At 40.8% G+C, this 144,179-nt stretch overlaps 2 pseudogenes; both read right to left on the reverse strand.

The window, feature by feature from the left end:
- Nucleotides 1-33,458: 33,458 nt before the first annotated feature.
- On the reverse strand, nt 33,459-104,348 carry LOC136398559 (mitotic spindle assembly checkpoint protein MAD2A-like; annotated as a pseudogene).
- Nucleotides 104,349-111,248: 6,900 nt separating this feature from the next.
- Nucleotides 111,249-111,964, reverse strand: LOC136398560 (vesicle transport through interaction with t-SNAREs homolog 1B pseudogene; annotated as a pseudogene).
- Nucleotides 111,965-144,179: the final 32,215 nt, after the last annotated feature.

The following is a 144,179-nucleotide window of genomic DNA, read 5'->3' on the forward strand; positions in this document are numbered from 1 at the left end:
GTCTCATTCAACAGTTGTGAGTTCCTCCGTGGTGCCTTGAGGAAGAGTAATGAACACAAATTTTTTGGAACAGTGTAGTAGCGATTATCTACATAATCACATGTATTAGATTGCTGTACATTTGTAGATGAAAATATATGAAATTGTGTTTAGTTGATAGTAGTTTTAAAGTCTTTAAAAGCTAAATTATTTTAAATTTATGAAACATTTTTTAAGTATCTTATGTCAGACTTTATAGTATTGGTGTTGGGTGTTTTAAACTTTTTAGAGGTACATTTCTACATGAGTGATTATAAATGACATTCTTTGAATATCAAATCAAAATAAATTTCTTAAATTTATTTTGTATTTGAGAAAGTTTTTATAGCCATGAATCTTATATACCAAATTTCAGCAGTCGAAGCAGAATTTAAACCTATATACCAACAGTATTTCTTTTTGTGTCCACGCTAAATTTAGTAGTTGGCAAACAGAGAAATTGGCAACAGTAAAGTTGGTTGGCTTGATAATTTTATTATTTTATCAAGACTAGAAAGGTAGAGAAAGTTGGTGATAATATTGCTAACACTATCTTGTCTTTATTGCCCACTAAATTATTCACATTAGGATTGTTGTAAAGCTTTGATGGTATTAGCTAGCTCAACAGTTTGTTAAGGAAAAAGTAGTAAGTACCACTTTGATCAGATATTGTGTCTGGATGCTCTTGTCAGCTTAATGTTTAGAGGTAATATATGCTTTACTGCTCTTTATCTTTTAACAGCTTTTTTGAGATAACAATTCATATACCATACAATTCACCTATATAAACTGTATAATTCAGTGGTTTTTATTATATTCCCTAAAACCTTCAGTACATCACCTATACCTATTATTCATCACCCTGTACCTATTAGCAGTCACTCCCCAATGTTCTGGCCCTAGGCAACCACTAATCTACTTTCTGTCTGTAGGTTTGCCTTATCTTGACATTTCACAAATGAAATCATAACATTATGTAGTTTTTGGTTACTCGCTTCTTTCATTGAGCATGTTTTTAAAGTTCATGTAGCATATGTGAGTACTTATTTATTTTTAAGGATTTTATTTATTGAGTTTTGAGAGAGACGGAGAGAAGCATCAATTTGTAGTTGCTTCACTTTAGTTCCTTAATTGCTTCTTGTATGGTCTTGACCTGGCAAGCCTGGGGTTTTGAACTGGTGACTTCAGCTTTCCAGGTTGACATTTTACTGTGCTACAACAGGCCAGGCAAGAGTACTTATATTTTTTTATTTCCAATATTGTATGGATGTCCTACATTTTATTCAGTCACTGGTATTTGGGGTGTTTCCACTTTTTGGCTATTATGAATAATGTTGCTATGAATATTTGTGTACACTTTCATGTAGACCTGTTTTCATTTTTCTTGGGTATGGATTTAGGAGTGGAATTACTGGGTTATGTTACCTCTATGCTTAACCTTTTGGGGATTACCTCTATGCTTAACCTTTTGGGGAACTGCCAAACTTTTCCAAAGTGGCTGCACCATTTTACTTTCCCATTAGCAATGTAGGCAGGTTTCAATCTCTCCACATCTTTCCAACTTAACTGTTTTTGATTATGACATGTGAAATATCTTGTGGCTTTGATTTGCACTTTCCAAATGGCTAATGATGTTGAGGATATTTTCAGGTAGTCATTGGTTATTTGCATTATCTTTGGAGAAGTGTCTGCTATGATCCTTAGCCCACTTTGTGTGTGTGTGTGTGTGTGTGTGTGTGTGTGTGTGTGTTTGTGTATGTGTGTGATAGAGACAAGAGAGGAACAGATAGGGACAGACAGGAAGAGAGAGAGATGAGCAGCATCAATTCTTCATTGTGGCACCTTAGTTATTTGTTGATTGCTTTCTCATATGTGCCTTGACTGGGGAGGGGGGCGCTACAGCAGACCGAGTAACCCTTTGCTCAAGCCAGCAACCTTGGGTTCAAGCTGGTGAGTTGTGCTCAAACCAGATGAGCCTGCACTCAAGCGGGCGACCTCAGGGTTTTGAACCTGGGTCCTCTGTATCCCAGTCCAACACTCTTATCTACTGCCACCACCTGGTCAGGCCTTTACCGACTTTTAATTTGTTTTTATCACTGAGTTGTAAGATTTCATTATATAACCTGAATATGAGACCCTATCACATACATAATTTACAAGTATTTTCTCTCATTCTATGAATTATCTTTTCACTTGATGGCATTGTTTGAAATGCAAAGGTTTAATTTTGATGAAGTTTATCAATTTTTTTTTTAATTTTTTTATTTTTTATTTATTCATTTTTAGAGAGGACAGAGAGGGAGAGAGAGAGACAGAGAGAAGGGGGAGGAGCTGGAAGCATCAACTCCCATATGTGCCTTGACCAGGCAAGCCCAGGGTTTCGAACCGGCGACCTCAGCATTTCCAGGTCGACATTTTATCCACTGCGCCACCACAGGTCAGGCCTAATTTATCAATTTTTTATTTTGTTGTATCTAAGGAAACTATTGCCTGAGAATCATGAAGATTTACTTTTATGTTTTCTTCTGAGTCTGATGAGAACTCATGATTATTGATATGCAGATTGTTTCTTTAATATTAACTCCAGAATTAGAATTCAGAACTACTTCCTAGTGAATTTCCAGTCAAGTAAAACAATATATTCACATCAGCTTTTTATTTCAAGTCAATAGAGTAAAACTATGCTTTTGGTTGTACTGCAGGCATAGTCAGAAAACAAACATTTTTCTATGTGCTGATGACATGGCTTGTTATTTTGGGGAGCTGCCTTAATATAAGTTGGTTTTGTAATCTGTTGGGTAAACAAATGTTTTGTAAATTTGCTCATTTGTATTGGGGCAGTGCCATGTGTGTATAGTCTTTGGAAAGCTGCGGGTGCTTGCCCTCAGGGTGGCAGATTGTAAATTGCAGATTGCCTGCCTGCTTGGCAGGGAGGGGTGATTTTTTGCTGGAGAAGGAGTTTTTTACCCCAGCCTGTTTCGTTGGAGAGTGCAGAGAGTTGAGAGAGAGGGAGTGCTGAGGGACTGGGGAGCCCCACTGAGGCTGGTGGGGGCCTGTGAGGTCCAGGTGAATCCGGAGAGTGAGTTGGAGCTTTAGGAGCCCTGAGTGAGAGGGAAGCGGTCTTCCCTGCCTGTTTGCTCATCTGCTGATACAAGACTTTAATAAACGGAATGGTCCACCATTTTCTGGCTCCACTGTTCCTTTACCATCTGCCCGAATCCTGTGAGAACCTGCATGGCCATGGACCTACATCTGGCGTAGTCAGAAGGATTCAGATCAGATTGGTATGGAGTCGTCACCGCCCATGAGGTGTAAGGTAGAGGATTGGTGGTGGTTATGATTCCCTATGTAGGCCGGCTGTTCTGTACAGCCTGAAAGCTCCAGAATGGTCTTGTTGGGCAAGTAAGTTTGTAAGAGTTTGTAAAAGTGTGTTTGATTTTGCTCACTTTTATTGTTAAAAATGGTCACTGCCCAGATTTGTGATCTGTGAAACTGCTAATTACCTTCCTGCTTGGAAAGGGGCTTTGTTATACTAATGTGTGCTGGAGAAGGGGTTTTGCACCAAAAAGTTTTAAGAAGAAAAGAAGGAGAAAAGAGAGAAAGGAAGCTATATTTTTGCAGAGTTTGTGCAGAGAGTAAAAGGGAAAAGGTGTGCAGATGGGGAACAGAGGTGAGGGCTTTTGCCAGCTCTGCTGAGACTGGTGGGGGCCTTTGATTGTAGGAGAAACCTGAGAAGATTCTCCTGGTTGTGGAACTGGAGAATGTGTGAGTGGGTTTTGGTGCCCTCTGTGTTTTTACTTGCTGGCCGGTTGTGAGGCTAGAATAAAGAAATGGCCCTCCAGTTTTTGGCTCCACTGTTTCTTTACCGTCTGTCCGGATCTAATGGGAACTTCCACCTGTCTGGCTGTGATGGCCGCGACTACTGGCCGTACATTTGGTGTAGTTTGTGACAAAAGAGATGAAATACTAAATATAAGAACAGAACTAAATGAAATAGAGAAGCAAAACACTAGAAAATATTAATACAACAAAGAGTGTTTGTTTGAAAAGATCAGTAAAACTGACAAACTATTGGCTAGACTCACCAAGGAGAAAAGAGGAAAGACTGATATACACAAAATCTGAATGAAAGAGAAATTACCACAGACATCATAGATATACAAAGGATCATAGTAGAATATTATGAAAGATTATATGCCACCAAATTCAGCTACCTAGAGGAAATGGATAAATTCCTGGAACTATACAATTTTCTGACACTGAGTCACAAAGAAGTAGAAAACTTACATAGACCTATAAGGAGGGAGGAAATAGAAACAACTATCAAAAACCTCCCCAAAAAAAGTCCAGGATCAGATGGCTACAATAGTGAGTTCTACCAAACATTCAAAGAAGATTTGGTACCTGTCCTCGTAGTCTTCCAAGAAAGAGAAGCAGAAGCAATACTCCCCAACCCATTTTATGAGGCCAACATAACTCTCCTACCAAAACCTGGCAGGGACAATACAAAAAAAACTATAGACCAATAGCTCTAATGAATACAGATGCAAAAATCATAAAATACTAGCAAATCGAATACAACAAAATAAAATAGTAATATATTACGATCAAGTGGGATTCATTTCAGGAGCACAGAGGTGTTTCAACATACGGATATTGATCAATGTAATACACCACATCAACAAAACAAAAATCATATGATCTTATTAATAGATGCAGGATAGGCATTCGATAAGATAAAACATACATTTATGTTTAAAACACTCAAGAAAGTTGGCATAGAAAGAAAGTACCTCAACATAATTAAGGCCGTATACGACAAACTGTCAGTTAATATAGTAAATGGTGAAAAAATTAAGGCTTTTCCTATAAAATCAGGAAGAAGACATGGCTGCCCACTTTCTCCACTCTTAACATGGTTCTGGAAGTTTTTGCCAGAGTGATAAGGCAAAAGAAAGAAATAAAAGGCATTCTTATCGGGAAAGGAGAAGTATGGCTATCACTTTTGCAGATGACATCATCCTGTATATAGAAAACCCAAAAGACTCTACCAAAAAAACTATTAGAAACAATAAACCAAAACAGTAAAGTTGCAGGATACAAAATCAATATACAAAAGTCTGCTTTTCTGTATGCCAATGATGAAACTTTGGAAAAAACTAAAAAAACCAATTACTTTTACAATTGCAATAACAACAAAAAATAGGAGTAAACTTAACAAAGTATGTGAATGACATATATACTGAAAACTACAAAGTATTATTGAAAGAAATTAAGAAAGACAATGAAATGGAAAAATATTCCACGTTCATGATTGGAAGAATCAACATAGTGAAAATGGGCATATTACCCAAAGCAATATACAGATTTAATGCAGTCCCCATCAAAATCTCAATGTCAAATTCTAGAGGGAAGGGGGGGAGGAAGTTAAGAGAAAGGGGGCAAAGGAGGTGTAAAGGGGACGTGGTTGGGGTGTGAGAGTGTCATATTGAGTAGGACTCTTGAATCCATGTAAACAAATTAAAATTAATAAAATTAAAAATCTCAATGTCACTTTTAAAGAAATAGAACAAAAAATTACCAGGTTTGTATGGAACCATAAAAAACCTTGACTAGTCAAAACAATCCTGAGAAAAAAGAACAAATTTGGAGGTATTACAATACTTGACTTTAAATTATACTGCAGAGCCATGATAATCATAACAGCATAGTATTGGCAGAAAAATAGACATACAGAGCAATGGAACAGAATCAAGAATCCAGAAATAAAACCACACAATATGGTCAAATCATCTTCCACGAAAGAGCCAAAAGCATACAATAGAGAAAAGAAAGCCTCTTCAATAAATGGTCCTGGGAAAATTGAATAATGAAATTTGATTACAGTTTGTCCCCTGCAGAAAAATTAATTCAAAATGGATAAAAAACCTAAGTAGATCTAAATAAATTTCATAGAAGAAAACATAAGTACTAAGCTTATGGACCGTGGTTATGGAGAAAAATTTATGAATTTGTACCCAAAAGCAGGGGAAGTAAAGGCAAAAATCAATGAATGGGACTATATCAAACTAAAAAGCTTCTGCACAGCAAAAGAAACAGACAACAAAACAAATAGGCATCCAACTAAATGGGAGATGATATTTGCAAACAACAGTTCCGATAAGGGGTTAATAATCAAAATATGCAAAGAACTCACAAAGCTCAGCAACAATCAAGCAAACAATCCAATTTAAAAATGGGGAGAGGACCTGTTTAGACACTTCTCCCAAGAGGACATACAAATGGCCAACAGATATATGAAAAGATGCTCATCTTCACTAGCTATTTGAGAAATGCAAATCAAAACTACAATGCGATACCACCTCACACCTGTTAGATTGGCTATTATCAACAAGACAGGTAATAATTGTTGGAAAGACTGTGAAGAGAAAGGAACCCTTATTCACTGCTGGTGGGAATGCAAATGAGTACCATCATTATGGAAGAAAATACGGTGGTTTCTCAAAATATTAAGACTACAACTACGATATGACCCAGCAATCCCTCTACTGGGTACCTACCCCCCAAATTCAAAAACGTACATAAAGACACATGTATAAATAACAGTTCAAATGCTATAGAAATGTTTACCTGAAACCTGTGTACTCTTATTGATCAATGTCACGCTGTTCAGTTAATTTTCTAAATAAAATTTAAAAAATATATATATATGGTTTAGGGGATTGAGATTGATAATGGTGAAAAAGTTCAGTTTGCATCTCTACTATGTACATAGTGGGTGCTTCATAGATGCTGCAATGAATAAAACTAAAGCTCAAGATAGAAATTTGGTCTATTGTCTTAAATTAGAATAAACAATTAGATTTTAATTCCATTCTGAAGGATGAACAGTTTAACTGTGATTAAAAATAAAGTTAGCCTCTGGTCCTGGATGAAAGTAGGCCCTGCTAAGAAATATTTGGGATTCTAGAACTGGCTCCACTTACTGAATTCAAACAGAATGATAGTTTTCAGGGTCAAATTTACAGGCATCTTTTAAAAGGTGAATTTGTTAATATTTCCCTTTGAGGACTACTGAAGAAAGATTTATCTTGCTTTGGAATGACAAAGAGAAAAAGACTTTTATGAGGGAATAAATCAACATGCCAGCAATGGTGATAATTGGGATGCTAGCAAAATATAGCTCAGCCAGGGTTTATTCTCATTTAAAGTAAAATTGTATCCTAATCTGTCATCAGCTGGGTGGCTTTGAAGTCTGCTACCCAGTCGCCCTATTTGGCTTGGGAGGCCAGCCACTAATTAGGATATGATGTATTTAAAGAATGTAGCTCTTTTCAAGTCTTTGTGAGTTCTTAGAACAATGAACTTTGAAAGGTTGGGGTTTGTTTCCTGATTCTGGAAGTTGAGAGAAAACCCAGCTTGAATGTGATCACTTTCAAGAAGTTTTCCCAACACTCTCCTCCTCTTCACCCCGTCTTCTACACACCTCATGTCTCTCAGAACTGTATCCATCCTAGTCTATAATCGGCTCCTGTTGTCTTAAGAGTTATTTTATCCATGCCTGTTTCTTAGGCTAGTTTGGGACTCATTAGGGGCAGGGGACTACCTTGTTTATTCCTTTATCCTCAGCGCCTCACACAGTATATGACATAAATTAAATGTGATAAAAGTGTTTGAGTAGCTTTTCTTAGGGACAGATAAATATCTTCTGAGTCTGCATACACACATTTTCTTTAAGCAAGCTTAAAGGAAGAACTGCTGCTTGTTGATTTAATTCATCCAGAGCAGTATGCTAGGGAACACCAGGCCACCTATTCTTATGACAGGAGGGCAGCTTGCCCTGCCTTGTTCCTGGTGCCAGGAGGACAAAGTCCATGGCAGGGATTTCTCTTTGAAAAGGTATCTATGCTACTTCACCTTCTGTGCTCTGCCTTTGCTGAGCAAGGGCTTTTCTTGATATTCACATGTCAGCAAAAAAAAGGTTCCACAGGTTTTTTTCTTTTGAAAGTGAGCTTTGGAAATGACAGTTTGCTCTAACGAAGGTGAGGAATGTCTCTTTTACTCATCCTCACCTCTTTCCTACTCTTTTACTTTAGTTACTCAGATCCTTTTGTCTCCCCCACCCCCACCCCATCTCCAGACAGAAATCAAGAGAAGAGGCGAAACAGTTTCAAAAGAAAGGGTTTACTGAAAACAAATGCAGGGAAATGAGAAAAAAGGGAGCCTGATGCACCCTGGGCACACACTGTAATGAAAAGTATGGTTCTCCATACTGTGACCAGGCCCAGCTTAGACAGAGCTGGGTTTTTCACACAGGTGCAGAGTAGATATCTTTGCTTTCCAGGTTCCCGCCATGAGCTGGCATCAACCTGTGCAGGCGCAGAATGGGATCTCTGCTTTCCAGGATCATTTTGTTTTGCAGGCAGGTGTCGACCAGTGCATGCACAGAGTGGAGCTTTGGGGAGTTCTTGAAGAGAAACAGAGGCCAGGACTATCATCAATTGGCACCTTCAAAAACATGCACATTACAGGGATGGGTATGAGAGAAATAAATTTTTTTTTTCGCAGTGACTACTAAAGTTTTCATTATTCCATTGTATGCTCCATGACTGAATTCAAGATCTTGAAAGTTTATCACAAAACATGCTGATCTGAGTTTGAAAATGAGATTTTAAGCTTAGTATCACTATTGTTTCCAATGGCAAAAGAAAGTTTTAATAAAATTTCTTTACAAGAAAGCTTTATAAACAAAATCTGGTTATAGTACATTTTGATAAAGGAAATTTTAAAACAAAGAATATATGTCACAGTCATAGAATAAAATCTCTTTCAGGAATGTCATCTACAAATTTGATTCTAACAAAAATCTCTGGTGTTTTAGCTGTTGATTATAATATTGCATATTATTTACATGCCATAAAAATATTCTCTGTTAGCATTGTTGAAGCCCATCATTGAACTGGACGGGAATAGAAATGACCATACAGGAGAAGGAATGTGGGTGGAAAGGAGATGGCCTTTACTTTCCATCAGAACAAGGATTACATCCCAGCCCTGTTACTGATTAGCAGCATGACCTTGTGGGTTGCATGGGTTATATAATTTCTCTCAGTTTCTTCATTTGAAAGTTGGGGTCCATAATACATACTTTGCAGAATTGTTGGGTAGGTTTATTGAGAGCCCACAAAGTTCTTACCCCCATGTTTAACACACAACTGTCCAAAACATCGTGGCCAAAAATCACATCCAAAAGTTTAGATTTTAGAACTATCTCATCGTAAAAATGCTATTAACATTGCATCAGAAGAAAATTTGTTCTTTTGGCAGTAGTTTATACCTGTATCCATGTCAAAATAATTCTCTAGTTCAAAAAATTAAATACAGAGGTTATATAACCTCCTTATGAAAACAATAACAGTGTTGTAAAGTACTGTCTTGCCGGGTTTACGTAGAGATACCAAGTCCAAATGAATTTTTAAGGAGTTTTATTAAAAGGAAATTTAATATGCCAGCCACATATGGCTAACATGGGGTAAAGCTGACCCAAATCATGCATGCTGTGCACAGCCCTGAGGCAGGTTATATATCAATACCTTTGATCACACACAGGTTGGTGGGAAAAGGTTGATCACACACAGGTTGTTCCCTGTGAACCAAGGGGGAGTGATGAAACAATTCAGTAGCAAGCTTATACCACTTGTCTGTAGTATTTATATAAATATTCCTATATATCAAAACTTACAAGGTAACACAATAGCGAAAATGTTGCATTTCATATTAAAAGACATTTCTAAATTTTTCAGTGTTTATGCTATTCCTTTGTCTAGAGGTATATGCTGTCAGGATGGGTGGGGAGCCTACATGGTGCCAGGGAATAAGCTTTTGCAAATGGCCCATTAAAGAAGGAAGAAGAGGAGAGGAAAAGATTTGCTTAATCTTTTCCTCCCATCCCCCACACCTGGCTAGGTTTTTACCCTGTTTCTCACAGAAGTGGGGGAAGGGGGATTTTAAGTCTCCCTAGCACAAAATTTCTTTACAATACTGTTGTCTGTCCTGAGTTGGTGCAAATCACACACAAGTACGGTTGAAAAATCATATTTATAAAATCTCTCTGTATGCCCAGCCTAAATGATAAAATGCCCTTTAAGCTTCCTGGTAAAAAGGGTTTCCTACACAGTATGTCTCGGCAAGCTAGGAAACTTTCATATTCCTTTACTTTCACTCCCTACAGAAAAGAGGACAAGAAACCTATTTTCCCTAAAATATTAATATTAATTTTCTATTCTTTGGTACCTTACCACATTCCCCACTGGTTTTATATCCTGAGTCAAATCTTTGACTTAATTTAATGCATGAGGCTGTTGAGTAGGAATATTAGCTTATATCATGTAACAGATATTTAACAGACAGCATTAATAGCAATATAGTTCATTAAAGAAACAAATGTTACTGATTAATTTTCTATAAACTGCACAAACCTTCTGCAACTTACATAAAATTAACTGGCTTTTATAACAATTTACTTTTAGTCAGAATTTTTCATTTTAATACTTTTAACCCTTAGTGACAACTAAGCTGGCTGCTGGAGAATAGCAAGTTGCCAAAGGCATGCGGGAGTGGGGGTGGCACTGCCAGAAGTCTTGGGTGACTATTCGCCCACTGGTGTTCCTGCCATGGGGTGTGAATGGCTGGATGCTAAAGTACTGGGCCAGTAACCGTTATACCCAGAAGGGAATGAAGCCTACTTAGAAGAGTAGCACAATGTCTAGGATGAGGTGTAACACTTTTGGGGTTGGGCCACCACTGCATCTGGGAAGGAGGTCTTTTGTGACAGTAAGTCCAGGCTAGGTGCACACAGAGCAGTTCGATGACTATGCCAGGTTTTACAATGCTGGTTCCAAAGAACAGTGTCAGGTAGGCACAGTAGGTGCTTTGGCTTCCAGCCGGCAGGTAGAGACTCTTGTGTTCCCTGTGAACCAGTTGGGTAGCCAGAATTATGGGCAGTACCAGTAGCAGTGTCAGCAACCACATGTCAAACACCAGGTTGACAGCATAGATGTACACGGAGGCCGAGCTTTGCAGGAAGCGGCAAGCTTGGGCTAGTTCGTAGTCATGGGGGAGAAAGGATTTTTATTCCCTAGTGCAAATGCTGAGGAAGGCTTGCTGCCTTATGCTGGACTTGAGGCTGGGGTGTGTTGTGACAGGGGCATCTGTGGTTGACAAGTTTGTCCTTGGTCACCACACAGCAGGTTGAGCTCCTGCAACTGCACTTTTGCAAAAGCCTTACTTTGTCCTGTACTGAACAAACAAAAGAGGGCTGAGCTCTGTGCAACTGGGTTCTGGTCATTGCCGCTGCTGCGTCTAGCTGTCAGTCAGGAATGCGTTGAGGCCCTGCTTCTATGCTATTGAAGAGAAGACAGGATCAAAGAGAAGGCAGTAATGTCGGTGCTAAAGGGGTGAGATGGAGTGCACCTTGCCCTAAGGAGGGCTACTTCTCACTGGTTTCAAAAACAAATTTGGTTAAAGTTTCCTTTACGATTTGATTCATGTGTTCTACCTGCCCTGAACTTTTGGGGCCTGTAGACATAATGTTACTTCAAATTAGTTTCTAATTAATATTGGGTTCCTTTCCTACTAGGTATGAGATTTTGGACACAAATGCAGGCCTATCATTAGAATGGGGAAGCTAAACCTGGAAAGAATTCTATATAGTAACTTTCTAACAACTGTCACTGTGGCCCCACTTCCAGTAGGAAAAGCTTTTACCTACCTGTTAATTATTTCATTAAAGTCTATTTCTAAATGTTTACCTGGGAAAGTTCTTTTTTCCATGTTTCTTTTCATACTTTCCTTCCTTTGCTTAGTATTCACTTAGACATAAACTAAACACTCAGATATTATGCCTTCTGTAATAGATTCTAAGTATGGCATTTCTAATTATTCCTTTCCTGTTGGCAAAATGTTTTTCTAATTGGTTGCTAATAAACCTTTAGCAACAGGGGTTTTAGTAAAGTTACTAAAATTTTCTAGGAACCCCATTGGTTTTAGGTAGCGTCTTCAGCTGCTTTGTTTTTCTTTTTTCTAGGGGGTCTCCCTTCTGTATTTTTTAAAACTTTAATTTGTGTGTTGTGATTTATACTCATTTGAATTCTCATGTTCTGATTTTGGGGCAGACTGGAAAAATATAAAATAAACAAAATTAAAACACCTAATGCTAACAAATACTATAATAAGTGTCCTAATACAATGAAATGATTAAAGCCTATTAGATTACTAAGCAAAGTCTTAACTAATACAACAGGATTCAAAATAAAGTTCTTAACAGTCTTAAATGTCCTTAACATGTTAATATAATTTTACCAAGTATATGTTGACACCATTACTGCTTCATATTATTTGTAAATGTAACCCAACCCTATTTCAGTTTGAGAACTGTCTTAAGGAGCAGGAATCACACACATTCAGGAAAAGTCTACAAGGCACCGGAGTTGTGGTCATATTTTCACACTTTGCAGCTAGAGTCTAGGTCCCAATGACCACTGCTTCTAGCTGGCAATGATTCACGTAGACTGGAAAAGCCATCTGCAGCATTTCTGGAGGTGGAGCTTTCATTTTTTTAAACTTGAGAGATGAACCCAGGGTTCCTTTCCCTGGAGCTCTGCAACCATGGTGTGGTGAAGAGAAACCTGGGATACACTATGCTAGGTGGCAGAGATAAATTTGTCTAAATTAGGAGTAGGTCCCAGCCTAAAATAGGCATGGGGCATTGGGGCAAGAGGAATAAAGGAGACGCTATACATTAAACAAAGCAGCAGAAAATAAGACTATTAATACCCATAACAGAGATCTTTGAGGGATAAATAAAAACCTAAATATTCAGGCAAGGCATAGTAAGTGGCCCTTGTGTCCACAAGAAATGAGATCAGTTTACCCGCTACTTGGAAGGAGTACCCTAGGCTCATCCACAGTGACGTGAGATGGGGCCGATGTCCCTGGGCACCTTTAACCTTCAGTGGCAAATCCCAGCAGGCTGAGTAAGGTTAGGTCACAGGTGGCTGGAGCAGGGCTGGAAGAAACTGAACCCTCTCTTAGAGGAGCGAGGGGCAGCTTACCTGCCAGTGTCCCTTTTTCCCACAGCAAAGGTATGGCCCTGGTGGAGGCCAAAAAGCCTGGCAGGCCTTAGCTCAATGACTTGTCTTTCCACTTTTGAAGCAGGGCCCTGATGGAGTCCTATGAAGCCCCTTCAGGTTATTGGAACCTTTTAAGCGTGTATACCAAGAGCTGGTATTTTGTCTGATCTCTTTTTCGGCTCTGTCTTTCTTTCCTGTTCCTTTCTTGGTCATTATAGATCTTAAAAGCCATGCTCAGAAGATCTCACTGAAGGGTTGGAGGGTCCTCATCCACCTATATTGTATAAACGTTTTTCGTATATCTGGAGCTGATTAGAAAAAGACAAAAACAGCATTATTAGCTGGATCAAATAAAAGAGGGTAGAAGTTTGCAGGAGAAACAGGTTTGGCATCTCCTGTAGGATTCCAGAGTCTCTCTGCTGCTGAATAACTCTATACAGCAACATTTAAAAGAAACTTTTTAAAGTAAAAAGTATGATAAAAATAGATTTGCAGGAGTTCCAGGATATGACTCCCTCCTTTTTATATTATTTACAATTGACCTTTAAGCATTTGTTGAATACCCTTTATTTATGCTGTAATTTTACTGTTAGGCTAATCAATAGTAATATTTGTCCCTCTGGGTTTTGGTGACTTAACACTGAACAATACTGCTTTAAAATGATAATAAACAAAATATTACATAAAAAGACATTAATCATTACACATTCCCCAAATATTTAAATCAAGATTTCAATATCATAGGGCTACAAAATAGCAAATAAAAAAGTTAACAAAAGACCTTGGAAATAACATATAAATTTTTAATATAGAAAATATTTTTTTATAATTTTTCACACACCAGTGGGGGACACTAAGCTATTATTTCTAACCCAGTGGTTGGCAAATTTATTAGTTAACAGAGCCGAATATTAATAACACAATAATTAGAATTTCTTTTGGGAGCCAAATTTTTAAACTTAAACTAGATAGGTAGGCACATTTCCCATTGAGGCAGTGATCCCACATGGCATTCTCTGGGAGAGCCACACTCAAGGGGTTAAAGAGCTGTATGTGGTCCACAAGCTGCAGCTTAGTTACCAGGGTTCTTAAGGGAGGGGGAAGGAGGAAGAGACAGCTGGCGGGCCTGTCCCTTCTTGCATAACCCAAGGAGGGCTGAACCCTAGCCTGGCTGAGCACCAGGGAATGGTGGCGGCGGGGCTTGGCTCTTGGCACTTGGTTGGCTGCCTTCTGCTCATGTGCGCCATGGCGGCAAGAACAGGAGTGTGGCGAGGGGGGAGGGAGTAAGTCTGCATTTGCCTCTCAGCAGCTGCACCCCCAACCCATTGTTCCACACACTGTGTGTCCCGGCTCGGTTTTTTACTCTTTTTTCACTTAAATCGCTCATTTGCTGCCCTTTTTTTCCCAGAGGCTAGAGAAACACTTTCTTGGAAGTATTCCCTATTGCAATATGTGCACTGATTATTTTCTAGCAGAGTATTAATTTTTTTCTTGAATTCCCTTTTTGTCCTAGATGTAAATCTGGCCAGCTTTTAGCCACTGTGGTGGATTCGTTAAATTTAGCCATTGATCAATGTATGGAAACTGATCAGGGTGGCCTGGATCCTCAGTTACGATGTTCCAAACTGCCCTTACTAGATGGGGGTTAAAAGTCCCAGCCGATGGCCATCCAACCCTGAAGGTGGGCCATTCTGATTCACAGAGAGTGTGAAGCCTTCTTTTGGATCATTTAATTCCATATTCATGGTTGTCTCCATAAGCTTCTTGAAAGTGCATTAGGAGACAACCTAAGGGGGTCTTTTGTGTCCTGGGCCCTCCTCCCATATTTAATAGCTAGGGCCACCGATTTACAAAACTGAAACTGGGAGAATGCAGGACTTAGCACACTAATAAAAGCAAAAAAGATAAGACAGACAATAATTAGTACTCAGAATAAAGGATGTTTGACTATAGAGGTGTTAATTATTATACAAGACAAGAGGAAGGAGCCAACAGAAGAGAATATTTTTTTCAGGGGAGAAGTCAGACAGAATGCCCAGAAGCCAGAGGTCTTGGATCCAAGAAAAGAGATGTACTGGGTCTAGGGAGAGGGGTCCAAACCATGAAATGTCATGAGAGATTTCTTGGAAGAACAAAGAGAATCTACAGTACAGACAATTCACCATTTGAGAATTTTTAATACTTCTATGAATTTCACTAGGTTTTATAATTTGTGTGCTCTGGCGGACAGCCACTAACCTAATATGAAGTTTATGAATTTCCCTTCACTTTTTCCTCTGGTTTTAAACCAGAAACTTCCAATTTTTGCATGCAAGAACCTAAGTCAGGCCTTAAAAAAGACACATTTAAACATTAAACAAAGACTTCAATACACAAATCACAAATCAAGAAATTTAAATTAGTGCGCTTTACTTATTTCAATTAAAATTATACTAGAGATTTTCCTGACAACCAAAGAGACAAAACAATCACTTACTTTAAGCACACAGTTCAATAGACAAAGGAAGGGCTTTTTCTGATAAGGGCCTCTAGGTGCACACAGGCCACGTTCCTGGAACTTATGCTCAGGCACCAGAGATTCCCACTCACACACCAATCACTCAAGGGGTTTAGACAGAAACATTAAAAGCAAGAATGAGATCTGACAAACACCTGACAAACAGAGATGTCTCTGGAAGACCGAGACGAGATCGATCAACCTGGTTAACTCAGTCCCCACTGATGCAGTGCGATGCAAGACTGATTAATCCTGGTTAATTCAGTCCCCACTATGCCTTTCTAGAGCACAAATGAAGTCCCCACTAATGTCTTTTTCTGAGAGCACAACTAGATGCTTTCTGGAAGTCCAAGGCGGGACCTGGTCCCCACTGATGCCTTCCTAGAGTACAACCAGACATCTCCCAGCAAAGCCCAAGGCGGGGCCTAAAAACTCTCCACCGACATCTCGGTCTTGGAGAGCCCACGTATGAGTAAGATTGCATCCAATCCTCGTCCAGCGGCTCCAGATTGACTAGTCCCAAACAGCAAAGCAGAAGCCCTACCTACACATCTCCGGAGTCCCAAACGGCAAAGCCACAGATCTGCCTTACCTACATACTAGTCCCAAACAGAAAAGCTAGAATTCAGAGCAGACGAAAAGCTAGAATTTAGTACAACAAAAGAGTTGCTTTACCTACCTCCTAGATTTCTCTGCTGAATTGTCAAATTTGGAGATCAGGGGTGTCTGCCGAAGAACTGTCTGAACCCTACAGGAAAAAGGAGAGCCCTATAAATGTCTCAGGTGGCGCGCCTCTCCTTGAAATTCCAGTGAGGTCGGACAGCCCCCTGGAGAGACCAGCCGATTTGGGTGTCTCTACCCAGTGATGCGAAACACTAGTTCCCGGGATGAGCCCCCCAATTTTTTTTTTTTTTTGTATTTTTCTGAAGCTGGAAACGGGGAGGCAGTCAGACAGACTCCCGCATGTGCCTGACTGGGATCCACCCGGAATGCCCACCAGGGGGCGATGCTCTGCTCATTCGGGGCGTCACTCTGTTGCCACCAGAGCTATTCTAGCGCCTGAGGCAGAGGCCATGGAGCCATCCCCAGCGTCCAGGCCATCTTTGCTCCAATGGAGCCTTGGCTGCGGGAGGGGAAGAGAGAGACAGAGAGGAAGGAAAGGAGGAGGGGTGGAGAAGCAGATGGGTGCTTCTCCTGTGTGCCCTGGCTGGGAATTGAACCTGGGACTTCCGCACACCAGGCTGACGCTCTACCACTGAGCCAACCAGCCAGGGCCCCCAAATGTTTTAAAGTAGCATTTTGCTGGGCCCTGGCCAGTTGGCTCAGCGGTAGAGCATCGGCCTGGCGTGCAGGGGACCCGGGTTCGATTCCCAGCCAGGGCACATAGGAGAAGCGCCCATTTGCTTCTTCACCCCCCCTCCTTCCTCTCTGTCTCTCTCTTCCCCTCCTGCAGCCAAGGCTCCATTGGAGCAAAGATGGCCCAGGCGCTGGGGATGGCTCCTTGGCCTCTGCCCCAGGCGCTAGAGTGGCTCTGGTTGCGGCAGAGCGATGCTCCAGAGGGGCAGAGCATCGCCCCCTAGTGGGCAGAGCGTCGCCCCTGGTGGGCGTGCCGGGTGAAACCCGGTCGGGCGCATGTGGGAGTCTGTCTGACTGTCTCTCACCGTTTCCAGCTTCAGAAAAATACAAAAAAAAAAAAAGTAGCGTTTTGCTGGGTTTACATAGAGACACCAAGTCCAAATGAATTTTTAAGGAGTTTTATTAAAAGGAGGAAATTTAATATGCTGGCCGCATATGGCTAACACGGGGCAAAGCTAACCCAAATCATGCGTGATGCGCACAGCCCTGAGGCAGGTTATATACCTTTAATCACATACAGGTTGATGGGAAAAGGGAGAGGGAGAGTAATGAAATAATTCATTAGCAAGCTTATAACACTTGTCTATAGGATTTATATAAATATTCCTCTATATCAAAACTTACAAGGTAACACAGCAAAAATGTTGCTCCTCATATTAAAAGACATTTCTAAATTTTTCAGTGTTTATGCTATTTTTTTTATCTAGAGGTATATGCATTAACTATATGCTTTCAGGATGGGATGGGGAGCCTACATGGTGCCAGGGAATAAGCTTTTGCAAATGGCCCATTAAAGAAGGAAGAAGAGGTGGCTAAGGTTTACTGTTTCTTACAGAAGTGAGGGAAGGGGGAATTTAAGTCTCCCTAGCACAAAATTTCTTTACAATACAATACTGTTGTCTATCCTGAGTTGGTGCAAGTAACACACAAGTATAAAAATCATATTTACAAAATCTTTCTGTATGCCCAGCCTATATTATAAAATGCCCTTTAAGCTTTCTGGTAAAAAGAGTTTCCTACATAATATGTCTCTGCAAGCTAAGAAACTTTCATATTTCTTTACTTTCACTTCCTACAGAAAAGAGAGGACAAGAAACCTAACTATTTTTCCTAAAATATTAATATTAATTTTCTATTCTTTGGTACCTTATCACAAAAGTATGTGACTTAGCATCTTATATAGAAAAATAAATTATATGCCAGAAATATCCAATCAGAGTATATGAGATCACTAATGGAGAGTGGGAAGATTCCAACAGAGGCACTCAAGAACACCAAGGTTTAAGGGAAAGACAAAGAACATTCTAGAAAAAGCATTTGGGAAGGAAATTTAGAGTGTTCATGAAGCCGAGGGAGAAGAGTATTTTATGGATGAGAGAGTGAGCAGTCAAGAGGAGTAGCAGCAAAAGTGTCTGCTGGAGTAAATAAGAGGGTATGGATCACTTGGCTCAGAGCTCCTTTATGAAGTGCGTGGGACCAAAGTTCATTTGTGGTGTCCATAGCGAGAGAGGGCACAGAGAGCAAAAACGTGAATAATCCTTGCATCAGGTTTGGCTAGAAAGTGTCAACATGAGAAATGTCCAAACCTGTAGGGAATTTTTATGAATTTATTTGAGACAAACTGATGACAATTGCTAGGATGCTACATCTCAGTGTATTGAGAAAATGCTTCAGGTAATGGCAGTGTAGCACCTTGTTTTATATATTAGATTCTTTTTTTTTTTATTAAGTGAGAGGCGGGGAGGCAGAGAGACAGACTGGATCTCTGCATGCACTCTGACCTGGGTCCACCCAGCAAGGCCCCTACTGGACGATGTTCTGTCCATTGTCCAGCAACTGAGCTATTTCAATGCCTGATGCTAGGCCATGGAACCATCCTCAGAGCCCGGGGCCACCTTGTTCTAACCATTTGAACCATGGCTGGAGGAGGGGAAGAGTGAGAGAGAGAGGGAGAGAGAGAGAGACAGAGAGAGAAAGAAAGAAGGGGAGAGGGAGGGGTGGAGAAGCAGATGGTCACTTCTCCTGTGTGCCCTGACCAGAATTGAACCCCAGGATTTCCACACACCTGGCAGACACTCTACTACTGAACTAACTGGCCAGGGCTATTAACTGGATTCAAAGGAAAAGGCACAAGGAGGGTTGCATAAAATTCATTGATGGCAGATTAGGGAGGCAGGAGAACACAAAGTTGGGAAATATCTAAGATTGGATAAAAAGTAAAATGAAGGTCTCTTTATACTTCTTTTACATTGGTGGGTACAGGATAATTAACAGTTAACATTTATAGCAATAGAGATGGTAATGTGGGGGACAAAGTACAAATGAGAAATTCTGTGCTCTTGTGCTCTGGTAGGAGATTGTGCCCTGAGGGGTCTGAAAAAAGAGATTACTCTGATGTTCCAAAGGTATCTTTATTATATGTGGCTTAAGTGTCTGTTTGTAGCCGATAGCTTATTGGTTGCTTGAGTAACTGTACTAGCCAATGGGGTGAAGTTGCCACGGCTGAACGCAAATTGAGCGGGTCAGGGGGAAGGTGAACATTTGTTTGCATTGGCAATCATCTGTTTTACATAAAAACTACATCTTAACATAATTTCTTTAGAGGTTCTCCAATTGAAAAATAATGTCATAATAGCTAAGTCTTTGACTGGCTCCTCTAAAGGTGAAATACATGTCATTCCAAGAATTAATTTGGCTCCATCTCAAACAGGGTTGCCATTTCAATTGAGACATAGACAATTTCCTGTAAAACTTGCCTTTGCTATGACCATCAATAAGTCTCAGGGCCAAACAGTTAAGCGTGTTGGCATTTTTTTACCTGAGCCTGCATTTGGACACGGTCAACTTTATGTTGCCTGTTCAAGAGTTCGTGAAAGAACGGACGTAAAATTAAAAATAATTGTTGGTCCTCTGCAAGGCGAGCTTAAAAATGATGGAAAGATCTACACAAGAAATGTTGTGTACAAAGAGATCTTTGACATGTGAATTAACATTTTATTATTTAAATCACCTTTATTTATTGAGCTAGCGGTGGCTCTTAAGAAATGTACCGCTAGTGGTTTCCTTCATTGCACTCTACTTTAAGCAATTAAGCAAGTAGAAGGGGGGAAACCCCATGGGGCACTAAGCAAAGGGGCATCCTTGCTGCCTGCCCTGGGTAATTCAGTTTGAATTAGCAGACACCTTTGCACAAATCATTTTAATTACAATTTATAATACCTAGAACAGCGGTCATTTCGTATGACTGCCGGGCTTTCTAGTGTTATCATAAATGCAAAAAGACAATAGACAGGTTCAGTTAAGGTAAAGATTGACCTTTGTCAAGGAAGATACTGGCCTAGGACATGACTACTCATCATGATTAACTTTTAATAAGGAATTTTTAAATTTATACCATCCTATGTGGTTACTTAGGACTCTGAGTTTGTAAGCCTCATCAGTTATAATATGTGGCTTCTTTTTTGTCCACAGAAGGAAGGGTACTTGCCAGAGAGTGGATTGGAGGTAAGAGTTCTATTTTTGTTATAACTTGGGAGCTGATTGAGCCTCCTGTTTAAATACTGACAGAAAGGAGCCAGTGAGAGGGAGGGTTTTAGATAAAGGATTACCGATAGATAGATCTTCGAGCCAAGGAGACAGAATACACTTCCATTGTGCCTGGAGGGAGGAGGCAAGCCACAGTGTAGATGTAGATGAGTTTGTTGGTGGTGTGGCCAGCTTCCTTCTAATGGCTTCTCTTTTCTTATGAAGTAGAGGGTGAGCTATTCTTCAGAAGGGACAGAGGGTGGGGAGAAGTGGTTGGGTAGAAATTTTGAGGAATGAAGAAATTGAATTGGCTGCCATGGAGACTGGTAGAAAATCTGGAAGGACTGCTGGACTGTTCTGGAGGTACAGTTGCAATTGGAGACCATGAACTATAGTGGCCCAACCACAAGGTTCAAGGACATTTTAGCAGGTTTCCTTGGAAACCTGGGTTTAGAAAAGGATTGAGGAAATAAGGATGGGGACTGGAGCTATCCAGATTTGGGGAATTTTGTTGTGACTGCAATGGAAAGACAATGAACTTGGCAGTAGAGTTGAGGTTATTGTAAGGCAGTGATTGACGTGATATGTTATGGAGTCTGGATTTGATAGGGAAGGAGTAAGAACAGGAGGGGGTTAATAGAGAAGAAGAAAGCAGAGACATTAAAATAATGAAGGTCTTATAGAAATTAAATACAGATGTGCTGACAGTAATTGGAATAAAAAGTGATAACATGGGATCAAAATAAGCTGTTGGATTTAATTTTTCATAGATAGAGCAATTCTGTGTAATGATGAAGTCCAGGGGATGGCCAAGGAAAGGGTGGCGTAAGTGACACTGAGAAGAAACTCTTTTGAGATCAAAGAACTAAAACCTTGAAACTACTCAGTATAACTGCAAGGTTTGGGGTTGAAAGAAAGATTGAGCAAGGTGCCAAACTTTCCCTGAATGAGGAGAAAGACATGAGGTTGGCATTTGATGTTGACAATGTAAAGCAGGGGTCTCAAACTCAACTCAGCATGTGGGCCGCAGAGCAAGATCACAGCCGTTTGGCGGGCCGCACTAGGTCTACAAAAGGCAACTGTTACGCAACACTTTTCTCACTGCAGTTGAAAACAAAAAAAAATCAGTACAACAAGCACAATCGTACATGCAGTTTACTCAGTGTCACAAAACGACCAGAAACTGTAGTTCGCATCACAACTGCTGTTAACTAAGCTAATATCTAGCTAGGATGCTAGAGAAATGAAAAATACAAGTAGGCCCCTAGACTTACTTAATTTTATCCACAATATTTTGAACTTCGTGGATTAGTCTGTGGGCCGCGAGTTTGAGACCCCTGATGTAAAGTATAAAAGTTAGTTTAGCATCAGCCCAAATACGTAGAGGAATTGTCATCTGGAACTGACACTGGGGTTCTCCTCCCACTCCTGGGCACAGTCTGTGGGATGAGGGTGTATGAGTGGCATCTCCTTAGGTGGGCCCATATAGCATTTGACACTGAAAAGAGGCAAAGTTTCTGTCTACGAGAAAGTGATGGGAGTTCTCAGAGATAAAGGCATTGTCTTAAAGGACAAACACAGAAAATCTCATTCACAGCCAATTACCTGGGACTCCAGTAGAGGAGGGCTGAGAGGACGGGGGTTTGTGAGAACAGTGTGAATTAGGTGGCCCAGGGAGAGACACTATGAGGGATGGTCACCAGAACACCTATACTGAGTCATTCTTCAAAGCTTCAGTTGCCATCTTTCTTGGACAGAGAATTCCCCTCCATGTAGCATCACCCTAGGGAATGTCTCTTGCTCCACCCTGTGGAGACTGGGTCATTCTGAGAAGTAAGCTAAGAAAAAAGGGGTGCATCAGAGAATTAGTTTTCTGATATTGAGGCTGAAGCTCTTCCCCTAAGAATATGACTGGTGGTTCTACCTCATGGGAGATTTGGTAGAAACTGTCTGGACTGAGGGCAGACAACATCTCTGGGTTTCAGAAGCTACACCTCACTGAGGTCTGTGGAAAAAGTCAGGACAGACTGACACCTGAGGCTGTGTGGTGGGAGCCACACCCACCACCTTTCTAATCTCTAAATTTCCCAAGGTTCTAGACTCTACCAGAGGTTTTTTTCAGAGGCCGAGCCCAACAAGCAGTCAGCAGACAAAAGCAGCAGGACATGGATCTCAGAGAATCTTGGGCCTTTTACCAACTTGCCACTAGGCCCAGTGTGGGTAAAAGCCATCCTAAGTGTATGGCTTTGAGTTTCCATGTGCAACTGGGCCCAGCAGAGGTAGCCACAGACTCTGGTTTGTAGTAGCTCCAAGAAGGTTGCTGAGGACCAGTCACAGGCAATGTCCCACACTGGTCTTCACCAGCTTTCCTCCTGGGAGGCCTAGGACTGGCACATCCAGTGGCAAGCTGCAGAAAGCTTTGAAGCAGGACCCAACGACCCTTGCAGGTGGTGTGTCCAAAGGGAGGGCTCGTTGGACACCGGGCCCAGTTAAGGTGAATTTCATTTTGTGTGGTCAGCACTTACATAGTGGCTCATGTGCGCACTGGACAAGGTGAAGCTTCACAGTCAGCTGGACTGGATCCAGGATATCCTGCCCCACTGGGCTAGGTTCCACAGGAAAAAGGGAGAGACTTGAAGCATAGACATTCAAGGTGTGGGATACCTGGAAACTATTGTTGGGACTGGTTGATGAGTTTAGCCATTTTCTTGGAGGTGGGGCACAATTAGCCCTAGTAGAGAACTCTCTTAGTCTTCCTTCCTGAGACCAGGTACCCCGGCTGGAAGAACTTCTGCAGAGGAGACTGTTAGCCTCACCCCATCTGAACCTGCAGTTCACTTCGCAGGGGAGAAATAGAATTGGAGTATCCAGCAGTGTCTGAGGGATTAGGCTCTGGGGTAGGGGCCCCTTTTCCTGTACTGAGCTCCTGACCAAGGGACCCTTGAAGTAGAGGGTTCTACTAACATTGTTATCTCAACCTCAGCTGTCCTACCCACAAAGCTTGCAACATATAGAGAGGTTGGTGGGGTGAGGCCAGTTTAAATCCACACTACACTTTTTACAGAAGACTCTATGGGAAGCCTGAGCAGGTGTTGGTGCAGTGGATAGAGCATTGGTTTGGGAAGCAGGGGACCTAGGTTCAAAACCCCAGGTCACCCGTTTGAGCATGGGGTCTCTAGCTTGAGTGTGGGATCATAGACATGACACCATGGTCACTGGCTTGAACCCAGAGGTCACTGGCTTGAAACCCAAGGTCTCTGGTTTGAGCCCAAGGTTGCTAAATTGAGCAAGGGGTCATTGGCTTGACTGGAGCCCCTAAGTCAAGGCTCATATGAGAAAGAAATCAATGAACAACTAAGATGTCACAACAAAGAATTGATGCTTCTCATCTTTCTCCCTTTCTGTCTGCCTCTCCCTATCTGTCCCTCTCTCTGTCTGTCTCTTTGTCTCTCTTGCTAAAAAAAGAAGAAAGAAAAAAATGATTCTGTGGGAAGACCAGGCAGCTACAACAGGAGGTGAAGCAGCTGAAAAGTGGAGGCAAATTCTGCAAAGCATGGGCCCTTTTATGGAGCTGTTGTCAGCTTTAAGAAGGAGGAAGCTGATCCTTATACACAGGTTGGACCCTCCTGCACTACCCAGGCACAGAAAACAGGGACACAAACAGCAAACAGAGCAGTTGTTCCAGACAGATATCTCATGGCAGGTTACAAACAGCATCTGAAGCCAGCCCATACCCAAACCTCACCCAAGAGGACCAAAACCAATGCAACCAACAGAGGGTGGAAGAGCACATGAATGATAGACTCAGTTAACTACAAAAGTGGCACAACTGAAGGAGGAGCCCAGCAGGCACCAGATACTGTGGAGAATAAATATGCCCAAGAGGACAGACATTACACAGTGTTTAATACATGTGATCAAGGTAGACCCTTAAAGCCAGCGAGCCTGGAAGGGAAAACCCCATCCATGAAAGGGCCAACAGTACTCAAGACTCATATACAACAGGAGGGTAAATATAACCCTTAAGAAGCATTCTTAGAGTAATAAACATAGGCAGCCTGAAGGTCAGTACCATTGAGCCCATCTTCCTCATAAAGATGCCACACTAAATTTGAAAGCCAGAGCAGAGTACCAAATACACAGACAAAATAGGTAGACAAAGAAATATGACCCAAATGAAGCAACAAGAGGAATCCTCAGAAAACAAAAATAAATGAAATGGAAGCAACCAAACTACGAGACTCAGAGTTTAGAATAATGGTTATTAGGATGCTCAAGGATCTTGGAATAAGAATAGATGAACACAATGAGAGCTTAAACAAAGAGATACTAAGTTTAAAAAAGAATATTGAAATAATAAAAAAGAACCAGTCATAAATGGGAAATACAAGATCTGAAATGAAGACTGTACTAGAAGGAATCAACAGCATATTGGATGAAATAGAGGATCGAATAAGCAATTTAGAGGACAAGATAAATGTGAACACAGAAACAGAGCAGCAAAAAGAAAAGAGGCTCAACAAAACTGAGGAAACCCTAAGAGACCTCTGTGACAACATGAAGAGAAGCAACATCTACATCATAGGGGTTCCTGAAAGAGAAGAGAACAAAGAAGAAATAAGAAACTTGTTTGAAAAAATCATAGCTGGGAATATCCCCAAACTGACAGGGAAAAAGTCACACAAGTTCTAGAAGCACAGAGTCCCATTAAAGATGATCCAAAAGAGACCCATACCAAGACACATAATTAAAATGCCAAAATTAAGAGGCAAAGAAAGAATACCAAAAGCAGCAAGAGAAAAGCAATTAATTACCTACAGAGGAGCCCCTATAAGCCTGACATCTGACTTCTCAGCACAAACACTTCAGGCCAGAAGGGATTGGCAAGAAATATTCAAAGTGATATAAAATAAGAAGCTACAACCAAGACTTCTCTATCCAGCAAAACTATCTTTTAAAATAGAAGGACAAGCCCTGGCTGGTTGGCTTAGTAGTAGAGCATCGGTCTGACATGTGGAAGTCTTGGGTTTGATTCCTGGCCAGGGCACAAAGGAGAAGCACCTATCTGCTTCTACACCCTTCCCCCTCTCTTCTCTCTCTCTCTCTCTCTTCCCCTCCCACAGTCAAGGCTCCATTTCAGCAAAGTTTTCCTGGGTGCTGAGGATGGCCCCATGGCATCTGCCTCAGGTGCTAGAATGGCTCCAGTTGCAATGTAGCAATGCCTCAAATGGGCAGAGCATCGCCCCCTAGTGGGCATGCTGGGTGGATCCTGGTTGGGCACATGAGGGAGTCTCTCTGCCTCCCTGCTTCTCACTTCAGAAAAATAAAATAAAATAAAATTGAAGTACAAATAAAGAGCTTTCCAGATAAAAAATAAGCCCAAGGAGTTTATTACCACCAAACTAGCAGTGGAAGAAATGTTAAAGGGACTGCTATAAGAAGAGGAAAGGGAAGAAAACCCCAAAAAATCAAGAGAAAAAGGATTAAAGGCTTAAAGAATAAAATGGCACATGATCAAGTAGTGGTACAGTGAATAGAGCATTAGTCTGGGATGCTGAGGACCCAGGTTCAAAATCCTGAGGTCACTGGCTTGAGCATGGGCTCATCCAGCTTGAGTGCGGGGTTGACAGATTGAGTATGGCATCATATATATGACCCCATGGTCACTGGCTTGAGCCCAAAGTGACTGGTTTGAGCAGAGGTTCATTGGCTTGGCTGGAAGGGCCCCAGTCCAGGCATGTATGAAAAAGCAATCAACGAACAACTAAGGTGCTGCAACTATGAGTAGATGCTTCTTTTCTCTCTCCATTCCTGTCTGTCTGTCCCTGTCTGACATCTCTCTCTCTCTCTCTCTTTCTCTCATTTAAAAAAAGGAATAAAATGGCAATAAATAAGTACACATGAACAATAATAGCCTTAAATGTAAATGGTATAAATGCTCCAATCAAAAGACATAAGGTAGCTGCATGGATAAGAAAAATAGACCTATATATGTTGTCTAAAAGACACCAACCTCAGAAAAGTATATACACATGGACTGAAACTGAAAGGGTGGAAATAAATGTTTCATGCAAATGGAAATGGAAAAAAACAACAACCTGGGGTAGCAATACTTAAATATGACAAAATAACCTTTAAAACAAAGGGTATAGTAAGGGACCAAAAAGGCCCCTACATAATGATAAAGGGAGCAATTCAACAAGAGAACACACCATTGTAAATATTTATGCATCCAATATAGGAGCACCTAAATATATAAAGCAGATTTTGATGAACATAAAGGACAAGATTGACAGCAATAAAATATTATTAGGAGATTTTAATGTTCCACTAGCATCAACAGATATATTCTCCAAACAAAAAGCAACAAAGAAATAGCAGCCTTAAATGACACACTTGGTCAATTGAATTTAATTGATATATCACCCCAAAGCAGCAGAATATACATTCTTTTCAAGTACATATAGTACATTTTCTAAAAAAGGCCATATGTTATGACTCAAAACAAGTCTCAATAAATTTAAGATGATTGAAATCATATCAAGCATCTTCTCTGACCAAAATGGCATGAAACTAGAAATCAAGTACAATAGAAAGACTAAAAAACATTTAAACACTTGGAGGCTAAATAGCATGCTATTAAATAACTAATGGCTTAATAATGAGATCAAGAAAGAAATAAAAAATTTCCTTGAAACCAATAAAAATGAATATACAACAATCCAAAATCTGGGACACAGCAAAAGCAGTCCTGAGAGGGAAGTTTATAGCATTACAGAAATAGCTTAAGAAGTAAGAGAAACCTCAAATAAACCATCTAACACTGCACCTAAAGGAACTAGAGAAAGAACAACAAATAAAGCTCAGAGAAGGTAGAAGGAAGGAAATAATAAAGATCAGAGGGAAAATAAATGACATAAAGGTGTAAAATACCACCAATAAGAAACAGTTAGAAAAAGAAATTAAGGACAATTTTATTTACTATTGCAACAACAAAAAAATAAAGTACTTAGAAATTAATTTAACCAAGGAAATCAAAGACTTGTACTCACACAATTATAACACATTAAAAAAAGAAATCAAGGAAGATACAAATACGTAGACGCATATACTGTGTTCATGGATAGAAAGAATTAACATCACTAAAATGTCCATACTACTCAAAGCAATCTAGAGATGCAATACAATTCTTATTAAAGGAACAATGACATATTTCACAGATCTAGAACAAATTAAAAAAAAATTTATATGGAACCAAAAAAGAACCCAAATAGCCTCAGCAATCTTGAAAATGAAGAACAAAGTGGGAAGTATCATGTTTTCTGATATTGAGCTATACTACAAGGCCATTGTAATCAAAACAGTTTGGTACCAGCATAGGAACAGGAATACAGATTAATGGAACAGAATAGAGAACCCAGAAATAAAGCCACACCTTTATGGTCAATGGTCAATTAATATTTGACAAAGGAGGCAAGAGTATATAATAGACAGTATATTAAAGTATATTAGAGTATATTAAAGACAGTTTAATAAATGGTGTTGGGAAAATTGGACAGGCACATGCAAAAAAGAAAAAAAAAGAAACTAGACTATAAACTTACACCATTCACAGAAACAAACTCAAAATGGATAAAAGAATTTAATGTAAGTTGTGAGACCATAAAAACTGGAAGAGGCAATAGACTCTCAGACATCTCTTGTAGTAACATTTTTGCTGATATATATCTGCTAGTAAGTGAAAAAAAAGAACAAAATAAACAAATGGGACTATATCAAACTAAATCTCTTTTGCACAGCAAAAGGGACCATTAACAAAATAAGCAGCCTAACCAGGTGGTTTTGCAGTGGATAGAGCATCAGACTGGGATGTGGAGGACCCAGGTTCAAAACCCTGAGGTCACCGGCTTGAGTGCAGGCTCATCTGGCTTGAGCACAGGCTCACCAGCTTGAGCGCAGGGTCTCTGGCTTGAATATGGGATCACAAACATGACCCCATGATCATTGGCTTGAGCCCAAAGGTTGCTGGCTTGAAGTCCAAAGTCGCTGGCTTGAGCCCAAGGTCACTGGCTTGAGCCCACGGTTGCTAGCTTGAGCAAGGGGTCACTCACTCTGCTGTAGGTTCCCTGGTTAAGGCACATATGAGAAAGCAATCAATGAACAACTAAGGTACCGCAACAAAGAATTGATGCTTCCTATCTGTCCCTATCTCTACCTTTCTCTGACTCTCTCTCTGTCTCTGTCAAAAAAAAAAAAAAAAGAAAAAAAAAGCAGACAACCCACTTAATGGGAGAAAATATTTGCTGATGTATCTGATAAGAAGTTAAGAACCAAAATTTATAAAGAACTTCTAAAACTCAACGCCAGGAAGGTAAATAATTCAATTAAAAAATAAGCAAAGGAACTAAATAGACACTTCTGTAAAGTGGACACAAAGATGGCCAATAGGCATATGAAAAAAACTCAACAGTCACTATTTACTAGAGAAATGCAAATTAAAACTGCAATGAGATACCACCTCACATCTGTCAGAATAGCTCTCATTAACAAGTCAATAAACAAGAACTAGTGAAAGTTTAGAGGAAGGGGAACCCTCCTACACTGCTGGTGGGTATACAGACTTGTTCAGCCACTGTGGAAAACAGTATGGTGTTTCTTCAAAAACATTAAAAATTGAACTGCCTTATGACCCAACTATCCCACTTTTAGAAATATATCCTAATTATCCCAAAACACTAATTCAAAAAAAGATATACACCCCATGTTTATTGTAGCATTGTTTACAGTAGCCAAGATCTGAAAACAGCCCAAGTGTCTGTCAGTGGACGAGTGGATAAAAAAAATCTGTGGTACATATATACACACTGGAATACTATGCAGCTGTAAAAAAGAAGGAAATATTACCTGTTGCAAGGGTATGGATGGACTTGAAGATTATTATGCTAAGTGAAATAAGCCAAGCAGAAAAGGACAAGTACCATATGATCTCGCTTATATGCAGAATTTAATGAACACAATAAACTGAGAAACAAAATAAAAACAGGGGCAGGGTCACATTAGCTAGATTATCACTGGGGAAAATTTTTTTTTTCATTTTCTGTTGCACAAGGTTTTAGAATTGTTTCTATATATTTCTGCATTTTTTATTCCAAATCTGAAATCCGTTTTTTGGTGCATGCTCTAGCTTTTATGCAATTTTAATTTCTTTTTGTTACAGTTATTGGCATATGTTGGTTTTGAAATTGGAGTTAAAGGGCAATGACTCTTGGATTGAACATAACCACAAGGCAATTAATGTTTTACAAACATCACTTTTACATAATTGTAGTTGTTTTTAAATGTAAAAAATATTATCTGATAAAAACACCCTCTTATTTTGTTTTAAGATTGAATCATGGCTTCTTTGAGTAGGTGTAAATGTAAGAATAGTCCTGACATCTTCTGTTATATATGTGGCTGTTACACAATTCAACGTCAAAGGCTCAACATTTCGTCATTTGTGACACATACATATATTGCCTATTTTCAAGTTCCCCTTGGCGATCAAGACAAGAATTGGGCTCCTCATATTGTGTGTCATAATTGTGAGGAAATGCTTCATGATTGGACAAAAGGAAAACGTGAAGGAATGCCTTTTGGTATTCCCATGGTTTGGCATGAATCTAAGGACCACAGCAGTGACTGTTATTTCTGTCTGATCCATACAAAGGGCATCGGCAGGAAAAAAAGGCATATGATCACATATCTTAATATTCCTTCAGCAATACAACCTATCCCACACTCTGAGACACTCCCGGTTCCAATTTTCAATGGTTTTACTTCATCTAAGGATAAAGAAAGTGAACATGGTGATCAAGTGTATTTTGATAAGATGCATGAGGAAATGGTTGTAGAATCTGAAGGGTCTTCTTCTGATGCCAAGCAGTCATTAACCCCTCAGCAGTTTAGCCAACCCGAATTGAATGACTTAGTAGGAATGACATAAAAATTGTCCTCGACTTTCTGAAGTATGAGGAGTATAACTGAATCATTTGTGTGGATCTTAAAATGGTAAATTTCCTGCTAGGACAACAGAGAGGTTTCACGAAGTATCCTTGCTTTCTGTGTTTGTGGGACAGCCGAGCTCGGGAGAAACACTGGACATAGAAGGAGTGGCTGAAACATGAAGCTCTGGAAGTAGGGATGCAAAATATTGTGAATGAACCTGTAGTTAATCGAGACAGGATAATTTTTCCCCACTTTACATCAAACTTGGCTTAATGAAGCAGTTTGTTCAGGCTTTGAATAGAGAAAGTGAATGCTTTCAACATATTACTTCTGCTTTTCCTGCCTTGTCTTTTGAGAAGATAAAAACAGGTGTATTCGATGGACCTCAAATTTGAACCCTCATACGTGATGAAGAATTTGCCAGAAAGATGAATAAGGAGGAGAAAGCAGCATGGCAGTCTTTTGTGGCAGTTACAAAGAACTTCCTTGGCAACAAAAAAGCAGAAAACTATGAACTTCTGGTTCAAAGGATGCTGTTGGCTTTCCATGACATTGGATATAACATGAGTGTTAAGATTCACTTCCTGAACAGTCACCTTGATAAGTTTCCTGAAAATCTTGGAGCTGTTAGTGATGAGCAGACTACTGCTGGAGCATCAAACAAGATTATCCTCAACAAGTACACAAATGCAAGAGCTACAAATGCAAATTTTTGCCTGAATAGAATGTAAATAAGTTTTGTGCAAATTTTATGATTAAAATAAGTGTTTTAATATGTTCTATTTTGAAATTGTGATCAAATTCTGATGCAATCATATCTTTTAGTGTATTAGTGTATTTACTGCATTATATAAATTATTATATTTTCACAAAGACGATGCCTAAGAAGACATTCTACTTCATTATGTTAAACTAAATGTTGAAATTTTTACAATAAGGTGAAAACCTAAAATCTTGAATTTTAAAAGAACTGTAGCTTACAGAGAAAAACTAATGTCAGATTAGGTATGAACAAGTGTTTTTGTGGATACAACAAAAATTTTGTTCCCCAGTGTTATATACACATAACACATAGATACAGATAACAAGATAGCAAATCACAGAGGGAAAGTAAGGATGGAGGTAAGGGTAGGGGAGAGAAGGGGTTGAAATGGGAATGGAAAGGGACTTTCCATGGGGCCTGGGGGCCCAATGTGGGGAGTTGAGTGAGGTATATTGAGTGGGACACTTGAAACCATGTCAATACAATAAATTAAAAATTTTAAAAATTAAAGTAAAAGGTTTTTAAATAATATAGAATTGAATTTAAATAATTTACAAGCTTATTTGCACATTTGATATTATTGTAACCTATCATTTTGTTGAATCTAATTAATTGCAATATGAAAGTCACATAAATGAAATTGTTTCACCCATTAACATACTTTTTTCTCTCTTGTGTTCTTCCTTTTTCCCATTTACTTTCTTTCTCCAAACTTAGCTTCTATTTTTTTTCTGGCAGAATTCTTTTATCCCTCCCCCCAGCTAGTGGTGTCTAGCTTGGAAAATGATACCCACTTTTATGTCTTTTTATTTACTCTCACCTCTTTTTATCTCCAAAAGTCTCATCTACAGCTTGTTTACCTGGTAGAGATAAGAGTAAGGTGTTTTTTAAATTAAAAACTTTTTACATGTTTACTTTATTTATTTTTAGGCAAAAAATTTTGATGGCTTTCTCTTTCCTTCAATTTCTCCTTTCTTCAGTTAATACTAACTTCCCAGCTGGTCATTTATTGACTGTGTGACTTGATACAATTTTCTTAACCTGCTTAAGTTTGATTCCTCTTCTATGAAATAAGGATAGTAATAACAAAATCCATGAGATAAGCCTGACCGAGTGGTGGTGCAGTGGATAGAGCGTTGGACTGGGATGTGGGAAGACCCAGGTTCGAGGCCCCGAGGTCTCCAACTTGAGCGAGGGCTCATCTGGTTTGATAAAGCTCACCAGCTTGAGCCCAAGGTTGCTGGCTCGAGCAAGGGGTTACTCAGTCTGCTGAAGGCCCGCGGTCAAGCCACATATGAGAAAGCAATCAGTGAACAAGTAAGGTGTCGCAATGCACAACGAAAAATTAATGATTGATGCTTCTCATCTCTGTTCCTGTCTGTCCTTGTCTATCCCTCTCTCCGTTCCTGTCTGTCTGTCCCTGACTCTCTGTCTCTGTAAAAAAAAAAAAAAAAAATCCATGAGATACTTAAAGTGCAAAGTTCAGGGTAAAGCAAATGTATACTTAGTTATAACTACTAAGTTTTTCAGTTTTTAAAAACATACACATTTAATTTTATCATCGTCATTGAAAGTTTGATTTTATAAGACACAAAAAAGACATTTTTAAGAGTTCTCTATCACTGGAATTAAAACAGTAGAAATATCAAAAACTTTGTAGGTGTAATTTATTATATTAAAATAAAATAATTGAAGTATTTTTTCAATATGGAAACTATACAAATAAAGTAAATGGCAAAAAGACCTATTGTAACATTTTGTCATTTGTGGATTATCAGTTACTTTAGGACCTAAGCAAAGATTCAGATTTCTTTTGCTGGTTTCACATTTAAATACCTCCCTACTTATATTCTAAGTCAAGCTACTTGACCAAAAGTTCTGATTTAGGAAGGCGTTTAGCTTTATAGCAGAAGTTTTCCCATCTACAGTTTACCACCTTCAAAGGAATTGCCATTACAGTGCTGATGTAATTTGCTGGTTCCTTTTTGAACAGCATGAAAAAACAGTACATCAATTCTATTGAAAGTCAAACAGGTACCAAAAATGGAACAATTATGCACAGTCCAGCATGTTAAATCTTTCCCACCTAAAAACTAACCAATGGAATAAAACATACGAACTATAGTTCACTTAGTTTCAGGAAAATATATTTGAGAGTTATATTATTGTTCACATCTCATCTTCAGTCATGAACAAGGATTTTGTAGGCCACCATGCTTTTTACTTTGTGTATTGTAATAGTGAATGAATGAAGACAGACTTGCTCAGAATTGGTTATGAACTGTAATCCCGACTCTTCCCACTTTTCAGATACAACCAAGTCTTTGTATAGTATAGATTATCAGATCAAATGAACAGGAAACTTCTAACAGTGGCAGAAATGTTGCAGCTGTGATCTGTCTGATCTCTGAGCAGATTTCATCTTGGATAGCATTCTGAGACTTTCCTTGGGTGTACTGTCATCTTTGGCAGTCTTGTCACACTCAATATCAAATTGCCATTTTTCAAGAACCTCATAATCTCAGTAATTGAGATGACTACTACCAGTTTCTGAATAGAACACTTATATAATCAATCTTTTAGTTGTCTCACATTAGGTACTTCATGAACTCAGGTTCAGTGGTTACAAGCAGTCTAAGTCCTGGCCAGTTGCTCAGTCAGTTAGAGCGCCATCTGGATACCATAAGGTTGTGGATTCAATACCGGGCAGGGCATGAGAAGTGACCAATGAATGCGTAATAAGTGAAACAAGAAATGACGTCCTCCTCTCTTTTTTTCTCTTCCTTCCATCCTCTCTCTGTCTCTCTAAAATCAATCCATAAAAAAAAAAAAAAGAGGAGTCTATATTTCTGCTCTTGAGTAAAAGGTTTCAGATGGAAATATGCCTCGCTGATATAAAATGCTGTTGGTGCCAGATGAGAAGAACGAGGCTATGACTTCTCAGAGTGTGTGCCAGTCAGGCCCACATCCCAGGCACCCCCACCACAGACCGCAGGGCGGCTCCCCACCACTGGCTTCCATTTTTTAAATATAATACTTCCATTTCAAATTACACATGCAAATAGCGACTAAGGATAAATAATATTTTGTTAGTTTTAATTTCATTTCATCCTTATAGTAGATATGAATGCAATAATGTTGAACTATGAAAACTACTTTGAATGCTGAGCTCTCCTCATAGCTTTTAATTTTTTAGTCTTTAATAAACTTTATTTTTTAAAGTTTTTTATGTGTACAGAAACACTGAGCGGAAAGTAAGGAGAGTTGGCACATGCCCTCTTCTTTCCCCCAACACACATCCCCCACCAACAATGTCTGGCCCCAGAATGGTACACTTGCTACCATCAGTGAACCTACACTGACCTTTTCTTTTTTTAATGTAATACTTGCAAGTATAAATTGTTCCTTAGAGTGGTCATCCCTGTGCACTGGAAGGCTTCTTAAGGACTGCCTTTATCCAGCTTGTTAGCACAAGGTAGCAGGTCAAGGAACGGGGCCCATCTGTGCATTAGCCTCTCATTATCTATTCAAGATGCAGGAGATTCTTGGAACTGGGCGGACTAGTAAGCATAGTACAACCAGTGTGTCCTGTCTGACTGCCCTTATTCTTGTTCTTTCTACTTCATGAAGTTCTTAAGGGCCTTGAAATGCAGAAGCACAGCCCAACTCAAACAATGGGGTGGGAGACAAAGCCAGCTTCAGAGATGCCAGAGTTTCTGCTGGAGGAACATTTGTGCCAACAAATAATAACACTAGAAGCCATTCAGACTAGGTTCCGGTGAGAGTGGTGAGTGAGCAGCAAAACCTTCCTGCTTTCTTCATTTTGCATGAGCTCGAACTAACTCTGGTGGGGGGGCAGAGCCCCAATCTCCAGTTTTTGTTTCCCCCACCATGCTGGCCCAGTGCCTGTATGTCCTCTGGCCAGACTGCAAGGACAAGCTTGGGGAACCAAGCAGGAAGATTTGGCTAAGCATTAACTTTCAAATGAAGCTCTGTCCTAATTAAAGAAGGGACAGGTGCCAATGGTATATGGGCTTGTATCTGGATGGTTAGCAATTTCAATGCTGATTTCTTTTTTGCAAAGTCACCATGCTTTTACTGACAATATAACTTCTCCCCAAACAACCAGATATCTTAAAAATTAATAGAGGTGAAATTTGAACCTGGGATGTGAAAGTGATTCAAGAACAAGGTCCTAGAGAGCTTCCTAAATATCTTTGTTTATTGATTTACTAAAAGAGGGAGGAAAACATCATATGCACAAGAGATAAAGAGGAAATCTTTTTTTTTTTTTTATTTAGTGAGAGGAGGAGAGGCAGAGAGACAGATTCCTGCATGTGCCCTGACCAGAATCCACCTGGCAAACCCACCAGGGGGCAATGCTCTGCCCATCTGGGTCTGGGGCTATTGCTCCATTTTCAGCAATGGAGCCATTTTTTTTAGCACCTGAGGCAGAGGTAACGGAGGCATTCTCAGCACCTGACGTCAACTTGCTTGAACCAATTGAGCCATAGCTGTGGAGGAGAAGAAAGAGAGAGAGAGAGAGAGAGAGAGAGAGAGAGAGAGAGAGAGAGAAGAGGGAGGGGTGGAGAAGCAGATGGTCACTTCTCCTGTGTGCCCTGACCAGGAATAAAACCCGAGACATCCACACGCTGCGCTGACACTCTACCACTGAGCCAACTGGCCAAGGCCAGAAATTCTTCATTTCCCCCCTAAACTTTTCCATCTAATGTCAATTATCAAGTATTATATTTGTCAAGAAATGCACTATAATCTCATTTTAAGAAATGATAACAAATTAGTAAGCAATTCTCTTGGAGAGTAAATTGAATTGTTTTCAGATATGTTTAAAAAGACAGACTGGCAAGTATACTGTTCTTGAAGGTCCAGTTGGTCTGTGTTCAGCTAGCAGAATAAAACCTTGGGAGAAGATGCATTACCCTGTCTTTCACTTACACAAATTAGACATTTGATTTATAGGGCTGGGGAAAAACCCAGCACTTTTGACTTAAGTTATGGTACTTGATTAACTGGCTCATTTAACTATGAATATAAAAAGTTTGTCTGAAAAGCTGATTTAAATGTGAAGTACTGAACCTGGGGTGACAAGAACTCAATTTGTTCAGCCCTTACATTCATGGGAAAGTCTCTTTTAATGAACCCCATGTCATGTTACACAGAATAGACCAGATTGGCTGAAAGAGACAAGAAACACCCTATGTCTGGGGGTGGAGGGGAAGGTGCTGTTCAGCATTCAAGTATGACCACAACTTGGGTCCTTTCTTGGGAAAAGCTTAACTTTTTCTAACTGATAGCACTTGCCATTCTCAGCTCTCTCCTGTTATACTCTATTTTTAACTATTGCAGAAAATGTCTATAAAATGTTAAACATTAGCACGTAAAACTGCACCCCAGTCCAGTCTTTCCCACCCCTTCACTGTTTTATTATTTTCCTTTTTAAAATAATATTTTATTTAAAATTTATTGTGTTGGCATGGTTTCAAGTGTCTCATTCAATATAACACCCTCATCGCACTGTATGGTACTCCCCTATGCCCTATACAAAGTCTCTATCCACCCCCGTTTCCTTGCCTCTGCCCCCTCCCCTCCACCTCCATCTCGCTTTTCCCTCTGGCTACTGCTACCCTGTTGCTTGTATATAGGTGTTATGTATATATGATTTTGGCTAATCCTTTCACCTTCTTTGATACTGTCCCATCTTCCTCCGTCATTCTGACAGTTCACCTGCTTCTTGTGACCCGGCAACAGGTAAGATTTCCTTATTTTTTATGGCTGCATTACCCACTCATCCACTGATGGACACCTGAGCTGTTTCCAGATCTTGCTGCAATGAACATGAGAGTGAATATCTTCTTTTGAATTAGTGCTTTGAATAATTAGAATATATTCCTAGAAGAAAGATAGCTGGGTCAAAAGGAAGTTCCATTTTTAATTTTTTGAGGAATCTCCATACTGTTTTCCACAGTGGCTGTACCAGTCTGCATTCCCACCAGCAGTGCAGGAGGGTTCTCTTTTCTCCACATCCTTGCCAGCACCTATCATGTGTTGTTTTGTTGATGAGCACCATTCTGACTGGTGTGAGGTGATATCTCATTGTGGTTTTAATCTGCATTTCTCTAAGGATTAGTGCATTTTTTCATATGCTTATTGGCCATCTGTACATCGTCTTTGGAAAAGTATCTATTCAGTTCTTTTGCCCATTTTAAAATTGGATTGTTTACCCTCCTGGAGTTGAGTTTTAGAAGTTCTTTATAAATTTTGGTTATTAACCCCTTATCAGATATATTGGCGAATATGTTCTCCCATTGTGTGGGTTGTCTTTTTATTTTGTTAATGGTGTCTTTTGCTGTGCAAAAGCTTTTTAGTTTGATATAGTCCCATTTGTTTATTTTGTCCTTTATTTCACTTGCCTGTGGAGATAAATTGGCAAAAATATTGCTAAGAAAGATATTGGAGAGTTTACTGCCTGTGTTTTCTTCCAAGATGTTTATGGTTTTGTGAGTTACATTTAAGCCTTTTATCCATTTTGAGTTTATTTTTGTAAATGGTGTAAGTTGGTGGTCTAGTTTTATTTTTTTGCATGTACCTGTCCAATTTTTCCAACATCACTTATTAAAGAGACTGTCTTTATTCCACTGTATGCTCTTACCTCCTTTGTCAAATATCAGTTGTCCATAAAGGTGTGGGTTTATTTCTGGGTTCTCTGTTCTGTTCCATTGATCTATATACCTGTTCTTATGCCAGTACTAAGCTGTTTTGATTACTATGACCTTGTAGTATAACTTGATATCAGGAAGTGTGATACCCCCCACTTTATTCTTCATTTTCAAGATTGCTGAAGCTATTCGTGTTCTTTTTTTGATTCCTTATAAATTTTTTTGAATATTTGTTCTATATCTTTGAAGTATGCCATTGGTATTTCAATAGGAATTGCATTGAATCTATAGATTACTTTGGGTAATATAGAGATTTCAATGGTATTTATTCTTCCTATTCATGAACATGGTATATGCTTTTACTTGTTTGTATCTTTGATTTTTTTTAATGTCATTATTTTTCAAGTACAAAAATTTACCTCCTTGGTTAAATTTACTCCTAGGTACTTTACTTATTTATTTTGCAATAATGAAGGGGATTGTCTCCTTAATTTCTCTTTCGGACAATTTATTGTTGGTGTATAAAAATGCCACTGATGTCTGAATATTAATTTTGTATCCTGCCACCTTGCTGTATTCATTTATCAGGCCTAATAGTTTTTTGACTAAGACTTTAAGGATTTCTATGTACAGTATCATGTAATCAGCAAATAATGATAGTTTTACTCTTCTTTTCCAATTTGGATGCCTTTTATTTCTTCTTCTTGTCTGATTGTTGTGGCTAGAACTTCCAGAACCATGTTTAATAAGAGCAGTGAAAGGGGGGCATCCCTGCCTTGTTCTTGATCTTAAGGGAATTGATTTTAATATTTTCCCACTGAGTATGATGTTGGCTGTGGGTTTGTCATAGATGGCCTTTATTATGTTGAGATATGTTCCCTGTATTTTCACTTTGCCAAGAGTTTCAATCATAAATGGGTGCTGGATTCTATCAAATGCTTTTTCTGCATCTATTGATATAATCATGTAATTTTAATCCTTCCTTTTGTTTATGTGATGAATCACATTGATTGATTTGCAGATATTGTACCAGCTTTGCCTCCCCAGAATAAAACCCACTTGATCATGATGTATGACTTTTTTAATGTAATGCTGGATCTGGTTTGCTAACATTTTGTTGAGAATTTTAACATCTATGTTCATCAGGAATATTGGCCTATAGTTTTCTCTCTTTATAGTGTCCTTACCTGGTTTTGGAATGAAGATAATGCTTGCCTCATAAAAGGAGCTTGGAAATCTTCTCTCTTCTTGAATCATTTGAAATAGCTTGAGAAGGATAGGTGTTAGTTCTTTGAATATTTGGTAAAATTCACCTGTGAAGCCATCTGGTCCAGGACTTTTGTTTGCTGGGAGTTTTTTTGATAACTATTTCAATTTCATTATTGCAATCAGTCTGTTTAGGTTTTTTAATTCTTCCAGGTTGAGTTTTGGAAAATTGTATATTTCTAGGAATTTATCCATTTTTACCTAGGTTGTCCAATTTTTTGGCATATAGGTCTTTATAGTATTTTCTTACAATCCTTTGTATTTCTGTGGAGTCAGCTGTTACTTCTCTACTTTTATTTCTAATTTTATATATTTGAGTCCTCTCTCTCTCTCTTTGTATGAGTCTGGTTAAAGGTTTGTCAATCTTGTTTACTTTTTCAAAGAACCAGCTCTTAGTTTCATTGATCTTTTGTATTTTTTTTTAGCCTCTATGTCATTTATTTCTGCTCTGATTTTTATTTTTTCTTTCCTTCTACTTCCTCTGGGTTTTATTTGTTGTTCTTTTTCTATTTCTTTTAGATGCAGAGTTAAATTTTTTATTTGAGATTTTCCTTGCTTCTTAATGTATGCCTGCAATGCCATGAAATTCCCTCTCAGGATTGCTTTTGCTGTGTCTCATAAATTTTGAGTTGTTGTATGTTCATTTTCATTTGTTTTAAGGAAATTTTTTATTTCTTTCTTGATCTTATTGTTAACCAATTTGTTATTTAATAACATGCTATTTAACCTTCAAGTGTTTAAATGCTTTTCAGTTTTTTCATTGTAGTTGATTTCTAGTTGAATGCCATTGTGATCAGAGAAGATGCTTGATATGATTTCAGTCTTCTTAAATTTACTGAGACTCATTTTGTGTCCTAACATGTGGTCTATCCTAGAGAATGTACCATGAGCACTTGAAAAAAATGTATATTCTGCTGCTTTGGTCTAAAAGCTTCTGAAGATATCAATTAAATCCAGTTGATCTAGTGTGTCATTTAAGGCTGCTGTCTCTTTAATTTTCTGTCAGGAGGATCTATCCATCAATGTTAGTGGGGTATTAAAATCTCTTACTATTATAGTATTGCTGTTGATCTTGCCCTTTATGTCCATCAAAATCTGCTTTACATATTTAGGTACTCCTACATTAGGCACATAAATATTTACAATGGTTATATCCTCCTGTTGGATTGCTCCCTTTATCATTATGTAGTGACTTTCTTTATCTTTTACTATAGCCTTTGTTTTAAGGTCTGTTTTGTCAGATATAAGTATTACTATTCCAGTTTTTTTCATTTCCATTTGCATGAAATACTTTTTTCTATCCCTTCACTTTCAATCTATGTGTATCTTTTATTCTGAAGTAGACCTCTTGTAGACAGCATATGTATAGGTCCTGTTTTCTTTTTTTTAATCTTATTTTTATTAATTTAATGCAGTGACATTGATAAATCAGGGTACATATGTTCCGAGAAAATATCTCAAGATTATTTTGACATTTGATTATGCTGTATACCCCTCACCCAAAGTAAAATTGTCTTCTGTCACCTTCTATCTGGTTTTCTTTCTGGCCCTCCCCTCCCCCTCCCCCTTCCCTCTCCTTCCTCACCCCCTCCCCACCCCTTCACCCCAACTTCTGTTACCATCACATTCTTGTCCATGTCTCTGAGTCTCATTTTTATGTCCCATATCTATGTGGATTTATATAGTTCTTAGTTTTTTCTGATTTACTTACTTCACTTCGTATAATATTATCAAGGTCCATCCATGTTATTGTAAATGATCCTATGTCATCATTTCTTATGGCTGAGTAGTATTCCATAGTATATATGTGCCAAAGATTTTTAATCCTCTTATCCTCTGACGGACATTTGGGCTGTTTCCAGCTCTTCGCTATTGTGAACAATGCTACCAAAAACATGGGGGTGCATTTCTCCTTTTGGAGTCATTCTATGGTGTTCTTGGGGTATATTCCTAAAAGTGGGATAGCTGGGTCAAAAGGTAGTTCGATTTTCAGTTTTTTGAGGAATCTCCATACTGTTTTCCACAGTGGCTGTATGAGTCTGCATTCCCACCAGCAGTGCAGGAGGGTTCCCTTTTCTCCACATCCTCACCAGCACTTATTCTGTGTTGTTTTGTTGATGAGCGCCATTCTGGCTGGTGTGAGGTGATATCTCATTGTGGTTTTAATTTGCATTTCTCTAATGATTAGTGATGTTGAGCATTTTTTCATATGCCTATTGGCCATCTGTATGTCCTCTTTGGAGAAATGTCTATTCATTTCTTTTGCTCATTTTTGGATTGGATTGTTTGTCTTCCTGGTGTTGAGATTTACAAGTTCTTTATAAATTTTGGTTATTAACTCCTTATCAGACGTATTGTCAAATATGTTCTCCCATTGTGTAGTTTGTCTTTTTATTCTGTTCTTATTGTCTTTAGCTGTGCAAAAGCTTCTTAGTTTGATATACTCCCATTTGTTTATCCTGTCTTTTATTTCCTTTGCCCGTGGAGATAAATTAGGAAATATATTGCTCCGAGAGATGTCGGAGAGCTTACTGCCTATTTTTCTTCTAAGATGCTTATGGTTTTATGACCTACATTTAAGTCTTTTATCTATTTTGAGTTTATTTTTGTGAGTGGTGTAAGCTGGTGATCTAGTTTCATTTTTTTTGCAGGTACCTGTCCAATTTTCCCAACACCATTTGTTAAAGATACTGTCTTTATTCCATTGTATTTCCTTACCTCCTTTGTCAAATATCAGTTGTCCATAAAACTCTGGGTTTATTTCTGGGTTCTCTGCTCTGTTCCATTGATCTATATGCTTGTTCTTATGCCAGTACCAGGCTGTTTTGAATACAGTGGCCTTGTAATATAACTTGATATCAGGAAGTGTGATACCTCCCACTTTCTTCTTCTTTTTTATGATTGCTGAGGCTATTCGTGTCCTCTTTTGGTTTCATATAAATTTTTGGAATATGTGATCTATATCTTTGAAGTATATCATTGGTATTTTAATTGGTATTTCATTGAATTTATAGATTGCTTTGGGTAATATAGACATTTTAAGGATGTTTATTCTTCTTAACCATGAGCATGATATATGCTTCCACTGTTTGTATCTTTCTTGATTTCTTTTATCAATGCTTTGTAATTTTCAGAGTACAAGTCTTTAGTCTCCTTGGTTAAGTTTACTCCTAGGTACTTTATATTTTTGGTTGTAATTGTGAAGGGGATTTTTTCCTTAATTTCTCTTTCTGACTGTTCATTGTTGGCGTATAAAAATGCCTCTGATTTCTGAGTATTGATTTTATATCCTGCCACTTTGCTGAACTCATTTATCAGGTCCAGTAGTTTTTTGACTGAGACTTTAGGGTTTTCTATATACAATATCCTATCATCTGCAAATAATGATAGTTTTACTTCTTGTTTTCCAACTTGAATGCCTTTTATTTCTTCTTCTTCTTGTCTGATTGCCGTGGCTAGGACTTCCAGGACTATGTTAAATAAGAGTGGTGAAAGGGGGCACCCCTGCCTTGTTCCTGATCTTAAGGGGATTGCTTTTAATTTTTGCCCATTGAGTATGATGTTGGCTGTGGGTTTCTCATAGATGGCTTTTATCATGTTGAGGTATGTTCCCTGTATTCCCACTTTGCTGAGAGTTTTGATCATGAATGGGTGCTGGATTTTATCAAATGCTTTTTCTGCATCTATTGACATTATCATATGGTTTTTCTCCTTCTTTTTGTTTATGTGATGAATCACACTGATTGATTTACGAATATTGTACAAGCCTTGCCTCCCCAGAATAAATCCCACTTTATCATGGTGTATGATTTTTTCCATATATTGTTCGATCCAGTTTGCTAATATTTTGTTGAGGATTTTAGCATCTATATTCATCAGAGAGATTGGCCTATAATTTTCTTACTTTGTGTTGTCTTTGCCTGGTTTTGGAATCAGAATTATGCTCGCCTCATAAAAGGAGCTTAAAAGTCTTCCTTCCTCTTGAATTTTTTGAAATAGTTTGAGTAGGATAGGAGTTAGTTTTTTTTTGAATATTTGGTAGAATTCAGTTGTGAAGCCATCAGGCCCAGGACTTTTCTTTGTTGGAAGTTTTTTGATAACTGTTTCAATCTCACTTGGTGTAATCAGTCTGTTTAGGTTTTCTGATTCTTCCAGATTGATTTTTGGAAGATTATATGTTTCCACAAATTTGTCCATTTCATCTAGGTTATCTAGTTTTTTGGCATACAGTTCTTCATAGTATTTTCTTACAATATTTTGTATTTCTGTTGTGTCAGTTATTTCTCCGCTCTCATTTCTAATTTTATTTATTTGAGTCCTCTCTCTCTTTTTCTTGGTGAGTCTAGTTAAAGGTTCATCGATCTTGTTTACCTTTTCAATGAACCAGCTCCTAGTTTCATTTATCCTCTGTATTGTTTCTTTAGCCTCTATGTCATTTATTTCCACTCTGATCTTTATTATTTCCTTCCTTTTACTACATTTGGGCTTTACTTGCTGTTTTTTATCTAGTTCTTTTAGATGCAGGTTTAAGGTGTTTATTTGAGCTTTTTCTAGCTTCGTAAAGTGTGCCTGTATTGCTATGAACTTCCCTCTCAGTACTGTTTTTGCTGTGTCCCATAAATTTTGAGTTGTGGTATGCTCATTTAACAACCTGCTATTTAGTTTCCTTGTGTTTGAGAATTTTTGAGCTTTTCTGTTGTGGTTCATTTCTAGTTTCATGCCGTTGTGATCGGAGAAAGTGCTTGATATGATTTCAATCTTCTTAAATTTGTTGAGAGCACTTTTGTGCCCTAACATGTGGTCTATCCTAGAGAATGTACCATGAGCACTTGAAAAGAATGTATATTCTGCTGCTTTAGGGTGAAAGGTTCTGAAGATATCTATTAAATCAAGTTGATCTAGTGTGTCCAATAAGTCTGCTGTTTCTTTGTTAATTTTCTTTCTTGAGGATCTATCTAGTGATGTTAGTGGAGTATTGAAATCCCCTACTATTATAGTATTGCTGTTGATCTCGCCCTTTAAATCCATCAGTCTGCTTTATATATTTAGGTGCTCCTATATTAGGTGCATAGATATTTATAATAGTTATATCTTCCTGTTGGATTACTCCCTTTATCATTATGTAGTGGCCTTCTTTATCTCTTACTATATCCTTTGTTTTAAAGTCCACTTTGTCTGATATAAATATTGCTACCCCAGCTTTTTTTTTCATTTCCATTTGCATGAAATGTTTTTTTCCATCCTTTTACCTTCAATCTATGTGTATCTTTTGTTCTAAGGTGTGTCTCTTGTAGACAGCATATGTATGGCTCCTGTTTTCTTATCCATGCAGCTACCCTATGTCTTTTGATTGGATCATTTAATCCATTTACATTTAAGGTTATTATTGATATGTAGTTGTTTATTGCCATTTTATTCTTTGAAGCTGTATTCCTTTTTTGCTATATTTTTTTCACACTTTAATTTGTTTACAACAGGCCCCTTAACATTTCCTGCAGCATTGGTTTGGTTGTCATGAATTCCTTGAGTTTTTTTTGTCTGGGAAGCTTTTTATTTCTCCTTCGATTTTAAACGATAGCCTTGCTGGATAAAGTAGTCTTGGTTGTAGGTTCTTGTTCTGCATTACTTTGAATATTTCTTGCCATTACCTTCTGGCCTCAAGTGTTTCTGTTGAGAAGTCGATGTCATCCTTATGGGGGCTTTTTTGTAGGTGATAGCTTTTTTTTTCTCTTGCAGCTTTTAATATTTTCTCTTTATAGCTTAGCTTTGGTATTTTAATTATGATGTGTCTTGGTGTAAGTTTCTTTGGGTTTCTCTTTAATGGAGTCCTCTGTGCTTCTTGAACTTGTGAGAGTTTCTCCTGCATCAATTTAGGGAAGTTTTCATCTATGATATGATTGAACAAAGTCTCTATCCCTTGTTCCTTTTCTTTTTCTTCAGGAACCCCTATGATGTGGATGTTACTACTCTTCATGTTGTCACAGAGCTCTCTACGAGTTTCCTCAGACTTTTTGAGTCTCTTTTCTTTTTTCTTCTCTGCTTTCATGCCTTCATTGAAGTTGTCCTTTAACACACTGATTCAATCCTCAGCTCTATCTATCCTGTTTTTAATTCCTTCCATTGTGGTCTTTATTTCCGATATTGTATTTGTCATCTCCAACTGATTCTTTTTCATACTTGCTATTTCTTTATTTAGGTGTTCATAATGACCATCCATTGTTGTTCTAAGATCCCTAAGCATCCTTACAATCGTTATTTTGAACTCCGCATCTGGAAGTTTGATTATTTTCATATCACTCAGTTCATCTTCTGAAGGTGTCTCTTGTGGTTTCTTTTGGATTGCACTCCTTTGTCTTCTCATCCTCTTTTTGGGGTGTTTTATTTATAGAGTTGGTTGAGTCTAGGCTTGGTGTTGTCTGCCTCCAGTTTTCAGTTGTGTTATTCCTAGGTCTTCTTGGGTTGTTATCAGCTATTATTTGTAATCCATTTTCGGATTTGGGCTGCTTTGAAGTCTTGATTTGTTTGTTTTCTTAACAGGTGATAGTCTTGTTTACTGATTTCAGCAGGGGGCTTCCTTGAAACTGCATCCAGGCATGCAATGGGTGTAACCTGAGACTCTGAAGGCTTCTTCCATCAACTAATCTCTCTGGGGGCAGGGTGTTTTCTCAGCTTCAGTAGGGGGAGGTGTATCTCAGATCTCCATGGAGACCTGAGTTACTGCCCCTCCTCCCCACTCTTGTTTTCAGCTGTGTCTTGTTGCGGTGATTGGAGCTGGAGAGATGTCTAGAGATCTCTGATCCGGAGCAATTCAGTACTGTTTTTTGGAAGGGTCAGTCCCTCCTTCAGCTATGGCTGCCTCCAGCACGGATGAGTCAGCTTTTTTAGGTTGTCTCCTGCATTCCTTAGCCCCTCAAAGTCTGTCCCTCTCTCCCTCCTTTCCACTTGGGAGATAAGCTGGTCTTTTCAACACACCTCACTCCCTGGTCACCAGGCAAGTGCCTATGAGCAGTATTTTCTGCTCTTTTCCCTGGAATGAGATCCCCTCTGGGCTCTCAGCCTCATGCTCCCCCCCCCCCCCCCGTTCCTGTAAGCAGGGGAGATTCAGGTGCTCCCTACCAGGTTTGATGTGGCTTCTTCTTTGCTCCTTGGTTTTTGAGAGCTGTTCTTTTAGTCCAGAGTTGATTTTTCATGCTGATTTTTCCTAAATTGATTTGTATTCCAGTTTGGTGGTGAGAGCTGGGCGTCTGTGCGTCTGCCTACTCTGCTGCCATCTTCTAATCTCTCTCATTATAGTTTTGATTTGCATTTCTCTAATAGCTAGTGAAGATGAGCATCTTTTCATATATCTATTGACCATTTGTATTTCATCTTGGGAGAAGTGTCTGTTCATGTCCTCTTTCCATTTTTTTATTGGATTGTTTGCTTGTTTGTTGCTGAGTTTTGTGAGTTCTTGTATATTTTGGATATTAGGCCCTTATCTGAGCTATTGTTTGCAAATATCATCTCCCATTTAGTTGGCAGCCTATTTGATTTGTTGACAGTTTCTTTTTCTGTGCAGAGGCTTCTTAGTCTGATGTAGTCCCATTCACTTATCTTTGCCTTCACTTCCCTTGCCTTTGAAGTCAAATTCATAAAATGTCCTTTATGACCAAGGTCCATGAATTTAGTACTTATGTTTTCTTCTATGTAATTTATTGTTTCAGATCTTATATTAAAGTCTTTGATCTATTTTGAATTAATTTTTGTGCAAGGAGTTAAACTATAGTCAAGTTTCATTCTTTTGCATGTAGTTTTCCAATTTCCCCAGCACCATTTATTGAGAGGCTTTCTTTTTTCCATTGTATGTTTTTGGCTCCTTTATCAAAGATGATTTGACCATATATATGTAGTTTTATTTCTGGACTTTCTATTCTGTTCCATTAGTCTGAGTGTCTATTTTCCTGCCAATACCATGCTGTTTTGATTATCATGGCTCTGTAGTATAATGTGAAGTCAGGTATTGTAATGCCTCCAGCTTTGTTTTTTTCTTTAGGATTACTTTGGCTATTCAGGGTTTTTTATAGTTCCATATAAACCTGATGATTTTTTGCTCCATTTCTTTAAAAAATGACATTGGGATTTTGATGGGAATTGCATTAAATTTGTATAGTGCCTTGAGTAATATGGCCATTTTAACTAAATTGTTTCTTCCTATCCAAGAACAAAGAATGTTTTTTTATTTCATTGTGTCTTTTTTAATTTCCTTTAATAATGCTTTGTAATTTTCATCATATAGGTCATATACATTTTTTGTTATGTTTATTTCTAGGTATTTTATTTTTTTGTTGCAACCGTAAAAGGGATTATTTTTTTGAGTTCATTTTCTGAAGTTTTATTGTTGGCATATAAGAAAGCAATAGACTTTTGTATATTAATTTTGTATCCTGTGACCTTACTGTATTGCTTTATTGTTTCTAATAGCCTTGCTGTGGAGTCTTTGGGGTTTTCTATATCATCTGCAAAAAATGAAATCTTTACTTCTTCTTTCACATTATGAATGCCTTTTATTTTTTTTTCTCTTGTCTGATTGCTCTGGCTGGAACTTCCAGCACTATATGGAACAGGAGTGGACAGAGTGGGCAGCCTTGTCTTTTTCCTGGTTTTAGAAGAAAAGTTTTCAGTTTTTGCCACTTAATATGATGTTAACTGATGATTTGTCATAAATAGCCTTTATTATGTTGAGATATTTTCCTTCTATATCCATTTTGTTGAGTGTTTTAAAATAAAATGATGTTGTATTTTATTGAATGCCTTTCTGCATCTATTGATAGGATCATATGGTTTTTGTTCTTTGTTTTGTTGATATGGTGTATTATATTAATTGTTTTACATATGTTAAACCATCCTTGTGATTCTGGGGTGAATCCCACTTGATCATGATGAATTATTTTTTTAATGTGATGTTGTATTTGATTTGATAGTATTTTGTTTAGCATTTTTGCATCTGTACTCATTAGAGATATTGGTCTGTAGTTTTTTTTGTGTGTGTTGTCCTTGCCAGGTTTTGGTATGAGAGTTATGTTGGCCTCATAAAATGTGTTTGGAAGTATTGCTTCTTCAATTTTTTTGGAAGACTTTGAGAAGGATAGAAACCAAATCTTCTTTGAATATTGATAGTATTTACTAGTATAGCCGTCTGGCCCTGGACTTTTATTTTTGGGGAGGTTTTTGATAGTTTTTTCTATTTCCTCCCTGCTTATATGTTTGTTTAGGCTTTCTGCTTCTTCATGATTCAGTCTAAGAAGATTGTATTGTTCTAGGAATTTATCCATTTTTTCTAGATTGTTAAATTTGGTGGCATATAGTTTTTCATAGTATTCTACCATAATCCTTTGTATATCTATGATATCTGTGGTAATATCTCTTTCATTTTGGATTTTGTTTATGAGTCCTTTCTCTTTTTTCCTTAGTGAGTCTTGCCAAGGGTTTGTCAATATTTTTTACCTTTTTAAAGAACCAACTCCTTGTTTTATTAATTTTTCTCTACTCTCTATTTCACTTATTTCTGCTCCAAATTTTATTATTTCCTTTCTTCTGCTGGTTTTGAATTGCCCCCACCCCTTTTTTTTCTAGTTTTTAAAGATGTGATGTTAAGTTTTTTACTTGGGCTCTTTCTTGCTTGTTCATATAAGCCTATAATGATATGAACTTCCCTCTTTTTACTGCTTTTGCTGCATCCCAAAGATTCTGATATGTCGTGTTGTCATTTTTGTTTGTATATATCTTTTGATCTCTGCTTTTATTTTTTTCTTTGACCTAGTCATTTTTTAGAAGTATGTTTTTTAATTTACACAATTTTGTGGGTTTGTTTACTTCTTTTTTGAAGTTGAATTCTAGTTTCAAAGCTTTATGGTCAGAAAATATGCTTGGTATAATTTGAATCTTCCTGAATTTGTTGATGTTAGTTTTGTGGCCCAACATATGGTCAATTCTTGAGAATGTTCCATGTACACTGAAGAAAAATGTATACTCTGACATTTTGGGGTGAAATGTCCTGTAGATGTCTATCATATCCAATTGTTCTAGTGTTTTGTTTAAGGCCAATATTTCTTTATTGATTTTCTTTTTGGATGAATGATCTAGAGCTATCAGTGTTAAATCGAGGTTTTCAAGTATGATTGTATTTTTGTCAGGGTTTTTTTTTTTTTTTTTCAGAGACAGAGAGAGAGAGTCAGAGAGAGGGATAGATAGGGATAGACAGACAGGAATGGAGAGAGACAAGAAACATCAATCATCAGTTTTTCATCATGACACCTTAATTGTTCATTGACTGCTCTCTCATATGTGCCCTGACCTTGGGCCTTCAGCAGACTGAGTGACCCCTTGCTCAAGCCAGCGACCCTGGGTCCAAACTGGTGAGCTTTGCTCAAAGCAGATGAGCCTGTGCTCAAGCTGGCGACCTTGGGGTCTTGAACCTGGGTCCTCCGCATCACAGTCTGACACTCTATCCACTGCGCCACCGCCTGGTCAGGCTGTCGGTTTTTATTTTTAGATCAGTTAGTAGATGTCTTATATGCTTTGGTGCTCCTTGGTTTTGTGCATATATATTAAGAAGTGTTATGTCTTCTTGATTCAATGTCCCCTTTATCATTATGAAATGACCATCTTTGTCTCTGACTACCTTTGTTGTCTTTAATCAGCATTGTTAGATATGAATATGGTTACATCTGTTTTTCTTTGGATATTATTTGATTGGAGAGTCATTTTTCCAACCTTTTACTTTAAATCTGTTTTTATCCTTATATTGTAGCTTCGATGTGTTTCTTGAAGGCAGGATACAGTTGGATATTCTTTCTTGATCCACTCTGCTACTCTGTACATTTTTATTAGTGAGTTCAATCCATTTAAATTTAATGTAATTATTGACACTTGAGGATTTCCTATTGCCATTTTATATATTGCTTTCTGATTGCTCTCTTTCTTGTTTGATTCTTCTCTTAGTTTTTCTGTCATTTGTTTTTGTTTGGTTGTATTCCATACTTCTTTCCTCTGTTTCTTCTTTTTTTAAGCTATGTGTTTCAGTAGTGGTAATATCAGGGGTGGTTTCCATTAGGTAATAAAAGAATATATATCATATTTATTGTAGTCTATTATCTCATGAGTGCTTCTGCACTCCATCCTCCTTTGCTAATGCTAGTCTTTGTCTTCTCCCCATTTTTGTTTTTGTTGTCACAGATTATTCTTATTTTTATTTGATCTTGTTGGAGCTTTTACTTATGATATTGTTTTGTTTTATTCTTTGTATTTGGTTGGATAACACCTTTTAATATTTCCCGAAGTGGGAATTTTCTAGTGATAAATTTTCTCGTACACTCTATATCTGTGAATGTTTTTATTTCCCCTTCATATTTGAAAAATAGTTTTTTTGTTTGTTTGTTTGTTTTTGTATTTTTCTGAAGTTGGAAACAGGGAGGCAGTCAGACAGACTCCTGCATGCACCCAACCAGGATCCACCCAGCATGCCCACCAGGGGGCGATGCTCTGCCCATCCCGGGCATTGCTCTGATGCAACCAGAGCCATTCTAGTGCCTGAGGCAGAGGCCACAGAGCCACCCCCAGTGCCCGGGCCAACTTTGCTCTAATGGAGCCATGGCTGCGGGAGGGGAAGAGAGAGACAGAGAGAAAGGAGAGAGGGAGGGGTGGAGAAGCAGATGGGCGCCTCTCCTGTGTGCCCTGGCTGGGAATTGAACCCGGGACTCCTGCACGCCAGGCCGATGCTCTACCACTGAGCCAACCGGCCAGGGCCTGAAGAATAGTTTTGATGGCTATAGTATTCTTGGCTAGAAGTTCCTCTAATTCAGTACTTTAAATATTGGGGTCCACTCTTCTGGCTTGTAGAGTTTCTGCTGAGAAATCTGATGATAGCCTAATAAGCCTTCCTTTATATGTTGTATTCTTTTTTTCCTTGGCTGCCTTGAGGATTTTTTCTTTGTCATTGATTTGGATAATTTCATTATGATGTTCCTTGGAGTAGGTCTGTTTGGGTTAAAGTAACGCGATGTTCTGTTTGCTTCTTTGATTGGAGGCTCTAATTCACCAGCTTGGGAAGTTCTTATTATTTGTTTGAATATGTTCTCCATTCCTTTTTCTCTCTCTTCTCCTTCTTATATACCCAATATTCTTATATTGCTTTTTCTGATGGAGTCAGACAATTCTTGTAGGGCTTTTTCATTTTTTTTTAAGTTATGAGTCTCTCTCCTCTTCTCTCTGTAGTATCTCTAGTTCCCTGTCTTCTGTGACACTAATTATCTTCTCTATCTAGCCTGTTCTATTAGCTAAGCTTGTTACTTCATTTTTCAGTTAATGTATTGAGTTTTTGATCTCTGTTTTGTTCCTTTTTATAGTTTCAATTTCCTTGGTGAAGTACTCTTTTTGTTCATTAAATTGTTTTTTGAGCTCACTAAATTGACTTTCAGTGCTTTCTTATATTTCACTGAGTATTTTTAAAACTTCAATTTTGAATTCTCTGTCATTTAACTCCAAGGTTTCCAAGTTATTGAAATTTTTTTCTAGAGATTTTTCATCATCTATCTGAGCTACTTCTCTTTTTTTGTATTCATGATATTTGATTTGTTTTTCCTTAGTGGAATTTGAGAGTGGTATTGTTAATAACACTAATAAGAGATAATTAAGAAATAAAATAAAAATTGAAAAAATACAGTGAAAAGTGAAAATTCTGTGATGATAAGTGGAACAAAAACTATAGAGAATTAGAAGCAGGAACTGAGGAAAATTAAAAAAAGAGAAAAAGTGAAGTAAAAAGCAAAATGCCACAAAAATAAATGAGTCCAAAATATAATAATTTGATGATAAATGATGTTCAGATGAAAGCAAAAAAAAAAAAAGGAGATAAAAAAGAAAAAAGAATAAACAGGAAGAGAGAAAAAAGAGAAAAAGAAAGAAAAAAGAAAGAGAAAAAATAACAAAAACAAAAACAAACAAACAAAAAAGAAGTAAAGGTTTCTGAAATAAAACCCTCACAAAAAACAAGAATGAAAAGTATAACAACTATGGATAATGAAGTTCAAAAAAAAAGAAAGAGAAAGGGAAGAAGAAAATATGACAAAAAGCTTTTAAAAATGTAATTTTTTTTCCTGATTTTGAGAGATAACTTCTTTCTTTTTTGGGGGGGGGGTGGCACTGTACTACACATTTTGCCTCTGTGGGGCTCTTAGGAAGAAGTCTGCTGGTGTGTTGCTGTGGTAATGATGTAGGCTGGGCCTCAGTTTCATTGGTAGGTGGGGCTAGTTAGGATTTTGCAATTTTATGGCTCTAGCAATGACAGTCTCAGTTCTCCAGGTGCCTCTCCCCATGTCCCTTGCACCAGAGCTAGCAGCCTAGCGACTTAGCTGTGGGGTCCACTTCAGCCAATGTTTGCACAGCAAAGGGAGCTATGCACAACCAGGTCCTTTCTCCAGTACTGCTCAAAGCACAGTTCTGGGCAAGGCAGTGGCAGTGAGAGCTACCAGTGAGAGTAGGCAGGGTCGGGCACAGATCAAGCACCTTTCTGCTATACACAAGCAAAATTCTATGGGCCAGCAGGCAGATCTAATATGCCTCAGTGCACTGTGGGTCTGATCTTTATGGGCTTCTTGTAAGTGCTGTTGGGAGCCCACAGTAGGGTATGTGTGTGTCTAGCTCCCATGACTCCAGCAATGCACACAGATGCTTGCACTGGCCCATGGAGGCACCCAGCATTGGCAGTCTCAAGCTAAGGACTTCGGCCTGTGTTTACACCCAGCACTGGTGATCATGGAGCTGGGAATGCCCAAAGACGCTCGCCGTGGCCCACGCAGGTGCCTAGCCTCGATAATCTTGGGCTAAGCACTTTGGCCCATGCGCACGCCCAGTACCTGTGATGCCAGGTGGAGCCTTTCACACAGCACCAGTAATCTTGGAGCCTGGAATGCACAAAGATGCTAGCACTGGCCCACGCGGGCACCCTGCACTGGTAATTTTAGGTGGAACCCACAGCCCATGCGCACCCAGCATCCATGATCTAGGCAGAGCCGATGAGTTCTTTCTTTCTGTTTGAACACCTACCCAAACTCAGCTCGTTCTCCACTATCTCAGTCTCTCCTCTTCACCCAGCTCCAAACAAAAGTGCCCCTTCCTCAGATCAGTGAGGAAAGCGAAATATCCCATCCTCTGTCTTTTTCCTTCTGAGTGGATTATTTTTTCAGTCACCTTTTCACCCAATCATACCTTTGTCTGGTGTGTGTATATCTCAGGTGCTCCTGAAATTTTTTCTCTGTCTTTAGTTGTTAAATTTGTTGAAATTTCTAGGGGAGAGGATGGGAACATCCCTCACACTGCCATTTCTCTGACATCACTCATTCCTCCTGTTACTTTCTTGTATTAGCTGACCATACACACTGAAAATGATGTTGAAGGAAAGGGGAAGAAGAAGCAATCCACTTGTTTCCATCCTTCCTTGTTAGTAAGCTGAAAAGAAAGAGGGCTGCTACTCTGCTTTGTATTAAGAAGTGAAATAAAATTAGTTGAGTTAGTTCTGTGCAGCATTTCCACTGTTCTGTTAATGAACTAACTACGTCTGCATGTACCAACTCTGAAGTGAAAATTTTGTAAAATTCTTTTATATTTGTATTTAAAACTGGCATTGCACCAAAAAAGATGAACAGTAAAATTCATGATAATACTTTAAAATTTACTTTTTCTTTACTGAGGATAATATTATACCTGACTTGTGGTGGCACAGTGAGCAGAGCATTGACCTGAAAAACTGAGGTCACCAGTTTGAAACCCCAGGCTTGCCCAGTCAGGGCACATATGAGAAATAATCAACCAACAACCGAAGTGAAGCAACTATGAGTTGAGTTGATGTTTCTCCCCCTTATCTTCCTCTCTCTCTCTCTTAAAATCAATAACATCTTTAGAAAATTTTAAAAAGAGAGAGAGCAATGTTAAATTGCAATAAATACTCATGGATGAAAGGAAAAAGCTTTATATTTTAGTATTCATTTTTTTATTAAACTTTTTTTAAAAAGAGATTTTATTTATTGATTTTAGAGAGAGGAGAGAGAAAGGTGGTGGTGGAGAAGAGGGAAACATCAACTCATAGTTGTTGCTTCTCATGTGTGGTTTGAATGCACAAGCCCAGGGTTTCAAACCAGTGACCTCGGCATTCCAGGCCAATGCTTTACCCACTGTACCACCTCAGGTCAGGCTATATTTTAGTATTCATTATGGCACTTTTTCTTACTTTATAAGCAAGGAGCCCTAAAATTATGTAGCCAGACATGGTTGTCATGACTATGGTTAAATAAATCAATCCAACCTGTCAAATTTTGGGGAGATATTTCTAAAATTACTAGGAAGTCCAACTTACTAACAAATTGCATTCCACCTTACTTTATAAGACAGTTACTTGGAACTTGGCATGTACTTTCTTATAGGATCACTCCTTTGAATAGTTGTCTGGTTTTCAAGCTAGCTCACAAAAGCTTACTAAAATGATATAGTGACTGTCTTCAGTATATTTGAATGTTGGATTAATGTAGCTGAAATGCATTAGTGGTATTCACCAAGTATAGTCACTCCTCAGCATCTGGGGAGATTGGTTCCATGACTCCTTAGATACCAAAATCTGAGGATGCTTAAGTTCCTTGTATAAAATGGTACAGTATTTGCATATAACCTATATTTATTTGCATGTAGACTGCAGGAGGGTATGCCTACACATTACTTCATTCCTGTGGATTTACTGCAGTGCTTGGTGTGTGGCAAATTCAAATTCTGCTTTTTGGAATTATCTGGCTTTTTCCCCCCAAATATTTTTGATCTGCATTGGTTGAATACTCTGATGTAAAACCCATGGATACAGAAGGCAAACTATTGTACTGCAGGGTTGCACGTAGCAGTTGGGCGGGGCCATAGAAATCTGGTTGGTTCTGGACAATTAGCTCTAAACACTGGAATGTGCCACACTGAGACAGAGTGTGGACAGAGACATTTAGTGGACAGTGTGAGACCCTCTGAGGTGCTCTTTCCCTTCTGTCACAGTGCCTGACAATATCCGAGGGATGGCTGCTCCATCAGTCTGGCAACTAGCTGGCAAGAGGATGACACAGAGCAGAGCCCCAGTGTACTGTGATGGTATAGGCTGACACACTTGGATAATAAAGTTATCATTTACTTAGAGTTCTTTGATTGCAAGTAGTAGAAACAAATTCTGCCATGATCAGTAGCTTATTTGGTTTGAATGTCATCCTGATATGTCAAGGTTGCAGTTTGATCCCTGTTCAGGGCACATACCAGAATTAATCAATTAATTCATAAATAAGTGAAACAAGAAATCCATCTCTCTCTCTCTATTCCTCTCTCTCTAAAATCAATTAAAAAAACAAACCAGTTTTAGCTAATTAAAGCAAAATGGGTTAGCTTGGACAGCTTACATACTTGCAGGAATATCCAGGTCTTAGACAGCAGGGTAGGTAGCTCTAGGACTCTTAGTTATTTATGAACTGTTACCAGCATATCTCAGCTCCAACAATTTTCTACTCTTGTGATACTTCATCCAAGAGTCTGATTTTTGGGAGAGAGGGCTGGATTGACTTAGTTTGGGTCATATACCTCTCCCTTAGTCAGGAGGTGGGGACCTTGATGAATAGTTCCAGTAAGACTGCCCCCAGCCTGACCAGGCAGTGGCACAGTGGATAAAGCGTCGAACTGGGATGTGGAGGACCCAGGTTTGAGACCCTGAGGTCGCCAACTTGAGCACGGGCTTATCTGGGTTGAGCAGAACTCACCAGCTTGGACCCAAGGTCACTGGCTTGAGCAAGGGGTTACTCAGTCTGCTGAAGGCCTGCGGTCAAGGCACATATGAGAAAGCAATGAATAACTAAGGTGTTGCAACAAAAAACTAATGATTGATGCTTCTCATCTCTCTCCGTTCCTGTCTGTCTGCCCCTATCTATCCTCTCTCTGACTCTCTGTCTCTGTAAAAAAATAAATAAATAAAAAAAGACTGCCCCCAAAGAAACATGAAAAGTTTTGTTTCCAAAAGCTACAGATGTCCACCATAACACTGCACAGCTTTCTCTAAATGGTTGCACAGCTGCTATTGGAGCAGCCTAGAGGGATGAGTGAAGTTGAAAGCAATATGAAATCAACCATACTCCAGGAACATGATTTCATAGGCTGAGGTCTGTGGCTTGGGAATGCTGATACATATTTTGTGTCTGAACATTATTGTCGCTGCTGTGGGTGCTTCAGGTTATTATAGCCCAGTGGTTCTCAGAGTGTGCGCCAGGGCACACTGGTGCACCCTAGAAGATTTTCATGTGTGCCCTATGGTATTCCAGAGAAATATGTGCCTGTTGGGGACCAAAAAACCAACAGGGTTTTTGGAGTTTAGATTTTTGGGGGACAGAGGTGTGAGGAATTGGCTGTAAGCTGACAGTCTGCCCAACCCCCCACCTCACTTGCCTGATTAGATTGCAAAGGGCTGTTAAGCTGTGGTGCTGGATTGTTTACACTACTCCCCATGTTCCCCGGAAAGACTGGAGGCAGGTTTCTAGTATCCTTTTCTTGGTGTAAAGTTAAGATGATATGTATGGTGGGGGTTTTGGATTGATAATTAAACACAAGGAATTGTCTCTTGAAGCCTTTTGGATTTCTATAAAAGAAGAATATGCGGCAATATCTAAAAAAGCTTTGAACATTTTACTACAATTTTCAACATCCTCTTTATGTGAATTAGGATTTTCTATCCTTAACACAGAGTAAAAAGAGAAGAATTCTTCAATGTATTGATGAGGAAATGAGAGTTTGCCTTTCAAATATATGCCCAAACATTGAAGAAATTGCTAGGACACATCAGGCTCATGTTTCTCATAAACACAAGAATGAAAATACTTAACACATTCATTCCAGGACCTGCCGAATTTACTAAATCTTACTAAGAATGTGTCTATATATATAAAAGATAACTTTTTTGTCGTTTTAAAAATATTTTTAACTCCTTTTTTTTATGAATTCTAAAAAGCATAACTCAAAAAATGTAACATAAAAATGTTTCTTAATGTCAGAATAAGTTCAATTTTGTCATATATATTTTGTTTAATTACCATAAAAGCATGCTTGGACTTTATAGTTTTTTCTTTAATATTTGATTTAGTTATTATAACATATTTCTTAGAAATTTGTATATAGCGTGCCTACAATTATTTGTAGGATTTTAAATGTGGCCCGACTTCAAAAAGTTTGAGAACCACTGCTTTTCCCTCTTAGCCCTTAGGCCAGTAACTCTCAGTCCCAGTAGCATACCACGAGTGGGGGGCCAGAAGGGACAGCTTCTGTAAAAATAACCAATGCCTGAGTCTTACCCTTGAGATTCTGATTTAATTGGCTGGTGAACCTGGACATCAGAATTTAATAGCTTCTCTGGTTAAGCTCACAATTAGCCAGGGTTGAATGGGTCTGCTTTGGACTCTTAACCTGGCTAAATTTCACAGTAACTCAGGGTCATTCAGGGTGGAAGTGTTGCATGTGGGGTGTTTCTCTCCTTAGACTTATGGCTGAAGCCAATATATTGACCTATTCTGCACTCAAAGGAGAAGAAAAATGGGAGTTGTTCATCCTTCTGTTGTTTCTTCCCATGTTGTGTCTACCTGGTGACCCCTCTAAGGTGCCTGCAGGGAAAGAAAAAGGGAAAGATCAAAATACTTGACATGTAGATCCTCATACCTCAATCAAGTTGGTAACACTGTATCTCTGCACTCCCCCCCCACCCCCACGTTGTGAAGCCTTGCTGGGGTGCCATGTGTTCTTTCCGTGGCTTGAGCCAACTCCCCTTTGCAGAACAGTCACAACAGTAAGCTGGAGCACGAGACCGCTTGTGAGTGGGGGCTTGTTTGATTTTGGAGTTACAATTATGATAAGATCTATCACTGTTGAGTTGTGTCATCTCTTTCATTTTGACTTAGTGCATTCATGTTGGTGCCATTGTTTCCCCATCAACTGCCAGAGCTCTGGGGAAGAAATGCTCACTCCAGCTTTGACGGGTCATTCCAGAATGTGTAGTCCAAGGTTCCTTGCAAGTTGTAGGTGGAAGCATTTGTAGACACATTGACTTGGTGGAAGGTCTCTGTTGTGGGGAAGAAGAAGTGGGAACCCTGGGTTGCTGAGCTCCCTCAGTGTGACTCAGGTTGCCCCCCAGCACCCAGTCAGCTGGAGGGAATAGGAAACAAATCATCATCCTTTGGGGTGAAGTCAAGGTTGGCTATCCTGCTGCAACCTCCTTCCGGGGTCCTACTCCAGAGCAGCAGCCCATGCTGCTCTCATGGATACACTTGGGTATATCTCAACATTTCTGCTGTTTCTTTTTTTGCTTATTTGGCCTATTGAGGAGCTTTAAATACATTCAACAAGACTGAGCAAGTTTTGGAGTCTCAATCTATCTTTTATTACATAAAGGAGAGACCCTCTGGTGTTAAAATTCTGAGCTCCTATACATTTCTTTAGATCAGGGGTCCCCAAACTTTTTACACAGGGGGCCAGTTCACTGTCCCTCAGACCGTTGGAGGGCCGGACTATAAAAAAAACTATGAACAAATCTCTATGCACACTGCACATATCTTATTTTAAAGTAAAAAAACAAAACGGGAACAAATACAATATTTAAAATAAAGAACAAGTAAATTTAAATCAACAAACTGACCAGTATTTCAATGGGAACTATGGGCCTGCTTCTGGCTAATGAGATGGTCAATGTCCGTTTCCATATTTGTCACTGCTAGCTGTAACAAGTGATGTGACGCGCTTCCAGAGTCATGACGCGTGCCTCCCGCGTCACCGGAAGTAGTACTGTACCTGAGCGACGCCACACTTTGCGGCACCACCACATACAGTACTCTTACTTTCCACCAATGAAAGAGGTCCCTTCTGTAAGTGCAGCGAGGGCCGGATAAATGGCCTCAGGGGGCCACATGTGGCCTGCGGGCCGTAGTTTGGGGACCCCTGCTTTGGATCATGCAATTTCAGTTGGATATAATTATTTTATATTTATAGGATATTTATTGGATATAATCTGACTTTCCCAAGAAAGCTTTTCACAGGAAAAGTTTGAAAACTCTTCCTAAAAGCCTCAGAATTGTCAGTGTAAGTTTTAATAGGGAGGTGGTGTGGTGTATAAACAGATCTTTGACTAGAAATAGCATGGCCCTTGACTCTGACAATGCTGTGGACTGTGGGCTTTCTGACCCTGTGTTAATGTATCTATGGCCTTGGTGGAGGTTAGGCAATCCAGCAGTTAGGGACATGACTTTGGAGTCAGACCCACCTGGGGTTGAAATCTGGTTCCTGAAGTATCATTCTTTTACTTTTTACAACCATCTATTAATGTAAAGACCATTCTTGATTTCTGAGCTGTATAGAAGTAGACGTTCAGCCTTAGTTTGCTAACCCTTGGGCTATGTCTTTTAATCCTGTCAAAATAAAGCTTTCCTGCCAGGCTGAAGAAGAGCTCTGTAAGGAGTGCCTTGGCCTCTGTATGTGTGAGAACTTGATCTGACACATCTGCTTATCAGGTATGCATTTCAGTGAGCTGTCTGCTTAGATGGCACCTCACATGACTGTACCTTAACTTAAATTTACAATAGATTCTTAATTATTACTTAAGTCTTCAAGAAGATCACACAATAACATGGCATTAGAATGAAAGTTTAGAAGATGGCTTGCCCATGCTAAACAATGGAATAGAAGGCAATAGAAATGGCCAAATCTCTCAGAATAGGTACCAGAATTTTTAAAATATAGAGAAGTTAGCATAATGGACAGTTTGTCAAAACTTCCGGTTTGACTTTCATAAGAAGTCGTGTATTTTCCATAATGTTGGAATCCCATAAAGGAAAGAAGAAACTTAAAGGGGCCTTAGAAAATGCAGGCACTTCCAGGATTCTTCCATAGGCCTTGAACTTATACTGTCGATTTTAAAGGTCTCATAGAGGTCAAGGTCACAGGCCTGGTTATGGAAAGCTCTATGCCACTGTGAATGCTTTGCATAGCTGCTATTGGCCAAGAATGATTCCCAAGGCTTTTCAGATGTTGAACGCAAAGCAGGCTTAGACTTAAGTGTTGATTATAATACTGAAGAAGAAATTGTGTTTTGATAAATGTATGTATGCTCTCATCAATTAAAAAAAATATGTACTTTCATCAGGCCGAGGGTGAGAAGTGAGGTACTAGGGTAGGTAAGTTTCAGGGTTATCATTCAAGTGTGGGGGCATTCTGACCATGAAGCCTTTTATTTTGTGTCCAAGGAACCTCACTCACTCATCCTCAATTTGAACTTAGTCTACTTTTTCTTTCTAAAGAGCTGAGAAATCCACGGTGTACTTTACAATCCACAGTGTAAATATTGAGGAAATACAGTGGTTTCAATTCTGGCAAGGAGGGGGGGCCCTGGCCTCCTTATGGGGTCTTCCTGGCCTTGGGGTGTCCCTTCAGCCTGAGCACCAGCTTCCTGGGGAGGCCAGTCAGCGCCCCTGCTCTGTGCTCTCTTCACACCCTGTGTTGTCTTCAGTGGGTCCTGATATCAATGTAAATTTTTTTTTAATCTGTCTCTCCTCCAGACTGAGTTGTTTGGTGTTGGGCAGATAAAATGTATTATGCTCACTTTGTAAAAGATAACGCTGCCCACGTGGAGGCCCTTGCCCAGGTGATATTAATGTGTGTTGGGGGCAGGCAGGATCGTTGTAGCCTGGGGCTTGGTTTTGGGATTAAGCTTTTCCCACCCTTTTTGATGTGGGGCGGTACAATCCAATCATGCCTCAGAGAAGTGACTTTGTATTAGAGACTTCCCTATTTTGTATATTGGAATAAAGGTTTTGAATCTACACTATAAAATGGGGGCAGAACGGGAGCTTGCTCTCTTGGTTCCTGGGATGATTAGCATGAGAGAGCAGAGGGAGCAGAGCAGAGAGCAGAAAGAGGCCATGTGGCCAGGAGAAGCAGCCAAGATAGCGGAGTCTTGAGTTGAGAAGCCAGTTTGTGCAGAGTTTGTATCTGGGATAAGGAAGGAGATGGGGAACTGAGGAGAATAAGGCTGGTGAGCTAGAAACCTTTGATTCTGGGAAACTCAGATAAGTCAGTGCCTTGTGAGCACTGAACGTGAGTGGGTTTTGGAGCCCAGTGTGTGTTTTTACTTGCTCGCCGGGTGCAAGCTAGAATTAAAGACTATGGCCCACCAGTTTGTGGCTCCGTTGTTTCTTTACCGACTGTCCGAATCCAATGCGAACCTGCATGGGCCAGGCTGCTTTGATAGTGGCCCTGGCCATGGCTGCTGGCTTTACATTTGGGAAGAAAAAGTCTTCACCTCTTTACTTTGTCATGGAGAAGTCCAATGTTTGGCAGTACTCAATGAATGCCAGAGAAGTGAATACTTAAAGAAAAACTGTTAAATGAATAAACAGGCTTCATAAAGGAGTTCAAGTCACTTTTAATTATTGGAAGATGAAGAGATAATTTGAAAAGCATGTTCCTTAATATGGCCAACTTGAAATTATACGGTGACCATGACTTGGACAAAACTTTCACCTTTATATTTTTAATTAAATTAATTAATTAATTATTATTATTTTCGATTTTATTTATTGATTTTAGAGAGAGGATAGAAAGGCAAGGAGGGGAAGGAGAGGGAAGCATCAACTCACAGTAGTTGCTTTTCTCATGTGCCTGGACAGGACAAACGCAGGGTTTTTAAACAAGCAACCTCAGCATTGCAGGTTGATGATCTACCCATCATACCACCACAGGTCAGGCTAAACTTTCACCTCTTTAGACAAAAAAATATGTTTTATCACTTATCTGCTCAAAGCAACGACCAAATCCTTCGTCTTCAAACCCTTGAGGGAACAAGGGCAGCTCTGAGGGTCAGGATTTAACGGTGGTATTATATCTTCAGTCAGCCCAATGGGAAAGAGTCAACAAGCTAGGACTCCTTCAGAGATGGAAAGAAACATGAATTCTTCTGCTGCCTGAATAATGAGTGTTTCTCCTTTAATGGTCAATGCAAATCATGGTGGGCTGAAGAAATATCCTCAGGTACCAGAGAACCCTGATAGCCCAGACCTTGCCCTTGCCTTAGGGAGAGGGCTTACCTGAGTGAGAGAGAGAAAGAGAGAGAGAGAGAATGAAACATTGACTTCTTGCTCCACTTATTCATTGGTTGATTCGTTTATGTGTCCTGGCCAGAGATCAAACCCACAACCTTAGCATATCAAGATGACACTCTGTAAAGCCAGGAGACACGGCCAGGGCCACCATCAGAGCAGCCCAGCCCATGCAGGTTCGCATTGGATTCGGACAGTCGGTAAAGAAACAGCGGAGCCAAAAACTGATGGGCCATAGTCTTTAATTCTAGCTTGCACCCGGCGGGCAAGTAAAAATACACACACTGGGCTCCAAAACCCAGTCACATTCAGTGCTCACAAAGCCACTGACTTATCCGAGTTTCCTAGAATCAAAGGTTTCTAGCTCACCAGACTTATTCACCTCTGTTCCCCATCTCCTTCCTTATCCCAAATACAAACTCTACACAAACTGGCATCTCACTCAGCACTCCACCATCTTGGCTGCTTCTCCTGGCCTCCTCCACGTGGCCTTTCTCTGCTCTCCTCTGCTCTCTCTCTTCTAATGATAATCTCCCAGGAACCAAGAGGGACAAACTCCCACTCCGTTCCCATTTTATAGTGTAGAAATCCAAACCCTTAATCCAATATACATAATAGGGAAGTCTCTAATACAAAGTCACTTCTCTGAGGCATGATAGGATTGTACCACCTCACACCAAAAAGGGTGGGACAGGCTTAATCCCAAAACCAAGCCTCAGGGTACAACAATTCTCAACACACATTAATATCACCTGGGCAACGGCCTCCTCCTGTTATCTTTAACAAAGTGAGCATAATACATTTTATCTGCCCAACACACTCTAACTGAGCTACCCAGCCTGGGTCTGAGCAATCTTTTTTTTTTTAACAGCTGAAGAAAGTTTGTCAAAGTGAGTGCAGTTCATCTTTGGAGAAAAGATGCCAATATTTAGGTACTGGTGTATTGTGTGAAGCTGTAGGTATATTTATTGTGTGAGGCTGCAAGCTGTTGAAAATCTCATTCCATTAAAGCTATGATATTAACTTTCTTTTCTTAATTTTTTATTTTCCAAGTGAGAGGAGGGGAGACAGAGACAAATTCCTGCATGTGCACTATTGGTCAAATAAGTTTGTAAATATGATATATATGTTTGCTTGCTTATAGTTTGTATTGGGTGTGGGGGACAGGCTGTAAGCAAGCCAGGTTGTTATAGCCTAAGGCTTAGTTTTAAGACTAAGCCTTTCTCACCCTTGACTGATTGCATGATGTGGGTGTTGCACTCTCATGAGGAATCCAATTATGCCTCAGATAAGTGACTTTGTATCAGAGACTTCCTTGTTTGTATATTGGATTAAAGGTTTTTGGTTTCTACACTATAAAGTGGGGCAGACCAGGAGCTTGCTCTCTCCGTTCCTGCTATCACCATTGCAGGGGCCTCCCTGATCCCTTGCCCTTCATGGGAAAAGCTGTTTTTCTGCTTTTCCCTAGTCTTCTCTTGTGGTTTGCCTGTCTTGGTGAGACACCAATAAATAGGATGGCCCACCATCCTCTGACTCCGCCATTTCTTTACCATCTTCCCGAATTCAATGGGAACCTGCATGTGAATGGCCACGATGGTGACTCCTGGCCTTACACGCACCTACCTGGATCCACCCAGCAACACTCATCTGGGGCCAATGCTCTGCCCATCTGGGTCCATGCTCACAACTGAGCTATTTTTAGCACCTGAGGTGGAGACTCCACAGAGCCATCCTCAGTGCCTCGGGTGGCACACTCAAATCAATAAGCCATGGCTGCAGGAGGGGAAGAGAGAGAGAGAAAAGGGGGCAGGGGAGGGGTGGAGAAGCAGATGGTCACTTCTCCTGCATACCCTGACTGGAAATTGAATCTTGGACATTTATATGCCGGGTCAATGCTCTACCACTGAGCAAACTGGCCAGGGCTGATACCAACTTTCTAATGGAGCAAGACTTCCTAGTTTTGCTGAGACCCCTAGACAAATCATCTGCTTTTATACTTTTTAAGCAGAGATGATAACTTACACCTGACTCCAGTTTCTAAAATGTGATGTTCACAGCTGACAGCCTTCTTCATCCTGCCCCTACTTAATAGCCACAGAATTTCCTCTTCATTTTATCCTGAGAATAGATTTGTTTCCACTGGCCTATTATAAGCCCTGAGTCTGTAGCATTTAAGAAAGTAATTATGTAACATGTAAGTTCCTATATTTTGTTCATCAGGATGGGAGCACAGACAGAAAGGGGAAGGTGCTGAGAGCTGGAGGATTCACAGTGGATAGAAAAGATAAAACTCACTTCTCTGCCTGACTGGAGGTGGTGCAGTGGATCGAGTGTAGACCTGGGATGCTGAAGTCCCTGGTTTGAGACTCCGGGGTCTCCAGCTTGAGTGTGGGCTAACTGGCTTGAATGCGGGCTAGTTGGCTTGAGTGCAGACTTGCCAGCTTGAGCACAGAATCACTGGCTTGAACATAGAATCATTGACATGATCCCAAGGTTGCTGGCTTGAGTTTAAGGTTACTGGTTTGGGCGAGGAGTCACTGTCTTGGCTTGAGTCACCTCCCCTCAAGCAAGACACATATGAAAAGCAACAAATGAACAACTAAAGTGAAGCAAATATGAGTTGATGTTTCTCATCTCTCTCCTCCCTCCCTCTTCCTTCTTCTGTCTCAAAAAAAGTCACTTCTCATTCTCCTTTCATAAAAATAACTGTGAATATGGCTTCATCCACTCTCTTTTAATGGCATATATTTAAAACATTTTGTTATAAAAATAATGTTTAATTATTATAGACAATGATGGGAGGGGAACCGTATAATCCTACCACTTAGATAACCAGTGCTACCATTATAGATGTCCTTTGTTTTATTGCCCTCATATAAAGCAAACAATAGACATGCATCACAGAATAAGCATATTCCCAAACAAAAAACAGAGCACAAACTCTGTCATGTGCCCTGACTGAGATCCGCCTAGCCAGTCTCCTACCAGGTGATGCTTTGCCATCTGGGCCGCTGTTCTGTTGCTCAGCAACTGAGCCATTTTAGTGCCTGATGTGAGGCCATGGAGCCATCCTCACCACTGGGGACTAACTTTGCTTGAACAACACTGGGAGTCGAAACCAGGCACACCTGGCCAATGCTCTACCATTGAGCCAACCGACCAGGGCCTAATAGTTTCTTATATATCATCAACAACCCACTAGAAAATATAATAAAAAAGATATTCCACTTAAAATAGTATCAATAAAATTAAATACCTAATAGTACATGTAACCAAAACCATAACCAAATAGAAGGCAAACTTTCTTGAGAGAAATACTGTTTGAATATATGGAAAGACAAATCTTATTACTGAGCAGTGTATTAGTTTCCTGGGGCTGCCATAACAAATAACCACAAATTGAGTGGCAAAGAAATCTACTCTCATACTTCTGGAGGCTAAAATTATGAAATTGAGAATCCAGAAAACTCTCTGGAGGCTCCAGGAGAGAATCTGTCCAGTGCCTTTCTCTTAGCTTCTGCTATTGCTGAAATCCTTAGCTTTCCTTGGTTTGTAGACACACTACTCTGATTTTTGTCTTTGTTGTCACACAGTGTTCTCCTTGTGTTTCTGTCTTTATGTCTCTGACCCTCTCCTTATAAGGACACCTGACATATTGGATTAGTGTCCACCCTAATGACCTCATTTTTACTTTATCTGCAAAGACCTTATTTCCAAACAAGGTCTTATCCACAGGTACCAGGGGTTAGGACTTTAACATATCTTTCTGAAAGACATAGTGCAACCCATAAAGACAGGAAAAGCTGATGTTAAAAAGATGCACACTCTCAAACCAATCTAAAAATCCAAAAGGGATTCCAAATGAATTCTGAAACAGTGGAAAGGAAGCAATATGATAATAGCCAAACAATTCTGAAAAGGGCCAGTCATATGAGGTCAGACTGTCTGTGTTTGGAGATAGAGTCTTTAAAGAACTAATTAAGATGTAATGAGGTTATTAGGTTGGCTTTAATCCAGTATGACTGGTGTCCTTAAGAGGTAGTGAGGACACAGGTTTGAATGCAGGGAAGACCATGTAAAGATACAGGGAGAAGATGAGAAGATGGTTAAGTGAAAGAGGCAAGCCTTAGAAAATATCAATCCTGCTGACATCTTGATCTCAGACTTTTAGCTTCAGAATTGTGGGAAAATAAATTTCTATGTTAAGCCATCCAGTCTGCGGATGCCCTAGCAAACTAATACAGTGTGTGAGCACGCATGCCTATGTGTACGTGTGCGTGTATGCATATATGACAGAATTTACCATATGTTTATGAACAAGGTCGCATTTCAAATCTCTGAGACAACTACCTAGCAGAAAAACCATGAAGCTTGACCCTAACCTTATTTTTTATACCAAAATAAAATTTAAATAACAAAAATCCAAATATTAAAAATGAATCATAAAATACTTAAATACGGATAGATATTTTTATAATTTTGAAGTGCAGAGTGTATGACACCAAAAGGTAACTTTAAAGAAATATTTTAAAGGTTCAAATACTCACAATTAAAAACTGATCTCACCCTGGCCAGTTGGCTCGATGGATAGAGCATCAGTCCAGCATGTGGGCCTCCCAGGTTTGATCCCTGGTCAGGGCGCACATGAGAGGTGACGAGCTGCTTCTTTTCCCCTGCCTATCTCCCTTCTCTCTCTCTTCCCCTCTCACAGCCATTGGTTTAAGTGTAAGCTGTGGGCACTGAGGATAGCTCAGTTGGTTTGAGCATCAGCCCTAGCCGGGGCTTGCTGGCTGGATCCCGATAGGGGCACATGCGGGAGTCTGTCTCTCTCTATCGTCCCTCCTCTCACTTAAAATAAATAGATAAATAAAAAATAAATACTCCCACTTTGCAACGTGAAGAATAATAAAGTTGAAATGCAAATAACAAAATAGAAAATATGTTTACAACATATATACAGGGTTATATTTTTAATATACAAAGGGCATTTACAAGTTAATTTTAAATGGTAAGGTCTTTGAAAAGTGAGCAAAAGACACCCTGGCCGGATAGCTTGGTTAGTTAGAGCATCAATCTGAAGCACAGATGTTGCCTGTTTGACCCCCCGTTCAAGGCACATACAGGAACAGATCAATGTTTCTGTATCTCTCTCTCTCTTCCTCCTTCTCTCTCACTTTCTCTTACACTAAAATTAAAAAAGTAAATGAGCAAAAAAAAAATATAAATAGCAATTCACAAAAGATGAAAAACAAATGAGAAATAAATATATAAAAATCTGTTAATTCTTACTTGTAAAGGAATACCAATTAAAACAATAAAGGTAATTGGTGGTAGTTATAAAGGTGAATAGTATCAGTCAGGTCGTAAGTAATGGGCTCTCAGTTGGGGGTGGAATTGATTCAGATTTCTGGAGGGCAGCTTGACAGTATATGTTACTATTAATAGGCATATTTTTGGGCTCAGAAAGTTCATTTTTTTTATTTTTCATTTTTATTTTTGTATTTTTTTTGTATTTTTGTATTTTTTTGAAGTGAGAAGCAGGGAGGCAGAGAGACAGACTCCTGCATGTGCCTGACTGGGATCCACCTGGCAAGCCCACCAGGAGGCGATGCTCTGCCCATCTGGGGCATTGCTTTGTTGGAACTGGAGCCATTCTAGTGCCTGAGGTGGAGGCCATGGAACCATCCTCAGTGTCCAGGCCAACTTTGCTCCAATGGAGCCTTGGTTCTGGGAGGGGAAGAGAGAGACAGAGAGAAAGGAGAGGGGAAAGGATGGAGAAGCAGATGAGCGCCTCTCCTGTGTGCCCTGGCTGGGAATCGAACCCAGGACTTTCAGATGCAGGGCCAATGCTCTACCACTGAGCCAACCAGCCAGGGCTAGTTCAGTTTTTGATTGTATTCTAAGGAGGCAATTAGACAATGAGCAAATACAATTGCATAAGTTATGTTTTTTGTGATTATTATAATAGCAAAAGTATAGGAGAAACTTTAATGTTCATTAGTAGGAAACTAAGTATCTAACTTAATAGGCTGGATATATTCTGGAATACATAATGGCCATTAGGAATAATGTCCAAAAATATGTCTTTATTGTGATGTAAAAACATTTATAAAGACACAGGGGAATATGCAGTTTTTTGTTTTTTTTTTAAATGAATATCATGATTCCATTTTGTAAAATCAGATGCCCAGAAAAATATTTGGATGATAATTTGTTGGAATAGTAATAGTGATTTTTTCTTAATAATGAAATTTAGGTTAATTGTTCTTTTTTTCTTTATATTTTTTTATCTTATTTGGAATTACAATGAACACAGCCTATTTTTATTGTTGGAATAGACTAGTATTGATATATTTATTTTCCTTTAGGGAAAACTATTCATAACTTTTTAAAACGATTATAAAATAATAATGGTTCCCCTATTGTTCAGCATTTACATTTTTCTAAATTTTCAGCATTACAAGTTAATGTGATGAACATTTTTGGCATAACTGTTCATATTTCAGATTATGTCTCTTCATGTAATGGAATTATTGGATCAAAGTTATGAACATTTTTAAGGCTTTTGATACCTATTTTCAAATTATGTTTTAGAAAGACTGTACCAATTTACATGGCCTTGACCATTACATCCTTCCTGATACTGCGTATTATCACTCTAGACAATATCTGTTAAATTAATGGGAAGATGGGATATTCCATTGCTGTTCTTATTTGAATTTCATTTTCACACATTTGTTAGTCACTAAAGAAGGTAATTTTAAAAAATAAATTCTTTAGTTATGTCATATGCAACTTCCTATTGAGATCTTACTGATCTTTTAAATATAGATATAGTAATATTTTGTCATGTAAATAGTAATATTTTTAAAATTGGGAGTAATTTTAAGATTTTTGTTTAGTAGTTAAATTAATTGATAATTTTCTTTGTATTTTATTTTGCTGCTGTTATGTTTATATAGTCTCTACATATCTAGATATAATATAAAATATCTGTATTTTCTTATATTTTGTATCTTTTTATTTTTAACATTTTAACTGGAAAGATTTTTACGTGTGAAGTGACATAATATTCTAAATATTTTTCCAAGTTTCCATTTCCTTATAACCCAATTTTTTAAAATTTTAAATAGACATTATTTTTTAGAGTACTTTAAAGTTCACTACAAAATTGAACAGGAAAACACAGAGAGTTCCTATATATCCTCTGTCGCCCCTCTCCCCCCCCCCCCCCCCCCCCAGCCTCCTCTACTATTTACATCCTGCACCAGAATGGTACATTTGTTACAACTGATGAACTTCCAGTGACATGTCATTATCACCCAAGAGTCCATAGTTTACATTAAGGTTCACAGTTCACACTCACACTTGGTGTTGTATATTCTAAGGGCTTGCTTTTTTTTTTTTTTTTTTTTTTTTTTTTGTGAGAGAGGAGGGGAGATAATGAGGCAGACTCATGCATGTGCTCTGACCGGGATCCACCTGGCAACCCCATCTGGGGGCCGATGCTCTGATGCTTGAGTACCAAGCTACTTTTAGCTATCTTCAGTGCCTGGGGTCATGCTTGGACAAATTGAACCACTTTTTATGGGAAGGGAAAAGAGAGAGAAGAGGGAGAGGGAAGGGGTGGGGGAGAAGCAGGTAATCACTTGTCTTGTGTGCCCTGACCGGAAATCAAACCCAGGACGTCCATGTGCCCGGCTGACGCTCGATCCACTGAGCCAATGGCTGGGCCTTATTATAAGAGTTTGACAAAGCATATAAAAAGATGCATCCACCATTATATTGATATATAAGCAGAGTCATTTCACTGCTCTGAAAATCTTCTGTGCTTCACCTATTCAGCCCTTTATTCTCAACCCCTGGTAATCTCTGATCTTTGCACTGTCTCCATAGTTCTGTTTCTCCCAAGACACCATCATACAGTTGAAATCATATAGTTGGAATCATATAGTATGTAACCTTTTTAGATTGGCTTGTTAATATATATTTAAGTTTCTTCCATATCTTTTCATAGCTTGATAATATTTCTTTTTAGCGCTGAAAAATATCTCACTGTACTAATGTGCCAGTTTATTTATTCATTTATCTGCTGAAGAACATCTGGGTTGTTTCCAAATTTTGGTAGTTACTAATAAAACTGCTATAAATATCCATGTACAGATTTTTGTGTAGACATAAGTTTTCATCCCATTTGGATAAAAACCAAGAAAAAACATAGCTGAATCTTGAGGTAAAAATATGTTTTGTATTATGAGAAAACACCAAATCTGTTTTCCAAAATGTACTGTTTTTGCATGCCACCAGCAATTAATGAGAATTCTTATTGCTTCACATCCTCACCAACATTTGGTATTGCCGGTATTCCAGATTTTGGTCTTTCTAATGGTTGTGTAGTAGCAGTATCTCATGGTTATTTTAATTTGCAATTCCATAATTTTCATGGCGACAACAAACTACTTGGAAATCAGATGACATGCTCTGAGTGGCAGAGGGGAACAGCCCCAGTCAGTAGACCAGGGGGCTGAGGCCCCATCCCCAGCCTTCCTTCAGATGTTCATTAGTTAGTACAAATAGCTCAAGGAGGCAGACCTTAGAAGTTTTCAGGGGGCGAAGTAAAGGACAAGGAACATACTGACTTTTAATCTCTGTTCTGAGAGCCTAAACATTTCTTGTTACTCAGTCTTATCCTGCTGTTTTGCTGCATGGGTCAGAGAGGCCCTGGACTCTCGTCCACTCAGGGCCTTTGCCCTAAGACTTCTCTCTGCCTCTAATTGTTGTCCTAACTCTGCATGTCTTCATAGCATATTCCTATGTATTCTCCTTTTTTGTTTTAGTAAAAATTAACAGAGAGTAAGATGGTTAGGTGGTTGCAGTGGAAGGAGAAGGATAAGCACAGAGAAAAACAAGTTTTCAAGGGTTACAGGCATGCCTATATTTTGCAAAAGTTTTTTAGCACACCTGGGTTAGATGTTTTAAAGTGTTCCAGGTGATGTCAGGTGCTCCTTGAGTGCTTAGGAGCAAGTTAGGTGTTCTCCTCTTTTTTGAGGTTCACTTCTGGAGGTGGATTCACTATCAGTTTCTGGATCTTTGGAATGAGGTTGCTTTCTAGGGGCTGATGCCAACTCATAAGTCTTCATATTTCTCACTGTTATTCAAAGAGGACCTACTGATGACAAAATTGGAACATACCCTCACTCCCAGTTTAGTAATTTGATTGGATTCTGCCACTTAGGGCCAGCTAATATATCTTGGTACAACACAAGATGCTTAGGCTGTTGCTTAGCTGGTATAAAATGCCTCTTGGCTGCAGTAAGTCTAGAAGAGGAAATGTTTTAAAAATTAAGAGTAAAAAGAGCCTTATACATTTGTTCTTGTAGAATATCTCCTCCTGACTCTCTCTTTTTTGTTTGTGTGGTTGTGGCTTAAGAAGACTATTGGCTTCTTCTGTAATACCTGTAAGTTTGGGTGAATTTCTCAAGCTCTTAAGGCCCCTAAGAATGTCCTAATGTTCCTTTTTATTTTCCTTTCAAAACAATCCTTCTTCTAAAGTCCTTCCTTCCTCTTCTTTTCTCACCTTTGTCTACTTTCTCAGTTCCTACTCTTTTTGTTTCTTCCCTCTGCACAAACCTTCTACAACCTGCACAAACCTTTTGCAACTTTTATAAACCTTTTTTTTAAAGTACTTTATTCAATTTTTTCTGAGGAGGGAGAGAGAGAGAGAGGAAAGGAGGGAGACAAAGAGAGAAAGAGAAGGGGGAGGAGCAGGATGCATCAACTCCCATATGTGCCTTGACCAGGCAAGCCCAGGGTTTCGAACCGGCGACCTCAGTGTTCCAGGTTGATGCTTTATCCCATGGCGCCACTACAGGTCAGGCTTATAAACCTTTTTATCTATTCAGAAATAACTAGCTTTCAGAACTTATTTAATTTTTTCTTCAGAGAAAGAGAGTCAGAGAGAGGGACAGATAAGGGTGGACAGACAGAAAGAGAGAGAGATGAGAAGCATCAATTCTTTCCTTGAAGCTCCTAAGTTGTTCAGTGATTGCTTTCTCATACAGTGTGTCCTTAAAGTCATGGTGCACTTTTGACCGGTCACAGGAAAGCAACAAAAGACGATAGAAATGTGAAATCTGCACCAAATAAAAGGAAAACCCTCCTAGTTTCTGTAGGATGATGTGGCAGCATGTGCGCATGTGCAGATGATGACATAACAACATGTATACAGTGGAGCAGCCCACGGCCATGCCAGTTGAGATGTGGATGGTACAGAGGAAAGTTCAGTCTGTTCTGTGGCTCGCTAAATTCGAATCTGTGACCAAAGTGCACCGTGAACATCGACGCGTTTATAATAAAGTGCTACAACATTAATCACTTAAAACAGAGAATCACAGACGTTATTCACTCTGTTACACCAGATGTCCTTACCCATGTGTGGCAAGAACTTCACTATCATTTGGATGTGTGTAGGGCAACAAATGGAGCCCATATCGAACTGCACTGAATAGGTATGAAACTGGAAGAGTTTTCCTTTTATTTGGTGCAGATTTCATGTTTCTATCGTCTTTTGTTGCTTTCCTGTGGCCGGTCAAAAGTGCACCATGACTTTACGGACACACTGTATGTGCCTTGACTGAAGGGCTACAGTAAAATGAGCGACCCCTTGCTCAAGCCAGATGAGCCTGTGTTCAAGCTGGTGACTTCCGGGTTTCAAACCTGGATCCTCCCCATCCTAATTCGATGCTCTATCAACTGCGCCACTGCCTGGTCAAGCAGAACTTATTTACTTTCTTCCCTTTTCTTTCAAAAGTACCTCCATACCTTATACCTTTTATTATTAAAACCATACAATTTCTTTCTATAATTAATCAGAATTCTCAACTTTTAAAAACCTGAACTTACAGTGATGACTAAATCAGTAATAAGCAATTTTAGATTGATCCTTTTATGAACATAGTCCATGACCTTTAGAATTTTTTTCTAAAAAACAGTTTTTTTTTCACTGACAAACAAACTCATATTTTGGAAGACATAACAGAGATAACAGAAACTTTTTGTAAACCTAGGGAAAGCAAACATATTTTTTGTTAAGAACTTCAAAAGACATTAATAAAATTTGAACTAGTAGTAATATCAAATGATTTTCTAGACCATCTGGTTAAACAATTTGGCATAGCTTTATATTTTACAGTATTATTAATAATTGCAGAGAAGGTAACACTCTTTATTTGTCCTTGGCAGTCTTCCAGGATGACTGAAAAGAAGGAAGGGGATGGGCTACTGAGCCACTTGGATTTTAAAAGTGTCTCTCTTTTTTTTTCTTCTCTTTACATTGAGGTCTTGGCATGACTCCTCCTATTTTTATAGCCTGCCTTGACTTTCAAACTTAATATTCCAGCCTTTTGTTTTTCAAGGAAAAAGGACGAAGGTCTCTTCTTCTGTAGGTACTTCCTGCTGGTTAGGGTCGGTGAAATATCTAGGGGGAAGGGCTGGTCTGAGGTTCAGGCTAGGACAGTTTTTACAAGCACTTTCTAATCCCAAGGAATCATTTCCTATCCTGTCTTGATTGCTTCAACCATCCCCTTGGTAAAAGTGCTTTTCCAATCTTCTAAGTCTAAACTTTTCCCCTTTAGATACCAAGGGCATTGTTGTCAGATTGTGAGCAAGAGGGCAGTTAAATTATCTGACACCCTGCAGCTTGAAGGAGTCCTCATAGCTGTAACTTGAGACTTCACTACTTGGGGGAAAGAGAATTTCCTTGTGATGGAGAGCTGAAGTGAAAGGGAAACCCCCTGGCCTGATCCCTAAAAGTGAGCTGCTGTAAGCATTCAAGGACTATTCCTCTGCTGCTTGTTTTCCTCACTAAGGATGTCCCTTTCCTTTGCCAGGCTTTGGGAGGTTGTTTCATCTGGTTCATCAAGTAAGGAACCACTTGTCACTGTGACAATGAATGACTCGAAGTAGTGAACCTTACGTTTGGTTCCCAGTCCTCACATGGGGCACTACTTCTCATGGGGACACTAAACTACTTGGACACCAGATGACATGCTCTGAGGGGCCAAGGGGAGACAATAGCCCTGGTCAGCAGACTGAAGGACTGAAGCCCTGTCCCCAGCTTTACGCAGATATTTGTTAGCCAGTACAAATAACACAAGGACACAGACAGCAGAAGTTTTCAGCGAGTGAAGTAAAAGACAAGAAACATGCTGACTTTTACTCTCTGTTCCGAGAGCCTAAACATTTCTTGTTACTGAATCTTATCCTGCTGCTTTGCTGTTTCCAGCATGGGTCAGAGAGGCCCTGGACTGTTGTCCACTTTTTGATTGCTTCTCACATATTCCCTGACTGGGAGTCAAATGCACAATCTCTGGTGCACTGGGTTGATGCTTTATCCACTGAGCCACCTGGCCAGGGCTAGTCCATTTTTAAATCAAGTTGCTCATTTTATTATTGTTGAATTTTAAGTTTTGTTTGTATATTTTGGATACTAATTTTTTATCAGATATGTCTTTTATAAATATTTTCTTCCACTCTTGCACTTGTCTTTTTATTCTCTTGATAGTGTCTTTCACAGTGCAGTTTTTAATTTTAGTGGAGTCCAATTTATGAAATAGAGTTTTCACAAATTATGCCTTTGGTGTTTATCTATAAAATCATCACTATACCCAAAATACTTACATTTTTTCCTATGTTATCATCTAGGAATTACATAGTTTTGCATTTAGGTTTGTGATTTGTTTTGAGTTGTAAAGAGTTTCATGACACACAGTTTATTGTTATATTATTATTTATTAATTATTCTTTATTATTATTATTACCCTACTTTTGCCGCACCCTTTTGTACATTGTGGGAGCTAAAAAGAATTAATTGTCCTTCCACCTTCTAAATTCTTCTGGCTAAGCTGATAATCACATTAACACAGACATATTAACAGAAGAAAATAAAATTTTAATACATGCACATGGGGTATTAACATAAGATAAATATTCCAAAGACAGTGAAGCAACATTGGGTATATATGACATTTTTGGACAAAAGAGAAAGAGGGGAGGGAGATTGGGTAGTAGATTATAGAAGTGAGAATGGGCAATTTACCTGTAACTGAGACACAGAGGGTACCTAGCTAATTGGCCCCGTGCCTTCTTATTTACCATACTTACTTCAAATTAAGCTGACTCAAACATCCTACTTTTCCCTTTCTGAAACAGGTTTTTCTACCTGAATCTTTTGGGCAAGAAGGTGGAGAAGGTCAAAGTTTTTTCTTGAGTCTCCCTTCTTAATACCTTGTTTCTTCATGTCATACAGAGTTTATTCTCATATTATTACTTTATTAAGTATTGTATTATTTATTATTATAACCTACTTTTGCCCCACCCTGTATATTCCAAATATTATAGGACATACTTATCTTAAAACAACTGCTGTTTATCTTAAATTCAGATTTAACTGGAAATCATGTATTTGGATTAGCTAAATTTAGCAAATAAATGTCAGTTTTCTTCTTATTCTACCATTTGTAAGCATGAATGTATAACCCTGATCACCTCCAAGGCATTTTCACCATCTCATTGGTTCCCAAGAACTCAGTCAATCAACAAATGATTGTTGGACTGGTATAGAAGGTGTGTGAAGTCAGAGGCCTCTGACTAGGCTTGTATTGTGAAATACTTGGAGAAAGGTCAGGCACATTAAACAGTAGCTGTTGGTGTTATGGTGGCCCTTCTGTTTCTGGCCTTTTGAACTGGAAGCTCAAGAAAAATGGCATTTGACCTCTTTCAGGAGCTTCCTGTGGTATCCGTCACCTACCCCTGCTTCTCTTAGAAGGCCGTCAGTGCAGAGAAGGAAAAAGGTCACTGTGTAAAACAGGGAAAAAGCTAGGAGTAGCACCCCTAGGCTCACATAGCCACATGCTTCCCAACCAACACCCCTCCCTACCCCATTCGAGGTGTGCTCACACCTGTCCCTGAGTCAGTACTTAATTAGTCTGGCTCCCCTGAAGGCAGGCCACTCCCCCTCATCCCACAGTGCAGATTCCTTTTTGTGCTCTTCACAAATAACTATAGAAGGAGAGGTCAGATTAGCCCTGGCCTCTATATTCAGATGTTCCCTGGTGCTGTGCTATGTCCCTTGAGCAGGAAGAGAACTGCAACACTCAGACCTCAGGCCATCCACCCAGCACCTCCAGAATGAAAAAATGTTTGAGGAACTTGGGTTATTTATCCGGGAGAAGACAAAGGTTGATGTCAGTGTAAGACAAGCTGTCATTGTCTACAGACAGTTGAAGATTTATCATGTGAAAGAGGTATTGAACAATATTCTTAATTAAGGCCAGTGATATAAAACTATAAGAAAGAACTTTTTAACAGATACAGCTGTCCTAAGATGAGTTCTCTGGCTTTGCAAGTATTGGGACATGGGCTGAAAAGTCATTTGTTTGGAATAATGTATAAAACATTGAAGCATCAAATGAGTGATGGGGCTGGAGAAATGTTGAAGTTCATCCTGCCTCAGGTTTTGTTTTTTCATTCCAGACAGAAAGTGCTTCTTGACTACTTTGTATTCATTGAGTAGATGAATGAATATTCTTCATACAGTGAGCACTTGGCAAGTATTGCCCATTGGTAAGATGACCAATTGTCCTCCTTTAGTGAGGACAGTCCTTCTTTTGTAAGTTCTGTTCTCCCTCGAAAAGCATTCTCCTACATGTCCTCCTTTTGATATTGGAAGACTAATCTGTAAATGTCTGTATTCGATCGATGCAGAGTTGATCCATTGCATGTGATGTGATGTATTTGTATTTGACATGATGATTCATCAAGGATCAGTACAATGCCGTGAAACGCAATTATGAGACGCATATGCTCCACACGGGAGGCATTGAGAGAGCTCGCGATATACCGAGTGCGCAAATGGCTTTGTGTACTTCTTACTGAAACACTACATGGCACATATGACATTGTAGACTCACGATTATTTCTTTCTCAGTGAATATTCAATCATAGACACATAAACACAATTCATGTTTTATTAATTCATTATCTATTTAAAAATTTCCAAATACATATAATTTTATTTATAAGTATTTTCCCAAAATTTGAGTTTTAAAGTGGAAATCTAACCTCAAACTATATTCATTAATAATGCATTTTGATTAAATATTTGCATAAAACATGTTTTTTAATTAGGAAATGATAAATACACCCGCATATCACTCCAAATTAGTGGTTTTGTTTGATATTTAGTTTTACTAAATGAGTACTTTTTTCTTACAATTATTATTAAAAATTAATAAGCATGTAAGCATAATTACAATATAAAATATTACAAATGTTTTTATTATGCATTTATCATATTATAGTATATTATTGTTGCAATGAATAAAATGTTTCTTTTATTTATGATATTGTTTTACTCAACTTATTTTTGTCCTCTTTTTCATTGTAAAAAAGTTGGTCACCTTACCATTGGGCATGTTCTAAGATCCTTCAGTAAATACTCATACTGCTGAAAATACCTGGGATGGGGAGAACCCTTGTCAATGTAAGAAATTTCCAAACCTGTAAGAATTTTTTATGAGTTTATTTGAGCCAAACTGTTCACAATTGCAGGGAAGCAAAGTCTCAATGGATTGAGAAAGTGCTCCAAAAAATGCAAGGCGGGGTGGGGGTGGGGGAATCTCTGAGATTGGATAAAAAGTAAAAATGTATATATACGGAAACTTCTTATACATAAGCAGGTATAATATAGTTAATAGTTAATTAACATGATAATAACAACAATAAGGAGGTTTATTGGTTCCTGTTCTGGTGGGATGCCTGCCATGTGAAGGCAGGAAAAGAAGATTCTCCACATATTATCAGATATGTTATTATACATGCAAAAGACAACAGACAGGCTAGATTAAGGTAGGCATTGAACTTTGTTAGAAAAAAAGATCTCCCTCAGACATGACTACCCACCAAGAACTGCTTTTGGTTAGAAAATTTTAATTTCAGACCATCCTGTGTAGTTACGTTAAGTCGCTGAGTTTGCAAGGCCATTGTATTGTGCAAGGCTCACCTGAGCTTGTCAGGTTTAGTACATGGTCCTGTCCTTTTTTTTGTCTACACCCCTTTCATCTATTGAATATATGTAAAAAATAAAATAAAATACTAGATGCCCACATATGGCATGTAACATTCTTATACCCAAAATATGATTCATTGTGCATCTGACACTCATATTTAGTGGAGTATCCTGTTTTCTATTTGCTTAATCTTGCCAGAAAGGAGTAGAAAACCCATTAATTATTAGAAGGACACTTTTTCTCCTTTGCTTCTTCTTTCTTCTCCCTGCCCCAAACCTGGAGAGCCAAAAGCAGGTGCTAACTGTGGAAGGAGGAGTTAAAAGGTGCAGAGGAAGAGACGAGACTCTGACCCTCCCCAGGGTGCGTTTCTATGTCTGGGTCAGGTATGGGTGTACATGGTTGGGGGTGGAAGATGATGGAGAGATGATTGGCTTGTCATTTTGAACATCTGAAAATAAGAAACATTGGGTAATATCTGAAAGTGACTAGTATATTGTCCTAGGTGGGAAAGAGAGAACCAAGAGCAAAGGTTTGAAAGGCAGGGTGGAAGCCACTGTGGAGATTGCAGGAGGGAAGAGGGTAAGGGGGAGGTAGAGGAAGATAGAGGGAGGAAAAATGGTGGTGGAGGGACACACGACTTGGGGTGCCAAACACACAAAACAACAAACAGATGATGTGTTGTAGAATTGTGCGACTGAAACTTGTTTGACTTTATTAACCAATGTTACCCCAATAAATTTAATAAAAAATTAAAAAAGAAAAAGGACAGGCAGGGTGGGAAGAAAAGTGTGTGTGATGCACAGTTACAACATTGAGTCCAACCCAGTCAATGAACAGTTACAATCTCCTTACCCAATCGCTGCTCTCTCCTGCTTAACTGTACCCATCATTTCAGGGAAGAATGACACCCACACCTTACCATGCCATAATTTCACTAGGTTGCTTCTCCCCACCCCCCTTCCCTGACCCAGGCTCCATAGTGAGGGAAGAGGGTGATGAGAGGGCAGGAGTTTTAGAGGGGATCTCAGGATAAGAAGGACCATGTGTAAACTCAATGACATTTTGGGGCCTAGCCATCTCTTGAGACTGTGCTGGAGCAGCTTTGTTGCACCAAGGCCAAATCCTACCATCAGAGAAGAAAACAGGGTGAAGTACAGAGTTATGTGTCTGGAATATTTTGGACAGGTTCTGTGAAAATTACCCAGAGCAAGGCTCTTGCCAGAATTTCACATAACAACAATTGCATTGGCTGTAGTGAACATTTCTCTCCACCTGAGTTTTCTTCACCTAAGCAGACCTGAATGGCTTCTGTCTGACTCACCCTGAGCCTGACCTATTTGTGAAATGCTTTGTCTACAAAAAGAGAAAAGTACAGAGAATTATACATTATAATCCCAGCATAGACAGGACTGTCTAACCTCTCATTTTAGCTGCTCCCTGCTTGCAAATGGTAGGTGAATGTTGACCAAATGTGGGCAAATGTCTAATGGCCTAACCCGTTTGCTCCCGCAGTAATTGCCAGGAAGGTGGGAGTGGGTAGGAGACAGGGCAGGATCAGGAGCATGCGAGTGCCAGGGCAACAGGCTGCGGGAGGCTGGAGAATGCCAGAGATCCCTTTTTAATTCTGCCGCTGCTTCCTGGTACAGCAGGGACCTCTTAAGGGCGAGTGGGCTGCTGCTGACGTACCAGCACAACAGGGCATTGGCTTGATGAAATGGATGAGTCAGGACTTTGAACTCAGCTCTGGGTTTGGATTTTTTCTGTCATTTTCCTTTTTGTGTGACGGTGGTTTTTCACCCTGTCTTCCAGAACCTGTTTTCCTGCCTGCAAATGGGCATAGTGATCTGCCCTTCATATCTCTCAAACTTCAGTAAGAATAAATGAAATACTACCTGTAAAAGGATGTTGTATACTGCAAAGTGTTCTACAGAATGTATAGAAAATTTTTGCAAACTGGTAGTTACAGAATAGTTACTGGGATGTAAGTACAGCATAGGGAATATAGTCAATAGTATTGTAATAACAGTATACGGTGTCAGATGAGTACTTGATTTATCAGGGTGATCACTTAAGTTATATAATGTTTAGTCACCCAGTTATATACCTGGAACTAATATAATATTGTATGTCAACTGTAATTGAACAAAACATATTTAAAGTCACAAAAGAAGAGAGAAAGTACTTGGAGATCTTTAAACAAGGTTTCTGAAAATTTGCCCTTTTTATGGGTAAGAAGTGTTACCATAGACAAGGGAGTCACCATTGTTAGCCAAGATGGTGCGGGGGGAGGTTCCTACACTGTGCATGCTAAAAGCTAGCAAGATAATTGGATGGTAAAAAAAAAAAAAAAAAAAGCCCTCTCATCCCTATCCCTATAAGAACTTTGGGCTTGAGCAGGAAGGGGAGATGGTCTTTTAGATAGGAGTCCACCATTCTCCCAGGTCGTGGCATCTCAATAAACCTCTTTCCTTTTGCACCAGCACTTGTCTTGGCTTTCACTGGGGCAGGCAGCTGGACCTGCGTTTTCAGTTAGAGAAGAAGGAGAGGAGGCCGAGTTGATTTAAAATGATGGCCGAGGATAACCTCATTTGGACTGGCTGAGTAAGCCTGAGACCCTCCCGTCTGCCCAGGCTCTCCCACCTGACTCTCCACCCTGGTTTGGGCAGGGGAACCCAGTAGGCCCTGGGTCATTCTGGGTTATAACTAGATCTTCCATTACTAATACTGAGAACTGCTTGTCTAGTGCCTCTGCCAAAGTGACCATTTCTATCTTTGTACCCACAGATGAAGAGGAGGGAGCCCTTTGGGGCTGAATGAAAATGGTGGCAAAGTGGACAGCACCTTGTGGAATTCTGCCATGGCCACCTACCTGCCTTGGTCATCAGTTACTGAATGTGGAGTCTTGTTGGTGGTAACCTTGGGTTCAGCTCAGATGACACACTTGTTCCTGCTGTTGATAGCAACTACTTACAAGGACAGGTGTGGGCAAAGGTTGGGGTTGTATAATTCTTTTAAAGCTCCTTTCAGCTCAATTTGTGCAAAGAGAAGATGTGAGATGGTGGCAAAGTCATGTGCTTGGATTTATGTTTGTTCCTAGGAGATCTGACTCTTCAGCCATTGTGGGCAGAGACAAAGCTGACTTTCTCTGCATCTGATCTCCTCAACTCTTGATGTTAACAGAATGCCTGGCTTCCAGGGGTTTCCCAGGTCTCACTAGGCCAGTTGAGATAGTCCCCAGATTCTGTAGTTACGTCAGCAGGCAGGTCAGGGAATACACAGGCCATGGAGGGCACAAGGTGAGGAGGGATGCCTAGCTTTAGCCAGAAATCCTAGACATGCTTCCAGCTGGGCTCTGCTCCCCATCCCAAAGGGGGCCAGCCAGCCAGATGAGCCACTCTGGGAAAGTGGAAAGTAGGAAATTGGCCACATTGAGAAGTAGGAGCAGAGCCAGGTACACTTACTGACAGAAACAGCTCTCTAGGCCTTCAGATAATTGTCTTATGGTCTTATTAGTCATCTTTACGGACATCTGACATGGAAACTGTAAAGCTGTTTTTATCTTTGTCTTTTGTTATGATCGTTACCTGAAAACATCCCGAGCATGTGGACAGGATCAATATAGTGTAGTGGTTATTTAATTATGCAAATGACTTAACCCATCTGTGCCTCAGGTTTCTTATATGGAAAATGGGCTAATAATAAGATTAACCCCATAGGACTTTTGTAAGAGAGGGAAATCTGGGTCAATGCTGTACATGTAAAGTGCTTAGAACAGGGACTGGCACAAGATTCTTGTTTCTTGTCAATATTTCAAGAATATAACATTTCTTCTTTCCTTTCGGTATTCCTTGATTTGATGGACTGTAGGTTTCAACCTGTCTTTCAAGTTCAACCAATTGGTTTTAGCTACCTGTGTGGCTATGTTGAGAAGATTTCTGAGGCTGCATCCAATCTCAGCAAGGAATTATAAGTGAAGAAATAAGGCAGAAATCAGGTGTCTTAATCTGGGGTCCATGGACCCTTCGATGCTCTGCAGACAGAATTCATGGGTTCTGTGGCCTTGAATGGGAAAAAAATTAAATCGTTTATTTTCACTAATAGGACATGAGTGCCATGTAGTTTTCTTGTCCTGCTTTTGAGCATGTTTTCCTACCTCTGTCCCAGCTCTTTCAAAACCCCTGCCTTTGCCTTTGCAAAGTATCCTGGTCCTTGGATGAGCTTTCTTGACATTTCAAACTTAGGTGCTAAATCTGTTGTTAAAACTCATTATTTAATATGTTAATATGGAAGCACAGATTTTGATATATACATTTCAACATAATTCATTTTCTTTGAATACTTTATATTTCATTTTATGCATTTAAGAACAGTATCCTGAAAAAAGGTCCATAGACTTCATCAGACTGCCAGAGGAGTCCAGAGCACAAAAATGTTTAAGAATTTAGAGTGTGGAGGCAGTCCCCAGGACCATTCTAATTTCTGATGCCACTCGCAAGTTGAGGGTCCTCAAGACCACCCTCAATTTCAATAAATTAGTTAAAGGACTTACAGAATTTACTGAAAGTTGTTATATGTATGATTACAGTTTATTATAGCAAAAGGGATCAAAGGAGAGACTTAGTACAGAAAGTTCCAAGCGTGAAGTGTCTGGCTGTCTTCTCTCAGTGGAGTCAATGATAGCACTAACTTTTCTTGGCAATGCTGTATGACAATACAGGTGGAGTTTTGCCAGCCAGGAAGGGTCACCTGAGCTTTGGTACTTACAGTTTTTACTGAGGTCTGTTCAAGTAGCCCTAGTGGACCACCTATTGTCTGAACTGTAGTCTCCAGCCCTTATGGGGTCAAGCTAATACAATGTGGCCAAAGCCCCTACCATAAATCACATTGTTAAACTGTCCATTGTGATCCAAGACCCCCAGACAAACTCTTATCAGGCAGCATATTCCAAATGCTTATGAATACCTTGTAAAAGCCAAGGGCAAAGGCCAGACCTTTCTTTGGGTAAGGTTAGTTCTTGAGTCCACATGGCTCCACTCTGGACACAGCCATGGAACTTCAAACTTAGAGATGGGCTGGAAGAGGGAGGGAATTAATCAACACACAACAGTAGTGGCTACTGAAATACAATGTAAGAGAGATTTTTTTGTACCTTGCAAAGACAATGTCGTATTTTTTATTTCCAGTCAACTGAATAATGCCAGCGATTAAAAACATTGCTGGGCCTTGGCTTTATACCTAACATTTTTCAAGATATATTTCTGTCTGTTGTATTATTAAATCTCAAAAGACTTGGAAAGAAGGGGTATTGTTAAACCTCTGAGATGTGGGAGGCCCAGGATGTTGGGCAGAATGTGGATGTCTTGGCCTCTTCCCTCACCCTGAGCTGCCTCATGCCTCCTCCTGGGTTGTCCTGTGACCATTCAGCAGATTTTTGCAGAATCAAGTATCTGGTAATGCCAGGGTGGTGCTAGGAGCTTAACCAGCTTTGTAGATGGCCTGTTCTGGGAATAAAGCAAACCGAGTCATGACCTCACCCTAAAGTTGGGTGTAAATTACACACAGACAGTCTCTGTGTTAACCTGGAAAAGCCACTCTGAAGCCCCTTCCAAGGTGTCTTCCCAGGGCTAGGATGTTTCTGTGGGCTGCCAGCAGCCATAGCTTGGCTCTCCTTGCAAGAGTAACTGCAGTGAGCACTGGCCTCCCACCAGGTCACTCAGACTCACACTGTCCCCTCAGGGACAGAGAGCTTTCTGGGTGAGGCTGGAGTCCAGAGATTTTTGTGTTTTTCCTGAAGAGCATATCTGTACTCACAGGTATACTTGTGTAAAATTTGAGTAGAAATTGCCACTGTTTTATGGAAGTCTATGTGGGTTTTTTAAAAGCTACTTTAAAAAAAGAATAATTTAAAATGACCATTCTCCTTTGCTCTCAGGTGATCATATACATGTCCTGTGCCTCCACCCTCAGCTGACAGCAGTACCTCAGAGTAGGACCTGTTGGTCCTGTTCACACTGCTTCTCAATACCTACAACAGTGCCTGGAATATAGTAGGTATCTGGTGGATGTTTGTTGAATGAATAATAGAAACAAATCCTATGAACTCACTCATTGTGTTAATCTCCTTTGGTTCCTGTAACAAATTACCAGAAGCTGGGTGGCTTAAAACAACAGAAGTTTGTTCTCTCACAGTTCTGGAAGCCAGAAATGCACAGTCAGTATCACTGGGCTGAAATCAAGGTGTCAGCAGGGCCACACTCTCTCTGGGGACTCTAGGGGAATCTGTTCTTATTTCTTCCAGTCTCTGGTGGCCATGGAAGTTTTGGCTATATAACCTGAGTCTCTGCCTTTGTAGTCACATCTCCTCCTCTTCTGTGTGTATCTGCTTCCCTCTTATAAGGGTACATGTAATTGCATTTCGAGCCCACTGGGAAATATAGGACAATCTTTCCATCTGAAGAGCCTTAATCACACCCAAAGTCTCTTCCCCCCATTTTCTTTATAAGGCAGTTTGGGGGTTTAGAATGAGTCATCCAAAAATGTGCTCTGTGGCAGGGGAACTGCTTTGAGTTAAAGATAATTTTAGCTTCAGGCTCAAGAGAAACTTCTGCTTTTCCTTTAAGTACCAAGAAGAACTTTTAGTTAAGGGCCTTGTCCATAATAAGAGATCAATCAATGATAACCTTTTTAACCCACCTATATGGCAGAGCAAACTTTATTAAACACCTGCTCTTCTTAGCACCCTGCAATGATTCAATAAAGTCGCCAAGACAATTTATCTCATCCCTAGCTCAGGATGTCTTACATACCTAGATCTTCCTTTCTACTCTGAAAATCTCCTGCCAATGGGAGTCTCTGACTCTCTCATGTAATGCGAGGTTCCCATACATATGTAAGTATTAAATTTGGTTATTTTCTCTTGCTAACTCGCACATGTCTATTTGATTATTAGACAAGCCAGAAGAACATTGAAAGGAATGTTCGTTCCTCTCCCACCGTAGCATTCTCTGGTTCTAGGATTAGGACACAGACATCTTTTGGGAGATACTGTTCAGCTTATCATCGTTTAGAGGATATAAACACAAATAAAGCTTGGGCAGTCCCTCACCAAGACACATGCTCCTAAACAATGCTAATTCAGGGAGAGTGTCAACAGAGGACTCTGGCTCATGAGGACAGCCATCATGCTGATATTTGGGAGCCTATATTTCTATGGAAAATACAAGAACCAGGCATAACAATCTCTTTTCGCTCCCAATATACCCACCCTCGCCCTCCCCAGGGAAGTTTCCTGGATTTGAACCTCAGAACCTCAGGTGGCAATGGCACATGTCTGGAAAAGCAGGAGAAGAACGTTTCTGGGGTCTAACCTCAGAAGGACCCTGTCCTGGGGCTCCTGGGTGTCTCTGTCGAGGCCCATCTCTTACCTATTGGTGCAGATGAGTCACACTTCCCCTTGGCAACAACCCAATTGCTACTTAGACATGCCGGATGGGTAGGTGAGGGATGCAGGTAAGGAATAGTAAATATTTCAGAAAGGTCAGATGCCAGATAAGAAAGAATATAAAAGAATATATATAAATATATAAGAATATAAAAGAATGGATATAAAAGAATCTTTCCAGGCTGTATTGCTAAGGAGGCAGCAGCTGTGGTGAGGTTTGTTGTTTGTGTTCTCTGTCTCCAGACAGACTGGAAGACTAAGGAAACGGAAAGGGGCTGGGCCTGAGTTTAGCAGGTTGCTCTATGCCGATGACCACTCCTCATCACCCTCCTGCTGGATGTCCCTGCTCCCGTGGTTCTGAATAACTTTTTGAGCTGTTATTCTAGGGACTTTGTAATTGAGACATTTTATACCCCACTTTCCAAATTTTTTTCTAAAATTGCCCTATCTTGACCCTGGCCAAGTAGCTCAGTTGGTTAGAGTGTCCTCCCCATATACCAAGGTTGCGGGTTTAATCCTTGGTCAGGGAACATACAAGAGTCAACCAATGAATGCATAAATAAGTGGAACAAATCTCTCTATCTCAAATCAATAAAAAATAAAATAAAATTGCACATCTAACTGTTTTGGCCAGTTACTCCCAACCTCCCAGAGAGAGTCTGCAGATAAAGGTGGGAATAAAGCAGAGTGTCATCCAGGACCTCTGCTCTCAGTCCCTGCTACCAGCCAGCTGGATGAAGATGCAGTACGTGGTGCAAGCACAGACTTACATTTTTCTTCTTTCAAGCCTCATTGTGTCTGCCTAGATGGGCTGCCATTTCCGGGAGCCTGGGAGCTTTGCCTCTGATGAGTTTGGGATACGGTTTCCATCCATTTTTGCATAGCTCTGTTTTAGCCAATTCATCCCCTGTGGGCACTAACAACTAATGGAGAACCAGGTGGCCTCAGGTGTATTGCTGCTCTGAGTTACTGAATCTCCCCTCACAGGAAAGCATTTCTGGGTCTGCTCGCAGGTCTAAAACGGGACAGGTTGAAATGGGCTGATCAACACAGAACTTTCTGGGAGTGCCACTCTAGGCCTCTGTGGTTATTAAAATTAGCTTGAGGACCCAGTCTGGATATCAAAACCCAGGTTCTGGTCTGTCTACATCTGTGGCTTTCTTGAAACAGCTAGTTCGGTGGCACATGGTTGTATATCTGTCAGAATTTGTAGCCACTGTGTTTTATTTGTTCCAGGGCCAGTTAAGGATGGCCTGGGCCTTGAATTTTCAGGTAGGAGACCAGGCCCTCTGGGCACACTGGAGTGGGAAGGGCAGGCAGTGGTGCTGAGGAAGGGGGCGGGGTTTGGTTGCAAGGCTGTCTCCATCTTCCCCTTTTACCACACCCACTCTTGCTGGCTGGGTCTGCACTTGCTTTTGCTGGGGAGAAGACCTTGAAGGGATCTGCCAGAATGTGGCTGCTACAATAAAATGTCACAGGCTGGGTGGTTTGTAAAACAAATTTATTTCTCACCATTCTGAACACTGGAAGTTGAGATAAGGGTGCAAGCCTGGTCAGGCTCTGGTGACAGCTCTCGTCCTGATTTGCTGAGAACTCTCTTTGTCCTCACATAGAGAGAGATCATCTCTCATGTCACTTTGTTTTAAAAATTTTTTTTTAATTTTTCAGTTACTTCTCTGACTTATTTCACTCCCCATAATACCCTCTAGGTCCATCCATATTGTTATAGATGGCTCAGTCATATTCTGTTGTGTATTTGCACCACTACTTTGTTATCCGTACATCTCCTGATGGACACTTAGGTTGCTTCCGTATCTTGGCTATGGTGAATAATGCTGCAATGAACAAATGGATGCATATTTCTTTTTGACTTTAGTGTTTGGGTTTCTTTGGATAAGCACCTAAAAATGGAAAGGCTGGGTCCTTCTTTGCTTCCTGTTATACTTCTTTTTTAAAAGTCTTATTTAGAAAATTAACTTTAACAGGATGACGTTGGTCAATAAGAGTACATAGGTTTCAGGTAAACATTTCTATAGCATTTGAACTGTTGATTATTTTCTATACCCATCACCCAAAGTCAAATCATTTTCTGTCCTCTTATATTTGTCCCTTTTTATACCCTTTCCCCCATGCCTTCCTCCATCCCCTTCCTCCACATCCCCTTCCCTTTGGTAACCACTTCACTTTTATCTATGTCTATAAGTCTCAGTTTTATATCCCACCTATGTGTGAAATAATACAGTTCTTAGCTTTTTCTAATTTACTTATTTCTCTCAGTATACTGTTCTCAAGGTCCATCCATTTTGTCATAAATGGCAATATGTCACTATTTCTTATGGCTGAATAGTATTCCGTTGTATATATGTACCACAGTGGTTGGGAACCTATGGCTCTTTTGATGGCTGCATCTGGCTCGCAGACAAATCTTTAATAAAAAAAAAAAAAATAAAACATTCTCATGTATTACAATCCATTCATTTTCTACCGCTCATGTTCATGGTTGTGGGTGGCTGGAGCCAATCACAGCTGTCCTCCAGGACAACACCAAATTTTTATTGGATGATGCATAAAGTATATAGATCATTGTGAGGTCAGGAAGTAAACTTCCCTCCTTTTAATCAAGTAGTCAGCTAGCTAATTGCAGAAACCATTTTAATGAAGAAGATGGCTAAAAGAAAAAGAGATGAGGAGTATCGTACTTTTCAGCAGGAATGGACAGAGGAATTCGCCTTTGTGGAGAGAGCAGATTTTGCAGTGTGTCTAATATGCAATGATAAAATTGCATCGATGAAACTGTCAAATATAAAGCGGCACTTCAACACGTCATATTACATTTGCATTGAAATATCCAGCAGGGGACAGCAGGAAGAAAGCATATCAAGAGCTGCTGTGCAGAGTGCAAGCTAGTCAGCAGCAACTTTGTGTTTGGACCCAACAAGGTGACTGCAATTCGGCTAGCTTTGCTGGTGCTTTAGCAATTGTGAGAATCAGAAAGCCATTCACAGATGGGGAGTATGTCAAAACATTCATGCTTGATGTTGCCAGTGAACTTTTTGACGACTTTTTGGATAAAGACAAGATAATCAAACAAATAAAAGACATGCCTCTGTTGGCAAGAACTGTTCACGATCATACCATCATGATGGCAAATCAAATTTAGGCAACACAAGTGAAGGACGTAAATGCAGCACCATTCTTTTCTCTCACTTTGGATGAGTCAACAGACATAAGCCATTTATCCCAGTTCAGCGTGATTGCGAGGTATGCTGTTGGTGACACACTGCGTGAGGAAAGTCTTGCTGTTTTGCCTATGAAAGAGACAACAAGAGGGGAAGATTTATTCAAGTCTTTCACTGAGTTCACTAAAGAAAAAAATCTACCAATGGATAAACATATTTTGGTGTGTACTGATGGTGCTCCGTGTATGGTGGTGAAAAACAGAGGATTCGTAGCGCTTCTTCGTGAACATGAAGAGACCCATCTTAAGTTTTCACTGCATCCTACATCAGGAGGTGCTTTGTGCTCAGATGTGTGGCGAGCAGCTTGGTGATGTCGCTGATCATTTGGGTGGCCAACTTTATTGTTGCCCGAGCTTTAAATGATCGCCAGTTTAAAACACTGCTGGATAAAGTTGGGAATAATTATCCTGGTCTGCTTCTGCACAGCAATGTGTGTTGGTTGTCAAGAGGGAAGGTGCTCAGCTGTTTTGCAGCTTGTGTGAATAAAATCCAAACTTTTCTTGAAATGAAAAACATCGAGCATTCTGAGTTAGCTAACACAGAGTGGCTTCTGAAGTTCTACTATCTCGTGGACATGAGTGAACATCTGAACCAGCTCAATGTGAAAACGCAAGGCATTGGAAATACAGTCTTATCCCTTCAACAAGCAGTGTTTGCATTTGAAAACAAGCTGGAACTCTTCATCGCTGACATTGAAATAGGCCGTTTACTACAGTGGTCCCCAACCTTTTTTGGGCCACGGACCGGTTTAATGTCAGAAAATATTTTCACGGACCGGCCTTTAGGGTGGGACGGATAAATGTATCACGTGACCGAGACAAGCATCAAGAGTGAGTCTTAGACGGATGTAACAGAGGAAATCTGGTCATTTTTAAAAAATAAAACATCGTTCAGGCTTAAATATAAATAAAATGGAAATAATGTAAGTTACTTATTCTTTCTCTGTAGACCGGTACCAAATGGCCCGTGGACTGGTACTGGTCCGCAGCCCGGGGGTTGGGGACCACTGGTTTACTACACTTTGAACAACTGGGAGAGTTTAAAGATGCATGCACAGTAAGTGACCCTGCTCAACTTCTTAATCTACAGCAGCTAGTGGGCTTCACATCTAATCTCCTGCAGTCATTCAAAGAGCGCTTTGGAGAATTTTGTGAGCGCACTCATCTTTTTAAGTTCATCACCCATCCACACAAGTGTGCACTGGGCAGCGCCAACCTGAGTTACATCTCCGGAGTCTCCGTCAGAGATTTTGAGCTACAAGCTGCTGACCTGTAGGCTTCAGACATGTGGGTGAATAAGTTCAAGTCACTGAATAAAGATTTGGAAAGACTTGCACGACAGCAAGCAGAGTTGGTGAGCAAGCACAAATGGGGAGAAATGAAAAAAACTTCAACTCGACCAGCTGATTGTCAAAACTTGGAAAGTGCTTCCTGTCACATACCACACACTGCAGTGTGTGAGGATTGCTGTACTGACAATGTTTGGCTCTACGTATGCATGTGAGCAGTCTGTCTCACATCTAAAGAACGTTAAGACAAACTTACAATCACATTTAATGGAGGGAAGTCTCAATGCCTGCATGAAACTTAACCTCACTATGTATCAACCAGATTACAAAGCCATCAGCAAAACCATGCAGCACCAGAAGTTGCATTAATAAGAAGTACTTTATTCATCATTGGTTAGCAACAGCATAAATGTTATTAAAAAGAATTCAGAGACTTATTGTACTTTAAAAGTGTTGGCCTTACATAAAATGCACACATTTACTTGTATTTAGTGTTAAACACATTGTATAGCTCTCATGGAATTACATTTTAAAATATGTGGCATTCATGGCTCTCTCAGCCAAAAAGGTAACCCCTGATGTACCTCATCTTTATCCAGTCCTCTATCAAGGGACATTTTGGTTGTTTCCATGTCTTGGCTACTATGAATAATGCTGTGATAAACATGGGGGTGTGTGTGTCTTTATGTATCAATGTTTTAGAAATTTTGAGATAGATACCCAGTAGAGGGATTTCTGGGTCATATGATAGTTCTAGTCTTAATATTTTGAGGAACCACGATATTTTCTTCCATAATGATTGTACTATTTGCATTTTCACCAGCAGTGAGTGAGGGTTCCTTTTTTCTCCAACACTTGTTATTACCTGTTTTGTTGATAATAGCCAATCTAAAAGGTTAAGGTGGTGTCTCACTGTAGTTTTGATTTGCATTTCTCGAATAGCTAGGGAAGATACAGATATATGAGCATCTTTTCATATATCTGTTGGCCACTTGTATGTCCTCTTGGGAAAAGTGTCTGTTAGGATCCTCTCCCCAGTTTTTAAGAAAATATTGGATTGTTTGCTTGATTGTTGCTGAGCTTTGTGAGTTCTTTATATATTTTGGATATTAACTCCTTATCAGAGCTGTTGTTTGCATATACCATCTCCCATTTAGTTGGCTGCTTATTTGTTTTGTTGTCAGTTTCTTTTGCTGTGCAGAAGCTTTTTAGTTTGATAGAGTCCCATTCATTGATTTTTGCCTTTACTTCCCTTGCCTTTGGTGTCAAATTTATACATTGTTCTTTACGGCCAAGGTCCATGAGCTTAGTACCTATGTTTTCTTCTATGTAATTTATTATTTCAGATCTTATAGTTAGGTCTTTGATCCACTTTGAATTAATTTTTTGTCAGGGGGACAAACTATAGTCAACTTTTGTTCTTTTGTAAGTGGCTTTCTAATTTTCCCAGCACCATATTGAAGAGGCTTCCTTTTCTTCTTTGTGTGTTTTTGGCTCCTTTGTTGAGGATTATTTTTCCATATACAGTATATGTGGTTTTATTTCTAGGCTCTTGATTTCATCCCATTTGTCTCTATGTCTGTTTTCCTGCCAATACCATGTTGTTTGATTATCATGGCTCTGTAGTATAATTTGAAGTCAGGTAGTGTGGTACCTCTGATTTCATTTTTTCCCCTCAGGATTGTTTTGGAGATTCAGGTATTTTATGGTTCCATAGAAATCTGGTAATTTTTGTTTTATTTTTTTAAAAAATGACATTGAAATTTTGATGGAGATTGCATTATATTTGTATATCGCTTTGGGTAATATGGCCAATCCTTTCTATCCATTAACATGAAATATTTTGCCATTTCATTGTATCTTTTCCAATTTCTTTCAATAATGTTTTGTAGTTTTCAGTATACAGGTCCTTTACATCTTTTGTTAAGTTTATTCCTAGGTATTTTATATTTGTTGTTGCAATTGTAAAAGAAACTGGGTTTTTTTTGTTCCTTTTCCTAAGTTTCATCATTAACATATAGAAAATCAATAGACTTTTATATATTGATTTTGTGTCCTTAGACTTTACTATATTTGTTTATTCTTTTTATTAGTTTTTTGGTGGAGTCTTTGGGGTTTTCTATATACAGGATCATGTCATCTACAAAAAGTGATACCTTTAGTTCTTCTTTCCTGATATGGATGCCTTTTATTTCTTTTTCTTATGTGATCACTCTGGCAAAACTTCCAGAACTATGTTGAATAAGAGTGGAGAGAGTGGGTAGCCTTTTCTTGTTTCTGATTTTAAAGAAAAAGCCTTCATTTTTTTTTTCACCAGTTAGTATGTTATTAGCTGATGGTTTGTTATATGTGGCCTTTATTATGTTGAGGTACTTTCCTTTTATACCCATTTTATTGACTATTTAAAACATAAATGGATGTTGTATCTTATTGAATGCCCTTTCTGCATCTATTGATAGGATTATATGACTTTTGTGCTTTGTTTTGTTAATGTGGTTTATTATGTTGATAAATTTCCATATGTTGAACCATCCTTGTTCTCCTGAAATGAATTCCACTTGATTGTGATGTATTATTTTTTTAAATTTGTTGTTGTATTTGACTTGCTAGTATTTTGTTTAGAATTTTTGTATCTGTATTCATTAGAGATATTAGTCTTTAGTTTTTTTTTTTTTAAATTAATTTTAATGGGGTGACATTGATAAATCAGGGTACATATGTTCAGAGAAAACATCCCTAGGTTATTTTGACATTTGATTATACTGCATTCCCATCACCCAAAGTCCAATTGTCTTCCGTTTCTTTTTTTGTGTTGTCCTTGCCAGATTTTGGTATGAGGGTTATGTTGGCCTCATAAAAATGTGTTGGGGAGTATTGCTTCTTCCATTTTTTGGAAGACTATGAGAAGAATAGGTACTAAATCTTTGAATGTTTGGTAGAATTGACTAGTGTAGCTATCTAATCCTGGACTTTTGTTTTTGGGGAGGTTTTTGATAGTTGTTTCTATTTCTTCCCTTCTTATAGGTCTATTTAAGTTCCACACTTCTTTGTGACTCAGTCTGGGAAGATTGTATCATTCTAGGAATTTATCCATTTCTTCTACGTTGTAGAATTTGGTGGAAAATCATATTTTATAATATTCTACTATGATTCTTTGTATATCTATAATGTCTGTAGTAATTTCTTTTATTTCAGATTTTGTTTATATGAGTCATTAGTCCTTTTTTCCTTACTCAGTCTAACCAATGGTTTGTCTATTTTATTGACCTTTTCAAAGAACCAACTATTTGTTATATTAATACTTTTAATACATTTTTTGTTCTCTATTTCATTCAGTTCTGCTCTAATTTTTATTATTTCCTTTCTTCTACTTAATTTGGATTGCCTTAGTTCTTCTTTTCCTTGTTCCTTAAGATGTGATATTATGTTGTTTACTTGGGATCTCTCTTGTTTCTTGATATAAGTCTGTAATGATATAAACTTCCCTCTTATTACTGCTTTCATTGCATCCCAGATATTTTGATATGTCATGTTATTATTTTCATATGTTTGAATATATCTTTTGATTTCTCATTTTATATCTTCTTTCACCCAGCCATTTTTTTAAAGTATGTTGTTTACTATCCACATTTATTTGTGTTTCTTTACTTCATTTTTACAATTGAATTCTAATTCCAAAGCCTTGTGGTCAGAATATATACTTGGCATAATTTCAGTCTTCCTGAGTTTGCTGATGTTACTTTTGTGGCCTGACATATGGTCTATCCTTGGGAATGTTCTCCGCACACTGGAGAAGAATGTATAATCTGACATTTTGAGATGAAATGTCCTATAAATATCTATTATGTCCATTTGCTCCAGTGTGTCATTTAAGGCCAATATTTCTTTATTGATTTTCTCTTTGGATGATTTATCTAAAGCCATCAATGGTGTGTTGAAATCTCCAAGTATGATTGTGTTTTTGTCTGCTTTTATTTTTAGATCAGTTAGTAGCTGTCTTATATATTTTGGTGCTTCCTGGTTGGTTGCATATATATTAAGAAGTGTTATGTCTTCTTGATATAATGTCCCCTTTACTATTATGAAATGTCCATTTTTGTCTCTGGTTACCTTTGTTGTCTTGAAGTCAGCATTGTCAGATATGAGTGGCTATACCTGCTTTTCTTTGAATAATATTTGGTTGGAGAATCATTTTCCAACATTTCACTTTGAGTGCACTTTTGTTTTTGTAGCTTAGATATGTCTCTTGAAGGCAGTATATTTTTGGGTTTTGCTTTTTGATCTAATTTGCTACTCTGTGCCTCTTTATTGGTGAGTTCAGTCCATTTACATTTCAGGTAATTATTGATACTTGAGTATTTCCTGTAGTAATTTTATATTTTATTTTCTGGTTGCTCTGTGTCTTGTTTGGTTCTTTTTTTTTTTGTTGTTCTGTTAGTTGTTTTTGTTTGGTCATATTTCATACTTCTTTCCCCTGTTACTTCTTTTTTTAAGCTGTGTATTTCAGTATTGGCTTTTTATGGGTGGTTGCCATTAGGTTATTAGGAGAAAAATGTTAATATGTACAAGAATTCTTTGTCTTATGAGTGCTTTTGCACTCCATCCTGCTTTGCTACTGAAAATCTTTATCCTCTCCCCTTTTATTGTTATAACATATTATTGTAACTTTTATTGTGACTTTGTTGGAGCTTCCACTTGAAGTTTTGATTTGTTTTGTTCTTTGTGTCTGGTCTAATAACCCTCTTAAGTATTTCTTACAATGAGGGTTTTCTGGTGATAAATTCCCTCAGCTTCCATATGTTTGTAAAAGATTTTGTTTCTTTTTCATATTAGAAGGATCACTTTGATGAATATAGTATTCTTGACTGGTAATCTTTTTTTTTTTTTAATGTTTGGGTCCACTCTTTTCTGGCTTGTAGAGTTTCTGCTGAGAAATCTGATGATAACCTAATGAGCTTTCCTTTATATGTTAGGTTGTTCTTTTCCCTAGTTTGCCTTGAGCATTCCTTCTTTGTCATTAATTTTTTGACTAGTCTATTATGATGTGCCTTGGAGTAGATCTGTTTGGGTTGAGGTAACTCAGTGTTTTGTTTTCTTCTTGGATTCAAGGCTCTAACTCTTTCCATAGGCCTGGGAAATTCTCATCAATTGTTTGAATAGGCTCTTCATTACCTTCTCCCTCTCTTCTTCTGATATACCCATTATTCTTATATTGCTCTTTCTGATGGAGTCAGTTAATTCTTGTAGAGCTCTCCCAGTTTTTTAATTTGTGAGTCTCTCTCCTCTTCTATCTGTAGTATCTCTAGTTGCCTTTCTTTGATGTCATTGATTCTTTTTTCTATCTTGCTTGTTCTATTAATTAAACTTGCTACTTCAGTTTTTAATTAATGTATTGAGTTCTTCATCTGTTTTTAGAATTTTCATCTCCTTGTTGAAGTACTCATTTTTTTCACTAATTTGTTTCCTGAGCTCATTAAATTGTCTATTGGTGTTTTCTTCCATCTTGTTGATATTTTCAGAACTTCAGTTTTGAATTTTCTACCATTTTCCATGTGATTGAGATATTTTTTTTCTGGAGATTTTAAATTTTCTTTCTAAACTACATTTCTGTCTTATATAGCCATGGAAGTCAATTTTTTCTTCCTTGGTGGCATTTGAGAGTGGTATTGTTAAGAACCTAACAAAAAAGCAACTTTTTGTTTATTCAGTGCATGGATCTTTCAGGCATGCCTGCAATCCCAGCTGTTGTTTCTTTGCTACATTATAGTTGTTCAATTTGTTGTAATTTCAAGGGGAGAGATTAGGAGTGTCTCTCATGCTGCCATTACCCTGATGTCATCTCACCTTGAAGTGCAACAACCTTTGTTTAAAAGTTTATTTTGTCTGGTATAAGTATTGTTTACAGATACATGTTTTTAGTTTTTATTTTCATGAAGTATTTTATTGTATCCTTTTACTTCCAGTTTGTGTGTATCTTTTGATCTGAAGTGAGTCTCTTATAAGCAGCATATGTAATGGTCTTGTTTTCTTATCCATTCAGACACCTTATGTGTTTTAAATGGAGCATTGAATCCATTTGCATTTAAAGTAATTGTTGATATGTGTTTATTGCCATTTTATCACACATTTTTTTTCATTGGCTCATATGTTTATATCCTTCATCAGTTTAGGGAAGTTTTCTGTTATTAATTTTTAAAATTAGTTTTCAATTTCCTGCTTTCTCTCTTCTCCTTCTAGCACCCCTAAGATGCAAATATTAGTCCACCTGATGTTCCAGAGGTCTCTTAAACTATACTTATGTTTTTGTTTTGCTGTTCTGATTAGGTGTTTTCTGCTACCTTATTTTCCAAACAAATGATTTTAATATCTGTTTCATTTAATCTACTGTTGATTCCTTCTAATGTATTCTTTTTTAGCAAGAGAGAAGACATAGAAACAGACAGACAGAGACAGACAGACGGACAGTAACAAAGAGAGATGAGAAGCATCAGTTCTTTGTTGTGGCACCTTAGTTGTTCATTGATTGCTTTCTAATATGTGCCTTGACTGGGGGGATCCAGCTGATATAATGACCCCTTGCTCAAGCCAGAGACCTTGAGCTCAAGCTAGAGATCTTAGGCTTAAATCCAGCAACCTTTGGGCTCAAGGTAGTGACCATGGGGTCATATCTATGATCCCATGCTCAAGCTCACACTCCTGTTCTCAAACTGGTGAGCCCATGCTCAACCTGGATGAGCCCACACTCAAGCTGGTGACCTCAGGGTTTTGAGCCTGGGTCCTCAGCATCTCAGGCCAACACTCTATCCACTGTGCCATGCCTGGTTTCTCTAATGCAGTGATTTTCAACCTTTTTTTTTCATGGCACAAACACACACTAATTACTAAGGTCAGTGCCCCTGACTAAATACAACTATTTTCATCTCATGGCACAAATAAATTAGTTACTAAAGAAGAAGAGGTCAGGGCCCCTTTTTCTTTAGTAATTAGTTTATGAGTGCGTGAGAAACAATGGTTAAAAATTACTGCTCTAATTTATTCTTTATTTCAGTTATTGTATTTTTCTTTTCTGACTGTTTTTTTTTTAAATCTCCCTTTTTATGTGTCTTAGATCTTTGTTGAAGTTCTTATTAAGTTTATCTACTCTTCCCCTAAGTTCACTGAGCATTCTCATAACAAGTATCTTGAACTCTGCATCTGGGAGATTGCTTGTGTCCATTTTGTTTAGTTTTTTTTTTTTTCTGTAGTTTTGTTCTGTTCTTTCATTTGGAACATATTTCTTTGTTTCTCTATTGTTATTCCTCTGTTTTTGTGTTTATCTATTAGATAGAGCTGCTAGCCCTTCTGGTCTTGGTAGAGTGGCCTAATGTAGTAGGTGGCCTGTGGGGCCCAGTGGTGCACCCTTCCTGGTCACCTGAGCTGGGCACTACAAGTATACGCATTGTGTGGGCTATGTGCACCATAGTATTTTAGTTGAGCCTTGTTTGCTGTTTGCATGCCGGTGAGAGGGCTTTACCTCAGAGCAAATTGGTTGTGAGAACCTGCTGCAACTACAGCAGAGTAGCTGCTATGCAGGGGCCAACCCACAGAACAGGAGTTACTTCAATGGGGCTTTGGTGTGTGTCACTCATTGAGTGTGTCACTCGCTGAGGTGGTTGGGTAGTGTTCCAGTGTGCTCTGAAGCTGCCCACCAGGTGTGCTGGCTCTGTGTCTCCCAGGAGGTGCAGGCCAAGGTCAACCACTGCATGTGTCTTGCCTGGTGTCACCTTGCATGAGCCACAAAGTGATCTACAGATATTTGCCACTTGTGCTGGTCTTGGCAGTGCCAAGGGTAGGCTAAGCTGCCAACTGAGGCTGGTTACTGTTAATGCCTGGCCGGGGGCCACTTAGCAATAGATATGGAGCATGCTGAGGCCCAATAATGATTGTTTGGTGTTTGTGAACTTTGAGGGATTTTGAAGTTCACAGAATTAGCCATAACAGGCCCTTTCTGTAGAAAAGCTAACAAAGTGGTTTGGGTAAACCCACAAGTTGGGTGGAACAGGACCTCAGGGAATCATGAGGGGAAGAAGGGACAGGAAACAGTGTTAGCCAGGTTGATGGAGACTCAGATATGGCCCCCACCTGAGGCTATAGGGGGAGAGCTCAGCAAAGTTACAAAGGCCTCTGCCTGCACTTATGTCTGGGAGAAAGCTGTCCCTCCAGTCCTCCCTCCAAATGCATACAATTTATTTCCTTTCTGTGCATTCCTGGCACCTTTTGAGCTGCTGCCCCAGCACTGGATAAAGCTATGATGTCCAGTGCTCACTTAACTCAGAGCAATTGAGTCTGAGTAAGTCAGTGTGTGGACCCTTTAAGAGGAATGCCTGGGAGTCCAGCAGCCCTTGTTTTTCATCAGCCATAATCCCCACTGGTTTTCATAGCCAGAAGTTATGGAGATTTCTCTTCCCAGCACTGGAACCCTGGTCTGCGAAGCCTGGTGTGAGGTTGGGACTTCTCACTTCTTAGTGGGGACCTCTGCAGCAAGATATTCCTCCTGATTTTTAATCACCACACATATAAGAACCAGCCTATTCTGCCTATTTGTCCCTTCTACCAGTCTCAACAAGGTTTTTTCCTTTATATTCTTAGTTATAAGACTCTATATAGCTAGGTTTCGGGTAGATCTGAATAATGGTTTTTCTGTAATTTAGTTATAGTGTTAATGTGGTTGTAGGATTAAGTAAGTACTTTCACCATCTTGACTGGAAGCCTAAATTATCTTGTGTCTCTTTCTACAAAGGTATTATTTCCATTTATGAGGGCTCCACCTTCATGACTTCATCTAAACTTAATCACCTCCAAAAGGCCCCACACCAAATGTCATCACACTGGGGATTAGGCATCCATATAAGAATTTTGGAGGGATACAAATGTAGCCCTGTTCTTGAGGGGCAGTGATGGCTGCATCACTACTGCTGCCCATGGGGCAGGCTTCTGATGCAAGTCTGGGCCTAAACATGAGAGTGAGTATAAAGGAGGCTTCCACCTCCCCCAAATCCTTCCTTGAGGATATTATTCTGGACAGAGAGGCTCCTAGCTTATACATGATACCTTCATCAGACCCATTATCTTCTCTGTTGTCCTGAAATCCCCTGAGCTCCTCCTGGGTACCAAATTCTGCAGAGGTAAGTCAGATGTAGAGTCCATCCTCTATGGGTTCTTCCAGGTAGGAAACACCAGCATAGCAGGTGATCCTAGTGTGAATGTGGGGGCAGGGGATGCAATAAGAGAGATTCCTACAAGGTTTAGACTTGAAATCTTTATATTTTTGATGCATCACATTCCTTAGTACCTCAAGGCCTTGACACATGCTGTTCCCTTTGCCTAAACACTTCTTTCCCCTTTGAGCTCCTATTTATTCTTCAGGTGCCCATGGAAGTCTTCCCTGAGGCCCTTCCTCTCATTATTTCAGTTCCTCTTGATATACCATAGCTTTATTTTCTTTTTCTTTTTGTCCTGTAGGGAATGGACTGTGTCTTTTGTGTTCCTTGTTGTACCAAAGTGTCTGTCATGTAAACAACACTCAGTAAATATTTATTGGATCATTGAAGGAAGCTGTTGCACAGAGAATGCTCTAATTAACTTCATCAGGCAGTAATCAAGGAAGAATTTCTGGAGGAGGTGATGACTAAACAGGAGTTTAAAAGGAAGAATAGAAATTGCTGGAAATTCCAGATAGTGGCAACAACATGTACAATGTGAGGTGACCTCATGTGAAAGGTCAATGTTGTTGGGATGCAGAGTGAGTGGGGAATGGGTTGAGATGAAGGTGCAGCAGAGGCCTGCTCATGGAAGGCCCAACAGGCATGTTTGGAAGATGGGGGATGTGGGAAGGCATAATGGGGTTAAGGACTCCTAGATTAGAGCAAGGAGGCTAGCTGAGAGGCTATGATGAGGCTCCAAGAAAGAAATGATGAGGTATAATCCCACACAGTAACTGTGAGATTGAGGAGGATGGATGCATTGAGTTTTCAAGCCAGATTTCTAGTGTTTGATGACTAATATAATGTGGTAAAAAGAATAGTGGAGAGGGGAAGGTGATTTCACTAACTCAAACCACAGACTCAAGAATAAAAACAACTTTGAGGAACTTTGGGAAGGAAGGTCTAGATCAGTTCTCTTTCAGACACATTGGGTTTGAGGATTCTTTGGGACTTCATGTAGCAAACAGTTTTATATTTTGGTCTAGAGCTCAAGAGAGTTTGGAACAGGGGATGTAGTATTGGACACCCAGGCATATATCTGGAAATTAAAATCATAGGGATAAATTAGCCTTCTGAGGAGAGGATATAGAGTAGGATCCCTAAGAAAAATAAAAATTCAGGGTATCCTCAGAGGAAAAGTACCTAAAAGAGGACACCAAAAAAGAGTGTCAGAGAATCAGGAGAACCAGGAATAGGTCATAGAAACTGCTTCAAGGGTTCTGAGTTGCCTACTCAATAAGTCCCCTTGTCCTCCTTAACAATAAACATGTGGACTTTCCTGTTTCAAAAATTGGATCAAGATAGTGGAAGCTAGTGGTTGTAATCACATTCCCCTTTCAGTGATTGGCTTAGAAATAAACATGTGACCCATTCTGACTAATGAAACATGAGGGGAAGAGTTCTAAATGGCTTCTGGGAAAGTTTTTTCATTCTTAAGACATAAGCAAAGATGAGATGGTATTATTTTACTTCTGCACTTCACTGAATCTACATGTAACACCTGAAACAGTTGAAACTCCCTTGTGACCACATGGAAAACTAGCCTAAGGATCAAGTCAATAACACATCAAAGCTGGAAAAGAGGAGAAATGGGAAGAACCAGAGTCTTTGATGACATTGGTGATTTACTGTAGCAACCACCCCTGTAATCCACTTTCTCTCTCACTAGGCCTTTTAAAATAAATGTGATATAAAAAGTAGAATTTTTGTTTTAGCCAGTTTGGATCAAGTTTTCTGTTACTTACCATTAGAGTAACCAAAGGAAGAAAATATTTCAAAAGAGACACACTCCTCAGAAATTCAGTTATGAAAAAAATCTAACACTGTTGATTGGACTTGGCCATATGGTAGTCACAGGGCAATTCAATAGAGAGGTGGGCTAGAAGGCTGATTGAAGAAACAGATGAGAAGGTAAAGAAAGTAAGAGTGTACAACTTCTTTAAGAAGCTTGGCTGAGAAAAAAATGATAGAAAAACACCTACTCACAAGACCTAGATTTTTAGTCAGTTAAGAACAAGCTATGTTGTAATAATAAGCAAACCCCAAAGCTCAGTGGCTCAACACATCAACACATACACATTTTGTATTTTGTTTGTTTTCCATTTGCACAAAGTCCTCTGTGGATCAGACAGCTGCCTTCCAGTGATGACTTGGGGATATAGATTGTTTCCATGTTCTGGTTATGCCACCTCAGGGTGAGATCTTCATATTCGTCATGGCAGGTGAAGGAGAGCTGAGGCTTTCCCCGCCTTATTCTGCTAATGACACTTGTCTCTTTTTCCTGCAGTCCATTGGACAGAAGTGGTCACACAGGCCTGCCTAGGTGCAGGGGAGCTGGAAAATATAGAGGCATACATGTCAAACGTATCTGATAGATCTTAACTTGTTGAGTTTTACGTTTTTCCTAGGCAAAATATCACCCAACTTATAACGTGGTTGTGAAAATCAAAGAGGATATGAACAAATTCCTTTTTCTATTGACTTCCATGATCCTTTTTGGTCCAGTTTTTCCCCCCATGTCTTCATGGCCTGAATGTTAAAAACAAATACCACCCACTGAACACCTACTATCTAATAATAATAGTAAGAGCCAGAATTTACTGAGTGCTTCATAAATTAGGTACAATACACTGCCGTATGTATCAACATTATATTGAATGCACTATTTCTTCCATTCTCAGACAAGGGAACTGTCTCATGCCTAGCACAGTGCATAGCTCACAGAAGGCATTCAATAAACCTTTCAATGAACTAAGTAACTTGTTCAAGTACTGGACTAGAAATGGGAAAAGTGATACTCAAGGCCAGGACTTTTAGCCCAGTAATCTTTCTTTTATGTCACCATCTTTTTTCCTCTACCCACTCAACTACTATAGATTCTCTGAGCAGATTCTCTGCCTGGGGGTATGAATTTAGGACCGGGGAGAAATTAGATCTTCCTAAATCCACATATCCAGAATTTCTGCATAGCCAGGTATATTAGACTAAATAATGGTCCCCCAAATATATGTTGGTCTTAATCTCTGGAACCTGTGAATGTCACTTTATGTGGAAAAAAAGGACAATCCAGATGTGATTAAGTTAAATATAATTTAGATGTGGTTAAAAATCAGAAGATTATTCTGGATTATCCAGTGGGCCCTAAATGCAATCACATCTATCTTATAAGAGGAAAATAAAGGGAGATATAACCCACACAGAAGAGAAGATTATGTGATCATAGATGCAGAGAGTGGAGTGATGCAGCCACAAGGCAAGGAATGTTGGCAGCCACCCCAAATCATAAGGGGCAAGAATGGATTCTTTTGTTTCCTAGAGCCTGTGGAGGGAGTGTAGTCCTCCCAATTCCTTGATTTCAGGATAGGGATACTGATTTCAGAGTTGTGGCTCCCAGAACTGTGACAGAATAAATTTTTGTTGTTTGAAGTGCCCCAGTTTATGGCAACTTATTATCCAGTCACAGGAAACTGGTACAGCAGGTTTGGGGGATGGCCCAGGAAGCTCAGAGTCTGCAGTTCTCTGACTTCTCTGGAAGGTCAAGAAGGGATTCCAAAGGGCCTTTCTGCCTGAGGAAGAAATGAGGGAGAAGCTGAGCTGCACTGGGTTGAACTGAAAGATTTTAAGAAAATGGTCTATAGACTCCCAGGGATCAAAAGATGAGCCATCCACCCAAGAATCCTTATTATGTACCTGTTGTGTGGTAGACTTACTAGAAATACAGATATAATAATACTTGGGATGGGGTGTGTGTGGATTTATGTTGTGGAGGCTAGTCCCAAGGATAAGTGCTTGGCTCAGGTTTCTCCAGGAGTCAAGACAAGGTTAGTGGAGGAAGCCAGCCTGGAGTTCTTCCTGATTGGGAAGGAAGTTCATGGGGTGAAGTATGGGTCTGCCAAGCTCCAAGGAGCCTGGAAGGCTTGCAGCATGAATTGACTGTGGGACTGGAACTATCAGCTCAGGGAGCTGTGCTGTGGGTACTTATAACAAACCTGCTCCAGGGATAGAGGTGGAGCTCATCTGGAGCTGTGTCTGCTTGGCCTGAGGAAGGGGGTGAATGTCCTGGGAAGACAGGCAGGCTTTTGGGTCTCTACTCCACTGGTGAGCATGCTGGGCTATCTTCACCCTGGGCCTGAGAGTTTCTGGACCTCAGTTTTCATGTAACACTATAACCTAAGGATGGAAATGTATGTGACTGCCTCTTGGAGGCTGTTCATCAGTACTCTGGACCGGAGAACTCCACTTGCCTGACTCACTGATTTAGCTGAGAGGGGGCCATGGAAGCATCTTTTCCTAGACTTTATGGAAGAAGCAGAGCTCAGGAAAGAGGGAGAAGCCGTACCAAGTCAGAGAAAGAAAGGGAGGGAAGTATTAGCTAGGAATGGAGGCAGGAATGGGCTGATTGGCACCCAGCAATGGGAACATTCCAGCACTTTCCTGAAAGAGCCCCTAGGGGGAAAAGTAGCTGTTCTGTTTATTCTTATGAGGGAGCACTTTGAGAATCTGACGTGGTGAAGACACTCACAGCTTCTGTGGTTCTGTGTGGTTCTATTTCTCCTCTTTCAGTTTCTTTTTGTCTTTCTTCCCTTCCTGTTTCCTCTCCTTTCTCTTCTCCCTCTATCCTCTCTTTTCTCTGAGTATGTCTCCTTGACTCTTCTTGTCTTTCTTCTTGTCTGCCACTCATGCTTGCATTTTCGGACACACACACGCGCGCACGCGCGCGCGCGCACACACACACACACACACACACACACAGGCTTTATTTTGCACACTTTAGAAAAAGGGCTAGGACGTCACAGGCAGCACCTGTGCTCTGACATTGCCCAAACATACTTCTTTGGTTTTCTCCTTTAGACTTCCTCAATCATCTTTTCTTTTATAGTACTTGTTCACAATGTCATCTGTGCCTTCCTTCTGGTCCCCTCACATATCTTCATCTATTTTTATCACCCAAACATCAAAGAGTGCTCCCCCCCCATCTCTTTGAGCTTGGCAGAGAAGTCTCAGCTCCTTGGGGCCCAGGAGGGATCAGTAGTCTGCTGGGGGGACGTTCAGCAAGTAGGAATGCTCAGAGAGGTCTGGTTCCTCACCCTAAATCCTGAAAAGCCACTAAAACAGGAGGAGATAACAGCCTCCCATCAGCTCTGAGCTTCCAGAGATGTTCTCGTAGCCCCCACCACATGAAGCCAAGGAGCTCCTGGAGAGCAGGAGAAGGGTGCCCAGGTGGAGGCTGCAGAGCTCCCCATCAGCACACACTTTAGGGCTGTAATATCAGACAGGGAGTCTAAGTCCTGCCTCTATTTCTGGTCACCTCTGGCAAGTCATGTAATCCCTTGGAGTCTCAATATTTTTAATCTGAAAAATGGGTATTTTATTTTTGCTCTATCTTCTGCACATACAATAGTTTTGGTGGCATGAGCCCTCAAAGGGTGGCGACAACGAAGATAAGGATAATGCTGATTACAGCAACTGTCAGGGATTATATGCCGGGTACTGTTCTAGGTGACTTAATGTATAAATTCAATCCTACAGAAACCTCATGGGTTGATATTATCATTACTTCTGTTTTACAGGAGAAGAAATTGAGGTGCAAAGAGGGTAAGTTACTCGTCCAAGGTTGCGGGGCCGTTAAGCAGCAGAACTGCGATTCAAGCCCAGCAGTCTGACAACAGCCCCTCACATTCTCATGATTGAGTATCTTCCTAATGGCCAGGGAAATCTTCTTCCTTTCCTATACTTCCACATTCTGAAAAAAAAACTGTTGATGCCTCCCTCCCTCTGAGAATCTGTATTTACTAACTTGGCTCTATGACAGTTAATCAGAGGGAGGTGATCCAGTTGTCAGAAGTGATTGTCCAGTTCCTGAGAGCATGTGGCCATTTCCACCAGAGTCTTTTTAAGGGTAAGGGGTCAGTGGGAGGAACAGAGGGTTCCTCCAGGGTTTCAGTGACCATCTGTGTTTTTCAGGGAGGTCTCTTCAGGCTTTGCTACCACAAATGTTTATTTTGGGGGAATTATTATTTCTAGCTTGGCACACCAGACCTCTTATTTGTCAGTCACATTCTGTCTGGTTTCTGTTTAAATGTATTGTGTGTGTGTCAACCTTGCTGCTGCTATCATAGGTTTTCTTCTAAAAACAGTGTTCAAATGGGAAGCACTGTGTATTCACTCATTTTTCCAACAGACATGCTTTCCATGTACAGGAAGGACACTGTGCTGATCACTCTGGAGGACATCACAGATAAAATCTGTGTGGCCTTTGCTTTAAGAATCTTATTTATTGTCCATTAGAGACAATATAACATGCACAGAGGTAGCTGGAATAGCACATGGATGCTCCATGACCATTGCCACTAAAGTCATGACAGGCCTTCAGACTAACTCTCTGGGAAGCCTTCACAGAGGTGATGGTAGATAATTAAAAAGTTATAGTACAGAGATCCCCAAAGAGAGTGATTCAGATAGGTAACTCAAGATATAAGTTTTATTTCTCTCTGTTTCATAACAGTGTAGATGTAGGTGGCATTCTAGGCTGATGGAACAGCTAAGCTCCATAGGGTCATTCAGGGATCCAGTTCTGCTCTATCCCATTGCTTTACTCCACTATCATGTTGGATATTGTCTTCATCTGTGTGCCTAAAGCTTGGTCATTGCCACATTGACATTCCAGCTTGCAGGAAGGGTGAAGAGAAGATGGAAGAACATACAACAGATGTATTAAGGTGCAGACCCAGAAGTGGCTCATGTTCCTGTTGGCCAGAACTTGGTCTTTGGCCACAACTAGTTACAAAAGAAGCTGGGGAATGTAGTCAGTCTACAGACAAGTGGCCAAGGGTCCAGTCAGAAGTTTAATGTGGAAGGGATAATGGGGGATCATTATCTCTATCACAATGTGGGTAAAGTGTTGTTAAGTGGAAGTTAGAAGAGGCAGGCATTCCAGGTGGAGAAAACAACAGAGATGTGGGAAGGTACATGATGGATTTGGAGAAAGTGAATATATCCAATGTAACTGGGGAACAGGTTTATTAGAGGAGGTTGTGACCCACCTCTCGGTGGAAATGGGGCAGGCCTCATTTCTTTAAAAGGCTTCTCAGTCCCACAGAGCGTGACCCTTGTTACCTGCTATTCAAAAACTTGAATCTTTGAAAATCAACCACACAGGATGTGTGTACTGTCAGCCCTACTAGGAAATTTAATCTTAAACTGATAGCAATCTAGATCTTATAAAAATCTTGGGTCCCCAAGAGTGTGCTAGTTTCAACAGTGATTCCTGTATTTATGCTAATTGTAAGAATTTCTATAAAGGACTACACTAGCCCAGTATCCTAGCAAAAGACCTTCATTGTATTGGATTTTATGTTACACGTTTGAAAGAAATGGACACATGAAAAATTTGGTATGTTCCAATAAAACATTAAAGATGTTGCTATTTTGTTCATTGTATACGATGGCATTTTTCTTTGAAAAAAACCCCTAAAACAATATTTAAAAGTATTTATAGGGACCTTATGTGCATACCACAGACTATAATTGAGTATTTAATTAATGTTGTTGTTTTAGCTAATACCCTGTCTATATTTTAGTCTTGCTTTTCTAAAATGACGATGTTGTTCTTCAGAGTTTTCATAATTTTTGCTGGATTTTTGTGTGATTTACTAAATATTTTTCATGCATAGAAATCCTGTCTTCCAATGTGGAATGCTAAAAACAAGCAAATAAAAAAAGCAAAAATCATATAGAAGAATTGACCAGAAATATCTGTTAATATCATGTTGCTCTGTTCTTGTCATTCAACATTTCAACAAATGTTTACTATGACACTGACTATTGAGAGGTACTGTGCCAGGTGCTAGAACTGTAGAGAGAAGAGATCAAGTTCCAGACTTTAAGGAGCTCACAGTCTGAGGCAGGGTGTAGGGGTGTGTGGTACATGGAGTAGATAGATAAACAGTAGTCATTTATGATATAATATGTAAGTGTTGTAAGAGACATACATAAGACAAGGTACCATAGGAGCCTGGAGAGGCAAGGCTGAAGAAGCCCTTGTTAAGGAGCTGAGTTTTGAAGGTTGAATAAGGTGAATAAATGTGAGGAATGGATAAAAGCATGTTCCAGCAAAGGAAATATCTTATGCAAAGACATGGAGAAATTGGGCATGGAGGGTGGAGGTGGTAGAAAACTGCAAGTAGCCCTGTAGGGCTCTGGCCTTGGAGGGTGATAAGACTATGGCAGGTAGCTGGGAGAGGTAGCTGGGACTGGTCATGTGGGCTCTGAAGCCAGGCTGAGAAGGTTGGGCTTTAGCCCAAAGTCTCTGTGCAGCCCTGGCATGTGATTATATCCATGTCTTAGAAATGTCAGCTTTGTCAACATAAACTGGGCAAGAGAAATGATGTGACTTTAAATGTGTAAAGACAGGTGGACACAAAGAGGTGTAGAGTCAAGGAATTAAAAAAAATTTTTTTTCATTTTTCCGAAGCTGGAAACGGGGAGGCAGTCAGACAGACTCCCGCATGCGCCCGACCGGGATCCACCCGGCATACCCACCAGGGGGTGATGCTCTGCCCCTCTGGGGCGTTGCTCTGTTGCATCCAGAGCCATTCCAGTGCCTGAGGCAGAGGCCACAGAGCCATCCCCAGTGCCCGGGTCATCTTTGCTCCAATGGAGCCTCGGCTGCGGGAGGGGAAGAGAGAGACAGAGAGGAAGGAGAGGGGGAGGGGTGGAGAGGCAGATGGGTGCCTCTCCTGTGTTCCCTAGCTGGGAATTGAACCGGGGACTCCTGCACACCAGGCCGACGCTCTACCACTGAGCCAACTGGCCAGGGCCGAGAGTCAAGGAATTTTAAGGAAGAAGAACCTGTAGCACTGAAAACTGATTTGGGGGAGGAGAGACACTGGTCAGGTGTTTGGATTGGGTGGTGTTTTACAGGCAGATGAAGAACACAGGAGGAGCAGGCAAGGACTGGGGGATTTGGAGTTGACAGTGGATGCTTTGAGATACAGGTCAGGCAGTCAGAGAGATAGAGGAAGGTGAGATTTAGGAGTTACCAAACTCAGGTACTGGTTAAAGAGAGGAATGTGTTCATACTTGGTGAACATAGTGATGTACCTGCTGTTTCGTCAGACACTTAATCTGTATAAATAAAAATGTAAATGTTTGTTTGTTCAAAATCTTAAATCTCTGAAAGTTCTTCACCGATTGCTTTGAAATTTTGACATAATGTTGTATTAGAATATGTGCATATTTTTATGTTTTTATATACCTACTATTATATAGATGTCACACCTGTGACAGGTAAAAATATGCTTTTTTAAAAAAAACAGCGCCATCTGTTGGACGTAAAAGCAACACATGCTATACTAAATATTTTACGATTCTATTTCAATGTTATGGGAGAAATATAAATCGCACATGGCTGAAGATATTTTCTGTCGAATATGCAAGGAAAATTTAAATATGAACATGGATTTCACAGCAGAAATCTACAACGAAGCATTGATAATGATTGAAGATTTTTGCTTAGAAATCGTGAACAAAGTTCTCAATCAATTGGGAATGCCATCACTGAATCGATCTGCTCCTGCTTCATTCGATGTAGAATTGCATCGTGAACAAAATTACAACACAGGTGATCTTTTGTTGTATGTGCAATCAAATATTCCTAAGCTAACGCTTGAGAAAAAAGGCATTTATGATTAAATAATGCAAGCTGTCAATAATGGGGTTGGAGAAATCTTCTTCTTAGATGTACCAGGAGGAACTGGTAAAACGTTCCTAGTTAGATTGATTCTGACAGCAATTTGATCCCAGAATGACATAGCCTTAGCTCTTGCATCGTCTGCAATAGCTGCGACATTGCTACCAGGTGGAAGAACTGCTCATTCTGCTTTGAAATTGCCATTAAACATGCAATTTATTGAAACTCCCATGTGCAACATTTCCAAAGCATCCGGCATGGGAAAAGTATTGCAGAAATGTAAACTTATTGTTTGGGATGAATGCACAATGGCGCACAAAAAATCACTCAAGGCTCTTGATCGATCATTGCAAGATTTGCTTGGAAACATTAGACCATTTGGGAACACATTAATATTACTTGCAGGAGATTTCAGGCAAACATTTCCTGTAATTCCTTGATCAACACCAGTGGATGAAATAAATGCTTGCCTGAAATACTCTACTTTGTGGTGACACATAAAGACGTTAAAATTAACTACAAATATGCATGTCCAGCTGCAAAATGATCGATCAGCTGAAATATTCTTACATCAATTGCTAGAAATTGGGAACGGAAAGGTGCCAGTTGATCTGACCTCAGGACAAATTTTATTGCCTCATAACTTCTGCAATTTAGTGAAGTCAAAAAAAGAATTGGTTGAAAAAGTATTTCCCAATATTCAAACCAATTTTAAGAATCATGATTGGCTGAGTGAACAAGCTATTCTTGCAGCCAAGAACAAAGACGTCTACGAATTTAACAATATTATTCAGTCTAACATTCAAAGCGAGTTCGTCGACACTGTTGTGGAAGCAGATGAAGTGGTTAATTATCCAACAGAATTTTTGAATTCACTCGATCTGCCAGGGATGCCACTGCACATACTGCAATTGAAAATCGGCGTGCCAATTATCATGTTGCAAAATGTCATCCAGCCAAAGCTTTGAAACGGCACGTGGCTTGCAGTAAAAAAATTAATGAGCAACATCGTAGAAGCAACGATCTTGACAGGACCTTTCAAAGGTGAGATGTCCTCATTCCTCTCTTTCCTGTGATTCCAATGGATATGCCATTTCAACTTAAGAGATTGCAGTTCCCAATTTGATTGGCGTTTGCAATCACCATCAACAAAGCTCAGGGCCAATCTTTAGAATTGTGCGGTTTATATCCAGACAGATTGCTTCTCACATGGACAATTATACGTTGCGTGTTCTAGAGTCGGCAAACCAGACAATCTCTATATCTGCACAGGCAATGAAACAACAAAAATTATTGTATACCCACAAGCATTGTGAAATTAAACATATTAGAAACGTGTGCTTTCTCTTTTCTTTCTTTTCCATTTAACCAGACTGAGCCACAGCAATGCATGGCCGGGGACAGCTAGTCAATAATAATAATAATAATAATAATAATAATAATAAAATGCTTTTGGAATGCCAGCTGTGGGCCTGAAACCTTCACAATTACTCATTTAACTAACCCTCTGCATAAGCCAGTGAGGGAGGGTCTGTTTATTGATTTCTGTCCTGGCTGGAGTCTGTAGCTTTTATTATCTATCGATTTAGCAGTGAGGTTCAGAGAAGTGAACTGAGCAGCTCCAGGATGGACCACACAACAGGTGGCAGGGGGAATTTGGAGCAGGTAGTTTTTGTTGTTGTTGTTTTGATTTAACGAAGTCATAAGCAGCATTTATTATCTTGGAATATTACACTGGTCTTGCTGTTCCTTCACATTTGATGATTTTCTGTCTTCCCTCCTCTTCCCTCAGTCTGGCTACACAGTACCTCCCTGAACTGTTAGCTGACAGCAGCAATATGCTTATTTCACATCTCTAACACTATTCACTCACAGGGTCAAAGTTCTAGTTCACAAACCCTTCCCTGCCGGAAGTTCAATCTTGCAAAAGAATTTGTGATAAACCAGGCTTTCCAGGAAGGCTAGCTCCAGTAAGATGACAATGGAAAGTAGCAGCTTGTTGGTTGTCATTTCTGTGGACATTGACCAGAGAACCTTTTGACTTTTATTCAAGTTTTCACTTGTGTTTACCAGCCTATTCTTGGCACATTCCAACTGGTCATATTGCTCCCTCAGCTCTTGTATGATTTCTGAACCAATCCAGTCAGTCTCTGTGGCAATCCCATGAAATTGCTCAATACGTGGGTGGCCCAGTTCAGGCTGTCAGTGTCTTGCAAAAGCAATGTCCTTTGAGACTGTAGCTCATTCATATGCTCATTCTCTACAGTGTATGTGCCACATTCATGTCTTCTTGGCCCCCAGACATGGCTGTTAAAGATGTGCTTTTCAGTTCCCAGTAGAGTTTGGCAAGGTCCTTCCATTAGTTTTGAAGCTTAGACATCATAGGGTAAGGGAAAAAGAGGGGTGCATAACATAGTTCCTTTTGCATCTCTGCCAGAGTTTCATTTGCTTCTTGTTGCTTTTCATCAAAATCTCTGATTAACTTTTTCTTCCATTCCTCTAGTCTCCAGGAGTGATTCTGGCACCCCTCACAGGTCTTCATGGAGGCCATCGAAGATCTCGTGCAGTTTCTGGAAATACTTGAAGGAGGCTGTAGAGGTGGCCATGCTGCAGGAGTGGCTGCAGAGATTCTGGGCACGGAGCCCACCCCTACTGCAGGCATCACATGACCACCACTACCACTGCCTTTGCTGATTTGGGTGACTTTGAGCAGGAGCTACTTAAATTGGGATGGGACAGAATGATCTCAGGGGGTTGCATGAGTCAGTGAATCAAGGACAACCTGACCGTGGCCCTGACCCAGACAGGTTCAGATACTGGGTTCTGCATCTACTACACCCTTGGGGGAGATTCCGCACAGTGATCTTCTGGTAATGTTTAGAGAGGGCGTGGCACTCGTTTTATTATCGTTGTGAGAGTGGAAGACTTTCTGATTCTCTCAGTCCTCTGCACCCTCTGCTGTCCTAGCTGCTGGAGGGAAGGCCTGTAATGAGCCAAACTTGACACCAGGGCAGGCCTGTCCGTGGTGTGCTGAGAGGTTTACCAGCATTAGGTGTTAAAGATTTGAACATGGGGCATGGGAGGTGGGGAACAAAGTGGTTAGAGGTTACTTAATCAATGCCATTTATTTAATATAAGGTTGGTGTAGGGGGTTGAATTGTGTCCTCCTAATTCCTAACCACTGGCATCTGTGAATGTGACCTTATTTGGAAAAGAGGTCTTTGCAGATGTAATCAAGAAACTGAAGATGAGAGCATCTTGGATTTAGCATAGGCCCTAATCCCTAAAGGCTGGATCCCTAAATCCAGATCCTTTTCCCCACTGAGTAAACTCTGAGTTTATTACTCAGTTCATTATTAAGTTTATTACTGAACTGAACTTTTACCTTTCCACAGAGTATTTCAAAGAGCTGGAATAAATGTGTGGTGGGGGCTGGGGGTGGGGCAGGCGTCTCCCATAAAGAATATATATACAAGAGTCCTTATAAAAGAAAGGAAGTGGACGGAAGAAGGCAATGTGAAGATGAAGGTAGAGATTGGATTTATGTGGCTTTGAGTCAAGAAATGCCTGGGGTTACCAGAGGCTGGAAGAAGCAAGGCAGCCTTTGGAGGGAGCTCAATCCTTGATTTTGGTCCAGCGATACTAATTTTGGACTTCTGGCCTCCAGAACTGTCAGAGAATAAACTTCTATTGTTGTAAGCCACCGTGTTGTAGTAATTTGTTTTGGCAGCCCCAGGATACTAATGCAAACTAACTGGCAAACAAGTGGCAGGCAAGTCCCTCCAGACATCAATAATCACTCAGCATTCTTTGCCAAGGAACCTGACACTGCCTCTCATCCTGTTTGTGGAGCTTTCCAGGCAGCTGCTACTCCATGACTAGAGATGAAAATCTCCAGGAAACCTATCAGCATCCTTGATTTAGAGCCTACCACGTACCTAACTGGGTGAGGCACTGGCAGGGTCACTGCGATCAAGAGCTGGGAGTTTTGGCTCGGGTGTGGGTGTATCACTTCTGTAGCATTAACAGCTTTTGTTAGCCTTTCAACATCTTCTCAGGCCACCTGGATGCTGCTCAACAGCTGGGCCTCCTCTAGCTCCTCGGCCATCCAGCTGAAACTCAGCAGGCAGCAGCCTGAGAATTGTGGCTTCACTTCTGCAAGGTGAATAAGTCACCCACAAAGCATTAAGCAGTGAAAATCACCCGTTGAGCCAATGTAATAAAGAAAATGCCCCAGTGCCTGGATTTGAGGGCTATGAAATTCCTGAGGATAGCCTCCTTAACTTTCTGGAGCCACAGAAAAAGACAGCACAGTGGAAGTATAACATGGGAACTGGGCCTTGAAGGACGAGTAGAAATTATCCAGGGATGGAGAAATAAACATGAAATCACTAAGGATGCAGCTTCCTGTACCCTCCATGAGGGTGGGAGGACATGTGGGGAAGGGATACCTAGGATACTTATCCTTCTGTCAAGGGCTGATTCTTCTCTCAGAGCACTTTTTCCTTCTTTCTTCCCTCCCTACCTCCCTCCTTTCCTTCCTTCTTTTGTCCCCCTCCCCCTTTTTCTTTTTAGAGCTTTCCTTTTTTTTTTTTTTCCCCAGTGAGAGAGGTGGGGGACAGATAGGGACAGACAGGCAGGAAGGGAGAGAGATGAGAAGCATCAATTCTTCATTGTGGTACCTTAGTTTTTCATTGATTGCTTTCTCATATGTGCCTGACTAGAGGGCTCCAGCTGAGCCAGTGACCTTGGGCTCAAGTCAGTGACCTTGGGGTCATGTCTCTGATCCCACACTGCAGCTGGCAACCCCTCGCTCAAGCTGGTGAGCACATGCTCAAGCTGGCGACCTTGGGGTTTCAAACCTGAGTCCTCTGCTTCCCAGGCCAATGCTCTATCCACTGTGTCACCACTTGGCCAGGCTCAGCTTCTCCTTTCAATTACTTGCATCAGAATGACTAGCTATACTTATAAGAATGCAGGCTGCTGGCTACACCACAGACACACTGAGACTCTTTGAGGATAGGACCTAACATTTGTATATTTAACAACCTTCTCAGCTAATTCTGATGTATCATCAACTGAGAATTATTGACATAAAGGTACTTCAAACATAGCTTACCATTGCTGGATTGCCACAAAGCAGGTGTGTGTGCTTTTAGATGGAGCCCCATTCTCTCCTTGGGAAACTGGTCATGGGATTGGAGGCTTCTTGGCTTGGGACAACCCTAGCCAGTGGGTCAGTTTGGGCAGGCAGAGCACAGGGGTATAGCTCTCAGTGACTAGCCCGGGATTCAGTGAGAATGGCTTTCCTACTTATTAGTTGGGTGGCCATAAGCAAGCTGTTTAACCGCTGTCTCAGTTTTCTCATCTGTAAAGTCGGGCTATCAATAGAACCAGCCTCCAAGGGTTGTTAGAGGATGAAATGACTGTGTGCACGTGAAGTACCTCACCCAGTGCAGAGCACAGCGTTCAACAGCAGAATTTTTTTTTAAATTTTATTTATTCATTATAGAGAGGGGAGAGAGAGAGTGTGTGTGAGAGAGAAGAGAGAGAGAGAGAGAGAGAGAGGGAGAGAGAGAGAGAGAGAGAAGGGGGGAGGAGCAGGAAGCATCAACTCCCATATGTGCCCTGTAGGCAAGCCCAGGGTTCTGAACCGGCTACCTCAGCGTTTCCAGGTTGATGCTTTATCCACTGCGCCACCACAGGTCAGGCAACAGCAGAATTTTTTTTTTTAATGATTATGATGACCAAAACTAAGTTATATCTTATCCAGAAAAGAGAAAAACTGAATTGAAGTCATTATTACAAAGCCAAGTTGAAGCTAGACTGCTTAAAAGCCAATGATCTAATTGGTGAAAATATGGTCAAGTATGTCTGGAGGTCAGCAATGACGATCAAAAGACTGCGTATCAGGCACTCCTGGAAGTGTCCAAAAGCATAAGTCTAGCAAACCTCCCCTCCCCTCACTGGAATCTCTAGTGAGGAGGCATTACATTATTTAACAAAAAAGAAGGAAAGAAAAAAAGCTGTCCCATCTAAAAATCACCTAGGGTCACTTTCAGAAACTACTGTGCCTTTCCTGGAGGATACACTTCAGGGTGTTGAGGATGGCTTCTGCAGTTTGCGTTTTTAACCAGGTGCTTCTTTTGAGAAGTTAGAGAAGGATTGGTTTAAACCAAATTTGACCTTCTGTGGCAGAGAGAATTTTAAGTGCCACCTGATTAGTCAGAACCCCACCCTCTTTTTTTTTTTTTTGTATTTTTCTGAAGCTGGAAACGGGGAGAGACAGTCAGACAGACTCCTGCATGCGCCCGACCGGGATCCACCCGGCATGCCCACCAGGGGCGACACTCTGCCCACCAGGGGGCGATGCTCTGCCCTTCCGGGGCATCGCTCTGTCATGACCAGAGCCACTCTAGCGCCTGGGGCAGAGGCCAAGGAGCCATCTCCAGCGCCTGGGCCATCTTTGCTCCAATGGACCCTTGGCTGCGGGAGGGGAAGAGAGAGACAGAGAGGAAGGGGAGGGGGATGGAGAAGCAGATGGGCGCTTCTCCTATGTGCCCTGGCCAGGAATCGAACCCAGGTCCCCCACACGCCAGGCCGACGCTCTACCGCTGAGCCAACTGGCCAGGGCAGAAACCCCCTTTTTTTAACCACCCACAATCCTTTGTGATGGTTGCACTTCCAGCCAGAACTCTGGAACTATTGTTCATGGAGTGAAGACCTGAAAGTTGTGTTTGGAGACTACAAAGCATAAACTCTTAGCCTGTGTATACATTTAGACAAATACATTAACACACATACTTCTGAAAATGACCTAAGATGATGGTAGAAAAAAGAATTGGCTAACATCCTAAAAGTTGGGGACTGAGACAGTGATCAGAAAAAAAATTATATCTAATACTAAGTGGAAAAAAAAAAAAAAAAAGAACAAGGCCATATGCCCAAGGACAGATGGGGAGAATTTGAGACTTATAAAAATAGTATAAATGGAGCCACTTCAAAATGGAGTCACAGGTGCTGTCCCAGAGGAACTGCCTTACATATCTTACTCCTCAAACCTCTAGAATGTTAAAACTGGGCAAAATAACATTCGGACTGGGCCTTGAGCAGTGTTCTATCCAAGCAACTCTTTGTTATAAGGATGGTACTGAAAATTAAAGACCTTCTTTAGAATTAGCATCACTATTTTAGCTAATCTGTACTCATAGAAATTTCTTCCTTCTACTCACCTTTCTCATAAATACCCCTTGTCTTCACCTGCTAACGGATACACTGGTTTCTGCCTGAATCAGTGCTTCCAGAATTCATTTGGTTCCCAAAAGCTTGTTGCCGCTTGTCTTGGCCTTTTAGTTTTAGGTTAACAGACTCAGTCCTGAACGGTGGATTCAGTGGTTGAAATCCAACAGTCTCTACTTCTGTCACCTTCCAAGATAGTGCTGCTTCACAGACTGCTTCCACCTGGGAATTCTGGGGGTGTTAGCATAGGCAGCTAGTTACGTATTAACACCTGAGAAGGGAGAAAACTGGCTGAGCCTGATTAAGTTGGGGAACCTATAGACACTCCAGGGAATAACCGGAATCCTCCATCAAATGGATTAATGGATTAACATTTGAGCGGGCAAGAAAGATCAGCTTTCCAGTCATGTCAAAGAACAACTGGCCAGTTCCCCTGGATTAACAGGAGAAGGGAAGAACAGTGAAGGAAGTCCTTTTACTGAGTGCATGCACAGTAGAACTAAAACTGGTAACCATAGACGGGAGGAGACAAACCTGGGAAATCTGAGGGAAAGACCAGATAGGATAAGAACACAGTTTAGGGAAAGCTAGGAAAGAGTGGAGAGTTTGGAAGAAAGACCGCTCTCTCCCAAGCCCAAGGAAATATAGGGAAACTTGAAAAAGGCTCCAGTCTCTTTTTGGCAGCTGTGCTGACTGGGACTTAGCTGGGAACAGAGCCTGAGGTAGTCCACCGGGGCCTGACGTGCTAGGGGCAGCTCTCTCTGGGCCCCGGCCTTCCTCCTGGGCTTGGTGGGGACCAGTGCAAGCCGTAGGCACAAAGCTGAACTACCTGGTTGTGGATGAGGCATTGGGGTGGTGTATCTGGAGGAAGATCGACAAAGTTGTCCAGCTTCTGCAGCCGGACTCTCCAGAGATGTGCCTCATTGAGTGTAGTAGCCTTTTCAAGGGCATCTGTGCCCTGCATGCCCTTCTAATAAATCATTCCACTATTGCTCAAAAACTCTTTCATGAGTGTTGCTGAAACAGCATGTGACAATGCAAGAACCTATTTCCTCCTTTAGTAACGGGAGAACTAACCGTTCTCCACATGCTTTAAGCCTAGAACATGTTGAAAGCTGTCCCACTAGCTGAGAGAAGGAAAGGTCTGCCTAGCCAACCTAGTAAGACTTGAGCCAGGTAGAGACTAAGACTCTTGCTCCTCCCCTTCCCCATCTCCTTCTAAAGACCATTCTCCCCATTTTATCTCCTATATCGGTCTGAACCCCATGCTGCTGGTATTTTAGCTTTTCTGACATTACTTCTATAACAGGGACTTGAAAATAACATTTCAAGCAGTATCATGCTCAAATAGGCATGGAATGGATGAGTGCTGGATTAACAGCCTTCTTACAAGCCTGGACCAGGAACTCCGGATATGGTAAGAATTGAACAACCCCTTGAAAGAAATTTAGGAAAACAACAATATGCTACTCTGTGAATGCACTAAAAACCACTGAGTTTTATACTTCAAGTAAGGGAATAGTATACCATGTGAATGATATCTCAATAAAACTGATACATCCTCCTACCCCGCAAAAGAAGAAAATGCTGAAAAGCAGATGATTTCCTGGAAAGGTAGTTTCACTTTAAAACATAATGATCAGCCTGTATGGAACTTGGTCTGCTGTCTTACCATATCCTGTTTGGAAATACCAGCATGTGATCATCCATCAACACCACAGAACCTGACCCATCCCCATCCCCACCCTCATAAAACATGCTCTGATTAAAAGGGTGAGATTTGACAAATTCCCAAAAAGTTAAAGAGGATAATCGTTTTCCAGGTTTGGACTTCAAACTGAATCCCGACTACCATTAAGAATAGCGGCTATCATTCAACACCAGAAGCGCTATATACCAGGCTCTGCCCGAGCCCACTTAACTAACAAGAACCTGACAAGGTAGTGCTAGTAGTTTCTATATTTCACAAGTGAGAAAACTGAAGCACAGTTTGAGAAAATTGCCCAAAGTCACCCAGCTGGTAAAAGGCCAAGCCGGAGTTCAAGCTCAAGTTCTAACCTTGACTGCACATTGGAACTATCTGGAGAACTTTACAATGCACTGGCCTGGTTCCCACCCCAGGAGACACTGATTTTATTGATTTGGGGTGTGGCCTGAGTATCAGACTTGTTTTTGTTTTGTTTATGTGCACCAAGCAATTCTAATAACTACCTTATAGAGTCCAGCATCCACCTGAAAGCCTGTTGATTCTTTTCAGTTACCATGCTTGTGACTTGGCTAGCTGTCACTAGCAGCATAGTGAAATTCCTCTGGGGTTAATAGAAGAGGAATATGAATTTTGGGCAGTGGTTGTGATGGCAGGCTTCTGCACCATTGGTCAGGTCCTGTCTGATGCTTGCTTTCTGCTAGCCTCCCTACAGTTGGAAACCATGATATCACCCCCAAATCCATCCCCACCTCACCTGAGCCTTCTGCCCAAGTATCACCCTGAATGGATGCAGGTGGAGGGAGCTCAAAAGTGTGGGTCAACAGTCAGAATTCCTGGTTGTTAATTGACCCACCCCTATGTCAAGTTCTCATAACAAGCTTTTGGACTTAGTCCTCGGTCTGCACTTTGGACCTAGTTAAGGTTCTACCCAGATTATCAGCAATGCTGCTCCTTTCTCAAGTGTGGCCCCTTCGTTTCACATAAGGAGAAACAAGGTTCTCTGAAGCCTCTGACCCCAGTAGCTGTTCCTTTAGAATTACAGTCCTCAGATCCTGTCCATTAGTCTAGTTTTGTGTTGGTTTCCCTTGAAATTCTGGCAGGCTGCTTTTTAGGAAATGGTCCTTATAAAGACCCACAATCTACATTTTTAATTCTACTTAAGGTTCTACCCTTCAAAATAGAGATGTACAGTAGAGTCCTCTGAAGTTAATATAGAAATTAGGTTAGAAAAGAACTCATAAAACTCAACAACAAACAAACAAACAATCCAATAAAAAAATGGGAAGAGGACATGAACAGACACTTCTCCCAGGAGGAAGGTACAAATGGCCAACAGATATATGAAAAGATGCTCATCTTCTTTAGTTATTAGAGAAATGCAAATCAAAACTGCAATGAGATACCACCTCACACCTATTAGATTAGCTATTATTAACAAGACAGGTAATAGCAAATGTTGGAGAGGCTGTGGAGAAAAAGGAACCCTCATACACTGTTGGTGGGAATATAAAGTAGTACAACCATTATGGAAGAAAGTATGGTGGTTCCTCAAAAAACTGAAAATAGAACTACCATATGACCCAGCAATCCCTCTACTGGGTATATACCCCAAAAACTCAGAAACATTGATATGTAAAGACACATGCAGCCCCATGTCCATTGCAGCATTGTTCACAGTGGCCAAGACATGGAAACAACCAAAAAGCCTGTCAATAGATGACTGGATAAAGAAGATGTGGCACATATACACTATGGAATACTACTCAGCCATAAGAAATGATGACATCGGAACATTTACAGCAAAATGGTGGGATCTTGATAACATTATACGAAGTGAAATAAGTAAATCAGAAAAAACTAGCAACTGCATTATTCCATACGTAGGTGGGACATAAAAGTGAAACTAAGAGACATTGATGAGTGTGGTGGTTACGAGGGGAGGGGGGAAAGGGAGAAGGAAAGGGGGAGGGGGAGGGGCACAAAGAAAACTAGATAGAAGGTGACAGAGGACAATCTGACTTTGGGTGATGGGTATGCAACATAATTGAAAGACAAGATAACCTGGACTTGTTGATCTTTGAATATATGTAACTTGATTTATTGATGTCGCCCCATTAAAAAAATAAAATTATAATAATAATAAAAAAAAGAAATTAGGTTAGAAACACACAGTTAAAAGAAAGGAGGCCTGAGAATATGATGGCCCACCTCAGGACCTCTTGGTGGGGGGCTGCTCCCCTTCCCTGGCATACTGGGGTGGCCGTGGCTACAGAGGGGCTGACTCTGCTGACTCTCTGCCTGCCCTCCCAACCTTGGGCTGGCTTCCCCCTGCTTCTATGATCAGGATACAGCTGCAAGTAAAAAACCAGGGTCTCCCCAAACTTGACAAGTTCAACAGGAAAGTGACTAAACTCCACAAAAAAAATGTGAGCCTGGGCCCTGGCCGGTTGGCTCAGTGGTAGAGCGTCGGCCTGGCATGCAGAAGTCCCAGGTTCGATTCCCGGCCAGGGCACACAGGAGAGGCACCCATCTGCTTCCCCACCCCTCCCCCTCTCCTTCCTCTCTGTCTCTCTCTTCCCCTCCCGCAGCTAAGGCTCCATTGGAGCAAAGATGGCCCGGGCGCTGGGGATGGCTCCTTGGCCTCTGCCCCAGGCGCTAGAGTGGCTCTGGTCGCGACAGAACAACGTCCCGGAGGGGCAGAGCGTCGCCCCCTGGTGGGCGTGCCAGGTGGATCCCAGTCGGGCCCATGCGGGAGTCTGTCTGACTGTCTATCCTCATTTCCAGCTTCAGAAAAATACAAAAAAAAAAAAAAAAAAAGTGAGCCTGGTTAAACCCTTGGCTCTCATTTTGACCTCTAAATATGAACCCCGCTTATGGTTGGCCATATAATGCTGTGATCTTAGAGCTCTCAGCTTATCTTCTCACAGCCGAATGCCTTCTCAAGCCTTTCAGTTTTGCCTTTTAGAAACTCTGTTCCGTTGACAACACCCTCTTCATGGTCGCCAGCTCATGGCAGAACCTCCCTCTTCCTCCTCACTTGTGCTAAGGACCACAGCTGCCTAGAGCCCTTGGGAGTGTAGGTGATTTGTTCTCACACTCCAAATTTACCTTGGGCCTGAAAGCCAGAATTGACATTCTTGTGGTTTCTTATTGCTGTTTATAGACAATATGTGTTCACCCTCCTCTGAGATCTGTGCCACCCTCCTACACCATCTGCAATGTTTAGCATTAGTTCCTCTCTGACAGAAAACCTAAAATAGCAACCTCAAACACACAAGATATTTTATTTTTTAAGTTAAAGATGTCTCAGACAGTCAAGAGCAAGTAAGTTGGCTTCATGAAGTCTTCAGGGACCCAGGCCCATCTTAGGCTAGGACTCATGATCTAAGATTTGGCTCACGCTGCAGTCATCATAATGGCCTTCCATGTTGGCCATAGAAGGAAGAAAAAAAGGCTTTCAGAAATACCAGAGAGCTGTTACTTGGCCACTCCAAGTTGCCAGCTAGGCTGTGCAATGTGATTTAAAAAAATCTGGTGGCAACTCAAACTCCATATTGCTGAGGAAGAAGGGACAGATGGATATTTGTAGACAAGTCCTGCTGGGGGTGAGGGTGATGGAGACGCAAAGACCCAACTCTGGAGACCAGGCTCAGTGATGCAGATCCATTTTATTCAGGAAGTAAGCTAGCTTATATACATAGGTTCAGCCTATAGGATGTTACAGTGTGTCCTTCATAGCCAATGGCTGAAAAGATCAGGGAGCTGCGTGGTTGGCACTGAGTCACTTCCTTATAGCGGGTGAGCTCCCTTCCTGGGTGTGCCCAGGAGGGTTCTGGGAGCTGGAATATTCTCACAGCATTGCATCAGCCACAGCTGCTAGGAATGTGCTCTGCGCTCCACCCACAGATATTGTCTGGGAACTCTTGTTCTTCCTCACACCCTTCGCTGCCATATTTATTGCTGCTCACTTCCTACAGCTTGGCTCTTCCTCACAAGCTCTGAGGACTTTGGTTCTTGTTTCCCTCTAATTTTATCAACATCTTAGGAGACCCCAGCATTCCTGTCAATGACCTGCTCTTTGACCTCTCCATGCCAGCAACCATTGTCTCCATCCAGTCTCCCCTCTTCATGGCCACAGCAGGGAGCTTGTCATTCTACCTCTGAAGTCTCATCTGACCATAACTTCTTATTCTTCCAGCTCTCTCCTTCCTCCCACCAAATCTATTCTGGAACCTCATTGAGATCTTGAGTTCCTTGCCTCCTCCCATTTACCAGCCACATGGTGTCCTGCCTTTCTCTTACCCACACTTTTAGCTCCATCTCACACCTGACTAACCCAGCCCCTTGCCTCTACCTGCAAGGCCTGTGGCTCTGCAGAGACCATACAGTCCCAGATTCATGGTATCCGATGGCAGCTGCCCCTCTGTCTTACCCCCACCTTGCACCACGGCTCGCAAAGCCTCCGACATGGATTTTGTCAGATTTGTCTCCTGCACCGACTCCTTTTCCTCAGCTGTTGGTAAAGGCAGTTCATATCTCCCACCAAGTGGGGGCTGTCCCAGTGGCCCAGCTGACAACAGAAATCTAAGTCAGCTCATACTTTTAAGAAATACCTAACTGTCAAGAAAGCTAACATATGCTTGTCACAATCCTCCAACTCAACTTTAGTTTACCTTACTCTAGAAAATAGATCGATACCCTTATAAGGAAATCCCTGATCATCTAGCCAATAATGCCCTGTTTCCAGTTGCCTCTTCTAATGCTCTATAAAACTCACTCTTGCCCAAACAGCCCTCCAGAAGAGTGTTCCACTGCTTAAGAGGTCATGTGCCTGCCCAGTCCATGGATTATTTTCCCTTGAATAAAGGACATCAAAGTCCTTACTAAGTTGTTTTAATTTTGTCATTTACAGTGCCTTGAGAATGCTGGGTTCTCTCAGAGTTTCTCTAAGACCCACTGCCCTTCTCAGGGTACATATTCCTAGTGATCTCATTTATACTTCGGGTTTCAACTGTTCCTTGCATCCCAGCAGGGATCGCTGGTTTAAACAGAAGTTAAATTTACCCAGTTCTTAGGCATGTTTGGGCATGTCTGGAGCCCCATGAACTGGATTCACCCTGGTCTATTTGTGACAGAACTAGATGCCTCTGGAGGAAGAAACTTGCTATTGTTTCGTTGCCCCAATCACAATCAATCAACAGACTTAATTCAACAAGTCTTAATGAGCACTCTTTTAGGCACTGGGGGTCAGCACAGAACAAAACAGACAATATTCTGGTGTTCATGGAGACAGACATAAACAAATACAATGTGAAAAGTGCTAAGGAGGAAAAGTGAGCAGGTGAAAGGACTAGAAGTGTGTAGTAGGTGCATGTGGGCACATTTGAGATAGGACAATCCCTTATATAGTGAGCAAAGACTGAAGGGTGGCCTGAGACTCTGTGAAGGCAGAGTATTCCAAGTGGAAGGAACAGCAAATGCAAAAGTCATGAGAGGTCAGTGTTGGGCAGATAAAATGTATTATGCTCACTTTGTTAAAGAGGCCGTTGCCCAGGTGATATTAATGTGTGTTGGGGTGGGCTAAAGGCAGGCAGAATCCTTGTAGCCTGGGGCTTGGTTTTGGGATTAAGCCTTTCCTACCCTTTTTGGTGTAAGGTGGTACAATCCTATCATGCCTCAGAGAAGTGACTTTGTATTAAGAGACTTCCCTATTATGTATATTGGATTAAGGGTTTGGATTTCTACACTATAAAATGGGACGGAATGAGAGTTTGGGCTCTTGGTTCCTGAGGTTAGCATGAGAAAGTGGAGAGAGTAGAGCCAGCAGCTAAAGGAGGCCACGTGGAGGAGGCCAGGAGAAGCAGCCAAGATGGCGGAGTGCTGAGTGAGATGCCAGTTTGTGTAGAGTTTGTATCTGGGATAAGGGAGGAGATGGGGAACTGAGGAGAAGAAGGCTGGTGAGCTAGAAACCTTTGATTCTAGGAAACTCGGATAAATCAGTAGCTTTGTGAGCACTGAATGTGACTGGGTTTTGGAGCCCAGTGTGTATTTTTACTTGCCCGCCGGGTGCAAGCTAGATTAAAGACTATGGCCCACCAGTTTTTGGCTCCATGGTTTCTTTACCGACTGTCCGAATCCAATGCGAACCTGCATAGGCCAGAAGGCTGCTGTGATAGTGGCCCTGGCCCTGCCTACTGGCTTTACAGTCGGCAAAGGATTTTTTTTTCTTGAGGTTCTGAAGAGAGCCTAGTGAATAAGGAGGAGTGGCCTAGATATAAGGTCAGATCATTCTGGGGTGTGTGTGAGAGGCATAAAGGCTGAACAGCAAAAGGCGTTCTAAGAACTTGGGTTTTACTCTGAGGACAGAGGAATATTTTGAGCCGAGGGTGACATGGTGTGATTGATGTTTTAAAAGATTTACTGAGGCTACTGTGTTAAGAATGGGATGAAGGGTAGAAACAGAAAAGCTGGTTAAGAGGCTGTTGTAATAATCTAGGCGAGAGATAATGGTGGCTAGGATGGTTTGGGAACAATGGAGGTAATGAAGAGAGGTTGGAATCTGTGTGGGTTTTGAGGGTAGCACCAAAAAAATTTGCTAATGTGGACTCATAGATGATGTCATTTAAGATGAAATGATCCAGACTGTGGGTACTGATTATTTCTACTTGGGCTATGCCACTGTGGGTGGGGTTAGGAATTTTTTTTTTTTTTTAGGTTCCACAATAAGTGAGGTCATATAGTATTTATCTTTCTCTATCTAACTATTTTACTTAGCTTAATACCCTTAAATTTTATTGTCAAAAATGGCAAGATTGCCTTCTTTTTTTTTTTTTTATTATGGTTGAATAATATTTCAGTGTGTGTGCTGCATCTTCTTTATCTATTCTTCTATTGATGAAAATAAGGTTGCTTCTATCTCGTGGTATTGTAAATAACGCTGCAATGAACATGGGGCAAAGATATATTTTCAAATTACTGTTTTCATTTCCTTCAGGTAAGTACTTGGAGTGGAATTGCTGGTCATTAGGAGAAAGCCCCAAAAGTATAAATTCAGAATCAATTCTGAAGAACTGACATGTAGCCTTATCCAAATTCATGAGAGCTTTGACTAAAGGGTCTTTTGGTCAAGATGATATATAGGTAAATGTGGTACTCAAATCCTCCCACAACTTTATGAAAATTATAACTAAACTACAGAACAACCAGCATTCAGAACTGCCTGAAATCTAGCTAACTGGAGGTCCTACATCTAGGGATTTAAAAGAGAAGTGACATCAAGATTGGTAGAAAGGGCAGAGATGCATGTATCATGGTTTAAAATAGAAAATAATAGCTTGGCTGAAGAGGTTCCCCATGAGGGGCAAGGGTCTCAGCCCCATACCATGCCTCCCAACCCAGGGTTCTAGAGTCAGGAAGAGAAGTCTGCATAACTCCTGGCTGTAAAAGTCAATGAGAATTGAAGTTGAGTGAGACAGAGAACTTGGACTTACTCGCTCTGAATTCCAGTCCTGGGCAGCAGCTTGAAAGGTACCAGGAACAAATGGAGAAGAACTGGATTGTCTGGCATCAGGCTATGAGCTAGAGGGAAGCTTTCTGCTAGATAAAAGTGCTGACAAAGGCCACTCATCCTTTTCTGAGACCTCCTCCACACAGCTGGCAGGCAGGTGCCATATCTGATTTTCCATCACCCTGGCTCACACTGTTTGTTCTAATCTGGTGATTCCCTGAGACCCTATCCCACCCAACTTGCAGGCGCTCTCAAACCGTTTCAGTGACTTTTCCATACAAATGACCTCTCTTGCCTCATACTTTGGACTTTTTAAAAATCTTTCAAATAAGCAACATCTGCCCTCTGCCTACCTTGTACCTCTTTCTGAGTGACTCAGGGCTGGCACTAGTGGCAGCAAGCCTTGCGTCACCAGTTGGCTTTTCCTGGGCACTCCAAGCCCAGCACAAGTAGCAGCCACCTGCACATCACTCTGTAGCTTGTATTGGGTGATCCCAAGCAGGGCACAGGCAGTGGCTAACCTTACATTTCCTGGGAGGTCCCAGAAGCCAGTGCACCCAGTAGATAGCTTTAGACCGTGCTGGATTACAAACCTACTCTCTCTATGAGTGAAAAACTCAAGGGGCAGAATTAGTGGGCACCAAAGCCCCACAGAAGCAGGTCCTGCTCCATAGGATTAACTCCTGCACAGCAGCTCCTCTGTTGTAGTAGCAGCCGGTCTAGCTGATTGGCCTATGGGTCAATTCCTCCCAGTAATACCAAAAGCAATCAAAGCTCAACTACAATAAAACAGTGCACACAGCCCACACAGGAGCACACTGGTAGCACCTAACTTAAGTGACTGAGGAGGCTATGCCACTGGGTCCTACAGGATACTTACTACATAAGACTACTCTACCAAGCCTGGGAGACATAGCAGCTCTACGTAATACAAAGAAATAAATATAGAGAAACAGCTAAAATGCGGAAACAATAAAATATGTCCCAAATGAAAAAACAAGAGAAGTCTCCAGAAAAAGAACTAAATAAAATGGAGGCAAGCAACCTACCAGATACAGAGTTCAAAATAGTGGTTATAAAGATGCCCAAAGAACTTAGTGAGGCTTCAGCAGCATGAAAAAGGATGTAGAAAACATAAAAAAGAACCAGTTAGAAATGAAGGGTACACTAACTGAAATGAATAATTTATAGTGAATCAACAGGAAAGTAGATCAAGCCAAGAATTAAATCAGTGATTTGGGATGTAAGGAAGCAAAAAATACCCAATCAGTACAACAAAAGAAAAAAGCATAAAAAATATAAAGATAGTATAAGGAGCCACTGGGACCACATCAAGCATACCAACACTTGCATCATAGGGATGCTGGAAGGAGAAGAGAGAGCAAGAAGTTGAAAACCTGTTTGAGCCTGACCTGTGGTGGCGCAGTGGGTAAAGCGTTGACCTGGAAATGCTGAAGTTGCGGGTTCAAAACCCCGGGCTTGCCTAGTCAAGGCACATATGGAAGTTGATGCTTCCTGCTCCTCTCCCCCTTTTCTCTTTCTCTCTGTTTCCTCTTTCTAAAATGAATAAATAAAATCTAAAAAAAAAAAACAGGTTTGAAAAAATGACAGAAAAATTTTCTAACTTGATGAAGAAAATAGACATATTAGTACAGGAAAAACAGATTCCCAAACAAGATGACCCCAAAGAAGCCCACACCAAGACATATCATAATTAAAATGCAAATGGTTAGAGACAAAGCAGCAAAAGAAAAGCAGTTAGTTACCTACAAGGGAGCTCACATAAGACTCAGCTGAGTTTTCAACAGAAACTTTGCAGGTCAGAAGGAAATGGCAAGAAATATTTAAAGTGATGGAAAGCAAGGATTTACAAACAAAATTACTCTACTCAGCAAAGCTATCATTTAGACTGAAAGGACATATAAAGAGCTTCCTAGATAAGGAAAAGCTAAAGGAGTTCATCACCACCAAAATATTACATGAAATGTTAAAGGGTCTTTTTTAAGAGGAAGAAAAAAAAAAGATGAAAAATTATGAACAATAAAAATGGCATTAAGTATATATGTATCAGCAGTTGAATCTAAAAAGTGAAATAAATGAACAAGCAGAGCAGAAGCAGACTCATAGATACAGAGAACATTTTGATGGTTGTCAGATGGAATGGGGTTGGGAAAATAGGTGAAAAGGCAAAGAGATTAAGCAGTACAAATTGGTTGTTACAGAATAGTCATGGGGATGTAAAGTACAGCACAGGAAATAGAGTCAATAATAATCTAATAACTATGCATGGTGTTAGATGGGTACTAGATTTATCAGGGTGATCACTTCATGGATTATATAAATGTCTAATCAACTGGGTTGTACACCCAAAACTAATATAATATTGTATGTCCACTGTAATTGAAAAATAAAAAATGATAAAAGATTTCATAAGAGCTTTAATAGGAGACACTTAGATATGCATGCAAAGCAGCTGCTCTCAGTTGTGGCCCCACCCCATTAGAACAGGGTCCTTTTTTCTTGGGGGTTAATAGCATAAAGGAAAACCACATGGTGGGTAGCCATGTAGATCACCAGAAAGAACAATGCATTTTTAAGTTAAAAGATAACATCAGGCAGTTATTATTATACTCTATACATTCATTAATCTCCCTCCTGGGCATGCCATTTGTCTTTGGCAGCATGGTTCTGGCTTTCTGAGCAGTCAGCCCAGCCTGAGGCTGCAGTCACAGAGAGTGCAACACTCACAGAGAGTGCAACACTTCCCGGATGCTTCTGCTGCTGGAGCCATACTGCATCTCTCAAGTGAGTACCTCTGCACTGGATCATAAGATTTCTTCTCTCCCCCTCTGAAGCAAACTGATATTCTCAATATCCATCATTGTGAAAAGATGCTGATCCTGGGTTGAAAGGGATATAGGCTTGGACTGGGGCCCGGATATCAGTGGGGCTTGGATACCCAGGTATGGAGATACTAGAGACATTTCTGATGGTGGTAGTGGTGGTAGGGGGTGGAGGCAAGTGAGTTAGCCTTGACCTGTTGGTTTTCCGAGAAGCCACTTGTGATAGTGGTCATACTTCGCCTGCTTGTTGCGCATTTGTTCCCTTTCAGTGCAGCCATCAATACCATTGATGGTGGACATGGCTGCAGGCAGTCAGAGCCTGAGTCATGTCTCTTGGAGTGGGCATTGGGACAGGGGCATGGCTCTAACTCCTTAGTGGTTTATAGGAATCAGGAGAAATAAGGGGAAACTGTGGCAGCAGAGGATTAGTTCCAGAAGTAAGTTCATATATAACATACCCTGTACACACACACACACACACACACGCAAGGTGTTTTCAGAATTCCCTGAGATGTGTTTGAGAAGGTCTGAGTTCCCTAGGAGTGGGAGTTGGCGGTAGAGAAATACTGTCCTGGGTGACTCACTGTTATGCTATTTTTTACTCTAGTCTCCTGTTGCCTGGGAAATGTGCCTTCTTCCAATTGTCAGATACATGCTTTCTCTCTTTCCAGGCTGGTGTTCTCTCCTAATATCCACACTTGCTGGGCGTCTTGATTTCCAAAAGTCAGGACCTCAAATCCAGTATATCCCAGAGCAAGCTCTTCTTCTTCTGCCAATGCTTTCTTTTTATTTTTATTTTTATTTTTATTCATTTTTAGAGAGGAGAGAGAGACAGAGAGGGAGAGAGAGGAGAGAGAGAAGGGGGGAGGAGCTGGAAGCATCAACTCCCATATGGCTTGACCAGGCAAGCCCAGGGTTTCGAACCGGCGACCTCAGCATTCCCAGGTCGACGCTTTATCCACTGCGCCACCACAGGTCAGGCTGCCAATGCTTTCTTTACTGTTCTCTTCATCTCCAGAGGGACACTGTCCCAAGCCAGATGCCCAGCCAGAGCCCTAGACTGCGACTTGACTCCATCTTTCCTTTTGCTTGTCACTCCCAATTAATTACTTGACCCTATGTGCCACTTTAACTCCTCTTGATTCCTTTGCCTTTTACATCTTTGCTGCTCTGGCCAGAGCTCTGGAGAGTCCCCTCATAAGTCGTGTCCTCTTCACTGTCTTCCTTACCTCTATGGCTCATAGGGTGGCCTTCCCAGTGCTGTCACTATCCTGCTCACCATCCAGATGTCTCCTGTTATCTTCAGGAGTACAGGTCACCGCACTGCACAGCTACAAAGCCCTTGTTGTAGTGACTGGCCTCCCTGTCCAGCCTTTGGTCCTCTATAGCAGTGGTCCCCAACCTCCGGGCCACAGACCGGTACCGGTCCATGGACCATTTGGTACCGGTCTGCAGAGAAAGAATAAATAACTTATATTATTTCTGTTTTATTTATATTTAAGTCTGAATGATGCTTTATTTTTTAAAAATGAGCAAATTCCCTCTGTTACATCCATCTAAGACTCACTCTTGACGCTTGTCTCGGTCACGTGATACATTTATCCGTCCCACCCTAAAGGCTGGTCTGTGAAAATATTTTCTGACATTAAACCGGTTCATGGCCCAAAAAAGGTTGGGGACCACTGCTCTATAGCACTTCCTGAGGCAGTTATTTTGAACTCAACAGGGTTGGGATCAAAGGGACTTTAATATTCCCCTGAGGCAGTGGTATAGAAGAAACAGCCTCTTTTTTGTTCTCCTCTGGAGTTTCTTCTTTTTGGTAAAAAAATTTAAGCACTCTTAGTCAGGTGTCTTCTGCTTTCTATCTTGCAGACTGATGCATTTGGGTCTATTTTCCAAAATCTGTTGACTGAAATGGGCTTTGCTTTGGAAAGGGGGAGACCTGTAGTTTGGGGATAAAGAGTCCAATTTATGAGTTCCCCTTAGAAAGCCCATTGCCTCCAGAGTGTTATTATATTTCCCTAAAACACCAGCCAAACAATGCTCTCTCAAACCCTCAAACCCTTTGCTCTTCCCTTTCTGAAATGTCCTGTCCTTCCTGTGACCAAGTTCTCTGTGTCCACTCTCACTCAGGCTCTGCATCCCCCATGGCCATCACTCCCTGCTTCTTCCCCATTACTTCAGCGCTCCTTCCCCATGCTTCTGTCACACCTGGTGCATTACTCTGTGCTTGCAAGTCCCTAATTCTATTGCAATATCTAATACAGGTTGGTTTTTCCACTTCCTTTTCATCTTTGTAGCCCTTGTTGCTAGAACTAGGTCTGGTACACAGTATTTTGCTTGGTAAAATTTGAATAACACAGTTTAACGTGGTCTATTCAGTGTATTTTATGTTATAGGCACTATGCTAAGTAAGCATTGGGATACAAAAGTGAATATGATGCTGACCTCTGGAGGTGTCCAGTGTAATGAAAAAGGCATATGCACTTGCAATCAAATAAATATCAAGGAATATGATAGGTCCTACACTTAATCTGTGAAGGATGCTACTCTTGTGTGGTTAAAAATGACTGGATATGGTGTTAGAACCTAGGTTTAAAGCCTAGCTTTATAACCCACTAGCCTCCATTTTCACAGCTCTGAAATGGGAATAATAGTACCAATCTGTGGGAAAAACAGCTGTGCTAGCCTTGCACACTGATTTCCTGGCTGCAAGTACTTTGCACGATTAGTGCATTAGCATGTGACAGAAAGTCACATGGTGTCTCTATGAAAAGCTATGGGTGCTTTCTCTCAGTGGCAATTCTCCCAGCTCACTCTCCTGCCACAGCAAGGTGCAGTTCCCTGATTCCCTCAGCAGCCACTGTGAGGGGCAGTTTTCCTAATTCCCTTGCCACTGCAAAAAGTGATTTTCCTTTGTTTATTTGCTTGCCCATCTCTGTGAGCATCCAATAAATGGTTAATGGACTAATGCTCTTCAGTTGCCCTACTGTTTGCCTAAATTCAATGTGAACCTGCCTAGCCTCGACCACTGGCATTGCATCTGGCATTGTGAGCTGGATTCAGATTAGATTGGTATGGAGCCTTCAACACCCTTGAAGGGTGGGATAGAGGAGTGGCTGTTGTTTTCCAGCACATGATTCCCTGTGGCTATCCTGTTGAGGGCTATGGGCTGGGTGTTTTTTTAGACCTGTGAAAAAAACCCAAAAGCTCTATGTGAGAGGCTGCAAAGGTCAGAAGCTCCAGGATGAGTTGCAGACTGAAAGCCAATGATGACATGAGCTGGAAAGGTTATTGGAGAAAGAGTTGCAAAATTGAGAACTCCAGTTCAGGCTTCCGGCTGAGAATCAAGAATGGCTTGAACTGGAATGAGTGCTAGAGAGGGAGGCTGACTGCTTTCAAGAGCTTCAGTTTGAAGTGCATGCTGAACACCAGTGGCACTTGGAACTGGAATGATCACTTGAGAAGGAGTTTCAGGTTTCAGTGCTGCAGTTTGCCCTAGAAGCTGAATGGCAGTTGTTAGAGAAACAACTGTGGGTTTAAGAGCTTGAACTTTAGCTTCAGGCTGAGAGCCAATAGTTGCAAGAACCAAAGTGGTTGCTGAAGAAGGAGCTGCATTTGTGCCAGTGGAATGGCTCTGAGTGAGCAGTAACAGGCATTTCCAACTCCTCTTCTTTTTCTGAGGAGAAGGTTTTGGCTGAAACTGCCATCAGCAGACTCAGAGCCCAGCCAGTGGACACCCAGAAGGTAAAAACCCAGCAGCCAAAAGTACCTCAGGGGTAGACACACCCCTCTTGGCAAGTTGTTGAGCACTCTGTGGTCCATCTCTACATCCAGACAGAGTTGATGGAGTTAGGGGCAAAATTCAAGCAGAAACCCACCGAGTCCCTGACAGCTTGGTTGCTGTGGTTGTGGGACATAGAGGTGAATGGCATCATGCTCTCTAGAACAGAGATGGAGAAATTAGCTGCCATTACCATGCACTCCTCCTTGAAGCAGCCTTTTCAGAACTGCTGTGACAACTCAGGAAACCATACCCTATTAGAATGGGTGAAGGCTGCCATTTATAGTCTGGCAGAATGCTGGAGACTTGATGGAGGGGGCAGTGAGTTGGTGGTGGTCATATACTGAGCTGAAGCAGGTTCTCTGGGAAGTAGGTATGAAAAATGCTGCTTTTAACCTGAGGTTTCGTTGGCCAGGTGAGGAAGTATTTACAGCATGGACGGATAAATCTTATTCTTTGTTGCACTCCATCAGCCCTTTTTTGGTCATTAGTGGCTATCTTGAGCCCCTATGTGGGGCAGCCCATCAAGGCATTTACACAGATGGTGGCATATTTGGGGGAGATGGAGGCAGCAAAACACCATAAGGCTGTGCAGGCTGCTGCACATGCTTCCCCCAACCTCAGTTAACAAGGCCTATGAAAGTTACCTGAACACAGATGTAGGTAGGTTTTATTGCAGCTGGGGAAGATAAGGAGAAATTAGATGGCAAGTCTAATAAAGTTGCTTTGGAGCTTTGGAGGCAGCTTATACCAGAACAGAGGTTTCAGCCACTGAAACAAATGGCCCCAGAAGCTACCAATTAACTGGTTGGTGCACAGGTGTCACAGTTGCATGATTATATAATAAAGACAGCTGAGGGAAAAGATCCGCAAGACCCACTGTTCCAGTTTGAATAGGAAAAAGGCCAAGGGACCTGTCTAACAGGGACAGGTGGGGACCTGAGGCCCCGTGTAAAATTGGCAATCCACTAGTCCCCTTCTAATATACAATGGGTGTTGGCCTTGTTGGATACAGGTGCAGAGTGCTTCCTCTTTTATGGGAACCCAGAGTTGTTTTCTGGCACTGCAGTGGCTATTGACAGTTATGGGGGCCAAACTGTTCAAGTGAAGCCAACAACTATTCTACTGGGGATTGGAAGACTGCCTCCTAAGTCATACAAGGTATATGTATCTTCTATTTCTGAATATATTTGAGGGTAGATGTCTTACAAGGACTATGGTTGAAGATCATAGCTGGGATGTCCACAGGTCCGGGTTGTACAGGAAGTGTTGTGGAGACATACAGCACATTCCCCCCTTGTAACTACCCATTCCCCGGTGGCATGTGACTAGCACAAAGCAGTACCGCCTGCTAGGCAGTTATGAAGAAATCACAGGGATGATCCTTGAACTAGAAAAGGTGAGGATCATCCAGCCAGTGCACAGCCCTTACAACTCCCCAGTGTGGCTTGTGTGCAAGACAGACAGAACCTGGTGAATGAGAGTATATTACAGAGAACGTAATAAAGTTGTTACCCCTTTGCATGCTGCTCTTCCCTCAATTGCAACCCGATTGATCAGCTAAGCCATGAGTTGGGGACTAACCACATTGTGGCAGATTTGGCTAATGCCTTTTTCTCTATTGATACAGTTGCAGAGAGTCAAGGCCAATTTGTCTTCAGTTGGGAAGGGAGTAATGGACCTTTACAGTATTACCATGTGCTATTTTCACAGTCCCACGTTGTGTAATGGGCTGGTGGCTGCTGACCTGGCTAAATGGAAATGGCCAGAGACAGTTTGCATGGACCATTATATTGATGATATCATGCTAACCAGTTACTCTCTTCCAGAATTGGAGCAAGCAGTCCCTACCCTGCTGTCTCATTTGAAAACATGTGGCTGTCAATGTGGGCAGATTACAAAAACCTGGATTATCTGTTAAGTTCTTGGAAGTTGTTTGGTTGAGCAGATGAAAATTACCCCTGACATGGTTATAGATAAGATCCAGGCATTTCCCATGTCCACTACAGTAAAACAGATGCAGAAATTCCTAGGTGAGTAGAGTATTGGCGAGCATTCACACCCCACTTAGCTCAGTTACTGCACCCCCTATATAACCTTATTCAGAAGGGGTTCACTGGGATTGGACTGAGTAGGTACAGGGTGGTTTTGCAGCAGCTAAGAGAACTGTTAAGGCAGCACAGGCCTTGAATATGATCGACCCTACCAGACCCTGTGACGTCCATGTAACCTCTGAAAAATTGGATGGAGCTTGTGGCAACAGAAAGAGTGCTTATAGCAATTTATTGGATTTTGGTTTCAATTGTGGAAAAGCACTGAAGTCTGTTACTCATTAGTGGAGAAACAGAAGCTATGTATAGCACCCTCTTAGCCACTGAGAGTATTATGACCACAACTCCAGTTACGGTCAACAATGTACCCCATCACAGGATGGGTGAGAGATTGGGCAATAAAACCACATAGTGGCATGACCCAAACCTCCACCCTGGCAAGTGAGGAACATACTTGCCACAACACTGTACTCATAGCACCAGCCCATTGTGGACTGAACTGCAGGAAGTCTTGGGTCCAGTCACCTATGTGACTCTAGTGTCGGGTGCAACTGGGGCTCAGGACGCAGAACCTGAAGTTAGTCCCTACCAGGAGAGGCAGAAGCCCATCTCTGAGGATGCCTGGTATACTGATGGCTCTAGCAGGGCTCAACTCACCAGATGGAGAACTATAACCTTCCATAAGGCCACTGAGATTATTTGGATGGACACAGGTATGGGCCAAAGCAGCCAATGGGTGGAATTAAGAGCCTCCTGGCTAGTTGCCCATAATGAAGCTTCACTTCTGGTGATTTGCACCAATAGCTGGGCTGTCTATTGTGGGATGACCCTTTGGATTGCTACTTGGCACATTAACCAGTGGATGGTAATGCACCATCCACTATGGGGTTAGGCCATGTGGCAGGACTTATGAGAAATAGGATACCAGAAGCAGGTGACAATATATCATGTCATGGGGCATGCTCCTATCTATAGCCCATCCTGGGAATGATGAGGCAGACACCTTGGCAAGAGTGCAATGCTTAGAGACTGCACCTGCAGGAGATGTGGTACAGTGGCTCCACTGGCATCTGCCCCATATAGGGCAGGAAACTATGTGGGCTGTGGTCAATGCATGGAACTTTCCTGTGTCCTATGCAGAGGTACGTGCGGCTTGTGATCAATGTGCAGTGTGTTCCAAGGAGCACCCTCAGAGACAACTAGTATCACCTGGACAGAGAGGTGGTGTTCCACTGACACAGTGGCAGATAGATGTCACTGAACCCTTACCAAAGTCGGATGGGTACCAGTATGCAGTCACCTGTGTAGATACTGCCACTGGTCTGCTTGCTGTTTATTCTGCCTGTAACCCAGACCAGACTGCCTGAGTGCTGCCTATGGGTGACAACGATACCCATTTTATGGGTTCTATGGTGAGGCAATGGGCTCAAGACTTGGGGGTGGACTGGAAGTACCATGTACCCTACCACCCCCAGGCTGCTGGTATCATTGAGCGGTATAATGGACTTTTAAAGCAGGGACTGTGACAAGAGGGGGGCATCAGCTCCCTTACTGGATGGACATGCCGCTTGTGGATGGAACTCTGGATTTTGAATGAGAGACCTTGACGGGGGCATCCAGCTGTGGTGGAGGCCCTCCTGCACCAGGCAGCTGCTCCCATCCAATTGCAGCTATGCACCGAGGACACTTTACTCAAGTCGGGCTGTGGGTGGCAGGACAATGTGCTCCTGCCTGCCCCAACAGCCTTTCAGGCCAACAGCTTCAATGGACATAGCCCTGGACTGTAAGATAGAATGTATTATCCCTTGAGTTCTCAGTGAGACAGCATTATGAAGGGCACCTTTGTAATTTCCCTATAACTTATAATAAGTTTTTCCATTTTGTTGCACATAGAACCAGCAGATCCTGGTGTACAGGCCAATAAGGTTTGGTACACCCACCTGGGGTGGCCTCTGGTACCTGCTACGGTGCTGTCTGCAGACAAAACTCTGGCCTATATTCTACCAGCAGGGAAAGATTTGTCTCTCTTGGTGCTGCTGACATCCCTCTCTTTTTGCCCATAGTTTACAGGATATTGTAAACCAGGCCTTTCATGTTCTCATGGAGAAAATCAGGAGGTGAAATGCCAAATGGGGGATCCCTTCCAAGAGTGATGGGCATCTTTAGCAGCATGCTGGCACACCACCTTTTTGGTCATATAGCCTGTGATTTTGTAATTCTGTTGTAGTCTGTATTGTTTCTGTTTATGTAATATACCTCACTCCTCACACAGCGACCATCACAGAAGATACCTGTCAGGTAGATTATGAGATGAGCGACACTAAAGGGTTAGAATATGGAGAAAACAGCTATGTTAGGCTTGCTCACTGATTTCCTGTCTGCAAGCGCTTTCCATGATTAGTGTGTGAGCCTGTGGCAGAAAGTCACATGTGTGTGTCTATGAAAAGCTATGGGTGCTTTCCCTTGGTGGTGATTCTCTCAGATCACAGTCCCACCACTGTGAGGTGTGGTTCCATGATTCCCATGCCCTCCACTGCAAAAAGTGGTTTTCCTTTGTTTATTCACTGGCCCATCTATGCAAGCTTCTAAAAAAATGGGTAATGGCCCAACACTTTCTGGCCCCATAGTTCCTGTATTGTCTGCTCAAATTCAGTGAGAACCTGCCTGGCCTCAACCCCCAGCATTACACTATCTCATCAGGTTAAGAACAAAACCAGATAGAATGTAAAAGCCTCGTGCTGGTGGGCACATGATATATAACCAATGATTGCAAAATTTTGCTGCATCTTGTTGGAGCTTAGAGCCTTTGATTTTTGCCTGGGGCAGCTGGGCACAGAGGAGTGACTCTGTCCTTTAAATGCAGGCCGATCAGCTATACATTGCCTTTCTGGAGCAAGGCCTAGGATCTGTGCTGTCACTTGAGGAAGTTGCAGGGATGCAGCTCTGAGAGGAGCATCAGTGAGCTGACAGGACCAGCCATGACATCTGTGGTAACGTGTCCCCCAGCTGTAGCAGAAGCTGCCAAGGAGGCTGAAGCCCACAGGGCTCTGTTTTGTTCTGAGGGAGCTGGTGGCTGAAGGACAGGCCTAGACAGAGCCTTGATGTTGAGACTTTGTGCCCTGCTATTTCACCAGAGCAGCTAGAAGCTCTTCCTGGAACTTTCCCGTGGAGCCTCAGCCTAGATTCCTCAAGTAAGTTCCAATTTAGATTCAGAGTACTCAGGTGTTTTTGCTGGGGGCTTTGTTTTAGGTGCAGTCTCAAATCAAAGAATTTGTGCCTCACTGGGAAGTTTAGAGGTCAAGCAGACTGAGGTGAAATACTAGCTCTTTAAGTCTGTAACTGTGGGCAAGTAACCTATGTAAGCTAGTTCCTTCACCTGTAGAATAGAATAACAGTATTCACCTGTAATGCTGGTGGCCAAGGCCAGACAGGTTCACGCTGGATACAGGCAGACTATAGAAAACTGAAGAGCCAAAATGCATTGGGCTATTCCATTTAATAGAGTCTCACAGTAGTGAATGAGCAAACGGGCAGGGGAAGACCTCTTCTCACAGCAGGAGGCAAACGAACAGCAACACTGGCCCCTTTCAGTCACAGGCAAGTGATCAGCAGTTTGCCCTGAGGGCAAGCACCCATAGCCTTCCACAGACTACGCATGTGGCTCCACCATGTGCTCACACACTAATCAGGCAAAGTACAAGTGAGCAAACCTAACACAGCTGTTTTCCCAACTTTACACCCCTTTAGGGTTGCTCACCTCACAATCTACATAACAGGTATCTTCCACGATGGTCCCTGAGCGAGGAGTGAGGTACATTACATACACAGAAGCAGTACAGACTACAGCAGCCAAATTACTAAGGCACCAGATATATAAAAAATGACAATACAGGGGATTCTTGGATTAGGACAATCTCGACATACGATGTTTTGAGTTTATGATGCTCACTCCCATAAACACTTAGAAAAATTGTTTCTGTCACTACAGTACAATGTACAGTACAGTCTATTTATGTCCTTTATCTTTTTCTGTGGCTTAGTTGTGTTTTATGTTCTAGATTATGATTTTACTACTGTGTTAGGATAGGTAAGTGACTTAGGCTGGGTGTGTTTCGATTTGTACTACAATTTGGCTTATATCACTGTTGTGTGAATGGAACTGGGTCATAACCTGAGGACTCCCTGTATACACATGGCTTCGCCACGTGCTCACTCACTAATCAGGCAAAGTAAGTGAGCAAGCCTAACACAGCTGTTTTCCCAATACCACCTCTCTTGTTTGTTTTACCAGAATTAAGTAAGAAAAAGTGTGTTTTCTTACTTCACACAATAAAGATCTTCACACTTGGCTTTTACTACATTCAAGTAGCTATTTGGAATGGTTATGGAAACCACCTGGAGAGCCTATGCTTCTCCAACGCAGACCCCCTGGGGATCTGTAAAGTGCAGATTATGATCATGCAGGCCTGGGTTGCAAGCTGCAGACCTTTTCTAACAGGATCCCTTTCTAACAGGTGGTACCCAGGTGCCTGCCAGGGCCACATGTGAGCAGCAGGCTGTAGGCAATCTCTGGCCTTGCTCAACTGCACTGGCTTCTCCTTATCCTCGCCCTGTTCTCCTAGCTGGTCTGGCTGGCTTCAGCCATCCCTGATCCCCTGCAAGCTGCTCATTGTCACCAGACAAATCTTCTGAAGTGGAGGAGACAATTGTGATTTCATGAGTGGCTGCTTTTGCTGGGAGGAAAGGGAGGGCAGAATTGTCTCAGGTGTAGATGGCCTTTTTTCTAGCAAGACACGTCTGAAGAGACTTGGCTTGTGAGAGGTGAGTTATCTAGTGCTTGTTTTTTTTTAAATAATTTTTATTTATTTATTTATTTATTTTTACAGAGACAGTGAGTCAGAGAGAGGGATAGATAGGGACAGACAGACAGGAATGAAGAGAGATGAGAAGCATCAATCATTAGTTTTTTGCTGCGCATTGCGACACCTTAGTTGTTCATTGATTGCTTTCTCATATGTGCCTTGACTGTGGGCCTTCAGCAGACCGAGTAACCCCTTGCTGGAGCCAGTGACCTTGGGTTTAAGTTGGTGGGCTTTTGCTCAAACCAGATGAGCCCGTGCTCAAGCTGGCGACCTCAGGGTCTCGAACCTGGGTCCTCTGCATCCCAGTCCGACGCTCTATCTACTGTGCCACCGCCTGGTGTTTGTTTTTAAAGAGATCTTAAATGGTGTGAGTCTGTAATGTGGTCGAGGCCAGGCAGGTTCACATTGAATTTGGGCAGATGGTAGAGGAATGCAGGCCTGGAAAGCATTGGGCCATTAACTGTTTATTGGAGGCTCGCAGAAATGGGTGAGTGAATAAGCAAAGAAAAATTACTTTTCGCAGTGGAGGGAAAGGGAATCAGGAAAACTGCCCCTCACAGTGGTAGCTGAGGGAATCAGGGAACCGCACCTTGCAGTGGCTTATATCTCTCTGGAAGAATTGCCACCAAGGGAAAGTACCCATAGCTTTTCATAGAGACACCCATGGCTTTCTGCCACATGCTCATGCACTAATCGTGTAAAGTGCTTGCGGCCAGGAAACCAGTGAGCAAGCCTAACACAGCTGTTTCCTCACAGAGGCTTAGCAATAAATGTAGCTATTTTAGATTTGACCACCTACTGTGAGGGGGATGGTTGCTGTTAGACTCCTGCTGAACTCAGTTTCTCTGTCGGGAAAGGGCTTCACAGGTGCCTGGCACCCTTGGCCAATGAGCATGCAGAAGCAGCTGCTCTGGAAAGGCGGTCAGGTAAAGACCTGGAGTCGCACTCTCTGCCTGCCCCGCTCAGCTCACGCTGGGGGAGGTGAAAGGAGGGTTTGTTCAGTTCCTTGGCCTCGTAGAGACAATATTCGTACCAACAATCAGACAGGTTGTCCTGTTTTGAAGAGCTCAAAGCCATCTCTATAATATGGAGATACGCTGGAGAAAAGAGGAAAATGGGCAGATGGGTGCTGAGAAATAGGGTTAATTTCCTAGTTGAGTGGCTTTTGGCATTGCCAGGCTCTGGAGCCTGCATGGACCTTCCCCTTAACTGGGAGGGCTTCCCACACCATTTTGGTAGCTGTAGCTCCAGCCAGCAAGGAGCTCTGCACTGGCTCCTCATAGTTATAGAAATATAAGATTAGATAGCCAACAAATAGAAAATTGAGATTTACTAAATTGTGCAAAGCTGAACAAAGAGTGGTGCACTCGGAGAGTCTGGAGCTGTAGACGGAGACTGGAAGGTCAGATTGTAAGAGCAGAACCAGAGCAGCATAATTTTCTAACTGACAAATGAAAAAATGCAGATGGCAATTCCTGCACATAAACCATATTCAAGAGGACACTGGGGCCCCTGTGAGACTTTATGCACTTTTTCAGTCTTTTTGCATAAAAGAGATGATTAGCATAAGCCTAGCTGCTTTGTTAGCTAAACACAGATGTGCACTTGCAGCTGTAGTTACACTTGGGCTGGCAGGAGGAAATTGTATATTGTGCATTAATGAGCAACTGATTAAACAGAGGAAACTGACTGTGCACCAGTGGTGGCTGTGCTTCCACTTTGACAGCACAGATGTATGATAAGGAAATACTTAACACCATGGGAAGACTTGGAGTTGATCTATAGCAAATTATTTTACACTTATGATGGCTCTGTGGAATTTAAGAAAACCAACCCCATTTTCATAATATTCTTCTTTCATTTATTAGTCTACTTCCAGAAAGTAATGGAGGCAACTTTTAATTAAAAACACATATATAAACTGGGCAGTTTAAATATAAATCAGAAAGAGGTTAGAAACCAGAGAGGAAAGGGAAAGAAAAATCTGCTGAGAACCAAGGACAAGAAATACTAAGCAATAAATATAGTTCTGACCCCTCCCCCCCCTTTTTTTTTTTGCTTTCTCCACTTTCCTATATATGTGGCCCTGAAGAAGTTGCATTTCTCATGATTCCCTCCATAGAAATTATGAAAAATTTCACCAGGAGTTCAAAGCTGGAGTCTGGATCAGCATTTGGTAACTTTCAGAGCTCAGAGATAGTGCTTAGGACCACTGTTTCCGGTCCCATGGCCCCTGCCCTGCTGCCCTCCCTTTATCCCAGATGGCCTCTGCTCACTCCCCCTGCAGAGGATCACACCATAGATGTCAGGTAAGTGTCCAACGGGGAAACAGCCTGAATGAGTACAGCCTGAAGCCAGAGGCTGCTCCTGAGAACAGGCTCTGCAGACAGGCTCACAGCTTGTGCTCACACCTGTCCTGATGCCCCTCTGAAGTGAGGGTGTGGAACCAGCAGCCTCTGGCTCCAGGAAGAAGCCAAGGGTTGGGAGAGGAGGAGCCTGGAGGGCCTCAAAGGCCATGTTGAATATGGTGCTTTCTTAGTGTTTAGAGTAGGAAAGAGACCAGGTCAGATTTGATCCTCATATTCTCACAGCACTGGGCCTCAGCTACCAGCATGTGGGTGACAAGCCTGAACACTCAGCCCGCCAGAGACCCATTGTGTGTAGAGCTCAGAACTGGACTCTGGCTTGGGTTAAAGGTGACAGGTCCATCTTATATGCTCCTGTGCCATCTGGGCTGCCTGCCTCACCTGAGCCACTCCCCCTGGTCTCAGTCTCTCCTTACATGTGTTCTCTATGCTCCAATCATATTGTTGATCTTTCATTTCCTCAAAAGGGCTTTGTTCTCTCTTGCCTCTGGGCCCTCTCATGTCAGTGTCATAAATATAAACCCACAACCTTCACTTGGCTGATGTCTGCTTCTTTCTTAGAGAACGTGTCCCTGACACCTCACCCCAAGTTGGACTCCTTCTTTGTACATTGCAATTCCCCTTTGAAATATCTACCTCACTTGTAATTACACGGGTGGGGTGGATATGTGTTTGAGTTTTTGAGAGCACTGACTCACTCAATTTCATTGACCTAAGGTGGTAATGCTATGAGCCTGAGGTTGCCTAGGCCATCATTTGTAGTGTTAAAGAGAAAACCGCAAGCCTGACCAGGCAGTGGTGCAGTGGATAGTGTGTCGTCCTGGGACACAGAGGACCCAGGTTTGAAACCCCTCAGTCACTGGCTTGAGCATGGGATCATAGACATGACCCTGTGGACGCTGGCTTGAGTCCAAAGGTCACTGATTTGAAGCCTAAGGTCACTGGCTTGAGCCCAAGATTGCTGGCTTGAGCAAAGGATCACTGGCTCAGCTGGAGCCCCCTGGTCAAGGCACATATGAGAAAGCAATCCGTGAACAACTAAAGTGGTGCAATGAAGAATTGATGCTTTTCATCTCTCTCTTCCTGTCAATGTTTCCCTATCTGTCCCTCTCTCTGGTTAAAAAAAAAATGAAGAGAAAACCACAGGTCCAATAGGGCATTACTTGCGCTGAAGCTTATGATCTAATTGCCATTTTGAACTACAGCAGAAATGTAATCTTCAACAACCAGTTGGAATTTTCCGGTTAGCACCAATGTGGTGGTCAGTCTGTCTTGTACGCTATCTCCAAGCCTCCAACTGGAATGTTGATAGAAAAAATGGAGTTCTTGTTGTGTTACAAGAAAAGCATTTAGACAACCCACACGAGAGGATTGAAGTCTGGTGGTAAAATATATTGTAGAAGTCTATGTTTGCCCCCGGGTTCTCTGTGTCTTATCTGCATTCATCCCACTATGGAAAAGTACAGAATTGTCTTCATCAAGCCCTGAAAGACCAGGGTCCAGAAATTCTGTGCCATTTGTTCAGTCCATATCAAAGCTTAGTATAGCCCTGTTCAGATAGATCAGTTGGTCAGAGCATTGTCCTGATATGCAAAGGTTGCTGGTTCAATCCCCAGTCAGGGCACATATAGACACAGGCCAATGTTTCTTTCTCTTTCTCTAAAATTAATAAATAAAAATTTTTTTTAAAAAGCTTAGTACAGTTCAGCCTTTCGTTCCTGTCTGGCTAGTGCAGCCTCTATTCCTGATTGTGCTCCAGCTGGCACTACATTTGGAGTCTGCAAATGATGGACACATGACTGATAGGAAGAGAGAATACTTGAGTGCACAGGTGAGCACATGTTACTGGGAGAGAGAGAGAGAGAGAGAGAGAGAGAGAGAGGGAGAGAACGGGAGAGAGAGAGCTAGAAAGAGCTCTTTGTTAAGCTTGGGTTATATTATCTTGGGCTTGGTAAGGACCAAGCACCTCTTAAAACTAACCAATCAATTTCTCAATCTTTTACAAAACAGCATTGAGTCCTTGAAAGGTCACCAGACCTGGCAGGAGTTGCATCAGCAATGCAGGGCCCTAAGTGTAGAAAAGAGAGTTTTATTGTAAGTGCTTGGGTGCAGGCAGACTGAGTCTGATAAGGAGTCAGCCCCAAACAGGGGTGAGAGGGTTAGTTGTATACTCTGCTGCCTCCTTCTGGCAGTTTTTGTTGGTGGTGATTACCAGGCCTCTGGCCTGGGCTTGTGGTATTCTTCTGTTTCGGTTCCTGCCTCCTTTGGTAATGGGCTCCTTCTGCTGTTTCACCTCCTGCTTCTGTTGGTAATGGGCTCATGTTTGGTCAACTTAAAGGTTATGCACAGTTCATCACATACTGACTGAGGAAGGGTTGGGAGGGAGTAGTTTTGAGTCCTGAGGAGACATTTCCCCCTAACATTCCTGTCTTGAAAGAAAGAAAGAAAGGAAGAAAGAAAG

This window comes from Saccopteryx leptura, chromosome 3 (genome assembly GCF_036850995.1).
Source record: "Saccopteryx leptura isolate mSacLep1 chromosome 3, mSacLep1_pri_phased_curated, whole genome shotgun sequence".
NCBI lineage: Eukaryota > Metazoa > Chordata > Mammalia > Chiroptera > Emballonuridae > Saccopteryx > Saccopteryx leptura.